General features: G+C 49.9%; 2 protein-coding genes across 24 annotated transcripts in view; one reads left to right on the top strand and one right to left on the bottom strand.

The window, feature by feature from the left end:
• Eya2 (EYA transcriptional coactivator and phosphatase 2) overlaps positions 1-30,031 on the top strand; it is a 170,564-nt gene extending 140,533 nt beyond the window's left edge. The window contains exons 10-16 of one of the 2 annotated variants that reach the window (XM_085832304.1): positions 12,224-12,313; positions 19,838-19,896; positions 21,953-22,113; positions 24,601-24,715; positions 25,474-25,595; positions 27,487-27,587; positions 29,358-30,031. In XM_085832304.1, the coding sequence (XP_085688430.1) occupies positions 12,224-12,313; positions 19,838-19,896; positions 21,953-22,113; positions 24,601-24,715; positions 25,474-25,595; positions 27,487-27,587; positions 29,358-29,438 (729 nt within the window). In that variant the 3' untranslated portion in view covers positions 29,439-30,031. The remainder of the gene's footprint in view (positions 1-12,223; positions 12,314-19,837; positions 19,897-21,952; positions 22,114-24,600; positions 24,716-25,473; positions 25,596-27,486; positions 27,588-29,357) is intronic. The other variant, XM_021149209.3, reaches the window with a different exon arrangement.
• Positions 30,032-41,465: 11,434 nt separating this feature from the next.
• Positions 41,466-143,148, bottom strand: Zmynd8 (zinc finger MYND-type containing 8). 22 transcript variants are annotated; one of them, XM_085832271.1, is made up of 24 exons: positions 142,225-142,278; positions 141,795-141,855; positions 133,391-133,461; positions 108,793-108,941; positions 102,458-102,676; positions 99,143-99,256; positions 96,414-96,506; positions 95,215-95,302; positions 93,693-93,748; positions 91,406-91,483; positions 89,943-90,058; positions 84,871-85,352; positions 77,457-77,603; positions 72,209-72,361; positions 69,155-69,664; positions 64,216-64,626; positions 61,881-62,071; positions 55,529-55,609; positions 53,028-53,106; positions 51,305-51,544; positions 49,544-49,704; positions 48,631-48,697; positions 43,322-43,405; positions 41,466-41,948 (listed from the first exon to the last, which is right to left on the bottom strand). In XM_085832271.1, the coding sequence occupies exons 3-24, from the start codon at positions 133,413-133,415 to the stop codon at positions 41,800-41,802; spliced, it is 3,693 nt and encodes a 1,230-aa protein (XP_085688397.1). In that variant the 5' UTR covers positions 133,416-133,461; positions 141,795-141,855; positions 142,225-142,278; the 3' UTR covers positions 41,466-41,799. The 22 variants fall into 22 exon arrangements, with proteins under 22 accessions (XP_085688397.1, XP_021011412.1, XP_085688386.1 ...); XM_021155753.2 differs by lacking the exons at positions 141,795-141,855; positions 142,225-142,278 and adding an exon at positions 143,114-143,148; XM_085832260.1 differs by lacking the exon at positions 141,795-141,855 and having other exon boundaries at positions 142,225-142,455.
• Positions 143,149-143,351: the final 203 nt, after the last annotated feature.

Here is a 143,351-nt window from a genome sequence, read left to right as displayed (position 1 = left end):
GCACCGCGGGGTCACATGGTGGAATATCATTTAGTCATGAAGAGGAATGGAGCCCTGTCACGCAGGGCAACGTGAAAGCTGCAAACGTGGAAGACTTAAGAGAAGAGGGCGGAGCCTTGTGTGGCTTCAGAGCATGTGTCCAGGGAGCTAGGATGTGGCTGCTGGTGACCTGGGGAAAAGCATGGTAGAGAAGCAGTGTTTTGTGGGGATTTGTAGATTTCTCAGTGAGGAAAACTCTGAGGAGTAGATGGAGGTGGTTGCTGCCCCTAAATCACGAACTCCAAAACAAGTGTAGGGACTGGAAAGATGGCTCAGTGGTTAAGGACACTGACTTCTCTTGCTAAGGAGCCGGGTTTACATTCCCAGCATCCACATGGTGGGTCATGGAATTCCAGTTGCAGAGAACCTGACACCCTCTTCTGACCTCCCTGGATATCAGGCAAACACGTGGAGCACAGACACACGTGTAAGCAACACACTCATATTTGTAAAATAAGTTAATTTTTAAAAACTGCCAGATGGAGTGGAGCACGCCCGTAATCCCGTGCTTGGTGAAAAGGTGGGGACTGGAAGCAGAAGGGGTCAAGTGTTCAAGGGCAGCCTCGCTACATAATACTCCACTCAAAAAATAAATAAATAAAATAAAAAAATGTTTGTTTTATCTTGGGTTTTGCTAAGGATGGAATCCAGGGTCTGTGTATACTCAGCAAGACACACACACACACACACGATGTGTTTTCAAACAATAAGAAGTTCAAAGACATTGGGCATGGTGGCGCACGCCTTTAATCCTAGCACTCAGGAGGCAGAGGCAGACGGATTTCTGAGACCATTGCAGCCTGGTCTACAATACAAAGTGAGTTTCAGGACAGACAGGGATATACAGAGAAACCCTGTCTCGAAAAAAAAGAAGAAGAAGAAGAAGAAGAAGAAGAAGAAGAAGGAGAAGGAGAAGGAGAAGAAGGAAGAAGAAGGAAGAAGAAGGAAGAAGAAGAAGAAGAAGAAGAAGAAGAAGAAGAAGAAGAAGAAGAAGAAGAAGAAGAAGAAGAAGGAAGAAGAAAAGAAGAAAAGAAGAAGGAGGAGGAGGAGGAAGAAGAAGGAGGAAGAAGAAGGAAGAAGAAGAAGAAGAAGAAGAAGAAGAAGAAGAAGAAGAAGAAGAAGAAGAAGAAGAAGAAGAAGAAGAAGAAGAAGAAGTTGTTGTTGTTCAAGGCCATCCTCAGCTACATAGAGGTGCTTCAAGACAGAAGGAGACTTTGATGGTCTCTCCACCAAGCATTGCTGAGGGTTTGGGGATGTATGTGTTCTCAGCGGATCCTGTGGGAAATTTGTAGCATGCTGCATCCATACATCAGCATAATTGGTACATACATACCACAAAAAGAAATAGTGTCCCTTATAGAGAGAAAACTCCCCACACCTTAGTTATCATGGAAAGCGAAAGCTCCTTAAACATGCAGGGTTTCTCCAGCTCCCCACAGCTCCCAGCCCAGTCCTAGGGCAGCAGGCTCTTGTGCTCTGTGTACCTAATATGGCCCACTAACTCTCTGTAAATTAAGTTCTACTGACACACAGCTATTCCCATGCACTTGCGTGCTGTCCGAAGTTGCTTTTGTGTTGCCCAAGAAGGGTTGAGGGGTTTATATAATCAAGACCACACAGAACATGGAGCCTAGTATGGTGTGTGTGTGTGTGTATTTATGTATATGTGTGTGTGTGTGTGTGTGTGTGTGTATATATATATATATATATATATATATATATATATAGTGCATCCTCTTGTGGTCTAGAGTGTTCACTCTGAAATCAGATGGCTCAAGTTCAAAGCCAGCCTCATCCCCTTAGCTATATCTGACAAGTTGCTTGGTCACCGTGTGCCTTCTCAGTTTCAAAGTTGGAATGTGCCCATTAACAAGTCACAGGTATTTAGAAGGGGTCAGCTCTGTGGTAGGCAGATCTTATAAAGGAAGTGAATGGCAGTGTGTCTTACAGAACTGAGTCTTAAACCACATGTGGTAATGAATATCTATGACCCCAGCACTCGGAGGCCTGGAGCTAGGAAGATGAGGGTTCAAGGCCAACCAGACCCTCTATCAAAAAAGGAAGAAAGAAAGAAAGAAAGAAAGAAAGAAAGAAAGAAAGAAAGGAAAGAGAAAGAAGAAAAAATAAAGAAAAGAAAAGAAAAGAAAAGAAAAGGAATTTAATTTCAAGGACCAAATAATTGGCTCTGTCGCAAGTGCGGAACATGTTGGTTGTAATGGGACCAAAGGCAATACACAAATTGTACATGTGGTTGTGTTTCAATAAAACTTTATTTATGGACAGAAAAAGAAGTGAATCTTTAGAAACAGGCTCCTGGAACCAGTAGTGGGGCCTGATGCCTATAGTCTAACACTAGGGAGACTGAGGCAGGAGATTCCCTTCCAGTTTGAAAGTCAATCCGGGACACAGAGCAAAATCTTGTCTCAAAGAAATAAAAACCATGCTATTGGCTGTGTCTGGTGCTGTGTCTGCAAGAGGGGATCTGAAGGATTGCTACTGTAATGTACAAAGAGCAGGCAACATGGGGTGCTGGTGGGGACAGGGGTGGTCCCGTCTATCCCTGTGTGTTCAAAGCACTCTTTAGATACACCAGGCTACACTGTCATCCATGCCTCTCCATCCTGGACCATCCTGGACCCGGCTCATGTTAGAGTGATGGTCTCAGCCTGGCTTTCAAAGTTTTCCCACTTGCAATAGAGACAGCTGCTGCGTACAGGGGAAACAAGATGGAGTCTGCGGCCTCCTCTGTGCTTCTGGCTTTGGGTTTCTGGTCTTGGACTGAGTGAAAAATGCCACATCTAGAAGGCACTGTGTTCTTTAAACATAAACAACTTAAAGCCAATAACAGTCCATGTGCTGGGAAGCTACCTGACACCCGGAGAGAGAGCCAGCTGCCTTCTTCCTCTTGATGCTGATTCCATGTCGGGTCCTCAGTTGGCTCTTGTCATGGTGATGGAATTTATCCTGAGGTCTTTGGTGGAGTTCTTGTTCATACATATAAACCCATGTATTGATATTTTCCTATTTTTCTCACTCTCCTGTTCTCTGGAACTGCCAAGGAAGCAAGTTTAAGGGGTTTTCGGTCTGTGTTGTTTTCCTTCACTGTTCAAACACATGAATTAACCTTTTTTTTTTTCTTCTTCACGACCATCATTTTCTTGTCTTTCTCTTTTAAAGAGGTTTTTTTTTTCCTTTTCTTTTTCTTTCTCTAACAAGCTGATCTGTTTTCCAGGAGTTTCCAAGTAATTAAACCCAATTAAAACCATTAAATTCATGCTTTTAATGACAACTTTATTATTTAAGGCTAACCGCAGGGAGGAGGTTTAACTGGCCTAGCCTTCCACTGTGTGCTAATCCGCCCCTAACCTCTGGCTGACACTCAGAGAGATAAACCCCACAGAATAAGCGAGCTGCTTTAATGAATAGCTTTAATTAGTACTTTTCTTCCTCCTGGCAGAGTAATTATTTGTTCGGCTTCTAAACAACTACTTGGCAGGAATAGTTAAAGGCCCAGTAGATTTAGATGGCATGATGGCTTCAATTGGTTTTGTGTGCGCAGGTGGGATTTTTTTTTAAGGAAGAGAGGGGGTCTTCATACCAAAATGGGTGCAATAGTATATCATCCTGCATATCATACTGAAGATGGGGGTGGCAAGGTAATTGACACAGAAGAAAAAGCAAGGTGACCGCAGGCGGCGGGCTGTGAGCCAGCCCTAGCGTTGGCGAGACACCCACCCTGCGCACGGAACGTGGGCAAGCCCAGACAGCACCACTCAGAGACACAAGCCTGGCTCCAGGGCAGTCTGGGTTCTGACAGCAGAGGAAGGGGCCTGGGGTGGCACAGTGCCAAGCCATCACCCTTCCTCTGCCCCCAAACCTTTCTCCAGGTGGCATCTGAGGGAGGAAGAACCGAGTTTACAGGATAGGTGTGGCCAGAGAGGCCCATTGGACGGACAGTCTGGCCAATCCCGAAAGCGGAGGCTTTCCCTGTGGCCAGGCTATCCCTGTTGACCCATCTCTCAGAAGTGGACACTGTGGCTCTTCAGGTCAGGATGAGGGGCATGACGTTAAGTGAGCCGCCCCCAAGTCACCTTCAGAAAATACAGGCAGAGTCCCAGTATACACCCAGGTCCTCCGTGTGCGTGCTTCGAACTACTGGGTCTCACTTCCTCCCTAGGGCACAAAAGAGGCACCTCCTGCCCTTATGGTTGGGAGATTTTAATTAGAGGTAGGGGCAGGGTCTCATGTAGCCCAAGCTGGCTTGGAACTCACTAGACAGTCAAAGATGACCTTGAACTTCTGAATCCCCACCTCTCGAGTGCTGAGATTACTGGCACATAACCTACCTCTGGGTTTATGGCAGACTGGGATTGAACTCCTGCTTTATACAAGCTAAGAAGGCCCTCTACCGGCCCCAGCCCTGGGTTTCTTGTTTATACTGTAGTTCAGTTTGTGCCTGTGTTAGAAAGCTAGCTTCACTTCAGTGGTTTTCCACATTGAAATTCAAAGTTAGTTTGTTAACGCTGCTCTGTGAGCATCACACTTTCTCTCATCTCGGGTCCTCAGACTGGGTCTTCAAAACTGGAGTGATGGCTCCTGGGACCTGTTGGGCCAAATCTGTGACTGTCATCGCTGGGTGGAAGGGAGAGATTGCTATTGGCATTAGGGGTGGAGATTAGATATGCAGTTACCCAGAAGGCCTCCTCTGGAAACACTATAACCACTGAGCTGTGGGTCTCGGAGAGGCTCAGTGAGGCATATGTATGTCATGCAAGCTCTGGGGGCCTTCCAGGCAAGTGATAGGCATGTTGATGTGCCCTCTGTGGCCTGGGTGAGGCTCAGTGGTAGAGCACTTGCCTGGTACGTACAGAGCCCTTATATCCAGAAACACAAGAAAAAAAAGTTAACCAGCCTAGTCAAGTTGTTAACCATCCACCAGCCATCTTTCAGAAACACATTTAAAGAGATGGATGCTAGCAGATGAGAGTGTGTGTGTGTGTGTGTGTGAGAGAGAGAGAGAGAGAGTTGTTTGTGGGTGTGTGGAGCTTGTGTGTGAACGTGTTTTATGTATGTATGCAAGTAAGTGTGTGTATGCACACACACACACACACACACACACACACACGCGCGTGTGTGTGCACATATGCATTCAGAGAACAACTCTGTAGAGATGATTCCCTCCCTCTATCCTTGTTTGGGTCCCAAGAATCAAATTCAGGTTGCCAAGTTAACACAGAAAGTGCCTTTACCCACCAAGCCATTTTGCTGGCCCCAGCTTAAATCTTAACAAGTAGACAACCGTCGTCTTAAAATAGGCATTTATCAAAAGAAATGTGATCGTTGCCTTCACTGTAGTCGTAATAAGTATTTTGGTTTATGTCATTGTCTCTGCAAAGATATATTCAGGGAATGAAGTTTTTAGTTTTGGGGGTTTTGTTGTTTGGTTGGTTGGTTGATTTGGTTGGTTGGTTAGTTGGTTCATTTGGAAAGTCCTGGGTTCAAATCCCAGCTTTTGCCTCTTGTTAGTAGTGTGGCCTTGGAGTCTTGATTTGCCTGGAGGAAATAGGCTGGGAACTAAGCTGCCCTCTTCTGACATGGAGGCTTCTGTGGAATCAGAGCACTCCTACATTTAAAAAAAAACATAAAAAATTTAAAGTTTTTAAAAAAAAAAAAAAAAACAAAACAAAACTGGACTATAAACTGGGCATGGTGGTACACGTCTTTAATCTTAGCACCCAGAAGGCAGAGGCAAGTGGATCTCTGAGTTCCAGTGCCTGAGACATGTCACAGAGGGATCCGCACACCCTAATTAAACTGCTGTGGGTGACAGGGCAGATGGCTGCCATTCTGTGTTACATCCACCGGCTCAGCCTCTTCCGGGTGTGGTGATGGATGGGTGGTATGTGTGTGCACCACGACACCTACGTGCCTCCAGAGGCCAGAGCCACAGGTGATTGTCAGCTACCTGATGTGGGTGCTGGGAACCAAACCTCTGGCAGAGCTGCAAGCTCTCCACCGGTGAGCCATCACCCTGGCCCAGGGAACCTACGGCTGCCCAGATGGTTCAAAGCCACGCCCATCTCTCTGGCCCAGGAACCAAGTGCTGCCCAGATGGTTCCAACCCATGCCCCTTACCTTCTCTCCTGATTATTGCACATCAGATTGATTTCGTTTTAGGAAAGACTTTCCCTTTTTATAGTTTTACGGTCTCTCTTCCACCCAAGAAATAAAACCACACATCCCAAGATAGCGTAGCAACCACAAGGCTGATGTCTGAACAGCCCACAGGATGAAACGGCCTCCTGGAACTAGAAGAATTTCATCACAAAGGCATTAGAATTGGGTCCCCGTGCTTCGTGGGGATCCAGAGTACCGCCTCTGCCCCAAGGGCAGCCCCACCATCCCTTGCTAGCCCCCTAACCCAAGGCATGCACAGACCACCACGATGCCATCAAAGTTAATTCCAGAAACCCACAGAACATTAGGGCTTGCTGGAAAAATCTGCCGAGTCTGGGCCTGGTTTATAGCTTCTCAGGGAGACAGCCACCCGCAAACATCCTAGGCCAACAAGAATGGCATTCCATCCTCCCCGCCCTGCCCCAACAGAGCCTTTCCAGGGGCGTGTTCCACACCGAGCCCTTCTCCAGTCTCTCGGTTCTGGCTTTAATTGATCTTTGTTTTTCAAGTCATCCTCATAGGACGGTGCTTGTTTAGCAAGTTAACCACTGACCCTGCTTTAATCCGAAGAGCATGCAATGGTTAGGGAAGTGCCTTTCAAGTGCCTGGCATCTCTGGCTGCACAGTGGGGCATCAGCTGCTCTTGCTGCGTCTTTGATGAGGGCGTGAGTCCTCCACAGGAGTCCATGGGATGTGACCCGTACTGGGTCAGGTGTGTTTAATCCTCCGTGCACCGTTGGCTGATACAGGGTTCCTGTGGATCGGAAAGCGTAGTGAGGAAGCTGCCATGCTTTCGGCTGTATTTGACAGGATCACACTGTCGATTGCAATTGCGATTGCGCCACTAAAGCCAGCAGAGCAGGCTGGGTGTTCTGGGTGCATCCAGCAGGCAGCTGGAAGTGCTTGGGAAACTTCTCTCCAAGTCTCACACCTGAATTGTTTTTCTTTTAACTTATCTGTCCTTTAAAACAATAGTAAGTATATGCAAGTATGTCTGTGGCAGGGTATGTACATATATTCAAATATACGTGTATATGCATATGTGTATATGCATATATATATATATATATATACACACACACACACACACATATACATGTATACGGTTTGTGTGTGAATGCACATATGTGTGCAGCTGGCCAACAAGCTCTGGGAACCCTCCTGTCTCTGGCCCATTTCCAGCACTGGGGTTACAGGCAAGCTACCATGCCTGGCCTTTTCCTGGGTACTGGGGACCCAGACTCAGGTCCTCGTGCCTACATGGTAGGAACTTTCCTGACTGAGCCATGTCCTCTGCCCCTGTGACAATCAACTTTCAGTATTCGCAGCACTGCAGGGGCGTCTGACAGACTTCTTTCTGCTGAGATGTGGGTTTCCATTGTGCTCTCTCCATCTCCCTCAGCTGCGTGGCTCAGTTAGGTTGCAGAAGATCGCAAAAGGTCTCATCTTTTGCACCTCACCATCGGTTCTGCATGGGTCATCTCTCAGTAGGTCCCTTGCTCAAGAGTTTATTGGTGCCTTTTGTCCTTGTTCTGACCAAATACCTGATAAAAGGCACCTCAGGGAAGGAAGGGGCCGCTTTGACTCACAGTTTGGGGGACACAGTCTGTGGTGTCTGAGAAAGCACGGGAGCAGGAGACCACATGGTTCAAACACTTGAATCTGTGGGGGCTTTTCACATTTGTCTTAGTCAGGGTTTCTATTCCTGCACAAACATCATGACCAAGAAGCAAGTTGGGGAGGAAAGCGTTTATTCAGCTTACACTTCCACATTGCTGTTCATCACCAAGGAAGTCAGGACTGGAACTCAAGCAGGTCAGGAAGCAGGAGCTGATGCAGAGGCCATGGAGGGATGTTCTTTACTGGCTTGCTTCCCCTGGCTTGCTCAGCCCGCTCTCTTATAGAACCCAAGACTACCAGCCCAGAGATGGTCCCACCCACAAGGGGCCTTTCCCCCTTGATCACTAATTGAGAAAATGCCTTACAGTTGTATCTCATGGAGGCATTTCCTCAACTGAAGCTCCTTTCTTTGTGATAACTCCAGCTGTGTCAAGTTGACACAAAACTAGCCAGTACAACATACAAACACAATAATGAGTATGGACCACCCCACCCCCCAGTTAGAAAAACAAAGTGATATTTCAGAATACGTTGCCAATTATTCTTAATTGGTTTAAACCAAGAAAAGCCTGCATATACTTTTAAATTCGGGACATTATATCCAGATAAGTATTTTAGAAACAGCAGCCCACACGAGCCACCACCTTTGCTTTCTGCCAGGAGGCAACAGTTTTCAACTTGCGTGGACTATTTAGATGCTCATCTCCACGTTTCTCCTTTCTGCCCTCTCCGTGATCTCTGACTTCGAACAATACAAAATTGAAAACTTTAGTTCTCAAGGCTGGGGCCATAGCCCAATGGTGGAACACTCACTTGCCTAGCGTGTGCAAAGGCCCTGGGTTCCCTCCCAACACCAAAAGAATAACTACATCACAAAAGGCCTTTAATCCTAGCACTTGGGAGGTGGAAGAAGAGAGCCAGGGGTCCAAGACTAGCATTGACTATGTGGTAGGTTTGAGGCCAGCCTGGGCTACATGAGGCCCTGTCAAAAACAAAAAGAAAGAAGGTCCTGCCTCTATCAGCCAGTCACGAATGACCTCAGCTCTATTCATATCTATCATTTGGTGTCTCAGAGCTGCGTAAATACTTTCCATGGAGAAGCAGATTTTACACGCAGTGATTGTTGTGAGCTGAGTCAGTCCCTTTGGGCAGGATGCCTGTTCTCCCCTGTCCCCCTGCGTGACAGCCACACTCAGTCAGGTGCACGGCAGGCAGGCACGCCTTTCCTAAGGGCTGTGCAGAGGCATGGAGGGGAGGCACACAGCCTTCCCTGGGTCACACTAACACCCGCCAGGCTCCAGGAGGTTTGTCACCCCCCCCCCATTGCCTTCTGCAGTTACAGAGTCTCTGTCTGCCACCTCCTGGCCAGAACCCTGAATGGGAGGCTCTGAAACCCTGAGGAGGTGTCCTGGCCTGTTTCTCTACAGCTGTGTGTGAAGCCAAGGTCCGCTTTTCCTTTTAGTTGTCTTGTTTCATTTTTGTTTATTTTGTTTTATTTTTAAGGTCAAAAGAGTTTTGTGATTGGAATTATTTACTTTTAGAGCAAGAATGCCTCTCTGTCTCTCTGTCTCTGTGTGTGTGTGTGTGTGTGTGTGTACATACATGTGTGTGCGTGTATATGTGTGTGCTGGTGCCCATGGTCATGGGTGCATATGTGCACATGGAGGCCTGTGGACAATCTGAGCTGTTATTACAAAGGCACCGTTCACCTCAGTTTGAGACGGGTCTCACTCACTGGCCTGGAGCTCACCAGTTCGGCCAGTCTGGCCAGCAGGGACCCACCTGTCTCTGCCTCCCAGCACTGAGCTTGTAAATCCGCACACCGCATGAAGCATTGTATGTACATTCAGGCTCTGGGAGTCAAACTCGGTTCCTCGGGCTTGCACAGCAAACCCCTTACTGCCTGAGCCCCCTGAGCAGGAGGTGGCAGACAGAGACTCGGTTCACTTAAGCTTTGTTTGTTCTAGCCTGGTCTCTGTTGATGTGGTCATCACAGCGACCAAAGGCAACTTAGAGATGGGAAGGGTTTATTTGGGTTATACTTCCAGGTCACAGTCCCTCACTGAAGGAAGTCCGGGCAGAAACCTAGAGGCAGGACCAATGAAGGAACACTGCTCTCTGGTTTGCTGGCACATACTTAGCAAGCTTTCTTCCATAGCCTGGGCCCACTTCCTAATGATGGTACTCTCACAGTGCACAGGGCCCTTCTGTACCAATCACCAATCAAGACAGTCTCAGGCATGGCTAGAGGCCAGCCCAACGGAGGCAATTACTCAACTGAGGCGCCCTCTCTTCAGAGGACTCTAAGTTGTGTCTAGTTGACAATAAAAACTGACCAGCACACCCACAAACCCACTGTCATCTGCAAGTGTGCACCTCATTAGCTTTATCCTGGAGCCCAGGCTTAGGCAAGGCTCTGTGAAGAGATCTGTGTTGTGGAGAATGTGAGAGACGGCAGGGCCCTTAAAGCTCCCACCCAGACTTGAAATATCACTTGTACCACATACAACACCTGAGTCCTCGGGGCCCAGCAGATCCATTTTCTAAAGGCTTTTGGACTCTCAGTCTCTATGCAGGGGTAACTCGTCTCTGTCTTTACCAGCTGGAAACACTTAGCTTTTAGCTAGCTGTACCCCAAGCCCTGGGAAAACAACTTTGAAAAGGAAAGATTAACTCTGCTCACGTGTTCCAGAGGGTTCTGCCCATGGTTGCTTGGTCCTGAGTCCTCAGACAGAACATCGTGGCAGCAGGGGTGTGAGGTGGAGGCTGTTCACCATGTTGGGAGGAGGGGGGATAAAGCAGAGGGTGGGGGAGGGAAAGAGGGAGAAAGGGAAGGAGGACAAAGACATATCCAAGACCGGATACAACAGTTAAAGGCCAACCCACATTGGCCTACTTCCTCTAGCTAGGCCCCACCCACTGAGGTTTCCAGAAACTCTCAAAATAAACAGATATGGACCAAACTATCACTACCTGAGCTTATGAGGACAGTTCAGAGCCAAATCAAACACTGACACACACACACACACACACACACACACACACATATACAAGCTAAGCAACAGGGGTGGGGGTGGCACACTCCTTTAAGCCCAGCATTTGCAGGAAGCAGAGGCAAATGATCTCTGAGTTCGAGGCCAGCCTGGTCTACAGAGTGAGTTCCAGGACAGCCAGGGCTACACAGAGAGACCCTGCCTCACAACAAAAGAAAACAAAAAAACAAAACAAACAAAAAACCAAAAACCACGGGCTGGAGAACTGCTCTTCTAGAGGGCCTGAGTTCAATTCCCCCGCAACCACATGGTAGCTCACAGCCATCTATGCTGGGATCCGATCCCCTCTTCTGGTGTGCTGGTATACATGGAGATAAAGCACTCATAGTCATAAAATAAATACATCTTTAACAAAATGAAGCAAACAAACAAACAAACAGCCCTCCATTCATGAGTCAGACATAACAGACCACCGGCTATGTTCACTGCGCACTGGAATGTATCACCCTCGGGGATGGGTGACTGGGAGCAGAACCTTATGTCAGCTACTTTCTTCTTTCATGACAGAGATCCCTGACAGAAGCAACCTAAGGAAGGAAGGACTTGTCTCCTTTCATGGTTTTGTTTTATTTGATTTTTTTTTTTTTTCGAGACAGGGTTTCTCTGTGCAGCCCTGGCTGTCCTGGAACTCACTTTGTAGACCAGGCTGGCCTCGAACTCAAAAATCTGCCTGCCTCTGCCTCCTAGGTGCTGGGATTAAAGGCATGCACCACCACTGCCCAGCGTCCATTCATGGTTTTGAAGTGCAGTCTCTCGTGGGGTGGAAGCAAGACCCAGAGGCAGCTGGTCAGTTTGGGTCCTCAGTTGGGGGGCAGAGGCGGATGAAAGCTCTGCCCAGCTCCTTGGCCATCTTTCCTTCCTCATTTGGTTTGGGATCCCAGTCCAGACAATGGAGCTATGCACACCCGATTGGGTCTTCCCACCAGGCAAACCTTTCTGGACACATCGTCACAGGCATACCCAGAGGTGTGTTCCCACGATGAGTCTGTGTCAGTAGAGTTGGCAGTGAACCGTTACGGTAGCCAACTGTGTTGTATGCAGTGGGGGTGGGGGACAGACACGCCTTTCATGATTCAAATGTTTCGCACTGTATGCTCTGACCAGCTTGTTTCCGTCCCCCTCACTGTTTCTCAGAGATCCCTTGTAGCTATCACTTCGGAGTGACGTCATTTTATAATATCTTCTTTCCTGGTGTAGAAAAGCTATGCTCATCCCAGGCTATGCCTTCAGCCACACAAGAGCTGAGAGCTATCCGGAAGAGCAGGGACTTCCAGCTGCCTTCCAGAGCCCCAGAGGCCACAAGTGCAGAAAACTGTCCCTTCTCTTTCCCACAGGACACCACGACGTCTGTGCGCATCGGCCTGATGATGGAGGAGATGATCTTCAACCTCGCTGACACACACCTGTTCTTCAATGACCTGGAGGTCAGCACGCAAAGCTCGCTTTCACAGTTGCTGGGGCTACTCATGTTTAGTTGGGAGTAGGGAGTGCTATCTCCGATAGAAATGTTTTCCTCTTTTTTTTTTTTTTTTTTTTTTTTTTTTAGTTTTTTGAGACAGGGTTTCTCTGTGTAGCCCTGGATGTCCTGGAATTCACTTTGTAGACCAGGCTGGCCTCAAACTCAGAAATCTGCCTGCCTCTGCCTCCCAAGTGCTGGGATTAAAGGTGTGCACCACCACTGCCTGATCCCTTTCCTTTAAATACATTGTGTGTGTGTGTGTGTGTGTGTGTGTGCGTGTGTGTGTGTGTGTGTGTGTGTGCCAGAAGAACTCATCGGATCTCCTGGAGCATAGGCTGGTGTGAGCCACTTTGATGTGGTTGCTGGGAACAGAGTGTGGGGTTTTAGAAGAACATCGAGCCATCCTCCAGACGTCCTGTGTCTCTCAGAGACTCAAATCTCTTACTGATGACTACTAAGAAAGTGCAGAACTGTAGTCAGTGTCCTTTTAGGGGGACACTCTTGTCAGAGTGACCTTGCTGGACCTCCTCTCTCTCTGCTCCAGTCACATGGGATGGTGGTTCTGCTAACCCAGTAAAAAAACTGGTGGCCTCTTCCTCTTCCTTCTGAAATGCCTTTACTTAAAACGTTCATTGAGGTAGATCCTCTTGGGGCAACGATACTTAGCAGTGGGGTCAGAGTGAAAGCTTTTTAATAAAGAATTTACATTCTTCTGGTGCATAAGAGGGAGAGGGACAGGGAGAGGGAAAGGAGAGGGGGAGGGAGGGAGGGAGGGAGGGAGGGAGGGAGGGAGGAAGGGAGAGAGGGAGGGAGGGAGGGAGAGAGAGAATACTCTTATTGTGTTTGCCCTTAGATCCCTGATCAAGATGCGAAAAGAAAGGACAGAAAGGGTCCGACATAGCTTAACTCATTTGTTTAGACCTAGTCTATGTTGAAAGACTTGTGGGTAAATTCCTCCTTGGGGCCAGTGAGATGGCTCAGAAATTAAAGGTGTCTGGGCATCCTAATTTTGATCCCAGAACCCACACAAAGCTGAAAGGAGAGAAGGGAATCTGCAGACTTGGTCTCTGGCCTCGTCTACACACTGTGGCGCACGCACACACTCACCTCAGGTTTATGTGTACACACACACACACAATAATAATCTCTAAATTTTGACGTCATAGAAAGGAAGCTCTAAAAAATAAATAAATAAAACTACAGGAAGGAAGGCTGAAGGAGAGACAAAAGAGTATTTGCCCAGGCTCAAGCTAACAGCTGTGATCAGGCTTTAAGGTGACCTATCAGCGTCTCGGCCGACAAAGCAAGGAGGGAAGTAAGACTTACCCTTCCTTGTGATAAGTGAACAGCTCTGCTCAAGGGGAAGAGGGTGGATTCCCCCAGGCGAGCCGATGGATGGGTCCGCAGGCTTCATGCAGGTTCCACTGACTGTAAGCCCGTCACCACAGTCATTCAGAACAGAATGAAAGCTAAAGGTGACCTAAATGAAGCTGGACATGGGAGAACATTTCTATCTGTCCTCAGGGTGTCACTGGCACCTGAGGACCAGGCTGTGGGATAGAAATAGTTCCCAGCCAAGGCTAGACATCAAGGGGCCCCTCCGAAGACCCCAGGGCTGTGAACGGTTTCGTGGTTGAGCAATAGGAGCCCCAGGCAAGCACAAAGCACTCTGTCTGTCTGTCTTGGTGAGAGGGAAATCAGCCAGTTTCGTGTGCGCTCCAGTCAGCACCTTCAGACTCCCTCCCTCCAGTTTCTCACAGGCCCCAAAGTCAGTGACTATAGTGGCCACAGCTTGCGGAGGGCCATTTCAGTCACCAGACCACTGGAGCTGCTCAGGGATTCCAGAGTGCTCTCATTCTCCAAACCTTGTTCAACAATGTCCCCATGCCAGGTCTCCCAGAGTCCCTTGGCAGAATTGGAACCACGTCTTCTTCCAGGAGTAGACACAGGCTGCTTGCTGAGACAGGCAACCCTGGGCAACCATGAAGAACAGTTTCTCAAGGTGGGCTGCAGCCAGGCTCGGGAGCGAGACAGGCACCTAGGACAGGCTCTGTGCACAGAGGCTTAGGGGAATAGTATCCTGTTTGCTTTCTACAAACAGGGCCCTCAGAGAACTCTCCTGCTTCCCCACCCCAACCAAGTGCATATGTCACATCACGTCAGGTGGAGAACGATGAAGACACCAGGAGGGTGGCAGAGGGGCTGTCACAGAGCCCATGGATCTGCCTGGGATCCTGGCTCTGTGCTGTGATGAAACACTCTGACTAGAGCAACCTAGAGAAGTAAGGGTTTATTTTAGCACACAATTTCAGGTTACAGTCCCCCACATAAGGACCTCAAGGGCTCAGGTATTCAAAGCAGTTAGTCACATCACATTCGACAGAGCAAAGAGCAATACGTGCCTGAGCTACATAGTGAGGCCAGCCTGGGCTACATAGTAAGGCCAGCTTGGGCTACATAGTGAGGCCAGCCTGGGCTACATAGTGAGGCCAGCTTGGGCTACATAGTGAGGCCAGCCTGGGCTAAAAATAGTGAGGCCAGCCTGGGCTACATAGTGAGGCCAGCTTGGGCTACATTGTGAGGCCAGCCTGGGCTAAAAATAGTGAGGCCAGCCTGGGCTACATAGTAAGGCCAGCTTGGGCTACATAGTGAGGCCAGCCTGGGCTACATAGTGAGGCCAGCTTGGGCTACATAGTGAGGCCAGCCTGGGCTAAAAATAGTGAGGCCAGCCTGGGCTACATAGTGAGGCCAGCCTGGGCTACATAGTGAGGCCAGCCTGGGCTACATAGTGAGGCCAGCCTAGTTTATATAGTGAGACCAGCCTGGGCTACATAGTGAGGCCAGCCTGGGCTACATAGTGAGGCCAGCCTGGGCTACATAGTGAGGCCAGCCTGGTCTACATAGTGAGACCAGCCTGGGCTACATAGTGAGGCCAGCCTGGCTATATAGTGAGGCCAGCCTGGCTATATAGTGAGGCCAGCCTGGGCTACATATTGAGGCCAGCCTGGGCTACATAGTGAGGCCAGCCTGGGCTACATAGTGAGGCCAGCCTGGGCTACATAGTGAGACCAACCTGGCTACATAGTAAGGCTAGCCTGGCCTACATAGTGAGTTCAAGGCCAGAAGCTGGTTCAGAATGAATAATACTGTCTCGAAAAAAGAGGGAGGAAAAAAAGAAGAAAGGAAGGAAGAGAATGGAAGGGAAGGAGAGAAAGAAAATAAGGAAGGCTGGTTGTGGTAGCAACCACCAGTAGGATTTGCTGAAGAGGAAAGGACACTTAAATCACCAGAAACTAAGGAAGCTCTCAAAGTCCAATGATTCATGATGTCAAAGGAACAGGATGCAACCAAAAGGGTCCCCAGTGGCCAAAGCTGGGATGGTTTAGTAATAAATACGGAGTGATTAAATTCCAACTCAAAGTATAATAAGCACTCACAGGTCCGTGCTGACAGATAACACAACCATGAGTGAGTAAGCAGGGAGCCGGACCCATCTCCCCAGCAGAGACACCCCACATGCTGTGCGCACACCCTGTAGCCTCTACAGGAGTCGGTCTGGGCCTCGCAGACGGCCCCAGTTCCTGGTGGTCTCAAGTGTGCCTCGGCATGCGTGTGTCACCCCATCTCGGCCACACTCTTCCTTCGTGCATGTTGCTCTCTGTGTCAGCTCATTGGCTTGTCTCCCATCCAAGTACTAACCTGCCTGAGCCTGCTTAGCTTCCCATCAAACCAAATTAGGCTCATGCAGGTGATGCAGGAAAGACAAATGTCTCCCCTGGGTCCAAACCTAGGGACTCGTCGGAGTTGCATTCCGTGTCGATTTCCAAACAAAGACACTCACAGGGATTGGAGGTTATGGTGTGAAAGGGACAGTTCAGCCCATACGTAACATGCCCTGGTGCTCTCTGCTTCACTTCCTCCCACATGAGGCAGGAAGAGGAGAGTCTCTCTTAACGTATGTAAGGGTCTAGGCAGAGTCCCTGACACAGTGAAAGTTCATAACACATGTTAGGTTTGTCTCCTCCCGGGAAGAGATTTTCAATAATTTATTCAAAAGTAATACATATACATTTAACCTCTGTGTGTGTGTCTGTGTCTCAGTATGTGTATGTCTGTGTGTCTGCGTATGTCTATTTGTGTTTTTGTCTGTGTGTGTATGTCTGTGTATGTCTGTGTGTTTGTGTCTATGTGTTCTCTGTGTGTGTGTGTGTGTGTGTGTGTGTGTGTGTGTGTGTGTGTATGTGTGTGGTATTGAGGACAGAACACAGAGTTCCCTCATGGTATTTAGGTAAGTACTCTACCAGCAGGCTAGACCCAGCTCTTGTCTGGTTTTATTGTTGGGTTTTGTTTGTTTGTTTGTTTGTTTCTGTACTGAGGAACAAAACTAGGGTCATGCAAGCCAGGCAAACACTGTGCTGCTGAGCCACGTTCCCAGCCCTTGTTTTGTTGCCATGGTGATAATGGTGCTGGGGACTGGACTCAGAGCCATGCTACACAAGGACGTCCATCTGGGCTACACCCCCAGCTCTCAGAATTGTTATTATCTTTATCATGAATTTGGTGACCCTGTTTAGATAAGGCTAACCCTCCACTGCCCACCAGGCCAACGTCAGCTTCTGCCCTGTGGACCTGTCGTTTCCTGCCAGATGTATAAATGCCTAGATTGTTCTTTTCCCATTTTCAGATTCTCTATATCTGTTCTTTTAAAATACCACATATTTTAGTAGGTTACTGTCAGCACACACATACACAATACACACACACACACACACACACTCCCACAGTGATTCTCTCCTTCTTAGTCGTTTTTCCACAATTCCGGATGCCTTCTGTGAGCAAACTTGAGGGCCTGCCCTGGTCTTCCAGGCTATGAAGTTTCCTTCCATTCCAGAAGGCAGAAGGGGAGGGGTGTGTGTGCTGTGTGTGTTTGTATGTGGTGTGTGTGTGTGTCGTGAGTCCCTCCTCCCACTCCTCGCTGCCCCAATAAGCAGTCATTATATAGTTGATCTCTCCACGAATTCTCTAATTCATATCGTCTCACCTGTGTAGAGGCCGTCGGAACTCGTTTGTCTTTGCCATTGGTCCCATTGAAATCCCTTCCCCAGGCTAGTGCCCTTTGACCTGAGATTGACCAGAATTTTTCTGCACTTCATGTGAATGTACCTCCCCTCCAGCTTTGAAGACTGCCCCCACACACCTGGGGATACAGCAGATTCAGAGCCTCAGTGTTCCTCCAAAAAGCCCAGTCAGGTTCCCTGGGCCCTGCATTGTCCGGTGGCCCTGGCCAATGGCTCATGGGTAACTTGATTCGGGTCAGCTGGTGGAGAATGAGGTAGTGTCTAGCGAAAGTCATGGTGTTTTATGAAGTTCGAAATGTGATCGCGCCTGTTGTCACAGTTTAGCGCCCCTGACAATCCCTCACAGATGAGAAAAGCAGAGCCTCTTTACGTGCCTTTCCCCTGACATCAGGGATGCCCTGGGGTGGGGGCTGTCTGACCCCTGCAGGGCGCTCAAGCGGACATCCTGTGCCAGGTCTGCAGGGCAGAGAGAGGAGGGTGTTCACTCTATTCTCTCCAAGCCTGGCTCTGTGAAGTCAGCCTTGCACTGTAAATGCAAACCGTTGGGTGCTGAGGAAGACTCTCAGTTGGCAGAGCATGCGCAAAGCCCTGGTTCCATCCCTGGTACCACATAAATGAACTGTGTGGTAGCACAGGCCTGTCCTGTGTTCGCAGCACTCGGGTGGTGGAAGCAGGAGGATCAACAGTTCTGGGTCAGCCTTGATCACACAGTGGGCTAGAGGCCAACTTAGGCTGTTTCAGAAGAGTAGTGAAGCTCATCAGAGTGTCAGGATGGGTTTGGACCCTACTTCATGCCGGACGGCTACGAAGCAAAAATCTCAAACTCTGATGTCCCCAAGCACCAAGTAAACACAGTGAGATTAAGCCAAATGGCACCACAGGAGAGACTGCAATGTGGACTTCCAGGCCCCAGGGCACAGCCAAAGTTCAGTTCCAAATGACATGGTACCTGGAACTCAGAAAGAGGTCCCCTTGGTTTATTTACATGTTGGCTATCAAAAATACTTTGGGAGGGTCTGGAGCTATGGCTCAGTGGTTAGTGGCTACTCTCCCACTGGACTCAGATTCCACTCCCAGCACCCACATGGAAGATCACAACACTCTGTAACTCCAGCTCCAGGAGATCTGACACCCTCACACAGACACATATGCAGGCAAAACACAGATGCCCATAAAAAGTAATTAATCAGTTAATTAATTAAATCCAAGTTCCAATTCTTCTTAAAAGAAAAAAGAAGAAAGAGAGCTATCCCAAGCCTTTGGCCACCACACGTATCTACACAGTTGAGTGTGGGAGTGCATGTGTGCACACACACCCATGGATGGACACATACACACACACACTTTGCAACATAGAGTGGGCTATATAGCCATGACGCCAGGCCAGCTTACAAGCTCGTTCCTGGAAGAGCTTACTACCCCAGTCCAGGAGTTGGATGTTGACATACTCCCATGTCCTAGAACAGCTCTCTCCCTAGAACTTTCTGGGCATCCTGTTTTATGGTGCCCTCAGATACATGTGGTTGTTGACACAGAAGGGAAACTGAGTCACAGAGCAGGTGCTCACCGCTTGTGGAGCAGACAGTGACTTGACGAGGTTAATGCCTAGGTGGGACAGACCTCCCTGTGCTGTGAAAGTTGAATAGCACCCACTTGATGGCCAGGGTAACTTTTCCTAGAGTCTTGGGGAGCCTTGGAGTCCCCCCAACAGAACCTTAGTTAATCACCTTTACGTGTGCAAAGCTCACCCAGCTGAGCTGGCCACTCACCTGATAACGCTCCTGTGACCATGGGCTTGTTCATATGGAAGCCAAAGAGAAAGCAGTCATTACCTCAGCCGAGGCCCTAGCCTTTAGTGACAAAACCCAGACCAGCTCCCAAGAATGCCAGCTCCACAGTTCAGCCACCCTCAGCTTAGGAAACGCACTCTTCTTTTTTTCCTTAAGATTTATTTATTTTATGTATGTAAGTACACTGTAGCTGTCTTCAGATGCACCAGAAGAGGGCATCGGATCCCATTATAGATGGCTGTGAGCCACCATGTGGTTGCTGGGAATTGAACTCAGGACCTCTGGAGGAGCAGTCTCTCCAGCCCAGGAAACACAACACCCCTAGGCTGGGATGTGTCCCAGTTGATAGTGCTTGCTTAGGAGGCATGAAGCCCTAGGTCTATCACTAGCGGTGGTGATGTTTACCTGCAATCCAGCACTCAGGAAGTGGAGGCAGGAGGATCTTAGAAGGTCAAAGTCATCTTCCATTACATAGCAAGTTCAAGACTCGTCTGGGCTACATTAGACCCTGTCTCAAAAATAAATAAATAAATAAATAAATAAATAAATAAATAAATAAATAAATACCAGCTCCACTTCAGACTAACTGGCACGTCTTTGTCCTTTTCACATTTCCACAAGGACTGTGACCAAATCCATGTGGATGATGTCTCATCTGATGACAATGGTCAGGATTTAAGGTAAGGATTTGGGGCCGAGGAGTTTCCCTCCCACTTGGGGACCTCCACGCAGGTCCAACTGGACTCCTATCTCTACCATAAAAAAGAATTTCAGGATGAGCCAATGTGGATCTTTTTATTTGTTTTAGTGTGTGCAGATGTGCTTATCTGTGCAAGTGTGTGTAATGCCAGATGTTCCGTGTCTTCCTTTATCACATTTATTTTATTTTTGATACAGACCCTCTCAGTAAACCATGAGTTTACTATTTCAGCTAAATGAACTGGCCAACAGGCATCCTCCTGTCTCTGTCTCTGAAGCACCTCACCCCAGCCCTGAGGTTACATCTCCGTGATCTACATTTTTTATGGATGCTGAGGATCCAAAGTCAGGTGCTTAGGCTTGTGAGGCAGGCCCTTTACCCACTGACAGGTCTCCCCAGCTTCAGATTTCCAGCACAGAGTTTGATAGAAAGAAAGATATTTAGGGAAAGATTAATACTCAAAGGAGAGGCCACTTTATAGTCTTTACCATGAGATAGGTAAATAAGTAGGTAGATAGATGATACATGGATGATGGATGGATGGATGGATGGATGGATGATGGATGGATGGATGGATGGATGGATGGATGATGGATGGATGGATGATGGATGGATGGATGGATAGATGGATGGATGGATGGATGGATGATGGATGGATGGATGGATGGATGGATGATAGATGGATGTATAGATGGATGGATAGATATTGGATAAATAGATGGATGGATGGATGATGGATGGATGGATGGATGATGGATGGATGGATGGATGATGGATGGATGATGGATGGATGGATGATGGATGGTTGGATATAGATGGATGGAGGAATGGATGAATGATGGATAGATAGATAGATAGATGGATAGATGATAAATAATAGGTGACAGGTAGATGACTGATAGATGATAGATAGATAGATAGATAGATAGATAGATAGATAGATAGATAGATAGCTACAGAGAGATAATTAAAAGCTGATTGATTGATTGATTGAATAATAATAGAAAGATAGATAATTGACAGATTAATTGAGGATTGATTAATTGAGGGTTGAAAAGCAAATGGATAGGTGATAGATAGCTGTTAGTTGATAAATAAATGGATAGACAGACGATAGGTAGCTGGTAGATTAGCTGACTGCTAAATGTTATATAGGTGATATGAAAAGTAGATAATAAACGATTGATTGAATATTGATAGAAAGGTTGATGATTGGTTATTGGTAGATAAATAGATGATTAATAGGTAGATAGGTAGATAATAGATGAAGATAGATAGATAGATAGATAGATAGATAGATAGATAGATAGATAGACAGACAGACAGATAAACAGATAGACAGGTGGGTACATGGATGGATGGATGGATAGACAGGTGGGTACATGGATGGATGGATGGATGGATGGATGGATGGATGGATGGATGGGTAGGTATGTAGGTAGATGATCAAAAATGGATAACAGAGATGAAGGATGGTAGATGATAGAGAGATGACTGATAGAGTGATTACAGAAAGACAGATGTCAACATCTGTAAGATCCCGTGGCTGCTTGAGTTGCTTCAGGAGTGTATCTACAAGGTTTAATTAGTCCTCTTCAAGAGTGTTGTAATGAGCACACTTGAGGTGTCTTGTCTGGATGAAGGGAAGAGAGAGGAATGCTGAGGTGTCAGACTCAAGGTTCTGAACATTTTGGCCCCCAGTAAGCACAGCTCATTGGCCCTTGGAATTCCACAGAGAAAAGATGGAAGCTTTCTCAGGCTTGGCTACTGTGTGCAGAAGCAGTAATGGTTCCTCCAAAAGAGCCTAGGAGTTCACTCTGATGCCCAAAGGCAGAAACAAGGCCTCTGTTTGTCCTTTGCATGTACATGGCTCAGGAAACATGCGGTCTTCTTAGGAATCCAATGAGAGATAAAGTTCCCCCACTCCAGACACATACCCTGAGTGTATCCAGGCACCCATGGATACCTCAAAGCCTATTGTGGGCCCAGGGACCTGAGTCCCCTCACACTAATGTCACCCTGTCCTGTCTCTCCAGCACATACAACTTCTCCACTGATGGTTTCCACAGCACGGCACCAGGAGCCAGCTTGTGCCTGGGTACAGGTGTTCATGGCGGTGTGGACTGGATGAGGAAACTGGCCTTCCGCTACCGCCGTGTGAAGGAGATGTACAACACCTACCGCAACAACGTGGGTGGTGAGTGACAGAGGAGAGGGTGGGGAGAACAAAGGAGTCTAGGTCAGGTGCTTCTGGGCCCTGCTGTGGCCAGGCACTGCTTTGGAAGGTTCTGGAAGATGTATGAATACAAGAATATAAGTGGGCTGTTTGGTTTGGTGTGTGTGTGTGTGTGTGTGTGTGTACACGTACATTCAGGCACATATGTAGGTGTGCATCAGGAAGCTGATGTTCAGTATCTTCCTCAATCATTCTGCCTTGTTTTTTGAGACAGGGTCTCTCACTGACCCCGGACTTGCTGTTAGGCTGGACTAGCTGGCCAGCAAGGCCCAGGGACCCTCTTGTCTCAGCCTCTCCATCACTGGTCATGGGCTGGTGCTTTTTACATGATGCTGGGGATGCAGACGTGGGTCCTCATACTTCCATAGTGAGCACATTAGCTACCAAACCATCTCCCTACTCCTAGCTTGGGGTTTGAGGCACAGCCTCTCTATGTAGCCAGACCAGCCTTAAACTCACAGCAGTCCTTCTGCTTTGGCCTCCCAGATGTCGTGGTTACAAATGTTGCCGGGTGTGGTGGCGCACGCCTTTAATCCCAGCACTCGGGAGGCAGAGGCAGGCGGATTTCTGAGTTCGAGGCCAGCCTGGTCTACAAAGTGAGTTCCAGGACAGCCAGGGCTATACAGAGAAACCCTGTCTCAAAAAACAACCAAACAAACAACAGCAACAAAACAAATATCTGCCAACCACTCTGGGCTGCCTTGATGTCACCCAGTGAATGACACATCTTGTCCCAGAATGCTGGGTCCCCATGGAGTCCTCTTAACACTATCAAAACCACTCTGGTGGCAGACTACATTTGTTTCTAAAAGAATACAGATTCCTGGCCCCACCACCACCACCCATCAAGGCTACTGTGCTCAGGGAAGGCCATGGTCCCTCCAAACCATGCTGGGTGTGCAGTTTGAGGACCGAGGGCTGTCTCTAGAGCAGCTACCTGAAGCTAATTACAAATGCATGACCTGGGCTGACACAGGGCAGCACTGCCTCAACACCAAGCATGGACCTGTCACCTTATCACCCAGATGGCCCTGTGACCCCACAAGTCCCTCCTAGCCCTGTCTCGTTAGAGTAGACAGCCTGGAGGTTAAGGAGGCATCAAATGTGTGATCACATTGTTGTTATAGTTGTCTTGTTTTGTTTTGAGATAGGGTTTCTCTAACCACCCTCACTGTACTAGAACTTACTCCTTAGACCAGACTGGCCTCGAACTCACAGAAATCTGTCTGCCTCTGCCTCCCAAGCACTGAAATCAAAGGTGTGCACCACTATGCCTGGCTCATGAGCTCATAGCTTTAAAGCCTTGCACAAAGCCCTGGAAAGAAGAGGTCTGCATGTTGGGAAAAGATACCCTGGAGGGACTTGACCCTAGACATTGGGTAGAGGACTTAGCTGGGTAAAAGATGACAAAGGTATGAAGTGAACAGTTCAGGGTCTGCAATGGAGCATGCAAAGGTCCTGAGGCAAGCACACACCTAGTGCTTCAGGGGGACAAAGACAAGCCCTGAGGCCAGGATAGAAAGTCAGTCGACCCAATGGAGGAGCTAGAGAAAGCACCCAAGGAACTAAAGGGAACTGCAACCCTATAGGTGGAACAACAATATGAACTAACCAGTACCCCGGAGCTCTTGTCTCTAGCTGCATATGTATCGAAAGATGGCCTAGTTGGCCATCACTGGAAAGAGAGGCCCATTGGACTTGCAAACTTTATATGCCCCAGTACAGGGAAGCGCCAGGGCCAAAAAGGGGGAGTGGGTGGGTAGGGGATTGGGGGGGAGGGTATGGGGGACTTTTGGGATAGCATTGGAAATGTAATTGAGGAAAATACGTAATAAAAAAATTTATAAATAAATAAATAAAGCGATTCCAGTTAATATCCAAAAAAAAAAAAAAAAAAAGCACGCGCTCTGTGCAGAGCAAGAGCCCAGCAAAGTTGGCCAGTAGTATCTTCTGCTCTGTCTCCGTGTCCATCTTAATGGTTTAAACCTCAGTACGATTCCAAGCACATAGAAGAAAATCTTGAAATAATGGATAGATGGATGGGTGGGTGGGTAGATTGATGGATAAGTGGATAGGTTGATCGATGGATAAATGAATGGGTCGGTGGGGTTTGATGGATGATAGATGGATGGATGTGTAGATGGATAGATAGATGGATGAATGGATGGAGGGATGGATGAGTGGGTTGTGGATGGATGGATGTGTGGCTGGCTAGACAGATGGACGGTCGGACGGACGTGTGTGTGTGTGTGTGTGTGTGTGTGTGTGTGTGTGTGTGTGTGGATGGCTATGTAGACAGGTGGGTGGATGAGTAAATGAATCAGCCAGTGGATGTTCTGAAGGCAGAGTGGCTAAACTAAGCTGCCGTTGAGTGCTCTGATCTGAGCTCCCTAATTCCCCTTGGCTCTTCCTAACACGAGGATGTCCTCTTTATTGCCTTTCCTACAGGCTTGATAGGTGCTCCCAAAAGAGAGACGTGGCTGCAGCTGCGCGCCGAGCTGGAGGCCCTGACTGACCTCTGGCTCACCCACTCCCTGAAAGCCCTCAATCTCATCAACTCTCGGCAAGTGCCCCCACCCCCCACCCCCCTCAGCCGGGCACAGTAGTGACATCTCCATTCTCACCCTTGGCAGGGCTCTCGCTTGCTTCCCCGCGCTCTGGCTGGAGCTTAACTCTTCAAGGCCCAGAGGGCACAGTGGGCACCTGCTCTCCTTCAAGGCCCAGAGGGCACAGTGGGCACCAGCTCTCCTTCAAGGCCCAGAGGGCACAGTGGGCACCTGCTCTGAGAGCTGAGATGCTCTCCCCAGTAGCCTTCCAGGTTCAGAGCTCTCAAAAGATTAGGACTGCCCTGTGCTGTCTTGTGGAACCCAGTCCTCACCAGAGCAGTCTCACACGTCTTCTGTATCACATGGCCTGGAACCTTGTAGCTTACGAGCTTGCCACTCTTACAATACGTTCTTGCTTCTAAGTAAGGAAAGAAACTGGGCATAGTGGGCACACCTTTAACCCCAGCACTCAGGAGTCAGAGGCAGGAAGATCTCTATGAGCTGCCTTGGCATAGCAAGTTCTAGACCAGCCAAAGTGTCACAATAACATATAAATATAAATGAACAGATAAGGAAGGAGTCACCCCACTTCACACCAAGGTGGGGCAGCCTTGGGCCAGAAGCAGCTACAGTGTCCCTGGACATCACTCCCCCGCCCCGAAGGTAGCCCAGCCATCCCACACATCACCCCCAGATCCTGCCCTAACCCACCCATGACACCAGGACTGTCCTAATAGTACCTTTGGGACTGACACAAAGTTACCTTTGTCCCCAGACCCAACTGTGTCAATGTGTTGGTCACCACCACGCAATTGATCCCTGCATTGGCCAAGGTCCTGCTGTACGGTCTGGGCTCCGTGTTTCCCATTGAGAATATCTACAGTGCGACCAAGACAGGTAGGCTGGGCAGGAGTTGGGCATGGAAGGGACTCTCGCCCAGACCACAAACGACCCTCGCAGCCCTCCAAAGAATGTGATTGGACTTGAAGTACAGGAGGCACCAGCCCTGACTACTCTTAGCGCCTTGCTGAGTTCCTTGAGAATCCCAAGGAGTGATGGCTTTCTTTTTCTCATGGGGAGGCTCACTTTTTATTCTTACACGCCAAATGTGCCAGAATAAAAGCAAACCTAGGTCTGGGGAGACGGCTTGGTGGGTAGAGCACTAAATGTACACCATGAGACCTGAGCTGATGCCCAGTACCCACCTTACAAAGCTAGGCATGGCTGGGTATGGTAGTGTGTGAATAATCCCAGCACTCAGGAGCAGAGGCAAGTGGATCTCTATGAGTTCAAGGCCAGCCTGGTCTACAGAGCAAGTTCCAGGACAGCTATAGTGGTGTAGGGCAGTTACATAGTGAGAGCCTGTCTCAAAAAAGAAAGAAAAAAAAAGTGAGGCATGACTGTACATGTTTGTAACCCCCACACTGAGCAGGCACACACAGCAAGCCTAGATGAACTACAGAACTTGGGTTCAATGAGAGACCCTGTCTCAAACAACAGAGAGACATTTAGGAAGGCCTCTGACATTGACCTCTGACCTCTACAGCACCTGCGTGGGCATGTGAACCTGTGCACACTCACACGAACAGACATGTGTACACCCCACACACACTCACAAATTCTAGTTAGTTGAGATGGCTTTAGCCTTAGTTATTTTTAAATCTCATTCTTTTATTTTGTGCGTGTGAGTGTGATGTATGCATGTGACATATGTTCACATATGTGTGCATGGACATGCACATGCCTGCACAGGCAGAGGCCTGGGGATATAGGGGGCCACCTTTTTCACTCTCCCTCTTCCTCCATTTTGAATCAGAGTGTCTCCCAAACTTGGGCCTTGAACTTATTTGTTTCTTGTTTATTTAGGCTGCTCTGGCAGCAAGCAAGCCCTAGCTATCCTGCCTGTCTGCAGTGGATTCCTGCGTGTATGCATGCATGCATGTGTATGTGTATGTGTGTGCACGTGTGTGTGCACATGTGTGTATATGTGTGTGCACATGTGTGTGTGCACGTGTGTGTGCATATGTGTGTGTGCGTGTATGTGTACAGGGACCCTTCCAGTTTGTTACGTAGATGCTGGGATCTGAACTCGGGTCCTCATACTTACCCAACAAGCATTCTTACCAGCTAAGTCATTTTTCCTTCCTAAATTTCTTACTGGGGCAAAATAAGAAAATAATTATTTTCTGTGGTTCTGGAAATTGAACCCAGGGCTTCGATCACTCTAGACAAACATTCTGTCCCTGGGCTACACCCCAGTCCTGTTTTTACTTCTTATTTTGAGATCAAGTCTCACTAAGTTGGCTCTGCTGGCCTTGAGCCCCCTTATACCCCAGGCAGGCTTTAAACTTGGGTTTCAAATCCTGCCTCAGCCTCTCAAGTAGCTGGAATGGCAGGGCTGCACCACCACACTTGGCCATAGTTTAAAAAAAGGGCCTGGGTTTGCAATACTGTGGAGCAAGTCTGTGGAGCAAGACTGAGTCCTCTGTTAGAGTGAGATACCAAGGCCCAAATAGCAGCACCGTAGATAGACAGAGGCCTACTTTCTGCCCTGCTTAGCCTCTTTCTGGGGACAAGCTGCTCAAATTATCTGGGTGGTTGGAGTTGGCCACTTCCTATATAACTAATGACAGTGCTGAGCTCGCTGGGGGGGGGGGGGGGGCGGTAGATGAAAGGGTGGCAGTGGCTGCCCTGGATCTCCTTCCCTGGACAACTGCCACCCACACTGTCCCACCACTTGCGGGCTCTCCCAGCCATAGTCTCCTTCCTTCCTCCCATCTCCACGCAGGCAAGGAGAGCTGCTTCGAAAGAATCATGCAGAGGTTTGGCCGCAAAGCTGTCTACATTGTGATAGGTGACGGGGTGGAGGAAGAGCAAGGAGCCAAAAAGGTAACGGGACCTCTCTGTGCAGCGTGCCTACTGCTCTCCCCCCACCCGCTCCCCCCGCCCCCCGCCTCCCACCCCCAAGCCTTGTGCCTTGTCTCAGGCTCTGCTCTCCAAGGCTGCTCCCATTTGCAGATCCCTAAGCATCCTGAGTAATTTCCTCTCACAAATCCTCCTTGTGGCCCTGGCCACTGCCCCTGGCAGCCTGGCCGGGTTCCAGACCCCTGGGAGACTGTGGACCAGCAGGACCCGTGCACATGCATGTGCAGGGCATTTTATGTCATGCTCGGAGGCGGAGGCGGCAGGTTCCAAGAACTCTTCCCTGCTAATAAAGGCAGCATTAGGCTAATGAAAAGACAATCCCACAGCTGCGGTCTCGGCCTCCAGCAGAGCTCAGGGACCTCTTGGAAAAGAACCAGCTGCCCGGACCCTGGATCTGGCCCTGTCAACAGCACCCCAGAGAGTGCCCACCCCCACCCCAAGGCCAGACCAGCTCCTAGTTAATGTTATGAAGCTTAATTCAGGAATCTGCGTTTTCCCTTTGCTGCCATTTAACAAGTCCCCAAAAGATGCAAATGTGTTTAGGGTCTCAGAGGGAAAGCTCAGAGGAGGCCAGGCACCCAGGAGGCTGCCCACAGTTAGTCCTCTCCCTAACAAAATTACTTCAGGCCTGGCCCACCCACCTCACGTAGGTGCTCTGGTCTGTGGCTGGCAGCTGCCACAGTCTCCCTCCACTTCCCTCATTTCATGGCATGAGGTGCTCCAGCCAGCATGAGGGTTATGCTAGCTGAGCATCTACTTTATGCCATCCACCATTCTAGACACAAGATCCTTTCCTCACCACTCAGCCTGGGGACCACAACATGCCTGACCTGACAGGGAGTGGCAAAGCTCTGTGTGTGTGTGTGTGTGTGTGTGTGTGTGTGTGTGTGTGTAGCAGAGAGTGGAAAACAGGGGTTGGCGAGGCAAGCCAGGAGCGGGGCGAATGTGTTCTGACAGGAAATGAGCTGAGAGTATCTATAAAGGCGCTGCCACGGAGCTGTCCAGACATCAGAAGGGCTGCAGGAGTTATTCTTTTCGAAGTGTATATTTCTAACTTTTAATGCACCACACAGGGGGACTGGAGAGATGGCTCAGTGATGAAGAGCATTGACTGCTCTTCCAGAGGTCAAGAGTTCGATTCCCAGCAACCACATGGTGGCTCACAACCATCTGTAATGAGATCTGATGGCCTCTTCTGGCGTGTCTGAGGACAGCTACAGTGTATTTATATGCTGTACATAAAATAAATAAATAATTTTCTCCCTCTTTTCTTTAAAAAAAAAGGGGGGGGCATCAGGGGTAGAGAAAGATGGAGCCCAGTCTAGATGAGCTCTGGGTTCAATGAGAGACTGTCTCAGAGAGAGAGAGAGAGAGAGCCAGAGAGAGAGCCAGCCAGCCACAGCCAGCAGATGCCTTCACTGGCCCAGGGATGCCCTTCCTGGGATATCCTCCCTTGCAGCCAGCAGCACAGCAGGAAACCTTCATTCACCTTTCAAGGGCTGAAAAACCCACACCATTCTCCTGCCTCCACCCCTGACACCCACCTACTGCCACCTAAACAGAGGCTGCCTCGCTCTGCTTCCTGTGTGATGTTTTACTAACACCTGCTGGAGGATTTTGCCTTGCTCTCTGGGGTTGCTGGGTGCACAGGGGCCTGCCAAAATGGTTGGGGACGCTCTAGTCTGGCTGGGCACCTTGTCTGAGCATGTGTAACCGTCTGCTTTTTGTCTTTAGCACAACATGCCTTTCTGGAGGATATCCTGTCACGCTGACCTGGAGGCTCTGAGGCATGCCCTGGAACTGGAGTATCTATAGCAGTGCGGGTCACAGCCACCGCCTGCCACCCACCAGCCAGGCCCCTGTCATCTCATACCATGAGGGCCCTAGACACCAGAAACTAGCTAGGGGCCCTATACCTAGGGGACATGTTCCACGGCCATTTCAGAAGTGTCCTCTTCCCTTGGGGACGGAGAGTCGGACTCTGATATGAAACCCAGAGACCCAAACAAGGGCGCCCCAGCTCGTCTTGTTCTCCTTTTTAATTTATGGACTGCACCCGTTACTCCCATTACCCACGGGTCCCTGTACTGTGGTTTCTCGGCTGTTGGTCTGGTTTCGGGTGGTGAGTACCCAGTTTGTGTTTCAGGGACAATCATTCTCTGGGCGTTGGCAAGGGAGGTGGTGTGGGGCTGTGGGGAAGCCCGATGTCATGTGGACAGTGTGCGTGCCTTATGCCGCCATCTTGTGTTGTAGGAGGGGGGGACTCTGGGAAGGCTAGGGTACTCGGCCATGATGGATAAAGGCATTCAATAAAAACCACGTTTACATTTTACTTCAGAAGAGTGTGGTGACCTTTGCCCGTTGTTTAGGTGTCCATGTGTTAGCTTTTTAAGTTGCAAAAATAATAAAAATCCATTTTGAACTTGTACTGGCTTCAGTGAAGTGGGGAGGGGTGTCGCTGGCAGCACTCGGTACCTGCATCTTTTGGGCCAAACCTGAGCCATGTTCTCTCTGGAAAGCTGGATTTAGAGATGTTGTCATTTAAAGCAAAACAAAACACACGGCTCTTACCTCAAAGGACATACAGGTGGTTTGTTCTACAGCCAAGTACAAGTAGCCATGAGCCGGGAGAATATGTTAGGTTACCCCGAATTCCACTCTCCTGCCTAGTGACGGATTCATGAAGACTCATCACAACAGATCAAAGACAGTCATAAGTTCGGACGTTTTTTTAAAAGGCATTGGCAGGAGTATCAGGTGGGTGGGTTACAGTAGAGTTAGGCGACCTCTGCCACCGGCCTCAGATGCTTAGCTTAGCCTTCCGGTTGGTGAAAGCCAATGATTTGTTAAGTCAATATATTACAAGAGGTTTCAACTGTTGATCACAAAGATGTTAGGTCAGACTCAACGGGGTAAGCAAGAGGTGGCTATTTAGGAAGCTAAAGATAGCCCCAAATGAATGGTGATTAGGCTCTGGACCTGCAATGTTCCAACCCCTTCATGAGCGCTCAAGTCTGGCAGTCGATAGTCTGTGGGTCAATCGATGTCTGTGAGAAAGCAGTATCATATGATGACTTCTTTCCAGGAACTCGAGCCCACGGGCTGGGCTTGCTCATGAACAGACCGCTGAGCAGCTTGTCCCCAGGAAAGCCACCAGCCAGGACGAGCTCCTGCTAAACAAACTAGGAAAAAACAGTGAGCTGGCTTGTGCTCTCCAGTGGTGCCAGGGACTTACTTAGCTTTGAGGACGATAGGAAATAGGTTTAAGGAGCCAGTATAAGGGGGCAGGACAGACATCAGAGAGGTGCTAAAAGCTCCGTGAACTCGTCCCTGCGCAGGACCATGCCCATCTGACTGACGCTAAGCGAAGACACACTGAAGGAGACAGGTGTAATGAGAACCTCAAAGCTAGAAGATCAGGCACCAGAACACTGTCAGCAAGTGCGGGAGACACTTCTGATTAGATTGCACATTGCATTACAGAATATTTCAATAGTCAAAGGAAGGCATGCACAACAGTGGTCCTGTAAGATGTGTGACATACATACATAACACTATGACATATGTGATCACATATGGTAATATGTCATAGCTTCAGCTATCAACTTGACATAGCCTGAGTCGCCTGGGAAGCGCCCCACTGGAAGAACTGACCAGATTAGAACGGTCTGTGGACATGTCAGAAGGTGTTTTCTTACTTGCCAATTGATGTTGGAGGAGCCAGCTGGTGGTGGGCCTGGCCTTTGTAAGAAAGGTGGCTGGGCAGGCCATGCAGAGTAAGCCAGGAAACCAAGTTCCTCTGTGGTCTTCATCTCAGTTCTTGCATCCAGGTTCCCGCCTTGACTTCCTTCAGGGATGGACTGTGACCCAGAAGTGTAAGCCATATACCTCCCTTCCCTCTCTAAGTTACCTTTAGCCAGCATTTTCACACAGCGTTTTCACACAGCAGCTGAGAGCAAACTAGGACACTTTCGCAGCCGCGTGATGGGAATCACCTAAGGGTACACTCACACTTCTCAGACATCATCCCTAGTCCCCTCTCAGACGTAGTGGAGCTGGAGATGGTCGGGTGGGTGGTCAGATGAGTGGTGGCCATTGGATAAGCGTATGAATGGATGGCTAGGTGGGTGGGTCAGGACTGAGTACATATTCCAGTGAATGGATCCGTGAGCAATTGGAAGGTGGATAGATGGACGGACACCTCTGCTGGGTGATAAGCCAGGTGGCTGGATAGGTCATGGGTGCGTGGATCCTTGAAGAGTGCTTGTATGGTGATACAGATGGGTGGACAACAGTTAGGATGAGAGGTTAGAAATGTGGATAGAAGAAGGTAGAGAATGAGAAGTTAGTAAGCGCCTCTGGAAGGAGGAGTGGTCACTTTTCTCGGTGCTGGAACAAAATGCACAAAAACACAAACAACCTAAGGAAGGGAAGGTGTGTTCATGCTCATGGGTAGAAGGTACATTGTGTGGAGGAAGGCATAGCAGCAAGGGCACTGGGCACTGGTCACATGGCATCCACAGTCAGGAAGCAGAGACATGAACATTGGTGCCTGGCACACTGTCTCCTTTCTCTGCAATGTGGAATCCCATCCCTCCCATGGGTTAGTACTGTTAGAATTAGTATGCTAATTCTTCTGTCTCAGTTACAGTTTCCAGTGCAGTTATAAAACACCATGACCTTTTTTAAAATGTACATTGCTGTTTTGCCTGCAATTATGTCTGTATGAGGGTGTCGGATCCCCTGGAAAAGGAGTTACACTCAGTTGTGAGCTGCGCCATGTGGGTGCTGGGAATTGAACTCGGGTCCTCTGGAAGAGCAGCCGGTGCTCTTAACCACTGAGCCACCTCTCCAGCCCCAACACAAACTTCTAAAAGTAACCTGGGGAGGGAAGGATTTATTTCAGAGCAGGAACTCAAGGCAGGAACCTGCAAGCAGGAACTGACGCAGAGGCCATGGAGGAGTGCTGCTTACTGGCTTGCTCCTCATGGCTTTCTCTGCCTGCTTTCCTATCGCACCCAGGAGCACCAGTTCAGGGATGGCCCCACCCACAGTGAGCTCACCCCTTCCACATCAATCAAGAAAACGCACCATAGTCTTGCCCACAGCTCAACCTCTGGGGCCATTTTCTCAACTGAGGTTCCCTCTTTCTAAATAACTCTAGCTTGTATCACACTGACAAAAAACTAACCAGGATGTCTTCCCACCTCAGCTAACCTAACCTAGAAAGTTCCCCACTGACATGCCCAGACGTGTGTTTCCATGGTGACTCTGAATCCTATCAAGTTGATAACATTAACCATCCGAGAGGAAACTGAGAGGGATGACTGATGGCTGATAGGTGGATGAGAGCAAAGTGATGGTGGATGGGTGTACAGACATAAAGGTGTACAGATGCTGGGTGTACAGATGTAAGGATATACAGACATAAGCGTATACAGCTGCTGGGTGTACAGATGTGAGAGTATACAGATGGCTATACAGATATAAGTGTATACAGATATAAGGGTATACAGATGCTGGGTATACAGATATAAGTGTATACAGATGCAGGGTATACAGATGTAAGGGTACACAGATGCCAGGTATACAGATGTGAGGGTATACAGATGTGAGAGTACACAGGTGAGTATACAGACATAAGTGTATACAGATGCTGAGTATACAGATGTGAGGATATACAGATGCTGGCATTACAGATGTAAAGTGGCTTATGGGCCAGACAGGTAATAGAAGCAGAGAGTAAGAAATGCACAGGCAGCAATGTGGAGCGGAGTGTGGTGGTCAGATGGACGGACAGACAGTGCAGGTGTAACTCCTAATGTCTTATTATCTGGTCCATTTCTCAACCCTCCACTAGCCTGGATTCCCCCAGGATGAGTGGAAGGATCTGATTGGCTGAACTGGCTTCCAGTGGGAGTGGACACAGACCAGAGCCAAGCCACACTAGGAATCTACATCATGCATACTCAAGGGCTCCTGTGTTCCAAGGGTGTCACACTCTTCTACACACACACACACACACACACACTGACCTAGTCTCATGCTTTTCTGCCACCACCACACCTACATGGAGAGAACTTCTGTTTAGAGAAGAGCAAGCGGGGCTGGAGAGATGGCACAGTGGTTGTTCTTCCTAGAGGACCTGGGTTCAATTCCCAGCACCCACAGGGCAGCTCACACCTGTCTGTGACTCCAGTTCCAAGGCTGACACCCTCATACAGGTAGGCAAAACACCAATGAACATAAAATAAAAAATACATCATAGATAAAGAGTTGCAGCTGGCCTCAATCTCAGAAATCCACCTGCCTCTGTCTCCTTAGTGCCAGAATTAAAAGTGTGCCACCAGACCCAGTTTAATTTTTTTTTTTTTTAATTTTGAAATAGGACCTTACTATGTAGCCCAGACTGGCCTTGACCTTGAACTCTTGGCAACCCTCCTGCCTCAGTCTCCAAAGTGTTGGGATCACAAACATGTGCCATCATATCTGGCTGAAGAAATTGTAGCTTTTAATATAAGTCATGGCTCTGATTTTTCAGAGCCAGAGGCCACTGTCCTTGGACCAGTCTGGGGAGATAGGCTAAGAGGAAGCACTGGGGATCCCATGCTGCTCTGGGTGACCCAGAACAAAGGGGTCTGTGGACTGGTGGCTCAGATAGAAGGATGGAGGCCAGAGAAAGTGTTCTAAGGAGGGACGAGAGAGCATAAAAATGTCCAAGGGGTGGGACAAAGAAACCTTGAGGGAGTGCCGGGGACCAAGGCTAATGTGAGAGGGACACGTGGAGCGCAGTTGACCTTGGGTTGGGGATTTTATTTTAAATCTCTTGAAAAGACCTGGGAGGCTATAGGCAGGACACCATGTGGTCTGACTTACGCTTTCCCCACATCCTGGTTTGCAGGGGATAATGGCTGGCTTGGTCCCATTGCCTGGTCATGGGGCTCCTTCCTGGATTTCAGATTTTGTTATTAGGTTTTTCATTTTATGAGCAACATAAATTTTATGGCACAGATCTCAGCTCTCACCATCATGGCGTGTTTCCATGATTCCACTGGGGTGGTTACGTCACACAGATCAAAACAGAACGGAGTCCAGAAGGCCCGTCTGCTCCTGGCACCTCCTACCGTTTACCTCCGCTGCACTGGTGTCTGTCTCGGGGCCTGGTCCAGAACATGGGCTCATATAGAAGGACCCCTTGGTGCCTGGCTTCCCTCCTGTGGAATGTTCACAGGTGTCTTGGACCCGAAGTATATCCTGACTGACATGCAGACTTGACCTAAGAGTTGTGGATCTGCTGGGTGTCGTGACATGTGCCCATATCCTGGGAGGCAGGGGCAGGATCATGAGTTCAAGACTAACCAGGTCTACTTAGAAAGGCCTTGTTTGGGAGCTGGTGAGAGGCTCAGTGGTTAAGAGCGCCGACTGCTCTTCCGAAGGTCTTGAGTTCAAATCCCAGCAACCACATGGTGGCTCACAACCATCAGTAATGAAATCTGGCGCCCTCTTCTGGAGTGTCTGAAGACGGCTACAGTGTACTTACATATAATAAATAAATAAATACATCTTTTAAAAAAAAAAGACCTTGTTTAAAAAGATTAGAAAGATGACCATTCAATAGATTTATATCTATTTTGTTGATTGATGACTAATAGGTGATAAATGTTAGACTAATTGATGAGTAATAGATGAGAGATAGGTGGTAAATTTACAGGCTGATTGATGGCCTGTAGATAATAGGTCAATAGATAAATTTCTAGAATGGAAATAGATTTCTTTCTAGAATAAATCATTAGCCCAGTTTCCCTGAGGCTGTAGCCTGTTCATTCGGTCAGCACCAGTGTTGCCATGCTCAGTAGAGACCACTAGGTGGCAGTGTGAACACAGCTGTACAAGCCATAGGACCAGATGCCAGCAAGAGAATGAAAATCCCTTTGACAGAATTCTGCAGAGCAGAGCAGAGAGCACACATGCCCTCAGGCCCAAGAGTTAACAGAGCACACCTTTGTCAGTGACCTACTCTTGGACGCCATGTCTATGAGACACAATAGATGAACTGACAGTTCAGCTCAGCCTTAAGCGTGGACACTCACGCTCTCCACAATAAAATTATTACCGAAGCTTAGATTGTTTGTGGAAGTGTTCTTGTTTATTTTTTATTTTGGAGGGTTGTTTTGTTTTTTGTTCCTTGAGACAGAGACAGTAGCCCAATCTGGCATCCCTGCTAGGTAGCAAAGGCTGGCCTCGTGTGTTCCTGATCCTTCTGCCTTTGCCTTTCAAGGGTTAGGATGACAGGTTTGCGCAGGGTGGGCTACCAGGCATAAGCACACGGCGACATGTATTTATATATGCAGAAGCTCATTTCTCGGATTGTGATAAGTCAGCTGTGGTCAAACTGATTTTTAAACATTAACATTGTCTCGGGGATAGTGGCACATGCCTGTCACTCCAACACCTGGGGGACCAAGGCAATGTGTGTGTTTGAGGCCAGACTAATCAACAAAGTGAGTCCCTGTCTCAACATTGGGAAAAAAAATAAAGCTAAAATTCAACCTTATGTCTGTGGCTGGAAATGGACACTAAGTCTCTTAGCTATTGTACTCTGTGTGAATGGAGGAGGAGGAAGAGGAGGAGAGAGAGAGACAGAGAGAGAGAGAGAGAGAGAGAGAGAGAGAGAGAGAGAGAGAGAGAGAGAAAGAGAAAGAGAAAGAGAAAGAGAAAGAGAAAGAGAAAGAGAAAGAGAAAGAGAGAGAATGAACAGTGGCTTGTGAACAGCTGTTCAGCCTGAGTTCAGGGCCCAGCGTGGGAGTCTGGGCTAGACTCTCACTTGCCAGCTGTGAGGCCAAGAACTGGCCAAGGAACCCAAACCTCAGTTTCCCTCTTGTATATTTTAAGTTCTTTAATTTTATTTTCCAAGGGCTGTTCAAAATCAACGGGCTGTGACATTAATTCAACAGTAAGCTGGCAGCGCCGTTTAGAAGATTGGCAGACCTGGTCAGAAGGCACAAGGGACTCCTCGCTAGAGGCTTCACTAGAGGCGATCCTTATCCAGCTTCTTTCCTGTCTTGGGTCTGCTTCCTGGATAACAAAGTGACCACCGGCTCAGATTCCTGCTACCACCCTTCACCACCCTATGGACTGCATCCCTTCCCAAACCTTGAACAAAATGAGCCCTTCTCCCTTACATTGTTTCTTGTCAGGAATTGAGTCACAGGAAGACGTGGCATTGTGACACATCCGTTACTTATGTTCCCTGAGTGCTGCTCACAGGCACACGTGTGAGTGTGTTCTCTGGCCATTCTTCCCCCATCTTTTCTTCAGCCTCTGTATGATGCTTAGGCTCATTTGAGTCCTTGGGCTCAAGCAATCCTCCTGGCTCAGTCTCCTACCCGAGTAGTCATACATGCAGGCACGCACCACCACGCCTGGCTGCTACATGTGTTTTTATCACAGAGGGCAGCTTAGCAGTTTAAACTCTACCACTCCTGTAATCGTATTATTGCCTCTGAGAAATGTGGTCTCCCATCGCCCCATTTTATAGCTGAGGTAATTGAGGCTTGAGATGTTATGTTTCACACATTTGGAACCAAAGCTGGCCCCACCCAACATCCACCAAGTCAGCCTCAAGCTGTCGCCCCTCTCCAGATGGAAGTGGTCAAGAACTCAAACCTGTGACTAGCATACAGCTGGTGCTTAATGAATGCGACAAGTGGGTTTGTAATTGCAGCTCTCCCCGAGCTGTGTCAGGTGCCCAGTAGGCTCGGGGCTGAGGTACCCTGGGGCTTTTGGGTAGTGCACAGCCGCGAGCACTGGTTCACAGAACGCATAAATTCCATTAGTGTACACTTTCCCCACAAATTTTGACCCCAACTATAGCTGGGTGCCAGCCTGGTCTACAAACACCAACTACCCACAGCAGCATGGCACACCCACTAGGGCAGGGTTCACACCAATCACCTTCATGCTCAACAGCACCCTCTTCTTTTGCCTTCCTAGATGCTTGGTCCTGCCTTGGGGTTTTACCCTTCCACTTGGAGGGTCTTCCTATCAGCATCTTGGCTCTCATAACTCACCACTCACCATGGTCACCCCTGGAGCAGCTCTGGAAAGTCGTGCTGGTCAAACCCGCCTCAGAGGGCTGATGTCATCCCAAAGGGGCGGTGTGGTGTCCAGGCCTTTATTGATTTTCTTTCTAGGTGCCCTTAATACTCAGTCAACATTAAGAATTGTTGCCTGAGGGACCAGCAAGATGGCTCACTGGGAAAAGGTGCTTGTTGTTAAGCTTGGTAACTTGGGTTCAATCCCTGAGATCCACATGGTAAGGAGAGTTCCACAAAGTTGTCCTATCACCTCCACAGACAGACAGACAGACATAGACACTATACACACATACATTAAGTTTCTTAAAAGAGATGCTTTTTAAAAATCCAGGTTATCGCCTTTAATCCCAGCACTCAGGAGGCAGAGGCAGGCGGATTTCTGAGTTCGAGGCCAGCCTGGTCTACAAAGTGAGTTCCAGGACAGCCAGAGCTATATAGAGAAACCCTGTCTCAAAAAACCAAAAAAAAAAAAAAAAAAAAAAAAATCCAGGTTATTTTCTTGCCTCCTGGCTTGGGAGGTGGGGTCAGATGTCAGATCCCCAGAATGACTGTCCCCAGCCCCGCACTCCTCTCTGCCCTACTAACCTTCAACAACTGGAACCACCTAGAACATGATATATGCAGTAGTCTCCAACAAGGATGCTATTTCTATGTGTACATATACCAGCCACATTTGGGTCATGACTGTGTGACCCATGTGTGACTTAACAAACTGCAGCTCTAGAATGAACACTTCGGCACCTTCAGTTTTACTGTCCCCAGTGGTCTCCCTGAGCCTATGGGCTGCAGTTCTACACATGGCCACTAGGTGGCGAGGGAGGCACTGGATTGCATTAACTGTTTTGGCTAGCCAGTTTCTGCCTCAGATCCCTTGCCTTCCCCTGCTAAGCGGAAGGAGAGGGTTGTGGGGGGTTCTGTGAGTTCAGATTTGTAGTTTGGCATCTGAAAACACTCAACTCAGGACTTGGGGTATATGTAGCTCCATAACAGGTAGCTAGTGTGAGGCCCTCGGTCTGAAGTTATCGCAAACACCCTCTGCCTAGCACAAAGTCACAAGAAGCCTGCAGCTGTGCCCTGACCTGTGGCGTCCCCACCTTCCTGCCATACACACTGACTCTCCCGGGTTGACTCCAATGAAACCAGAGCACGTACCAGGATGCTTGGAGATGATCTGCCTGCCACACGGGGGTGCGGGGGTGGGGAGAGACTGTGAGGACTGCCCACCTGATACAACATGCTTCCCCAGTATAAAGGAATGACATTCTGGCTCTGTAATCAAAATGCTAATTAAAACCAAGGTCGCTGGGAAGTATGTCCAGTGTCTCATTTGTGTATACAAAGGGAGAGAGAAGTCTGCTCTGAGTAAATGCTGGACACCGAAGGGGTAATGGTAAAGGAGGGTGGCTCCAAGGGCCTTTACACTGCCCCTTTCAAAGGAGTTGTGTGACTGCGTTTGGCAGTTGAATAAATGATAAAAATCAAATGTTGTATAGTTTGTCCACTCATTTATTTGAGACAGGGTCCCATGTAGCTCAGGCTGGTCGCTACCTCATTACCTCGCCAAGGGTGATTTTGAAATTGTGATTCTCCGGCCTCTGCCTCCCAAGTGTGTGTGCTACCTACCTTGCCTGGTTTTTTTTTGTTTTTGTTTTTTTTTTAAAGATTTATTTATTTATTATATGTAAGTACACTGTAGCTGTCTTCAGACACTCCAGAAGAGGGCGCCAGATCTTGTTACGGATGGTTGTGAGCCACCATGTGGTTGCTGGGATTTGAACTCTGGACCTTCGGAAGAGCAGTCGGGTGCTCTTACCCACTGAGCCATCTCACCAGCCCCCTTGCCTGGTTTTGTGAAAGGCTGGGGATCAAACTCTGGGCCTAGTACAGGCCAGGTAAGCACTCTTCAAACTGAGTCATATTCCCAGGTTAAAATTCACAGTTTTTAAAAAACCCTCCATTTTCCCTACCCGTGAGTGGATAACTCAGTTCTTCAAGTCTCTGCCTTTGTGGAGAGCTTGGGGGATGGGGGCTCAGGACAGGACGGCCTAGGGGTGGCTTTCTGAGGGCAGCCCCTTAGTAACCCCTTTAACTCCTGGGGACACAGAAGGGGACAGATCAATCCTTCCCATCACAACTAACACCCAACTGGGACCCACGTCTCAGCATTTGCCCACATGGGTACCACCTCTGCAGGCCTGAGCCCCAGGCCAGAGATATGGGCATCTCTACCCAGAAGGCCACGGGAAACTTCAGCCTTTGAAGATGAACTTTCTGACCTAGAGCCAAAGACCGATGTACCAATCACTTCAGGTGGCATTAGCACAGGTGAAGCGCTCATGAAGCCTGGCCTCAGAAGACTGCAGCTACCATGGGCAGTAAGAAAGTCCCAGTCCAGCCCACGCCCCTGGAAGGTGCCCGGGACCTCAGGGGGACCTGTCTCTTGTGGCCATTCAAACCTGACACAGCCACACCCTGACCCACGGGAGATTGGCATGACCAAACCCTTTTGCCAAAACGGTTTAGTTTTTTTTTTTAAAAAGGTTAAGAATCTGAAAAACTTGGGATGTCAAAGGGGAGAACCCAAAAGATCATAACCGCGAGAGGACGCTGTTCAGCCATGAAGAAACGCCATCATCAAAAAAGATATTTAAGTTTAATACAAATTTTATACAAAGAAAATGTGAAAAAATACTCCCATATGCTAAAAGCAGTTACGCTTCCCAAATAAGGCCAGCTAGGCTAGATTGTTTTTTTTGTTTGTTTGTTTGTTTGTTTTGTTTTGTTTTGACGACCGCAATTCACAAATTTTCTCTCTCTCCTGTTTTCTTCTAGCGTTTCTTCCTTTCTTCTCTAGTAGGGGTAAACTGCCTGGACAACGCGCAGCTTGGCATTCTCTTATCAACAATGAAGAGAAAGTAAACGGAGACTAAAATGTACAACGGAATGTACTGGAATGATATACAGTTAATTTCTTTTTTCTGATATACACACATCACCTTTTGCTTCGATCGATGCTCGCTTTACACAACATACAAAATGGAACTACAGCAGACGTAGCGTTAACGGACAGCATGTCGGGTCCTGGCTTTCTCTCACACTGCCTGTTTCATGCTTACATAAAAACGTAGAACTCCAGCAGATAAATAATACATACATGCTCCATCCCCGGGCTGGCGTGGGCTCGCATGGCCTCGCCGTGCACCTTTGCCTTTTGAGTCCTTGCTTCTGAGAAGCACGTCTTCACAAATCCATGTGGGTGCTTATGGGAAAAAACTTGGCAGAGAGAAGGGGTCTCCTCGCACGCACAGATGCCGGCTGGCTGCGTTCGTTCCTGACACCCCTGCACGAACGCCCGGTGCTGGCTGCATTCGCAATGCCACGGGGATTGCTCCTGTGGACCTTCTGTAAACAGGAGGCTGCTTTGCCCCTTCGGGAGCCATAGCTGGAAACACACACCACACACACACTTCTCTCTGTGTCCTTCAAGCCCAGCAAGCATGTGTTTCCTAACATCGTCTTGTAGGGTCTGTGAGGGGCGGATGGCTTGGTGTGGCGGGTCTAGGGCAGCACAGCCTGAGAGCCCCAAGCCTGGTGTGCTGCAGCAACAGTGGCTCCCTCCCTTGGGTATCCAAGGACAAGGGCCTACATGAGAATAGCAATCCCTGGGCCTAGCCCTGACACCCCAGTGAGGCCAGCGGGCTCACTAACCAGCCCCTGGATTATCAAAACATTCTTTTAATTGTAGATTTATATATATATATATATAAAACTTGCTTTTCTTTTCTGGTTTTTTTTTTTATAAGTTAAGGTCAGTATAGATATGAAAAGGAAAGGTACGCTAGGTCAGTGACATCACAAGTGTACCTACTTACACCTAAAGTGTTTGGCTCACAGGGTAGCGCCATCCCAGCCAAGACCAGAGCTGGGATGGAGTCAAGTCTCCGTCCTGCAGCCAAGACGACGGGCAGAGCCTGAGTGTTGGGAATTCTAAAGGTGGCGGTTCTCCAGTTTCTGTTGCTTCCTGTGGTTTGGGCTGTTTCTCCCCACTACAGGGAGGTGTTCTGGCTCACAATGCACCCCTAGTCCCAGAAGGCGTCTAGCCGAGACTCCCGGGACTCTTTGGGCATGAGGTTCTTCGTGCTGGTCCCTCCACTGTGCTCAGAGCGGGATGACGCTCGCTTCTCCTCGCTGCTGCTCCACAAACCTGCCTTGCTGCTCCGGGAATGGTCTGTGAAAGAAAGGCAGCATGTTCAACTCCCCTCCCCACCTTCCTCAACTCATCTCCCAGCTGGAAGCCACCTTCCCTCCCTGCAGCCAGACCACGCCCGCTCCAGCTGGACCACGCCCACTCCGGCCGAACCACGCCCACAGCTGCCCCTGAGATCCCCGGGCTGTGGCTTGTAGAGCACAGAGTGAGGGCAGCTGGCTTCGGGCTATAGCTAACTGAAAGGTCAAGAGGTGTCACGCTTGCAGAGAGTGAGGCTAGCGAGTGATGGTGTCCAGTCGACGGGGAACCCCTGCCCTGTTAAGAGACTGGACTATATATACCACGGGGGCCCATGCACCTTGCCTCTGACCTCGGCTCTTAGAGAAAGACCCACAGAATCTGACATTTGTGGTCACCTCACAGAACTCCTGACTCATTTATAAGACTCACATCCAAACCAGGAAGATCTTGTAAGAGAAGAAATGAGGACCAGATGAGATGGCTAAGCCCACCTGGACACTGACTCCGTGGACTCCCAGTAAGGACCATGTTGGGGGGTCAGTGACGGATACAGACCCCAACGGACACCTGGGATGGCTTTGAGGTCACACGGGCAGCAAGTTAGGTAGTGGCTGAGGAAGCAAAGAGGAAGCTAACAGAAGCTATCACAGAAGAGGACAATGGCCCTACACTAAGGCTCTAATGGCTGGCCACTAACACCCCTTTGCTGCTCCCAGATTCTCTAACTTTCCTGAGCTGTGGAGCATCAAGCTTAAGATGGAGCAGGGCCAGTGAGGAGGGACCACTGCTGCCCTTGGGGGACTGCCCTTCTTACTGCCTGTTCACAAAGCACATGCAAAAAAATAAAATTAAATTAAATTAAATTAAAAAGCTCAGGCTGCTTTTATATTCAGCCAGAAGGGGGCAGTGTTCTAAAAGGACAATCAGAGTTCCAAATCAGAGTCCTGGCAGTTAGGCTATATAATCTTCTAGAAGGTCTTTGAGAGGGTGGCATGGATATAGTCGCACATCACCAAGTCCTTCCAGCTGTGGGGAGAGCCAAGATCACTGGGGATATGAAAGAAACAGAACTTGAGATCCCAAAGCCTGAGCCTCTAAAGGACTGGGCCCAGGATGCTGGATAACATGGCAGATCACGGCAGGGGAGATGCAGTACCCAGCTAAGACAAAACAAAGGCTCTGAATGGCCCAACCTACAGCAGTTTGCAAAGGCAGCAAGGGGAACAAACAAGAAGACTACGGCAAAGCAGAGGGAGACCAACACTCAAAACACAGGACACGCCCACACGGACACACACAGACACACAAAACATGGCTTCTGCATGCCAGGAGTGACTCTCCCAGCAGCTCCCCTGAGACAGGGTCATACTTACACTTCTGGGCTGGGTAGTTGGGGTGCGGCTGGTGGTCTGTAGTGGTTGGGGTATAGGCAGGCTGCTTGTCACACCTCTTGCTAACTGAAGAGAGCACAGGCAGCCTTAGAATCCATCACAGCTGAAATTGCACACAACCCCAGGGGCCGACACCCATGGCTAGCTGTTCCTTCATGGAGGCCACTCGCCTGGATGTGCTTACAGGTGACCGGGGCCTTTAAAAACTCGTGTAAACCACAAACAGGGTCGCTGGACACGGCGCCACATCACAGGGAGGAAGGTGAACATAGGAGGACACGCGGGGACATAAAAGCAGCCCCATACTTGGCAAGCCACAAACGCTCAGGATTTTAAAAGCAAAATGTTCCAAACCACAAGCTCTGCCAAAGCCTGGTTCTAGCAGGGGAACTGAGGCTGGGCTAGGGTGCACTAGGGTGTCAGGCACCACACAGCAGACGGACTGTGAGGAAGAAGAAGGCTAGCAAAGGGGCCACACTGAGGACGACAAGGGACAGCAACTGGGAGGGACCAGCTGACTAAACCCTAGGCCTCAATAAAGGGCCCTCCACAAACTATATCCAAATCCTCAGAAAAGCCAAGTGTGCTCACCACCTGTCACCCCGGCCCTTGGGAGGCTGAGGCAGGAGGACCATGACTCTGAAGCCAGCCTTGGCTACGGAGCAAAAGTGCCTAAAACCCTAAAAATGTGAAGTGGAAGGAGTGCGTACGTTGAATATCCTGAAGAGTTTGGGGCTTGGGGGGGGACAGAATCAAGAGGAGGAAGAAAAGGAGACAGAAGTGTCACCTCAGTGGCCATGTGCCTAGGTGCCGAGTGGCATTATAGTTAGTGCAAATGAACCTTGGAATTACAACTTAGAGGAGACAGCAGGCCATGCATGTCCTCAGTCTGGATGCCAGCAGCAGGCCACAAGCAGAGACAGAGAACGAGGGCAAGCTGCCAAGCCTCTCGACAGGCTGGGAGGGGGGCAGGCTTGTACTGGCTATTTTTGTGTCAACTTGACACAGCTGGAGTTATCACAGAGAAAGGAGCTTCAGTTGAGGAAGTGCCTCCATGAGATACAACTGTAAGGCATTTTCTCAATTAGTGATCAAGGGAGAAAGGCCCCTTGTGGGTGGTGTCATCTCTGGGCTGGTAGTCTTGGGCTCTATAAGAGAGTAGGCTGAGCAAGCCAGAGGAGGCAAGCCAGTAAAGAACATCCCTCCATGGCCTCTGCATCAGCTCCTGCTCCCTGACCTGTCTGAGTTCCAGTCCTGACTTCCTTTGGTGATGAACAGCAGCATGGAAGTGTAAGCCAAATAAACCCTTTCCTCCCCAACTTGCTTCTTGGTCATGATGTTTGTGCAGGAATAGAAACCCTGACTAAGACAAGGCTCACTCAGCCAAGTGTGACCAGACCACAGAAAGCAATCAGAAATCAGGGAGGCGAAGGTCACTGATACATTCTAAAGACGGATCAGGAAGCAGGCCTGTGGAAGTCCCCAGAGGGCCACCATGGCAGTGGAGACAGGCAGAGGACAGACACCTTGCCGGCTCTAGTCTAGCCTCTGTGCTTGTATGCAGAGACATTCTGTTTAAAACCCTTAAAGGGCTGGGAGGTGGTGGCGCACACCTTTAACCCCAGCATTTGGGAGGCAGAGACAGGCAGATTTCTGAGTTTGAGGCCAGCCTGGTCTACAGAGTGAGTTCCAGGACAGCCAGGGCTACACAAAGAAACCCTGTCTCGAAAAACAAAAAAACAAAACAAAACAAAACAAAAAACCCTTAAAGGACAAATTGATGCTAGTGACATGACTCCATCCGTGGGGAGCCTTTGCCCAGCGGGCATGTAGCCCTGAGATCAATCCTCAATACACAAAAGGCCTGGGGAAGTGTGTGTGAGGGGTGTGTACACATGTAAGTGTGAGTGGGTGCACATGTAACATGTATGTGTAAGGGATGTTAGGGTGTACATGTAACATGTAAGTGTGAGTGTGTGGAGTCTGGAGGTCAATGAATGCTTTCCTCAATTATTTCTACTTTTTTTTGTTTTGAGTCTGGGTCTCTTAAACCCGTGTCTCCTGGGATCACGGGTGCACGCTGCCTCACCAGGCTTCTTACACGGGCCTACTACATTCTAGGCCTGCCTGTTTGTCCATCTGAGCCACCTTCTCTATCACCCTGGCCTCATTCTTTACCCTAGATTCAAGACAAGGCATGTTCTGAAAAATCTACCTGCCTGGGCACTGTCTGAGATAACATGTCAGAACATGTTGGAACATGTCGGCTGGACTGGGGCTCAGACTGAAGAACAGCACCCTAGCATATGCAAGGCTTCAGGGTCTGTCCCGAGCATTGCACCCGTGCCCAGCACTCTAAGAAAAAAAATTATAGCAATAATAAACCTCACAACATTCAGACTTCTCTATGCCCTTGTCAACGGCTTCATCTCTCTCAAACTCTTTGTTGTTGTTGTTTGTTTTGGTTTGGTTTGGTTTGGTTTGGTTTTTGAGATGGGTCTCACTATGTAGCTCTAGATAGTCTGCAACTCACCATGTAGACCAGACTGACCTCAAATTCACAGAGATCCACCTGCCTCTGCCTCTGCCTCTGGAATTAAAAGGTTACAGGTGTGCGTCACTATGCCCCATGGAGGCTCCATCTCTTAAGACATGGGTGACACAGTAGCCAGATGTATGGGGAGAGTAAGGAGGGAGACGGAGGCAGGATGGGATGCCACGGAGGCTCTAACTGGGCTGGGGAAGCAGAGTGGACAGGTGTCAGGTTGGGCCTGCTCAATCCGGTAACCACAAACCAAAGGCATAATCTAAATGACCTGAAGGGAAAGGTCCAATCCCATCCCTCGGCTCTTAGTCACATGAGCCCAGTGGTTTGACATCCATTTCCAGGACAACACAGACCTGATGTCACTCTTGTCTATCAGTGATAAGAGGCGTAGCATGGAGATGCAGGTGAATTTATCACCTCTCCTCAGAAAGGTGGGGGGTGGGGGGGACGGGACATCTTAGCAGCCAAGGACAGAACAGAGAGGCAGGCTAGGTATGGAATGGCCTGGCTGAACAAGACAGATTGTTGGCACAGCACCCGCACCAGATGCTCACAGGGATGTGGGGACAGGGAGAGCCAGGGAGGTGGTCTGACAGGAACAGAGAACCCGAGATGCCGTTATTATAGAGTAGGGAAGCAGAGGCCCATGGCAGGGACTTGGTAAGGTGACTGAGCAGGTGAGAAACTGTGCCCAGGGTGATCAAGACTTGTGTGTGTTGCCATGGGAGGAGTCTGTCCCCCTGGGTGATGCCCTCCCACTGAACTCTGGGGCTCAGGTGCAGCTTGAGGAAAACCTGGGAAGCAGAACCCAGGAGACTCCATTATCAGAGCTTCTGATGGGACGAGTACCAGGGAGACACAGCTAGAGAAAGAGGCTAAGAAGAAGTTAAAGGCCACACGGTGCAGCCTGGACAACCATCTCTGGCTTCCACTGACAGCAACTTTGTGGAGCTCCGCACTGCACCTGGCACACTATGGAAGGGAGACACCTGCACAGACACCCTGGCTCCGATGCCATCAGCTAAGCCACTGCTTCCTTGGAACTCACGGCTTCCCCCCCCCCCCACCCCCCCAGCCACTTCCTCCTGGACCTAAGGTCTCCTTCTACTCTTCCCTGTGACCCAAGATTCTCTAGGTCAGAGGGCAGCAAATGGAACCCATAGGCCCAAGCCGCACCGCCTCTTCTGCTGGCCAGGGTTTGCTGGGACATGGCCAGCGATGCGTCTGGCGGTTTGCTCTGTGACCCGAAATGGCCACCAGGTCAGCAGGGACCTGCTAGGGGACACCTCAAGGTCATTCCTCACTATCAGTCCTCAGCTCCGCCTTCTCTGCAGCTCCCCAGAGTCCCAAACGGTATTTCCTAACTTGGATACTGCCAGCTTCACTCTCTGAATTAAGACATCCCTAAGGTCAGCGCTCTTCTCCTAACTCAGTTCCTGGGCTTCTTTGCTTTTTGAGACTGAGTTTCACTCTGTAGGCTGCCCTAGAACTCGCCAGCCTCTGACTCCTGAGTGCTGGGGTTAAAAGCATGCCTGTTTGTATTTTAAACTTATTTTTTTTTTTAAAGATTTATTTATTTATTATATGTAAGTACACTGTAGCTGTCTTCAGACACTCCAGAAGAGGGCGCCAGATCTCGTTACGGATGGTTGTGAGCCACCATGTGGTTGCTGGGATTTGAACTCTGGACCTTCGGAAGAGCAGTCGGGTGCTCTTACCCACTGAGCCATCTCACCAGCCCTTTAAACTTATTTTTATCATCAGCATCATCATCACTAAAAACTGGGAAATCCATTAAGGCATCTCTACAAACATGATTAAAAAAAAAAGTATTGTTCCATGCTAAGTGTATGAAACTGGTAGAATCCAGTCCACTCTGTCTTTGCGAAGAGCAGAATTCAAGCCAGGAGAGGTGGCACAGGCCGGTTACTCCAGTACTCAGGAAGCAGGGGCAGGAGGAGGAGGAGATCAAAGACCACAATTCAATCAAGACAAGCCTTGATGCTAACAATGTCATGGAAAGACAGAGCACCCTGAGCCTAGCAACACACTGGAACTGCCAAGGACGTGGGGGAGGGGCTGAACGGCTGAGGACAGAGGGGGAGGGGCTGCTCTCTTCACCTGCAGTCTCCAATCATTACAATCTGAGTCTGTGAGGTTATCTCCTCCCTACCACCAGCCCTCTCCACTCCTGCAGACCATTCCGGTCTTCCTTCAGACAGTGGCAGTCCTCTGTGCATCCACTGTACACAAGAAAAGCTGTAGCTTTCAGTTTTCAGCCACAGTAAACCAAGGAGCAAAAAAGATCCTGGAGCTAAGAGAGAACGCCAAATTGGCCAAGGAAGCCATGGTTCTGAATTCTGGAAATAAGTTCAGAAGAATGTAGGAAAAGACACCCAAGGCTCCCAGGAAGGGAGGGAGACTCAAATTCCACAGCACCTAGTACTGGACCCCAGAGAAGGCTCAACATAGAAGTTCTATTCATCACTAAAGGCTTTGGAGGGTCTTCATCAATCAAATATGCCCTGAGGACCTCGGAGACCTGAGAGGATCTCCCTGTGTCCGCGTGAAGGGTGCTCTCATTAAACATGACATGGGTGACCAATACAAGGAGGCACCCGTGTAACACCTCGCCTAGCCACACCTCCACCCAAATCCATCCAAAAAATCCCAAACCTTTGACTTCCCTCAACATGACCAAGTGAAATACAAAACCCCATGTGGCCACCAGGGGGCGACATACCAGAGCTTTGATTGGAGCCTAAGAGCATGGAGGAGGGCGTCTCTCTGGAGCCGGAAAGATCCAGGGTCTAGAAATATAAACAAACAAAAAGATGAAACCATAGAACCCCAGGGAATCACAGGATGGCTCACCACTCCTCCCACCCTTAGAGGTCTCTACCTGGTGATCAGACCAGAGCCAGGGCAGGTGGACTGCCACACACTGTATACCAGATCCGAAAGGCCAGAACAAAGCATTGAAATGGTCCCCCACTCATCCCTGTCGCCTTGGCTCCCCCTACATCCACTACGTCCCCAGCTTCGCTCTCAGACCTACCCAGTACCCTGCTTTGCAAAGAAGATATATACTGCTCAAAAATCTCTTTTTACTTCATGTTAAGTCTCTTCCGAGGCAATAGTATTTTACTGACCATCTAATGATTTGGGCTCTTGAGATACACAGCTACAAGTGCAGGCAAAGAGCAGTAACCATGATCCTTCAAATGGCCCAGGCATTCAACCGTTATCTCATACCCCACAGGAAGCAAGCAGCTGCGAGCCCTATGGTCCAGCGAAACAGCACTGGCCACACGTGGCCACTTCAATCCCAAGTTACTTTAAAATAAGCAGGTCCCTGGTCACATCAGTCACACTTCTAGTCAGTGACATGTGGCTGGTGGCTTCCAGGGCCCCAGAAGAGACATTGTTTTACCTCCTCAGGGGGGCGCCCTTCTGAACTTTGAGGAACCTCACAGAGCAACTGAAGGTCCCACATACACACCAGCCCGGCTCTCCGTGTTCTTGCATGGGGGGCACACTGGCCATAAAGAACCATTCCCCACCCAGATAAACCGGAACAGTGAAGGGCATCCAGTGGTGGCAGATACAGGAAAGGGTCCTTGGCACAAGGTGACTGCCAGCCTGGGGATTCTCACCGAGTTGCTGTCCTTGCTCTTCTCCGCTGGCGCCTCTTTCTCTTTGGGGGTGCTGGCCGGTTCTGAAGGTGCTGACTGTGTGTTGGAGGAGTTGCCCTGCGATGACTTATTTCCTGTTTCTGTGCTTGCCTCGGTATCTGCTTCCTGCTGAGGGGCAGTCGCTGGGGACCAAAGAGAACGAGAAAGTCATGAGATGCTTCAAGCCGTGTGTGAACATCCAGGAGCCCAGCTTTCAAATGGCTATCCCTCAAGGCCCCCACAGCTCAGTCCCAATCCAACCCCGCCAGGCTTCATCTCTCCCAAACCCACTTAGAGATCTCGCATGGGCCTTCGACTCTGAAACCCAGAGCTCCAAACTTTATTTGCAAATAGACCTTTTCATAGTTAGCAATTCAATTTTTAAATCATTTTGCTGAGAACATGTTCTCCAATCCAAGGAAACTTGTAGGGAGCCAGGAAGTGACCACCGTTCAAGGAAGCCTGCAGCTTCCTCCACTAGGCCTAGATCCACCTCAGCCCAGCTGAGGCAGAGTGAGAGACTAGCATCCTTTGAGAGGGGCACAGAGCTTCTGGGTGAAGAAGAGTTAGAGACAGAGACGACACCATACCACAAAGAAAGTCCAGCTTGTAATGTCAGAGACTAACCATATTGCAGAAGTACCCACACGGAGGCCTCCCCCTAATGAACATCACCAAACACAGCAGCAAGTACCCCAGAGTCACTTAACCATAAACCCTAACTACCCAACGTAAAGTCACTGAAACAGCAGGTGGGTTTCCTGCTAGCATCTAAAAGGAGACAACCCCTGGATGTTCCTTGCTGTCTGGGGTTATCTGGGTTGGGAGTGTTCTTTATGGTCTTGATAACCAACCAGTTAGTCTCCAGCAAACACACACCACCCGGGTGGTGTGGGGAATGTCTTTATGGTCAGTGTGCCCCACATTCGAGAATGTGGAGAGCCCGGGTGGTGTGTGTTTGCCGGAGACTAACTGGTTGGTTATCAAGACTGCCTGGACAACTGTTGTTTGGTGATGTTCATTTGGGGGAGGCCTCCTTGTGGGTACTTCTGCAATATGGTTAGTCTCTGACATTACACATTCTCGAATGTGGGGCACACTGACCATAAAGAACCACTCCCCACCCAGATAACCCCAGATAGCAAGGAATATCCAGGGGTGGTCCCTTCCTTAGCCTAAGAACTGGGATAGCATCCTGTTTGAGGCAGTGGACCATTATCACCTCAAAGAGGTTCTAGGGGCTGAGAGATGGCTCAAAGGTTAAGAGCGCTACACTGGCTGCTCTTCCAGAGGTCCTAAGTTCAATTCCCAGCAACCACGTGGTGGATCACAACCATCTGTAATGAGATCTGGTGGCCTCTTCTGGCCTTCATGCAGACAGAACAGTGTAGACGAGAGAGAGAGAGAGAGAGGAGGGAGAGAGAGAGAGAGAGAGAGAGAGAGAGAGAGAGAGAGAGAGAGAGAGGAGAGAGAGAGAGAGAGAGGAGGAGAGAGAGAGAGAGAGAGAGAGAGAGAGAAACGAGAACCACAGAACCACTCTGAGCACTAGATCACCCACTCAAAAGGTCCACTAATCTGTAGACACTGCCAGCTTGTGAGATTTTACTTCACATCTGCGTCTCTTATGCATCAGAGCCACAGTTGTTTAAGAACAGAAGTGGCAAGAGCCTGGGCAAGTGTTTCTTAGCACCCCGGCCGGGAAGCCCCACCACGCAGCCCCTGAGGTGTGCGCCCAGACATTACCCGACTGGGTACAGGACTTCATGTGCTCGGGCCAGTGGGCCTGCTGACAGGGGTAGTCACAGTAGCTGGTGTTCCAGCAGCAGTAGAAAATGGCCTCCTTCTTGCAGTTGGCACACCACTGCTTCTTCTTGGTCTCATCCACCGCCTGCTGCTTCTCCAGCTCCAGCTGCTTCTTCACCTCGGCGATGAGCCGATCCCGCTCCTGTTCCAGGCTCTGCCGCATCTCGGCCATGGTCAACTCTGGTGGAGAAGGAGGACACTAGCTGCATCACAGACCCAGCACAGGACGCCGGGCATCAGACCCCTAGCTTCACACAGACCCGACCTAAGTCTTGACTTGGAAATGGCTCCCCTAGCTCGGTGGCCCTGGGACAGTAAGTAACCCAACTGGGACATTCATCACTCGAGTCCCATAGCCGGCTGTGGCGTCAGTGACATGTCTAGCATATAGGTGACAGGAGACCCCAGTGACGTCATCCCAAGTAACCCCAAGTTGTAGGAATCCCACAAACCCTCCAAACGATTCCAACCAATACTCAGTCACTTTTGATTTTTTTTTTCTGTCAATCAAATACATACACAGCACCTACCGGGTGCGAACTTGGTCCTAAGCACTTCGTACCGACCATAAGCCCTATTGTACTCTCAAGGATAAGAGCTACCATCCCGTTTCACAGATGAGGGAACTGAAGCACACAGATACTAAAGGCACTCAGACAATTTTCTCAAAATCCTGTCTGGAGGGATGGGATAGGGGGGTTTTCGGAGGAGAAACCAGGAAAGGGGATAACATTTGAAATGTAAATAAAGAAAAATATCTAATGAAAAATATATTAGAAAGAAAGAAAGAAAGAGAGAGAGAGAGGGAGGGAGGGAGGGAGGGAGAGAGAAGGAAAGGAGAGGAGAGGAGAGGAGAGGAGAGGAGAGGAGAGGAGAGGAGAGGAGAGGAGAGGAGAGGAGAGGAGAGGAGAGGAGAGGAGAGGAGAGGAAATAGCAAGAAGCTGGGGAAAAAAAAATTCTGTCTTGTTTTTTTTTTTTTTTTTTTTTTTTTGGTTTTTCGAGACAGGGTTTCTCTGTGTAGCCCTGGCTGTCCTGGAACCCACTTTGTAGACCAGGCTGGCCATGAACTCAGAAATCCACCTGCCTCTGCCTCCCAAGTGCTGGGATTAAAGGCGTGCGCCACCACCGCCCAGCAAGAATCCTGTCTAGAGACACTGAATGAAACCTGAGGGGATGCTGTGGCTGGTTGTTATGGTAACGGGGGAACTATCAAACCACTGATTCCTAAAAAAAACTCCAGGCAGTTTACACATTTACAAGTGAGCCTGACATTGAAACTACATGCTTCCACCAATCCTCACAAGCTCTTCTTGAATTAAAAAGACCAGCAAAAAGCCGGGCAGTGGTGGTGCAGAAACCTGTCTCAGAAAAAAAAAAAAAAAAAAAAGACCAGCAAAGGGCTACAATGTGGCTCAGCCAGTAAAGGGACTTGTGGCCAAGCCTTAGATCCTGAGTTCAATCCCCAGGTCCCACGTAAAGGTGGCAAGTGAGAACACAGTTATCTTGAGAGGAGAAAGAGGGTCTGTACCCCAAGCTCAGCTTCTCCAGGCTGGACCCTTGAGGACTGTGATTTCCCTGACTTCAGGTACAGCCTGGTTTCTACCTGGTCACCTCTGGGCCCAGCCTCAGAGCAGCCAGAGGCTCTCCCCACCCTGAGCCTTACCCAGGTTGTGCTTCATCTCAGCGAGCTCCTGCTGGTGCAGCCACTGCAGTTTCTCAATCTCAATCCTCAGCCTTCGAATCTGCGGGGAGAGCACAGGAGCCTGAGACACAGCGGACACAGGGGCCTGAGACACCGACATGCTGGGTGCTATCCTCGGGTCCCCAAGTCTGGCTCTGAGCCCACTGCCCCAAAGCTCAGGATTGGGGGTAGGAGGATCAACACTCACACACTCACACTCTCTCTCTCTCTCTCACTCATATATACTCACACACACAAACTCACTCTTTTAAACACCCACTCTCTTTCACATACTCACATACATATTCACTCTCTCCTTCATATACATACATACATACACACACACACACACACACACACACACACTAACCCACAAATCCTCAAGGACCATGGTTCTGAAAACCAAGGCAAATGGGCCAGTCCTCCACCACCACCAAAAAAATGCAGGTGGGAAAACCACAAAGAAAAGAATGGAAGGATTTTCATAGAAATGATACATCTAAAATTGAATTGGTACTTACACACACACACACACAGAGTTTCAAAGATGGCTCTGCTGGAGAGTGTCCCTGGCACCAAGCCTGGTGCCTGGGTTTGACAGTAGGATGACAAGTTAACCTGAGAGAATTGATTCACCTAACCCACTCCTAACCAACCCCTCACACACAGTCCCAGTGGCCCCCCCCACAGTCCCAGTGCCCCCCTCACACACAGTCCCAGTGCCCCCCCCCACAGTCCCAGTGCCCCCCTCACAGTCCCAGTGCCCCCCTCACACACAGTCCCAGTGCCCCCCACCTCCTCACACACAGTCCCAGTGCCCCCCACCCCCTCACACACAGTCCCAGTGCCCCCCCCACAGTCCCAGGGCCCCCCTCACACACAGTCCCAGTGCCCCCCACCTCCTCACACACAGTCCCAGTGCCCCCACCCCCTCACACACAGTCCCAGTGCCCCCCCCACAGTCCCAGTGCCCCCCTCACACACAGTCCCAGTGCCCCCCACCTCCTCACACACAGTCCCAGTGCCCCCACCCCCTCACACACAGTCCCAGTGCCCCCCCCCCACAGTCCCAGGGCCCCCCCACCCCCTGCCCGTGTCCTTGCTAGCCTTCCAAATCCTGTGTCTCTGGAGACCAAAGAGATCTTGGGGAAGAGAGAAAGCAAACGCATACTATCAGGCTGGTTCCCAGCAGAGCATCCGCCCACCTATAGCAGTGATAACGCCTGCTGTCATTCTGTACAGCCCTGACTCCAGGGGTGCAGACAACCCTCAGCCTGCACAGGATGCCCTGGAGCCAAGGGTCACCCGTGTCACAAGCCTGAGCAAATGAATGCCTACATGAACACAGTGGAGTTTTGCAGTGAGATCAGGGACCAGGGAAGGGGTGTAGGCAACCTAGCAAGGGCTGACCCAAGGTTTCCGCGGAGACGCAGAAACCAGATCTTCATCAAAAAAGCTTAAAATGAACAAACGGACTGAGTGTAGCGGTGCACGCCTTTTACCACCACCACCACCACCACCCCCCACCCCAGGAAAGAGGCAAGTTCACTTGAACTCAGTGAGTTCAAGGACAGCCAAGGATGTACGTGAGATCCTATCTCCCTGGCCCCCCATCCTTCCAAAAAAAAAAAAAAAACCAGTCCAAGTGGGACAGAGAGATTTCTACTTGTTGACTGACACAGCGAGTGTAATCACAGAGAGGCACGTTTATAAAGCACACGGGGCACACACAATCACAATGTTTGTGGGTTCTTAAATCTCCATTGATTTCTCCAGGGCCTCTCAGAAGCCTTTATCTTCACGCTGTCCTCTCTTGTTGCCTTAAGAAAACCCTGTCTCAGAGACCAGGGATTCTGCTTGGGATTTATCGCCAGCCTGAGAGAAATCCTGCTCCCTGGGTGGTATTGCCTGGTGACTGACTGCAGGCCACCGCCAGCACCATAGGATTCACACAGACACCAGCGCGTAGGTGGTCACTCTCTGAGTGGCCTCAGAGAGAAGTACAGGGGAGGAAGTGTGTGTGTGTGTGTGTATCTGTCTGTCTGTCTGTCTGTCTTTGAATAAAAGAAAGCTTCATACCTTACTTACAAGAGGCAACTTTGTAAGTAAATTGTTCCGTATTTTAACCACTGTCTTTACTCATAAAGCCATGGTGCCTCTGGTATACAAATTCTCACACCAGAAGTGCTTGTGTAAAAAGGCCAGGGGGATGGAGAAGACTATGGCTCTGACCACACATAAACCAAAGGTATCCTGTCTCACTGTGATCTACCAGGATAGAAACAGGAGGCAGGGCCAATCTCCCCAGCTACCTACTTAATGAAACCCCACCCACTTGATGAAACTCTACCCAGGACCACAGCCTGAACCAGCCAGATGCCTGGAGCCAGGGTCCCCAAGGGGCTTCCAGCCCAGCTTCCCACCCCACCCCCCACCCCACCCCCTGAGCCCTGGACTTCTGGGGAGTCCCCGGCTCTGCTGACCTCAGCTATCGTGCTCCCAGTGGTGTTCTTGGAGAGGTCATTGTAGATTTCTGTCATCGTCCCCTTGATGGCGTCCATCATCTGGAAAGATAAAAACACTTCAGTAGGCGATACAAACGATACTAACATAACCAAACACAGCAAAGTGTCAAACGGGGTTGGTGTCACTCCCAGACCCTGGGTGCTTCAAGCTGTGAGAAGGGGGGCAGATCAGGCTCCTAGTAACCAAGGGTAGAAGCCAGGGAGGCCAGCAAAGGACCTACCACGTACAGCCCAGCCCTCGACGAGCTGAGAAATCTGAGACCAAACTCTACCCCCACCCACGTGTCCTGTTGAGCCAACACAGCAGGTTTAAGGAAGGGATTATTTTGTCCTTGTGGCTTTTAGTTTTTTGTTTTTTCAAGACAGGGTTTTTCTGTGTAGCCCTGGCTGTCTTGGAACTCACTTTGTAGACCAGGCTGGCCTCGAACTCAGAAACCCGCCTGCCTCTGCCTCCCGAGTGCTGGGATTAAAGGCGTGCGCCACCACTGCCCGGCCCCTCACCCAGTTTTTAAGTTCAGTGGCAGGGCTGGAGTCCAGACAGTCATTTGTGCTAAGCAAGCACTGTACCAACTGAGCTGCATCCCAGGCCACCAAAATAAATTGGGGGGTTGGGGGGAGCACATTTAGAGACAGGGTTTCTTCCTGTAGCCTTGGCTATCCTGGAACTGGATCTGTAGATCAGGCTGGCCTTGAACTCAGAGAGCCTTTTGCCTCTGCCTCCCAAGCGCTGGAATTTTTTTGTTTGTTTTGTTTTGTTTTTGGTTTTTCGAGACAGGGTTTCTCTGTGTAGCCCTGGCTGTCCTGGAACTCACTTTGTAGACCAGGCTGGCCTCGAACTCAGAAATCCGCCTGCCTCTGCCTCCCAAGCGCTGGGATTAAAGGTGTTAGGAATCATATATATGTAGGTATGCAAATGCCTTGTAGCTTGAGTGGAGGTCAGAGGACAACGCTATGGTGCTGGCTTCCACCATTACATGTTTCCCAGGGAACAAACTTGGGTCCCTAGATTTGGTGTTTATGCTTGGCCCAGGGGGTGGCCTAGCTGGAGTTAAGTGTGGCCTTCTTAGAGGAAGTCTGTCACTGTGGAGTGGGCTTTGAGATCCTCCTCCTAGCCGCATAGAAGAGAGTCTCCTGCTGCTGCCTTCGATCAAAATGTAGAACTCTCGGCTCCTTCTCCAGCACCATGTCTTCCTGCATGCTACCATGCTTCCGGCCATGATACTAGACTGACTAAACCTCTGAAACTGTAAGCCAGCCCCAATGAAATGTTGGCCTTGGTCACAAGTGTCTCTTCACAGCAGTAAAACCCTAATTAAGACACCAGATTTGCACAACCTTTATCAACTGAGCCATCTTGCTGACCCAAAAGTGCATTTTAGTGAGAAAGAATGAATGCATTACCCACTTCACCAGGTACAGTGCACAACCTGCTGGCTTCTGGGTGCTACACTTCAAAAGCCGTGTGCTGACTGGCAAGCATACACATTCAGTGGATTTTAGCATGTCTGGAGTTACCCAGACAACAACAGCACAAGCAATTCTAGAACATTTTTTATCACACACACAACACACCCAAAACCAGGACCCGCTTCCCCGTCTTTACAGTCTTGGGATTTCTACTGCTGTGATGAAACACCATGATCAAAGCAACTCGGGGAGGAAAGGGTTTATTTGGCTTACACTTCCCACAGCATCATCAAAGGAAGTCAAGACAAGAACTCAACCAGAGGAGGAACCTGGAGGCAGGAGCTGATGCAGAGGCCATGGAGGGATGCTGCTTACTGGCTTGCTCTGCATTTCAGCCTGCTTTCTTCCTTCCTTTCTTTCTTTCTTTTTTTTTTTTTTTTTTGAGACAGGGTTTCTCTGTGCAGTCCTGGCTGTCCTGGAACTCAATCTGTAGAGCAGGCTGGCCTCAAACTCAGAAATCTGCCTGCCTCTGCCTCCCAAATCCTGGGATTAAAGGCGTGCGCCACCACAGCCCAGCTCAGCCTGCTTTCTAATAGGACTCAGCATCACTAACCTAGGGAAGGCACCACCCACAATGGGCTTTCCCTATCTGTTGCGAGTTGATCTGGTGAGCTGCTGTGCATTCAGATGCGAAATACAGATCTTCAGAAACACCAAGGGATGCTATGTAAACCTTGCCCCCCCCCCCAATTTAAAATTATTGGCTAAATAAAACTGTCAACAGCCAACTACTGGGGGACAATAGAGGGAGGTGGAGTTCGAGTTACCGGGCTGGAAGTGTCTGGTAGGCACCATGAGGGAGGGAGAAGAGAAGACAGACAGAACAAGAGGTCTCTATTAGTCATGATGGACCAGCAACACGGGCCAGAGTGAAATCCCTCCCCAGAACCCCAGACTGCTGAAGCAGACATAGCCCAGAAAATTCCCAACAGCAAGTATTTGGGGAGTACAGCTGAGGTAGTAGTCAGACCAGCGTTAGAGAATTAGACGAGGGGTAACCCTCCCCACCCCCATAACTGACAGAGCCTAACAAATAAATCATACTTTGAGTCTCATTCATTTGAAGCTAAGCACAATTCATATTAACTCACATTAAAATGCCACAGAGATTAATATACATTAAAATGCCTTGGAGGCTTGGCTACAGCCCATGTTAGTTATGGAGGAACTTTTCAAGTTGAGGTTGCTCCCTTTCAGACAACTTTAGCTTATATCAGGTTGACCAGCCAGCACAGCCCCCACTAGCCCCCTTACCCCCTACTACACCCCAAGCTCCTAAAAAACGATTTATCCCCTCCCTTTCCATTTCTATGAATTTGAATGCTCTGGAACTACATAGAAATGTCCATCGCTCCACACGGGGGGGGGGGGGGGGGGGGGGGGGGGGGCGTGGCCAAGGCTTCCTCAGTTCTACAGCGTGTTCCAAACACTGCACCCTACCTTGCCCTAGCCCATCATGTGCCTTCTAGGTTCCATGAAGCAGCCAAACTCAGACAGTTACCAACTGATGTATCTGCAAGTCCCTTCTGCCTCCTAGCTGAGGGCCGGCCCCTCCCCAGCCACAGCCCCAAGACTAGAGGAAGGGGGACAGAGAACCTGTGGCCATTGGCTCTCTCCTGTGTTTCCCAAACACACAAAGTCACCTCAGAGACAGGCTGGTTCATCAGCTCCCTCAAATGTTACTGTGTTCAGTTTTTCAACGGGAAGGAAAATATCTCTCCAAGAGGCCATTCTTCATTTTGGCTGTTAGGAGGGCACTGTGGAGTGATGGGATTTAAAGGGTCTCAGGAGCTGTGGCAGATTCGCTCTGCAGACCTCAGTTTGCCCATTTGTGAATAAATTGCCTCCCCTTCTGTAGATAAACAGCTCAGTCCAATCAGGGGAGGGTGGAGATGGAGGGGGCGGGCAGTTTCAAGTCCAGAGCTACGGGCTCTGACACCTTCACCATAATCTCCCCTTTTCCAACTCTCATCTTTACCTGCAGTGCCATCTCCCTGCCCCCACGAGCATGTGTGTTGTGTGCATGTGTGACTGTGTGTGCTTGTGTGACTGTGTGTGCATTTGTGGATGCCAAGGCTTGACTTCCTCAGTCCCTCTCCACCTTCTCCACTGAGGCCAGCATCTCTCTTCCAACTGAATTCACATCCGGCTGAGCCAGCTTGTTCGGGGATTCCACCTCTGGTCTAGGATGCCAGACTTAGAGACAGGGTCATGAGCCAGATCTTAGGCTTGCATAGCAAGTACTTCATCCTGTGAGCCATCTCCCCTGGCCCTACAGTCCCCTCTTCTAAAGGACCTGGGTTCGATTCCCAACACCCACATGACAACTCACTATAGGTTTAGAGATTCCCTCACCCTCATACATACAGGCGAAACACTAATGCACATAAAAGTAAATTAAGGGCTGGTGAGATGGCTCAGCGGGTAAGAGCACTGGCTGCTCTTCCAAAGGTCCTGAGTTCAAATCCCAGCAACCACATGGTGGCTCACAACCACCCGAAATAAGATCTGGTGCTCTCTTCTGGTATGTCAGAAGACAGCTACAGTGTACTTATGTATAATAATAAATAAAGATTTGGGCTGGAGCAAGTGGGGCTGACTCCAGAGAGCAGAAGTCCTAAAAATTCAATTCTCAGCAACCACATGAAGGCTCACAACCATCTGTACAGCTACAGTGAGCTCACATACATAAAATGAATAAGTAAGTTAAAAAAAAAAGTAAATTAAAAGAAAATTTTTAGTTTAAAAAAAGGTATTGATTCCAATCAGGAGGGCTAAGAAATGGCTCAGTGGTTATAGCAGTAGCTGCTCTTCCAGAGGACCTGGGTTCAGGCCTGTGCACTGGCACAGTGGCTCACAACCATCCATAACTCAAATTACAGGAGATCTGTCTCCGTCATATGGTATGATATGCTGAACCCTGCCCCTGACTCTGTATAACCCCAACATTGACCCCATCTCTATCTAACCCCAACCCTGATCCTAACTCTGTCGAACCTGCACCCTGACCCAGACACTAACACTGACCCTGCATGCAGGAAAAATACCCATATTACCCATACATATAAAAATAAAGAGGAAATACCAAAGCTGGGCGAATGACTCACACCTATAACCCAGCACTCAGGAGAGGCCAGGGTGGGAGGATTAAAGACCAGGCTCAGGTACACAGCACTTTTACACAGAGTTAAGTAAACCAAAAAAGAAAAGGGGAGAAGGGAGAGAGGGAGAGAGGGGGGAGGAGGGAAGAAAGGGGTAAGGGAGAAGGAGAGGGAGAGGGAGAGGGAGAGGGAGGGGGAGGGGGAGGGGGAGGGGGAGGGGGAGAGGGAGAAGGAGGGGGAGAGGGAGAGGGAGGGGGAGAGGGAGAAGGAGGGGGAGAGGGAGAGGGAGAGGGAGAAGGAGGGGGAGAGGGAGAGGGAGAGGGAGAGGGAGAGGGAGAGGGAGAGGGAGAGGGAGAGGGAGGGGGAGGGGGAGAGGGAGAGGGAGAGGGAGAGGGAGAGGGAGAGAAAGAAAACAGAGCAGAGCAACCTTCTTCTTCAACCCTCTCGCCTGCACCCTCATAGCTTGAACTGCTGGTCTCTAATCAGTAAACACTCCTGATTGGCTCATTAGTAAAAGACAAATTGCTCTTGTTCACACAACCATTTACTAAATAGGAAAGTGTTTCTCATTAGCTATTAAACTACTGGCAGTGATAAACCCGGTAAGCAGGCGACTAGCTGACCCACGCAAAGCTCACAGTGATGGACTCAGTACCTCCACCCAGCACCAAGCACCTACTACCCAGGCATCAGCCCCATCCTTAGGGACGAGCCAACAGCCAAAGGAGCCCCAGGGGTCACCACCACACCTCAACTTCCACCCTCAGGACACAGCAGCGGTCTCCACAACATCAAGGTGCATGTTTTAGTCAACCGTGCTCATACAAGGACTTGCCCGACTGAGAGAGCCCGCCAAGTTAATACATAGCAGGCCGCCCTACATGCCAGGCCACCAGTAGGGACTGAGCCCTGAGCCCGAGAGAGTGGATGACTTAAGAAGGGGACCCAGGGGCTGGTGAGATGGCTCAGTGGGTAAGAGCACCCGACTGCTCTTCCGAAGGTCCAGAGTTCAAATCCCAGCAACCACATGGTGGCTCACAACCATCCGTAATGAGATCTGACACCCTCTTCTGGTCTGTCTGAAGACAGCTACAGTACACTTACATATAATAAATAAATAAATAAATCTTAAAAAAAAAAAAAAGAAAAAAAAGAAGGGGACCCAGGAGCCCCTCTAGGTCCCTGGCATGTCATCGTGCTGGTGTGACAATGAAGTCTCTCACTCTGGTTCAGCGTCCCTTCTCTGGGCAAGCCAAACAGACCTGTGTTCATCTCCCCAAGAGAAATCGCGCACCACCAGTCCATAGTTTTCTATTAATTAACCTGCTGGGTGGCAGTGGCACACGCCTTTAGTACGGGAGCTCAGGAGGCAGAGGGGGCGGATCTCTGTGAGTTCAAAGCCAGCTCTAGTCTACAGAGCCAAGTTCCAAGACAGCCAAGCCAGGTGGGGGATGGTAGCCACACACCTGCAATCTCAGATACTTAGGAGCTCTTCAAGGCCAGCCTAGACTCCAGAGGCAGACCCTGCCTCAAAATAAAACAGAATGACGCTGGAGACACAACGCAGGGCTACAGCACTTGTGTAGCATATCCCAAACCCTGGTTTAGCCATGACAGATGAAACTAACTCGAGACTCAAATGTAAATTGTCCTTGGAGACCCTCTGCAACTTAGCCTTTTTTACAAACTACCAAGCCAAGGCCCCAACAACCCCACCCCAGCCGCAGCACCAACCCACTTACTTTGCTGGTGTACTTGGCAATGTCTGCAGCCACGTCGGCCGAGGCGGTGGCAATGGGAAGGTCGGCATTGATTGCAGATGCCAGGGTGCTTGCTGAGCCCGAACTGCTGACCAGGGCTGCCGGCTGTGTGCTGGTCACCAGCGTGATGGTGGATGTGGATGGGCTCTGGGTGACCTCCTTCTGCTGGACAGCTAAGAAAGCAAAGGGTCTGGTCACTCCACCCACACGGAAAAGCACATCCCAGCACACAGCCGGGGCGAGGGAGGGAAGTCTTCTCATAGCTTCCCCTAGCCAGCGTTTGAACTACGAATGCCAGTGTCTCACCTTGCCCAAGCTCCTCCTTGCCTGGCTCCTCTGAGCTCTCTTCTCCACTAGGCGCCAACCTTGCACTACAAAGACCTAAGCAATCATCTTCAGGAGCTAACTCAAGGCTGTTCAGTTTAGGGGACTTAATCGAGCCTTGAAGCACCAGGCTACCAGAAGGACTTAACAGCTGGGTGCAGCCAACATCTGAAGACGTGAAACCTGTCTTTCCATCTCTATGAGAAGGTAAGAACTTTGGCCGTTCATTGGCAAACCCGGACAGCTTCACAAACAGACCCTCTGGCTTTCATTACAAGGTCTGAGCTGCCCTTTTTACCTTTGAAAATGCCAGCCACCTCTGCACCAGTCACTCAAGACCCCTTCCTCAGGTATGACAGACCCAGTGTCCTACTAATTAAAATCACTTCCTGCCTGAAGGGAGTAAGAGTCTGTCACTCATTAAAATCTCAGCCCTTGACATCTTTGGTGTTTGCAGTGTTGGGAACTGAACCCGGAGCTCTGTGCATGCTGGGTGAGCAGTCTACGCAACTATACCCGTGACCCAACAACTTTACCGATCCCTCAGCACAGCGCTCATTAAAATCAACGCCTTTCGTTTTAATTGGTGGCAAAACAGTACCACGCTCATTGAAGTCAGTCCTTGCCACAGAGGCTAGAAAGGCAATGTGGTATGAAGAGAGTAAAGCCACTACTTGGCCATTTTAGTCACTGGTGGTTACGGGAGCCTCTGCTGATCAAAGTCTGACCCAGCAGGCTATATATAAGGCATGTTGAGGGAGTAACCACTGCATCAAGTCTGTCTCCGCTGCTTTACTGATTAAAACTGGCCCTTCCCAGTTGCAATGAGCATTACAACCTAACACAGGACTATCTGGAAGTTGAGGACCCTACTGCCACCAGGTCCTGGCATTGCAGCCACCTACCCTATCTGCAGGAGACAGCCTTGGATGGAAACAGAATCCAACAAGGGGTTGCCCTAATCCCATGTCCACTGCAGTACCTGAGCTCACTCTAGACCTGTCCAGCTTTTCAGGCCTTCTCCAGCCACCTGGCCTCGAGTCCCTGAAAGGGTCCCTGCGACTGACCTGTTACCTCACTGGGATGAGCTCTGATGTTGGGAGCATGGGGGAAGGACAGAGTGGGTGTGGAGGAAGCTCCTTTGCCCCAAGGAACCAGACCCAGATTAGTGCTCCTGAAGCTGGGTTCAGACAACTCATCAGCTGCAGGACAGAGACTGGCCTCCAGCACTGAGTCCTCAGAGGCCGGCTCATCCCGGCACGGGTTTGGAAGGAAACTGTCCCCTACCGATTCCTCACACTCTAAAGACTTTCCCACAGAACGCCTGGAGATTCCCAGATGCTCACAAGACATAGTCATTGCAGCATATCTTACAATGGGAAAAAACTAAAAGCATCCTCAACGCCCACCAGCAGGGGAACACCTTAAATGAACTAGGGAATACTATGCAGCAGTCCAAAAGGATATGACACAGACAGACCTCGAAAACATGCTGATGGGTGGGAAGGAAAGGGAAAAAAAAAAAAAAATCAAGAATGGTACCATTTTTGCTTAAAAAAAAAAAAAAGAAAGAAAGAAAAAAGACAATATTTTATGGTATAATATTATATGGTATAAAAACAAACGTATAGGCATGCACTGGGAGAGGCATAAAGACAACAAATGATTGTCACAGAAGGGTGGACAATGACAGGGACAGCGAATGGGCCCACATTGAGCATTCGGAATTCTACACACATATTCTGTCCCCTCTGTAAGGAGGAAACACTTGTCACTTATAAAACAGAATAAAAAAAAATCTTAAAAAAAAAAAATCAGGCAAATAGTGCTAGCAAGCCATTTTTTTAAAAAATAATTCCATATGGGATGGTAAGGCCTGCGGTGATCATGACACATAGGGATGTGGGGGAAAAATTCAACAGGGGTGGCCTTTCTCCTGTTAGTGTGGCAAAAAGGGGGTGGGCGCCACAGAGAACAGAAGGGGGCGCGGTACCTTTCACGGCCTGTCTGGTCTGATATCTCGTCCCCTGGGAAGACTGAGGCTGCTGCTGCTGGCTCTGCTGTTGGCTCTGCTGTTGTTGCTGCTGCTGCTGCTGCTGGCGCTGTATCTTCTGCATGTGCCACTTTTGGGAGGACGTTTGAAACTTACTTGATGCGTTCCACACGACCCGCTGCACAGCTGGGACAGTCTCCTTCGGTAAGAGCGGCCTCTGCTTCTTCACCGGGCTTCCCGTGACAGCGGTGGCTGGTGCTGTGACTGTGACGGTAGACATCGTGCTGGTGGTGGCGGCGGCCACGGTGACCCCAGCCGCGGGTGCTTGGGTGGCTGAGCGGGTGAGTACAGGTGTCTCTGGGGGAGACTGGTTGCCCGCCGAAGTGGACGACGGTGGCGGTTTACCTATAGCTACAGCCAGGCAGGGTGGAAACAAGCAGAAACTGGATTGGCTTCCTGAGCAGGGACTTCACATGGCAGGCCAGTTCTAGGTCAAACCCAGCAGAGGCAGACTGCCTGAAGGAATTCAGAGGGCCTCTGGAGCCCCAAGGACAAGCATGGTCTCCGCAACAGCTATGAATTATGCCTTACTGAGCACAAACTAATATCCCAGATGGAGAAGTCACAAGCCTTCTGGGGGAAGAAGAGAGCAAGACCCAGCCCCCTGCTGAGCAGTAATTAACTAGTGGCCCAGGCTGTGGGTAATGGAGACTGCCTAACAGCAGCGCTTCCTCTGGAGGAACTCACAACTAGCTGTCAAAAGGTGTACACACCAAATCTACTTTCCCCCTAGACAAAGCCACTGGGAGGGGCGGCCTAGACTTTTAACAAAGGAATTCAGCCCCAGGCCAGAGAACCTTCCACTAACACATTAGGCCCAACCTAGCCTGCGTTCTGGATGTGTCTGCACAGCCCTTCATGGATAGCAAACAATACTGAATTTCCTATCCTATAATGATCAAGCCTAAGCCCCCTTTTTCCCTAGACAGGGTTTCTCTGTGTAGCCCTGGCTGTCCTGGAACTTGCTCTGTAGACCAGGCTGGCCTTGAACTCAGAGATCCGCCTGCCTCTGCCTCCCAAGTGCTGGGATTAAAGGCGTGCGCCACCACACCTGGCTTTTTAAAGTTTTCTTAAAAGCGTTAAATTGGGGGCTGGGAATGTAGCTGAGGGGCACTAGTCGACTGCAATGACCTGGTTTGGGAGGGCTGTGAGCGGGACGGGAAATCAGTGGAGAAGCTGCACAGTATACTGAACTTACTTATAAAGAGGAGATTGGGGGTTTGGGGGGAGCCTGGAGAGATGGCTCAGTGGTTAAGAGCACTGACTGTTCTTCTGAAGGTCCCGAGTTCAAATCCCAACACATGGTGGCTCAAAAGCATCATCATGATGAGATCTGAGATCTGACACCCTCTTCTGGTGCATGAGTGTACTTAGATTAAATAAATCTTAAAAAAATGAAAGCTGGGCATGGTGGCGCATGCCTTTAATCCCAGCACTTGGGAGGCAGAGGCAGGTGGATTTCTGAGTTCGAGGCCAGCCTGGTCTACAAAGTGAGTTCAGGACAGCCAGGGCCACACAGAGAAACCCTGTCTCAAAAAAAAAAAAAAAAAAAAAAAACAAAAAAAAAACAAAAAAACAAAACAAAAAAAAAAGGAAAAAGGGAAGATGGTAGCAGCTGCAGAGGTGCCAGCTTGTACTATACCCCATTCAGGGCGCTCAGAAAACACACACCATACATGGTCGGGGGGCTTTGCCACCAATGGCGACACTCCTTGGCATCTTCTTAGATCCAGATCCAGATCACCCAGAGAAACACCTGGAAATTCCAGATCTTGAGCAAGCTTCGGGTTACAAGAAGCCAAGGAGAACGAAGAGAAGAGTTGCCGTCTCCTCTGAGGTGAAGGTCTACAGCTTAGTGATGAGCACCTCGCTGCTCTGAAGACTGAAGACTAGAGCTCCAGAGTGAGAGAGCTACAGGGAAGCGGGGCTGGCCTGACATACATCAGACCCAAGAAACTCTGAACTTGTCCATACTAGGTAGGTGTGCCTAGCAGGGTTCTAACAGGAAGCAGCTCCAGGGTGGCTTGTGCTGCTGCCAGTGACATAAATGTCACCAGGGCCTCAAGAAGGTCAGTTCCGCTCTCCTTACTAGCTCTGTGAGGCATGCCTACTTGTTGGTGATTTTTTGTTGTTTTTGTTTTTGTTTTTTCGAGATAGGGTTTCTCTGTGTAGCCCTGGCTGTCCTGGAACTCAGAAATCTGCCTGCCTCTGCCTCCCAAGCACTGGGATTAAAGGCGTGCGCCACCACTGCCCAGCTATAGATCTTTTTCCAATAGACAACAGTAGCAGAAACAAGGGCTCCAGCCGTGCCAGGTAGGGCTTGTTAACCACAAGAGTAAGGAAATTTCTTCAGTACGATGAATTCCAGAAATTTCTTCACTGATTTCTTCAATGGGGAGAGTTCTGGGGTTTGGGGCGGGGTGAGTAGAAAGCTCTGGGCAGTCCAATTGTCTTAGAAAACTCTGAGGGTGTAACCAATCACTCTAAAGAAATGCAGATTACCTAACAGCCCCAGTGAATTACTAAACTGGCCTGCAGAACTTTGCATCTTTGCATTTGTAAAACCTAACAAACACCCCCCCACACACACACACACACACACACAGGATAGGAACACCCACAGTGAAGGGCAGTCATAAGGCTTTGTCTACATCTGCTCAGGAGCTGGGTAGCTGCACTCCACAAAGGACCAGAGGGAGCATGGCTGTAGAGATGCTAGGAGCGTCACCTCGGAGAAAGACCATCCACTCACCACCAAGGAGCTTCGCAGGGACACCGGTTTACAGAAGTAAGTTTTGCCTCAGACCTTGGGAAATTGCTCTCTGATTGTGTTTAGTTCTAGGATCATCTTTCACTCAATCTACCACCGCGACTCAGGGTTTGCTAGAGATCCTGGCTGTTTCCTTCAGACATCACATCCAGAAACAGCTCTGCCAGAATGCTAATCACTTCTTAAAATCGTAACCTCCAATTCCCGTGGATCTTTCTGCGCTCACGGATAGGAAGCTCAGGGCCAAAGTGAAAGGCGCTGTTCACGGTCCCCCGAAGTTGGGAGGGCACGCTTTGCTTGGTCTGTTTTGTTTGAGACAGGGTCTGATGTAGCCGAAGCTGGCCTTGAATTCTCTACTCCTCTACCTCCAAATGCTGGGGTTACAAGTTTGGGTTAACACGCCTACCTACACTAGTACATATCTGTAATATAAAAAAATTTCCCCTAAGCCAGGGCAGAAGGCAAATCAATCAAAAGGTTCATTTCAAGGCTGGCAAGGTCCCTCGGTGGCAGAGAATCTTGTCACTGAGGATGCTGCCCCAAGTTTAATTCACAGGGTACATGTGGTGGAGAGACCTGACTCGTGAGTGGTCCTTTGACCTACACACACACACAAACTTTTTTTTTTTTTTTTTTTTTTTGGTTTTTCGAGACAGGGTTCCTCTGTGTAGCCCTGGCTGTCCTGGAACTCACTCTGTAGACCAGGCTGTCCTCGAACTCAGAAATCCGCCTGCCTCTGCCTCCCAAGTGCTGGGATTAAAGGTGTGCGCCACCACGCCCAGCACACACAAACCATTAAAAAAAAAAAAAAAAAAAAAAGACAGAATAGGAGGTTCTGAGTGTCACAGGAGAAGCAGAGTCCCACAGTCCTGCATGGAGGAAAGGTTAGGCCTAACAAGCAGGCTCTCTACACTAGGCAGATTTCTGAGGCCTTCAACAGGCCTCAGTGGAAGCTCCACCACCACCACCACCACCACCGCACCACAGGGATCCTGTTCCTTTTTCTCGGCCACAGGATAAGAACTGAGATTCTTGACCACCCGCTTAGGCATCTCACAGGGGGAAAGGTTCTCAAGGCCCAGCAAGGGCTTGCTGTAAATCTGCCTACAGCAATGCAGGCGCCAATTCCCACCTTATTCCTGCTTACGATGAGAGATTAGCTATCAGAAACAAGACACTCAAAAAACAAAACAAAAAACCTGGCTATCCATCACCAAACACACCGGAACCCTCAATGGGCCACTCAGGATGTTGGATGTTGTTGGATATTACTGGCACCCTCCAGCCACCCATTTTCCCAGCCAAAATCTTGCTGTGACTCTGTTAGGGGAAGGACACTTTTCACCCAACCCTTCCAGCCTAGTTTCCAGAATGCCCACTGCTGCACATATGCACCTCTTCCCAATAGACACCAAGCCTCCAGCAATTCAGGCTGTGGTCCTCAGCCTGGTAGGTTCTGCCCACTAGCGGGGGGGGGGGGGGGGGGGGGGGGGGGACGGACGACGGGGACGGGGACAGGACTGGACATGTTTGGTGGACGGATGCTCTCACCATCTAGTGGCTAGAGGTCAGAGTTGCACCTACATTACCTCCACTGTAAGGAGCAAAGAAATCCAGGGACTCCCAGGCCTCAGATACCTCAATGCACATAGGACAGACAGTCATGTCTGGTAGGTGCTCAATGAGGTCTCTTCCGTTTTCAGCGGTAGGGCAATCCCTAAGGGATGGTGCTTGCCTGGTTGTGAGGCCATGGGTTTCAATCACCAGCACTTTTAAATCTGGTATGATGGTAAATACCTCTAATCCTATCACACTGGAGGTAGAGGCAGGGGGAATCTGAGCTCAACGCTATGTAATTCAAGACCAAACGGAACCATATGAAACCTTAAGCAAGCAGACCTAAGGCAAAAGTGAACTCACAGGAAACAGGTACAAGTCCCGTGGGATGTATTTTTCTGGTTCACTGTGTTGAGGATAAGGTAGGGCCATATGCAGATCGTGGGACCCTGAGACGCTCCCTGTCACAGTGGGTTGGTGGTAGGGTACAGGGCCTGACCCGCGCCAACATCAAACAACAGTCAGAGCCTGTGTGACTTCTGTGTGACTTACCGTCTTGCCTAGGCGACGGCACCTTGGGCTCTTTCTTGTTTTTTCGACCCTCCCGCCCAGAAGGATCCTCTCCTAAGTCTATGACAAGTTCGCTCTCTGAGTCCGAATCCAAGCCCAAGTGCACTGTGGGAGAATCCGTTTCATCCTTTCCCTTCAGTTTGTCCTTTGTGGGATGAGGTGATGGCTTTGCTTTCTCTACAAAGTCCTTCTCAGGCTCTGGGCTGGCCTTGTCCTTGGCGGGTGTGGGGTCCGGCTTCTCGCTGACAGGAGAGTTACTCTTCGCTTCCTCTTTGACCTCCACCTGGTTTGTGGGTTTGGGCTTCCTTTTGATGGCAGGGGCCTCTTTGTCCACCCGACTCCCCTCTTTGTCCTCGGGCTCCTCGGGCTCATTCTTGGGCTTCTGTTCCTCGTCGCTGATGTACTCGCTGTCGCTGCTCTCCGATTTTTCCGAGTCCTCGGAATCACTGTGCTCCACGGCTGTGTAAACATCCTCAGAGATCTCATTTATGCCTGAGGTCAAAGAGGGAAAAAAAAAAAAATCAGCACAGCTCAGCCACGAGCGCACGCAGCAAAGACGGGTGGGAAACGCGTAGCGTCTCCGGTGGGAACAGCAAGGCAGAGGACTTTAGGGTGATCAAGATCCAAAGAAGGCAGAAGACCTGCAGACTGTCAGGTTTTATACAGAGCTAACGCTTTGAGGCTGATGATGGATGGGGGTTGGGGGATGGGGCGGTTGAAATAGAGGCCCGGAGAAGCCAAGTATCTAGGCAGAAACCAGATGGGACCCAAACAAGAAGGCTGGGGCTTCCCCAAGTGTAAAGAGGCAAGTCCAGAGGCCCAGAGCCTTGGGGAAAGCATCCATGTTTATGCGGGGGCGGGGGTGGGGTATTTGCGGCTCAGCCCTAGTTGCATCTGCATCTTCATCCTTCCTGGGCAGTGCTGGCAGCTTTACCTGTACACATTGTCTTTTTGCCCCTTTTTTAAAAAATAATTTATTTTAAAGATTTATTTTTTATTATTATTCATTAGTACACTGTAGCTGTCTTCAGATGCACCAGAAGAGGGTGTCAGATCTCATTATGGGTGGTTGTGAGCCACCATGTGGTTGCTGGGATTTGAACTCAGGACCTTCGGAAGAGGAGTCAGTGCTCTTAACCACTGAGCCATCTGGCCAGCGCCCCTCCCCCGTTTTAAAAAAAAAAAAAAAAGCTGAGAATTCTCTACTGAATTCACAAGTGAAGAACTTCCACCTAGGAATCAAGGCAGGGACGTCTATTCAAAGAACAGAAGAGATGTCCAAACTGGGGTGCTGACCTCTAAGTAGCAAGCAGCAGGTGGGTAATGGGGGGAACTGCCAGACCCCCTTAAGTAGAGGCAGGTCTCTAAGTAACCTGGTACCAAGCTGAATCCCCGTGCTGGCTCAAGTGCTCATGGGAATGCACTGTCCTTCTCACGAAGGGGACAAGGTGAAACCACACCTGTATGCGTCCCTCAAAGAATGCAGGCACAGGATAGCAGATGTCACGCACACACATAAGCCATTCCCCAAAAGAATGGTAAAGAACCAAATGGCCAAGTCTCAGCCACGATCAGAGGGAAACTCCGGGAGGACCAGAGCCAGGCAGAGCCAGGGCATAAGCAGTTGTCAGCACGGTTGCTAGGGAACTGCATCTGCCTCCCCCAGGGCCCCACAAACATGAGGTCTTTAATGATGGCCCAGTTAGAGCTTTGTCCTACTGGAAGGTGAGCATGAGGACAGAGGCAGGAACTGTTATCTAGGGGACCTTGGGCAAGTGGCCGGCTTAGTAAGCTTCATAGCTTACTAAAGATGGAGCTAGGGTTATTCTATGACACCCTGAATAACACAGACACAGGGCTCAGCAGAACGTGGTGGGTCCAGGAGGGGGCAAAGAAAGAAAGGAAATTTTAACGAGCAATGGAAGGACCCAAGAGAGACCCCAGAATAGCCTTGCAATCCCTGCCTCTCAATGTCCTGGTGGGACAGGGGCCCTATCAAGAACACCCTTGTATCATCTCAGGATTGAAACAAAGGTCCCCATTCCTCTAGCAATTTCATGAAGGCTGATGCCTGGTACCAACCTGGGGACCTTGTCTGTGGGGAAGGCATGTCGTGCAAGAGAGACAGACCTGAAGCAATGGTGGGCCATTGACGGACAGGACCACATCTTGATCAGGACGGCTTAGCTATGCAACCTCCGGCCCTCTCTAAATTCCACTGAACACGCTTTCCTCCTCTGCTTGTCACTAGTGCCCATTTCTTTAATTGGCCTGTGGGAGCCAGCTGGCTATGGCTGTCAGTCAGTGCCTGAGCCAGCTTTGACCCTAGAAATCTTAGAATCCAGTGAGACCCCACTGGTCTCACACACACACACATCCATCCCCAGAAAACCCCTAATTATAACTCCCTTCTCACTTAAGGATCCAGGTACCGACCAACACCAGAGACCTCTCAGGATGACCTTCACTCCTGGATCCCGTACTGTTCAGACCCCTGAGTTAATTAACTCCCCAACCCAGTATTCCAGAACATTAGCTATATGCATTAGAGCAGCTGCCATGGAGGCGGCGAAGCCCTGTGAGGTCGGCTCCCTATTTGTAAAGATTCCTTAAGAGGGCAGGGCCCACCATCCAAGGACCCCTCATGCTTTGGGGCAAGAAAGGACTACAGGATGACAGCCAACAGAAAATCAATTAAAGACGTCCAGAAGGTGAAGTGTGTGTGGGGTATGGGTGGGTGGCCACACCTGTAGGGTTGGCCTTTATAAAACCCATTCAAGAGCAATGCCCTGAGTTTGGAGGTCGTAGTATTCTCACACCTGATGTTCTCGGGCTGGGAAAAACCTGCCACGGAATTCAAAGGCCATTTTGGAAAACCTGAAACAGCAAATGTGAAATAATTCTGGATGCAGCACATTCTAACTATCCACAGAGATGGAGGTCCCGGCAGCTGGTGAGGTCCCAGCGAGCCACGCCTTCTTGTCTCCAGGTGCATCTCGGAGACTAGCACCCCCAGTGCCGGCAGCCGGGACGCACCTAGCTGTGCTTTGCAACTCTCTATGGTCTTGTCCAGGTTGAGCTGGAACCGGCTTCGAATCTGCCGCTTGGGAGAGATGAGAGGGACGGGGGCTGACTGCTGCTGGACCGACTCGCTCAGCTCCTTCAGGTCCATCTCGGCCTTGCTTCGATCTGGAAGACACCAGTATATCCTCAGTCAGACCAGGTTCTCACACTGGGGCAAGAACCTCCACCACCCACCACTCAGGTGAGCAGGGCGCTAATTACGTTTTTATAATCAGCCACAGCAGCATCCAGCTGCCCAGAGAAAACAGCATGCCCGCTGTGGCGTGGCAGAGAGCAACAGGAAACACGTGGCGGGCGGGCTAACTTTCCCCCCACGAAACAATGGATTGAGTATAGAAAATGCTTATCCCAGCTGCTGGTAACATTCTCGGGCTCAGCTGCATTGAGAGAGCTGCCAATAATCTATCCAACCTCAATTAACGGAAGGGAAACACCTGCCTGGCCGGGGTCTAGAAACAGCTTCCCTCTGGCATGAGACATGGTACCCCCAAGAGGACAGACACCCTGAGCATGTCCCTGCAGTCTCCAGAGCTTAACTTCCATTTCCCTGTCTGTCCTGGCTAAGGACTTAACAACAAAGATAGGAATTAGGGAACCTGTCCTTTCTAGCTTGGGCTAGAAAGGCACCCAAGGCAGGTTGGGAGAGAGGCGGGGATAACTCTCCTGTGGTACTGACCTGGGCTGAAAAGTCTTCTCAGGCGAGCCAGGTCAGCCTGACTGACACTCAGGTCTCCGGTTCTCTGGCTACCTCTGGCAAGGTGCTGGCTGTCAGACCAGCTAGACCAGATTTCCAAAGACTAGTAAGTTCCCTGAATTGTAGCTCAGTACCCAAAGAGGAGAGGAGGCGGTGGTGCAGAAGGGAGCTTTACAAGCCCTTTGGTTGATCTGTTCTCCGCAACATCACCTCCAAACCACCCCAGCTGACCCCAGATTCTATCAGTGACAGAAACATCCCTTCCAAGTCCATTCCCTCTGGATCCGAGCTGCCTCTCTGTTACCACAAACCATGGGCCTCCCTCCACTGCTGTCAGAGAGGCCACTCGGTAGCGATCTGAGAGCCGGATAGACCCCAGCCAGGCCCCTTCCCGTGACACAGCATCCCCCAACATCATTCAGCTCCTCGCAGCCCCTGCCAGCCCACACATACACAGTCAGACAGAAAGCCCCAAAGAGCTGTAACCCATTCGTTACCACAATGATGGCCCCCGCTGGGAGAGAATCCACCCCCAACACACGAGACCACGGACACACATATGTATGTAGCAAATGTTCACAGCAAGTGGAGACACGACATGTGAACACATGCACACATATGTGTACTTGTGTGTATCTAGGATCCGCTGGAATAGTATGTATGTGGTCCAGAAGGGAGCAAGTCCCACCTGCAGGTCTGCTCTTGCTTTCTGGACCTAACACCCATCTTGAAGGCCTCCACTCCACGTGTTCTGTGAGCACACTCAAGCATGCTTCTGGGGCTTTCAGAGATGAGGAGAGAACATTAAGTCTTCCAGAGAAAGAGATGGAAGCTATTCTCCTTCGTCCACCTTTGTCTCCAAGCACCTGAAGCCCATGCCTCAGCCGGTCTGGAGGACCTGGGTTGGGCACTCAGGGCCACTGAGGTTGGGAACCAAACATCAGACCAGGGGACAGTTTGCCTCAACCACTATAAGCCCACATCACAGGAAGGAAGCTGGACCTGGCCTGCCGATGGGGCTGTGGACAGGTGTGCAAGAGCACACACTCTTCTTATAGCATTCCCTTAAGGTGGGCGGGTGACTGCCAGGAGTTCAAGGACAGCTTGACCCACACAGCAAACAGGGCAGCCTCTGCCTACTGTGTGCACCTATGTCTCAAAGGCCAAACTCTTAATAGGAGAATCCAAAGTACCCATTTTACAAAATAAGGCATCCCTTGGCCCGTAAGCTATTTTATCCTGTAAGAAGAAAGCGACCAACGCATGAGGGCTGGGATCAAGTCTAAGGCCAGGCTTTTGGAGACGTAATAACCCATCCTGGAGTGCTGGCTGGGGCATGCCTCTCCTCCTCTGCAGGAGAGAGCATCAGCTCTTCTCAGACCGTCTTTCTAAGCTGGGGTGGGCTCCAGCTCCCCTAGGCTACCATACCAGCATTTTGAATGCTTCTGCTCCTGCTATAAATGGAAGCCAGAGAGAACAAATAGCCATGCTAGATAAAGGCTCTTCCATTTCTGTGAGGGACAACAGAACTGAACAGCGACATCACGGGGACAACTCGGCAGCATCTCTAAATGCGCGCTCGAAGCCCGTGAGGCCTCCTGCCCTCCCTTTCCCTTCTATGGATTTGCCTCCTACGTGGGCAGAAATGCCTACACTGTAGCTATGTTGGAATGGACAACTACGTCATGCCCATAGGGATGAAGGCTCCAGATTACCCACAAATGGCACCGGGATAAACAGGAGTGCTAAAACACAGTGGGGGGGGGGGAAGATTCCTAGGTTGGCATCAAACGGCAACCCATTCTAGGAAAAGGAAACCAGGGGCATAGCCAAGGGTGGGGTGGGCAGAAAGAGACAGGATGGGAATATGATTACAGGTGCTCCTGAGGTGCTCAGCATCAGTACTGACGGCAAGGGACATGGGGACCTGGGGCTAAGGCCATCTTAGTCCTAGTGGTGGGGAGTGCTGTCCCACAGGTCCAGTGGTGTAAAACCCCACTGTCTGCTTGCTCCAGCCAGGGGCAACCACATCCTAGAGAACAAACACTGCCAGGGATGAGACTCAGACCTCAGACACACAGAGGAGAGGGAGGGCAGGTGGCAATGTCACCTGGGGGACAGGAATGGACATGGAGGCTCTCTCTGACCTACAGTGATGCTCTTCCCAAGGCTGGCAGGACCAATACTGGAGGACAAGGACACACTGGCATTGTCTAGAATGCCAACTTCCTCGGCTTCCCCTGTCCATGGGTGAGACAAGCAGGAGGGCCAGAAGTTCAAGGCCTGCCTTGACTATATGGTGAGGTCGGTACAGCTATATGACAACCTGTCTCAAAAAAAAAAAAAAAAAAAAAAGCCCATCAAAGGGGATTGGCAATGAAAGGCATCACACTGACAAACCTACCAGCCTGGGTCTGGCCCTGGGACCTGGGAGGAGAGAACAGCTCCCCAGGTTGCCCTTTAACCTCCACAGATTCATGCAAAAATGTGTGTGTGAGAGAGAAAGATGGAGGGAGGGGCCTTTAATCCAAGCACTCAAGAGACAAGGGCAGGCAGATTGCCGAGTTCAAGGCCAGTCAAGGCTACATAGTAAGCCCCTACCTTATGGGGAAGGGAATTAAATAATCAACCCCAAATCTGGAGTCGACCTGCCTCTGCTCCAACCCAGGCAAGCACTGATTTGCCCAACATGTCTCCAGTTTGGCCCTGCTTAGCTGCACAGTGGTTTCTCACCATCAGTCTCCAGGACTCTCTCACGGCACATGAGTGGATACAGAATCACGCACACTCCCCTCCTCCCTCCAACCTTTTCTGCCACGCACAACATTCTCCAGGGTCCCCAGTGGAGCCCCTACCTATGAGACTGAAATCCCACCCTAGGAACCCACCCATGTGTCCAATGCTTTCAACCTGACTGAAATGAGACATGTAGCCTAGAAGGAATTATGGGGGTAGAAGGGCCACAGGACAAAAATCATGGATTCCCCAGAGCCACCTTTGAGCCACCACTGCTGTACCCACACCTCAAGCTTCAAAGACCCAGGATATCACAAGGATGCCCAGTGGGCTCCGTGGTTTATGGAAGAAGCTATTCCTGCCAGGCGTGACTGGCAGAAAGGAAGTGTCACCATGAGGACGCCTCTGTTCCACAGAGCTTCTGTTCAGAGTGTGAAGGTGGGAGGAGGCCCTGAGAAAAGAAACCACATTTCTAGAACAAATGTCCCCGAGTCAGCAAGCGGGTCCCTTCTGAATCAAGCGAGGAACCAGCTGGTGGCTCTGGATGGAGTCCTAGCAAGGACCCTGGCTGTCTAGCTGCAGCCATAAGGCAAGGTAGGAAACTGGACTACACCTGGTGGCTGCTGGTCCTGTCACCCTGGGAACAAGTGGCGTGGCCTGGATGGTGCTGTGAACTCAACACCATCCACAGGTGGCCTCCCTACCCCCACGGTGTCTGGAATATCACAACCCCTTGGCAGTGGTGTCTCTCTGCAGTCTCCTGCCCCTGCTCTTCTCTCCACTGATCCCTACCTGCTCCAGTGGCCCAGGGCCCCTGCTCCTTCTGAACATTCTAAGGCTAGCTCTCAACCTCAGGGGATCCTCTGGGGCTGGGTGGATCTCTGCGCTGAGGTCATCATAAGCCCCAGACACTAAGCTGCACCTCCAGTCTGTAGCCACTAGGTGGCAGCATTCAATTACTCAGAAATATGGAAACTACAGGTCTACAGCAGCCAACCTTAAAGATCCCAGAAATTCTAGCCTTCTGCCCCTTGCTCCCTGCTATGCAGGCCACTCTAGGCTGCATAGAAATTTAACTGCCAACTAGAACTATATGCATAGACCTTGTCTCAAACACATACACACACACCCCATACCAAGTGGAGCCAGGCCTGGTGGCACTTGGAAGGTAAAGACAGGATCATGTGATCCTGAGCTGCAAGGCAAGCTCAATCCAGATGAAAGAATTCACATTTTATAAAATGAGAAATGGTTACAGAGATGCCTCCTCAGTTAAGCGCACTGGCTGTAACTTTGGAGGCTCAGGACTGAGTCCCAGCACTGGCATGGTGACTTAGAGCCATCCGCAACTCCAGTTCTGCAGAACCGCATGTCTTCTGGCCTCCACAGGCAGGCGACAGGCATGTGGTGCACAGACACTCATACAGGCAGCACACCCATATTCATAAGAGAATTGAAACTATCAGAACACCCAGCCCAAAACAGTAAGACTCATAAAACTTGCTTCAGTCACATGGATTTGCACAGGGTGGGACTGGCTTCCAAGAATTACTTGTAAAGACTGGCCCAGGATACTGTGGTAAAACGCCTTTGCAAGCCAAGGCTCTGCCCAAGGAAGCCCCTCCTCACCCTCTTCCCCCTGATCTCCCCTCACCTCCCTCTACCCACCAACGCCTTTACATTTTCTGCCGAGAGAAAGAAGTTCAAGGACAAAGGGTAGAAGCTGTCACTGCTGCCAGACACACACACACTTCTTGAAACGCCACTGACCCAAGTTCAGGTTCAGGATGCTCCCGGTGGTGGAGGTGGAAGTCTTGTCAGGTTTCGTCATGATGGGTGTCGGCGCTTGCGGAGAAAAAGGCTTTGGGCTGCCAGACAAGCTCCCGGCTTGCCCCGTCTTGGTGGAGGCTGGAGAAGCTAGAAAAGTATGTCAGGGTTAGAAAGCTGACTTTACAGATCAGTAAACCAATAAAGCTCCCAGGGTCGGGCTGAGGACAGGAGAGAAGGGGTGTGGTGTGCTTCACTACACAAGTGCTGTTCAGGGTCCTGGGTCCTGGATGGGACTGGGAAGATGGGCAGCCATGAACTGCCAACAAAGGGCTGTCACTGAAATTGCGTTGGCCTGTTTACGGGTTTAAGCCATAAGCAAAACCCCCTCAGATGCTGCATGTACAGGTCAGGAGCGAGTAGGCATGACAGCCATTGGTAAGAGTCTGGGGGCAGCTCAGAGCCTTCCCCACCTGTCTCTGACCAGCCCTGGGGAGGGCTACACGAAAGCAAGCTGGGCATCTGGTGGAGGGGTAGAGAAATGTTGGCGAATTATCTCATTTCTCAGTGAGGTTCAGACTCCTACGAGAAGGACAGGCAATGTTGCCATGCCTTAGGTGTTTAAACAGGGAGAACAAAGAGCGACCATGAGCTTCCTAAAGACCCACCAAGTCCTGACCCGTTACCCTCACGCACTGCCCAGCATTGCTCCTGAGCCCTGACAAAGCAACACCTGAAGTGAGGCAATGCAAAGGAGATCCGTTCCTGACAGGAACTCCTAAATGGCCCAGGAGGGCAGTAAGCAACACACCATCAGAGACTATAGAAATGTAGGTTTGCTGTGGCGCCGTAATACCAGTAGTGAGGAAGCAGGTCAGGGAGACGAGTTCAAGGTTAACCTCGGCTACATAGCGGGTAGCCAGCCAGCCCTGCAGGGAGAGCCATTATGAGGAAGAAGGCTCATGCATTTGGCTGGGTAGGTATGACTGGTTCTGTGTTGTCTGTGTGTGTACTGAGGGTGCATGTGAGTCCAGGTACCCACTGAGCTCGTAAGGATCCCTCAGAACCAAAGAGATGGGAATTCTGGGAAGCAATCCTGCATCCTCAGTAAGTGCCGGATACACCCGTGATCCCCGAGCGACAATCCTCCAGTCCTGCGATTTGATTCTTAGTATAAGGGAAAGAGTCAAAACTAGAGAGACCTAGGCTCAATCAATGGTGGACACTTACGGTTCAAGTCCAAGCCCCTGCTGATTGGCTGTGACTTTTGGTAAGGTGCTTCTGTCTGCAGCTCCCTTAGGAAGAGGGATAGCCTGATAGGGCTGACAAAAACATCTACACACATCGGCGACAGTGACACTGACTCAACAGTTGATGGCATCGAGAGCACTGAGCAGTCAGTGTCAGTGCAAGTGCTTGCTCTTCTCACCGGCTTCCACCGTTCCTCCATGGAGACCAGTGGACGTCAGTCATGTGCCGCCCTTACCAGCACATACTGAGCAACGCACACAGTCCATTCTACTAGCCATAGCCAGGAGTGCGGGCAGAGTCTGCAGTCGTCTAATGCCACAGAAACAAGGGATGGGAAAATCCCCACCATGAAGAATTATCTGGGGACCGGTGAGGTGGCTCAGGGGTTAAGAATGGCTGCTGCTCTTGCTGAGGACCTGGGTTCAGGTGCAGGCACCCACATGTCAGACCACAACCATTTTTAACTCTAGTTCCAGGGAATCTAACACACTCCTGGTCTCTGCAGGTATGGTTTGCACATGTTGCAGAGACATATATGTGAGCAAGAACTAATCCACACAAAATTATTTTTGTTTTTCTGAGGCAGGGTTTCTCTGGGGAGCCCTGGCTACACTGGAACTCACTCTGTAGACCAGGCTGGCTTCAGACTCAGACACGTGTGTCTGCCTCTGCCTTCTGAGTGCTGGGATTAAAGGCCTGTGCCGCCACCACCCAGTTCACCAGTTCACATGAAATTTAAACTCATCCGCCTGTAACTCTAGTTCTGGGCAATCTGACATCCTCTTCTGGTTTCCGTGGGCTACGAGTGCACGTGGTGTGCCTATCCACTTACATGCATGCAATCGAGATGTTCTTCGTAGGCATAAATGCTTTTAAAAATAAGTTTTACACATAAATAAGAGAGAAGGAGTTAGCGCCTGGACTCAAATGCTCCTGATGAGAAGCACCCGAATCCTGGAGTAAATGTGGACGTCCCTTCCCTCCTCTGGAAATGGACCCGGAGCAGCAATTAGCTACATGTCTGCTAGGTCAGCACACAACGCACATAAAAGAAAAAAAAAATTGAGAGCTACATTCGGTAAATATTAAATCCATTTTACCATAGGGATTAGCAGACTGCTTGACCTAGTAAGCAGGCAGGCAGCCTTCCCTTCCCTGAGGGCTGTTGCTTGGGGGAGGGGGTGTGGGGGGGGGTTGTTACTGTTACTTCCACATTACTTGCTAGAAGCAGGACAGAGTGCTTGCTACACCAAGGGATGACAATGACTGAGCTGCTGTGTGAGTGTGTGTGCGTGTTTGTGCAGAAAGAGTACGTGTGCATATTTGTACACATGACGTGGGGGTGGCCTGAGGTATCCCTCCTTATCGGTTGCTTGTTTCAGTTTTGAGCCAAGGCCTCTCATTCGTCTGGAGCTACCCCCAGAGCAGGCTAGGCTAGCTGGTGGGAAGCTTGAGGGACCCAGCTGCCTCCTGCCCAGCACTGGGGTCACAAACACACACCACCATGCCTCATGCCTCCAATTCTTACATGGCTCCCGGGCAGCAAATCAGGTCCCCAGGCTCCCAAGACAAGTACTTTATTGAGACGTCAAGCCCCAAATGGGGCATCTTTACTTTACAAGAATGTTTTAAATAATTCATTCACTGCTGTTTGTGTTTGTGATAGATAGTTGAAGAAGATTCAGGGAACGGACTTTCCCCGGGGATAAAAACCAAGGCTTCTCTAGCTGTGCACTCAGTCAGTCATGTAAACAAGGAGAGTTAAACAGGGCTCCGCTTGGGCCTTTAGAGATGTGATGAGGAGGTCAGACACGAAAGGCGACAGGATCCCAAACACAGAAAGCAAAGGTGTCACCACACACGAACACGAAAAGTCACCCAGTTCACCACGTTTCCTCGAAAGTCAAGTTCGAAAGTAAAAAGGTGGGCCAACTATATGGCTCAGTGAATGAAGAAGGTGCTTGCCACCAAGTCTTAGGATCAGAGATGTCTTCCATTTCTGGGACCCACATGATGGAAGGGAGGACTGGTTCTCATAGGTTTGTTCTCTGACCACCTTACATGTCAATGACAAATTTGCACAATGCATGCATATACAGGCACAAAAGAATCAAGGTATAGTGGGGGAAAAAATTAGGTCAGATGTGGCACACACCTTTAATCCCAGCACTCTGGTGGCAGACTCAGATCTCTGAGAGTTCAAATCTTGCCTAAGGGATTGAAGAGACAGCTCAGCAGTTAACAGCACTTGTAGCTCTTACTGAGGACCTGGGCTTGCTTCCCAGTACCCACATGGTGGCTCACAACCATCAGTAACTCCAGTGCCAGGGCATCCTGATGCCTTGCTCTGGCCTCAGGTGCAGGCAAAACACCCAGACACATAAAAGCAAACACAAATAAATCTTTAATTGTTTTTAAAGCCAGTCTGGTCTTTATGGTGTTCTAGGCCAGTCAGGGCTACAGAGTGAGACCTCCCCGTTGCTGTCTCAAAAAACAAACAAACAAAAAGTGAATTGCAAACAGGAGAAGCTGCACACAGCCCAGCCCAGAGGACTCGACTCCTGAAAAAAAAAAAAAAAAAAAAACAACCAAGGGCAAGGCCATTGTTTGCTCTTCGTGTGTGTGTGTGTGTGTGTGTGTGTGTGTGTGTGTGTGTGTGTGTGTGTGTGTAATGGTGTTTCACCACAACAGAAGCATACTAGAGGATAGGGACACACACAATAAGCCAATACATAAAGGCTGGACAGTTGGCGCATGTCTGTGTGTGTATGTATATATGTAGATTTGGGGCTTCCCTGTAGCAGCAATTGGACCACACTGTGTCAGAACCAAATAACAAAAAGCCCCATACCATACCACAGCAGTTCAGGCCTCGGGGGACTTTAACAAAACAGACCAGTAGTGCTAATCAAGGGTCACCTGGGGCCACCAAGGTGGCTCAGCTGCTACAGGCACTTGCCAGCAAGCCTGATGACCTGAGTTTAATGCCTAGACGAACATGGTGAAAACTGACAACAGCAAGATGTCCTCTGACCTGCACACAAGTGCTGGAGCGTGGACAGACACACACACATACACACAAAGTGTGAATGCCACCCAGAGAAGCATGACACCAGTGAACATGAGCAGAAAGCTCAGAGCAGGTCAAGGCCACAACAGGTTCTCTGCTGTCCCTTGACCCTATCACCTGTCAATCACAGTCCACTCCCTCCGTGACTGTGGGTAAGTGCCTGAGGTTTAATAGCACGCCACGTAATTCCTCAGGAGAGCTGGCCATGGGAGGGAGGGTTCGTTAGTGACTTAGTATTTGTCATGGACAGCCATTTTATGACAACTATTGATTTCACAGTAAAGTGGGGTCTGTGAAAACACTCTCCTGCCTCCCTGACAGCAGCCCCATAGCAGGAAGCCAAGACCAAAGCGCCATTAGCTCAGAGGGGTCTGTAGGCTCAGGACGGTGCCATATTACACATTAGCATTCTCAATGGGGTCTCTAGGAAAGAGTTAGCAAATGCTGAAGGCTGATGAAGCCCGTCTGGCCAAGTGATCCATATGTGGGGGGCGGGGTTCCAGGACTGTGGCAGCTACAGGCCAGGCCCCCTGCGGGACAGGCGGCTGCTTAGGGAGCTGAATCTGCTTGTAGGGACAACAGACACAGGATGAGCTACTGAGTGTTCTAAAGAAAATGATGGTCTTGGGGCTAGGGAAATGGTCCAGCGGGTAGGGCACCAGCCATGAACCTGATGACTTGTGTTCAGTCCCCTAGAACTCACATGGAAGAAACAGAGTCCTGACCTCTGTAAACTGTCCTCTGACCTTCATATGAATGCACACGTGTGCTCGAACGGAACGCACATGCGCACAGACTACACACCTTTAACCCCAGCACCAGGGAGACAAGCAGGCAGATCTCTATGGGTTTAAGGACAGTGAGACCCTGTTAGAAAGAGAGGGAGGGAGAGAGAAGGAAGGAAAGGAAAAGAAGGGAGGGAAATAAGGGTCTAAATTCTCACACTTGCACATGCTCGCTCACGTATGCACATGCTCACACACGTATGCACATGCTCACATACCACATAAAGGGGCCACACTGGATTCTGGAAGCTGCTTGTGTGGTCTTTCTATTTTATAGCATGAAGTTTTCTGACATTCTGGAGGGACCCCACCCTGATCCCAACTGTGCTATCCCTGCCTGTGGAGGTGTCTGAGAATGAACAGCCTCCTCACCCTGTGCTGACTAGCAGCTGTCATCAATGCTAACAGCAGAGGGCGGGAGGGAGCAGCAGGAGGAAGCAGGCCAGGCCTCAGGGCTGGGCTGGGAGGATTTGCCAAGTGACAGAGTCCTTTGTGGACTATAGTGAGAGCTGGCAATGCTGAACCCATGGGCCTCTGGGCCCAATCTGTTCCCTGTCCCTGTGTGGCCTGCTGTTTAAGAAGGGTATAGAACATTGGGGTTGGGACACACAAAAAAAAAATCTAGTTCTTTTTCTCTTTTTTTTTTTTTCCTGTATGAGTGTTTTGCTTGCATCTACGTCTGCGCACCATGTGTATGCCTGGTGCCCAAGAAGGTCAGATGAGGACATCAAATCCCCTGGAAATGGAGTTACAGATGGCGAGGAGCCGTGTGGGTGACGGGAATTGAAGGCAGCTCCCGTGCAAGAGCAACCAGTGCTCTCAACCACTGAGCCGTCTCTCCAGCCCAACTCAATAGTGCTTAAAGTGTGCACTTAGAGAACTTCAAGCTTCATTACCCACCAACCAACACCAGTTAAGCTTTATTGGAACTCAGCTCTCAATGTCCAGAGCCGCAGTCACGACCGAAACACAAAACTACCACCTACGGTGTCTACTGTGGGCCCACTCAGCAAGGGACACAATTCGTGAGAGTACAACAATCTGAGTGTCACCCTCTTCTTTCTTTGTTGAGGGTTTGCTTATTTTAGTATTTTTGAGACAGGATCTCATGTAGTCAAGGCTACCCTCGAACTCCTAATCCCCCTGCCCCTACCTCCCAAATGCTGGGGTTACCACACTGGCATGTGCTGTCACCGTAGTGTCTTCTATGGCCACCTTACAACGGTATGGCCACCTTACGACAGACTTAGCAAGTGTCAAGCATGGTGGGGTGAGTAGGTTGTGTAGTTTTAGAATAGGGACTTTGAAGTCTAAGTTCTCATCTTTAAAAAGAAGAAGAAAAACTCTGCCAGGGAATAAGGAATTTTGCCACAAAGCTCGATGCCACGGATCCCACCCAAGGGAAGACAGACACTAAATTAAACACAACCATTCTTAGATTCCTATAAAGCTCTATTTTTTTTTTTTTTGAAATGCGGAACAAGAGAGCAAAGGGGGGTTTGCACACGAACACACTTTATTTTACGATGTGCTAACTTCAAGCAGGTTTTAATGGGGCAGCTGTGGTGGGGTACACCTGTAAGCCCAGCCCGTGGAAGAGGGAGACGGGAGGATCTTCCTGCCCAAAACCATTCCTTAAGTCACCCCTCCATTGCATCTCTTCTCAGATTCTCGCAGTCAGCACTTCAGAGATCACCAGGAAAAAGAATTCCATGGTCAACACTGCCCCAGTTGCTGCTCCTGTCCTACTGTGGGGTCCTGACTCCTTGTGTTCTCAACAGAGCTTACACATAGGGGAGCCTTGGCGTAGCCAGTTACGGTCGCCATGGTAGAGGTGGGAAGGCTAAGGCATAAAGACATTAAATATGTCCCCCAAGCCACATCAGCTGAGGGGGAGTCCTGCAATAGGAGACCAGTTGTCTCCAAACTACAACACATAGCTGGAAAACGCCAGCCCTGAAGGAGGCAAGGGGGGTCAATTTTCACCTCAGTCTCGTCACATCTAAGTCAACCCTAACACAAAGGTTATTAAAAACTAAGCTTTCAACTACACCGTGATGAGAAGAAAACAGTCAAGGGCACTGCTGCGAACAGCCATGAGGCTCTGACAGTGGCCTCGAGCCCGGTAGGGTTTGTGGCCGGCCATTGCCATCCGCTTCTAAGAATGGCCCCACCTGGCCTTCCTTCGAAACTATCTCCCTCATCTGTGGGATCTGGTGGTGCCTGCCGGCTCGCACCTATGAGGGAGGCATCCAGGGACGCCAGAATGCACCAAGTGGCCTCCTACCCAACTCTCCCAACTGGGGCTGACCTGTGCTCTTATCAAGGAAGTCCATGGACTCCTCGCTTGCGCTGAAGTGGCTGGACGGGGCCTTCTTCTCGGGGTCCTGCTCCACATCGGAGCCCGTGTGCACGGAAGAGTTCGTACTGGTGGGGGAGCGAGGCATGTCGGACAGGGAGATCCTGCGGCCGGCACCCCCGCTCAGAAGGGGCTTGCTCAGAAGGATCTTGGGGGACGCTGTCATGTCAAAATTGAGCTTCACCTTCTCCTGTTTGTCTGTCTTGGCTGTGCCCGCGCTGGGGTTGCTGGGATCCAGCAGCATTTGGTACTGGTTGTTGGGCGTGTAGGGCGTCCTGAACGGGGAGTAATTAAAAACCCCAAACTTCCTCCGGATGTTCTCCACGTAAACTTCCATCTCTTGCATGGCGCTGTTGAAGATACTTTTAGTCTTTTTCACAGAAAAGGGGATTTCTTTAGACATGAGGTAGCAATTATTGACTGGAACCCAGGCTCTAGGACGGCAAGAGAGAGAGAGAGAGAGAGAGACTCCGAGTCAGCTTCAGCCATTTCCAAGGTAGTTTACTTTTTTTTTAAAATTTTCTTAATGCAAACCAAATTAGCCTGGCAAGCGCCTGCCAAGATTCTTAAATATGGGGCCTCCTTTTTAAATAATTGACTTGTTTTGAATGGTTAATGAATGATCCACTTCACAGAGGTATTAAGGATAGAACGCAAACTAACAACAAAACTTAGCCAGAGACGTGAAAGGGTTCGCACACTCAGCCATCTTAATCGCTTAGAAACAAAATGGATGGCTCAGCGGGTGGAGCTGCAGCTGCCAAGCCTGGCGACCCGCTCCTGCAAAGCCCTGGTGGGGAGAGCCACCTCCCTCAGGTTGTCCTTTGGCCTCTACACACACGCGGTGGCACTCCCATGCACATACATAAGGATGAATAACAAAATGAGTATTAAAAATAAATAAATAGATAGATAGATAGATAGATAAATAGATAGATAAGAAAGTTAATCCCATAATCCCTTCGGGTTGCTGCTGCTTCCAGGGAAGGAAAACAGAGTCCTCCTCAGACACGTCTGAAGAGGGTCCTGTTTCCTGGGTCTCCCTGGGCTGCACACGCAGGTGTACCTTTCAGTTTTACTCAAGAATCTCACTATGTTGTCTAGGTTAGCTTGCAACTCAGGATGCTTCCGTGTCCGCCTCCTCACTTCCTAGCCACACCCATGTAACACTAGAGAAGAGAACCACCCAGAACGCTTGCTGCTAAGTAGCTTTTGGCTGTGGGGTGGACACTCTCCACAGAGCTTGCTACCTCAGGGACCTCCTCTATCAACCACCAGGACATTTTGCAGAGACCCAGAAACCAAAAGAAACTTGGTACTTTCCCCCAGGACCTCGGGAAGGTCTGAGAACAGCCCAACCACCACTCCTTCGGAAAACGGACAGGAGAACATCTCGCCAATTGTGCACTCCAGCCTCTACAGCCTCAACCTAGTTTGTAACTTTTCTGTGGAGACCTTTAAGAGTTCCTGGACCTCCAACAGAAGCCTTGCATAAAGCCATGGGATGTGGTGGGAGCCAGGGGAGAGAAGATTCTTGCTCTGAGAAGAGAACCATCTATGCAGCTATGTCTGAAGTGCCCACTTGCGACACTGGATCCAGTCCTGCCCAGTCTTCCTGATCTTTGAAGAGAAACAGAAGGATACGTCTACAACTTTTTTTGTTTGTTTGTTTTGTCTTGACAGGGTTTCTCTGTGTACCCCTGGCTGGCCTCGAACTCAGAAATCCACCTGCCTCTGCCTCCCAAGTGCTGGGAATAAAGGAGTGCACCACCACCAGCCGGCGTCTACAATATTTTACACCATGTCAACAGCTAGCATTGAACCCCGACATCTGAGGAGGAAATGAAGAGGTAAAGCTCAGCACACAGCCTGGCTGCACGTGAGAACCCCCAAGCACGCAGCTGGCCTTGGGGAGCAGTTCCCCTCCCTGTGTGTGCTAGGGATACCTCTCTGCTGGGACCTGAAGACCGTTATATCCAGTCAGGTGAACCCGATCGAGGTTGAACAGAAACCAAATACCTACAAGAGACAGGGCTCGGGGCTAGGTAAGGGAGAGGTCAGAGTCACTCGGGTTCCCAGCCCGGGACATTTTCTACCTAGGAGAATACCAAAACAGCAAATGCCACAGTTGTGAGTCAACACCAGGACCCTCCCCTCAGCCAGGGGCCACAGGCCCAAATTCCTTGTCCCACTCTACACTAGTATGGTTTCAAGGTCATAACTGTCCAGCCACCCCCAGGTTCCCAAGTCACCTAAGGGGCCTAGACAAGAATAAGCTCTTTGTCCTTAAAAGGAAATGAGAATTTGTTCACACAGAAAGCCTGAGGGAGGAGCCCCAGCAGCCTTGGGGCCAGGCTCTTCCCCAGAGGGACCTTGGGCAAGCCATTGTACTCTGGGCCCAGTTTTCTCATCAGTTAGACTGAGGTAAAAGCAGGTACTTCACAAAGGGTGACAAAATGTCTGTAACCCCAGGTATTTTCCTTAAGCCTTGCACTCATTCAGCATAAGAGTTCCTATATTTTTAGATCACGGCACATAGATCTAAAACCAAGGGGCAATTCTTTGAAGGGGGAGCTTACAGAGCCTCCCGCTGCTGGAGGCCCTATGGGTTCACACTCAGACCGATCACCTTGACCGTCCCAGTCAGAGGCTCTGGGCTGTCATTTAGCCTGACCCGCCTCACGAGCACACACCTACGCTTTCACGTTGGGGCCCCCAATCGAAGAGTCTGTTGTCGGGCACTCTCGGATCCCCGTATCACCACTTTCCTCACATTTCCTCACAGCGAAGGAGGCTGCAGATGAGGCCGCCTGGAGTGACTAAGACTGTCTAGGGCCAGATGTGGTAGCGCACACCTTTGGTCCAGCACAGGGGGTGGGGCAGAGGCAGGCGAATTTCTGAGTATTTGAGGCCAGGCTGGTCTACATAGGGAGTTCCACAGAATAGCCAGGGCCACACAGAGAGACCCTGTCCCAAACAACCAAGCAAACAAACATAAGTCTACCATAACCAAGGTTATCAGAAAAACTAACAAAAAACAAACAACAACAACAACAAAACCCTGCCTGGGGAGAGATGGGGGCTCACCCAGAACCAAGAATTCTCCTGGGAAGAATGTGCACCCCAGATCCTGGGGATGGGGACCCCTTAGGCCTCCAAGGTGTTGGCACTGTTCACACAACCACAGTGGGGCCACGGTGCCTAAAAGAAACCCACCAGATTAGCACAGGGGAGTCTTAACCCATTAAGATGGTGAACACCTCAAATGCTCTTCGAGGAGCCGGCTAAGGCACAGCCAGCCGCCAGCTCCTCCTACTCTAAAAACAGAAAGCAAATTCTTACTTGCCTCTCCCCAGAGCACCCAGTTCAAACCACTAATTACAGCTCAGGCTCCAGACACTGCCCTTCACTGGGCACTGCCCATCTAGCCAGGTCCACCAGGGCCTTCATACCAAGCATTTCCTACAGATGGGAGACAGGGAGCCTAGCTTGGACAAGTGTCTGCCTGCGTGCTGAAGCACTGCACCCTGGGAGAGAGCCCGAGGGAGCGCATTCCTTTAACTGAAGGAATGCTGACATTCAGGACGAATTCTACCAGGACAGGGTGGGGAGAGGGCTTGCCTAGCCTACAGGAAGCCTGGGTTCTATCCCCAACAACACAATACCAGGTATCTAGGTGTACGCCTGGAATTTCTGCACTCAGGATGTGGGCAAAGAAGATCAGGAGTCCAGAGACACCAACTAACATAAAACAAGTTGAGACCAGTTGAAGCTACATGAGCCCCTCCCCCCATGGGGCAGGGTATGGGGTGGGGTGGGAAAATTAAACTGTGCTGCACCCCGCCAAAGCCAGTACTACCTCAAAAACTGCCACCTGTTCTCCCGACGGGGGAACCACTGGAATTTCTGTAAGAAACTCAATCTCTCTAATATTGAGATTTTTCTTTTCTTTTTTGCTTTGATTCATAAGCCAAGCACAACGTGACAGAGTGAGCATGTTATATCAGATGCCGATTATCACACACACACACACAAAAAAAATCTATTTTCTGTGTGGCACATGAGTTTAACCCCTATTGCATTCCTACATCTTCTCAAGATGTGGGGGTGGGGCCATACTCCCAAGGAACCTTTGCTTCATTTAATCATGACGGAACTTGCATGTTAAGTGGTGTCTCTGACTACCTGTGGTTCACAGGCAGGCGGGGCGCCAAGCAAAGGGAGCTGCTAGAGCGACTCCATAACTCCACTCAGCCTGTGCAGGAAGGAAAGGGGAGGCTGGGAGGGAGGGTTTGAGTCTGTCAAAACACCATCCCCTCTGTCACTTCCCAGTTTAGATACACAGGAAGGCGGATGAGGAGGGGAGGTACTCCATCTAATGCTAGGAGCTTCGTGTAATGGCAAACTGGGAAACGACCTCAGGTTCCTGAAAACATTACTTTTAAAAGCGGTTTGCACAGAGGTTTTAATTTACTCCAGGAAGACAAAAGGAATAAATAAGTCTACATCAAACAGCATGTCACAGAGCCACGGAACTCCTTCCAAAGCCAGATCCACCAAGAGAACCAACCAGGGAGACGAGGTTCTTTCCCAGCACGCCTGAAGCTAACACTCCAAAACACCTGGACGAAGCCTCCCCTCACCAAGCTTGGCAGGCAACCAGAAAACATTTTGCAATAACAAGATCACAGGTTGGTAAGACAATATATAAAAACAATAGCCATAGTCACTAGTGATAAAAGGTAGAGTTCAGGCCGGTGAGATGGCTCAGTGGTTAAGAGTGCCGACTGCTCTTCCAAAGGTCCTGAGTTCAAATCCCAGCGACCACATGGTGGCTCACAACCATCCATAATGAAATCTGATGCCCTCTTCTGAAGTGGCTGAAGACAGCTACAGTGTACTTACATTAAATAAATAAATAAAGGTAGAGTTCGCTTTTAAGAACAACATAGTACCCCTCTGCCACCTTCACTCTGTGATGGCATTCCCCAAAGTTCCACGCGCAGCCTGTTTTAAGCTCCCACCTGTCATGTTGTCCAAAGAAACGGGCGTCAACCTGCCCGTCTTTGTCCCTCAGAGCTTTCGCTGGCCAGAATGGAAATCCTTTCAGTTTTGCCCAGACCAAAGGGTGCGGATTGCTCTAGAAGAACAAAAGGCAGGGTTGGCGGTATATTTGGCAGCAAGACACACATTCAAGTCTGAAAGGTAACCTGAACGCAGGGAGGCAGGGAGGGCACAGCCCTGTGCTGATTAATTAGGCTTTCGTCAACCGGACACAAGCTAGAGTCATCTGGGAAGAGGGAACCTCAAGTAAGAAACGGCCTCTGTCGGACAGGCCTATAGACAGGTCTGGAGGGCATTTCTTTTATTGACGTCTGTTGTGGGCGGGTCCAAGCTGCTGGTGGGCAGGTGGTCCTGTGTATATTACAAAGCAAGCTGTGCAGGCTCTGAGAAGCAAGGCGGGGTGAGCCGGTCTCCTCCAGGTCCTGTCTTAAGTTCCCTGGATAAAGTACTATAGAAGCTAGAAGACGAAATTTACCCTTGCCTCCCCACGCTGCTGCAGGCCTGGGTGTTTATCACAGTAATTAGAAGGCAAAATAGGACATGAGCCAGGCGTGAAAAGAAGATGGCAGCAAGCAAGGTGACCCCTGGCAGGTGTGTAGCCTGAACAGCGCCTGCGCAAAGCTTAAAGCTCAAAGAGTGAATCAGGCTTGGGTCCTGGGTGACCTCCTTAGGCACGGCAGAAACAGTCAACACCTACTCTGTGCTAAGTTTGTACAAAGTGTGGAGTTACACACAAGTAAGAAGCTGCAGGAGCCACACTGAGTGCTGGGGCTCCCCCAAGCTATAGCTCCACTGGTGTTTATCTCCAGAGGCAAGGGGAGGCCTGAGCCATCCTTTACTTAGCCAGTCTTGCCTGTTCAAACCCTCCACCCCACCTCACTCCACCTCACCATGCCCAACTCTGGAAACCAGCAGTTCTCAACCTGTGGGTCTCGGCTCCCCTAAGGTCAACGGAAAATATAAGTTTACGCTATGATCCATAACAGCAGCAAAATTACAGTGAGGAGATAGCAGCAAAACATTTTTACGGCTGAAGGAACTGTGCCAAAGGCTCACAGCATTGGGAAGGCTAAAAACCATTGCTTAAAACATACTGGATTTGGTCAACGCCCAACATTGTCGAAGAAGAGTTTACCACATAGCCTTGCACTTCCATAAACCAACGATCTCTCTGGAGAGACAGACAGTCCCCCGGGGATGTGTATCTAGGGTCTTAAAACAGGAACTGACCAGACTCTATGCAAACTGCAGCTGTGGTTCTGACACATCCTATGGTCTGCACCCCAATTGTCACAGCCCCCCTTGACAGTCAGCCCAGTTACCCAGTTACGTCTCGTAAGTCCCCGGAGAGGGTCGTCTCGGTATAGCCACCAAAGGCACCAGAATTTCCAAAAGTGAAACAAGAGAACGGGATCCAACTTACACAGGGCTCACAGAACCAGTTGTCTCGTTTTTGGCAAGCTGCAAGATAACATTCTGGACATACTTCGATTTCATTCATCTGCAAAGCGAAAGATACATTATCGTGTGGAGCCCCCGGGGAGGTGGGGGGGCCTCCCATCTGGAAGCCCTACTAAATCCACCACCCCTTTCCGTGCTTGGACTTTCATTTCAAGATCAGATTTTCTTCTTTTAGTTCTTCTTTTGGTTTTTGGTTTTTTGAGACAGGGTTTCTCTGTAACCCTAGCTGGCCTAGAACTCACTTTGTAGACCAGGCTGGCCTTGAACTCAGAAATCCGCCTGCCTCTGCCTCCCGAGTGCTGGGATTAAAGGCGTGCACCACCACCGCCCGGCTAGTTCTTTTGTATTATGGGGCAGGCAGAGAGCAACAGAATCTTGCCAGGTAGCTCAGGCTGGCCTCAAAGTGACCAAGAGAGTCTCCTGCCTCCACCTCCCAAGTGCTGAGACCATAGCTTGACAACAGTACACACTCAGTTTGCTGACTGACAAATAACAACCAGAACATCAGCCACACCATGGCTGTCCTGACCCCCTTTTAAGATGTTATTTGGACAGGTGGACAGCACAGCTTACCCCACCAATGGTCTCACCTAAAGTCAGTGTTTACCCTGGACAAGCCCAGAGGCTTCAGAAAACAAGCCGCTCGTGACTCTGGGCTGGCACCACTTCATAGGTGGTCCAGGATGATGAACCACACACACAGAATCCACACAGCAGCTAACTCCACAGACGGAGCCTACTGAGATAGCCTGTTACGGTATCCACGGTCCCAACACCTTAACACAACCAAGCCTAAGTCTTCCATGCCTGAGCGTCTATTTACTTCTCACGGTGGGACAAGGTCAGACCACGATCATCTCGTTTTAACTGCAGAAAGGGATGAAGCCCTAAAAATTCAAATAACCTACTGAGCGTCCACAGTGGCAGAGAGAGGTAGGGCAGGGAATTGAACCCCAGCAGTGGATCTCTAAAACCTGTGTCTCCTCAACATTGCTCCTTGCCTCCTGGTGCCAGGCAGGGCACATGTATGTAGCAGGTGATCTGCGACATCGTCATTCCTCAGCCCACGTCCGTCCTCCTGAGCTAGCGTAACTGGGGACTGAAGTGGGAGGGAGCGCTGTACCCCTCCTTCCAAAAGCTAAGAGTGAGGGGTGCGTCAAGGCTCGCTGCCAACGCAATACAACCAGGAAGGACAGTGAAATGTCACTGCCCCCTGATCACCTGCAGGAAAATACACATAGACGTATACTTTTTAAATTTACATAGATGGGCTGGAGAGGTGGCTCAGAGGTTAAAGGCACCAACCTGGGGTCAGTTCCCAGCACCCAACTCAGGAAGCTTGAAAGTACAGGTAACTCCATTTCTAAGAGAATGGCCTCTGGTCCCTTCAGGCATCTGTATACTCATGATGGACATAAATACAAAGGTACCCATAAACAGAATGAAGGAATGAAGGAATGAATGAGTGAGTGAATGAATGAGTGAATGAATCTTTTACAAAGATAGGCCTTTCCTGTGCTGAAAGAACACACAGTTTCACACACTTGCACCCAGGTAGGTGTCCACACTAACATAAGCTATCCTGGAAACAGTCAGAAAGTTGCCACCAACTATAGTAGAAAGGCCCCATCTCTTGACATCATGACACGCTGTTATCTGGGAATTTCATGCCTGAGAAACCACACAATCAAGTTATATGAGAGAGGGGGGAAAAACCCACCACAGCTGAGCAATGTGGCAGGAATGGTGGCATAGTGGTTACACCTCTACTCGCAGCACTACAGAGGCAGAGGCCAGCCCAACCTATGCAGCAAGTTCAAGGCTAGTCAGGATGTATAATGAGACCCCTTTTTCAGTAAGAAAGAAAGAAAGAAAGAAAGAAAGAAAGAAAGAAAGAAAGAAAGAAAGAAAGGAAGGAAGAAAGAAAACAAAGGGAAAAGGAGGAAGGGATGAAGCCTTCCTTTGTGAATGATGTCATTCATCGGCTACCTGACTCAATCCCAACTGTAGACGCCAAGGTCAAACCAGACAAACTGACAAAGACTGGATTCCCTGCACAATTTCCTAAAGATTATTCCCATCTTCACTGCTGAACTAAGGGGCTCCTCCTATAACACTGGGGTTTCCTCTTTCCTGCTCTGATGTTGCTTGAAGAGACATGATGCCATGCATAACACAGTGCACATAAAAGTCACTGCAGCCACCCACTGGGGTGCCCTGCCTCTAGGAGAGCCCCCCAAACCACGTACCTCGTGCTCACAGATTTTGATGACAACTTTTGCTATTTGCGTCAACTTGTGGTTTCCTAAGGGAATAAGAAAAGAGGATTATTTCACAGGCAACCAGTGAATAGCCTGCCTCGGGGTTACACACTCACATTAGCGATATTTTAATTTGTTCCCCTCCCCGTAAGATTCACCATTTAAAGGCTGAAACTTATCTATCATGGACCAAGCTTTGCCAGCATCTTGCAACTGAATAGCTGGTGTGGAATTCCGTAGATAAATTACCTCAAGTACTCTGACATTCTAAAGGCTAGAATTAGCAGAAAGTCTTTACTTAGCCCTGTAATTCCAGTACACCATGGCCAGGAAGAATGGCTGGTGCCTCCCTAAGATTCCACCTGAAACTATAGAAAAACAGGTGAGATGATTCTCATTTACTTAATGACTATTGAGTCAAAATCCAGAGTCCCTGCCTCTACCAGAACTCTTAGCTAACAAGTTGGGCATCTAGCAAAGATCTGATGCCAAGCCTCTCTCTCCTGCACCAATTAAGAGAGATCAGGATGGCCAAAGGGCTATGGTCTATCTGATCCTGATAGCCATTTTCAGAAACTGTCAATTTGTTGGGCTGAGGAGATGGTCCCATCAGTACAGTGCTAGCCTTGAAAGGCTAAGGACTCAATGACCAGTCACTCTAGCCTAACAGGCCAGCTCCAAGCCTGAGCGACACGGTCCCACAAGACAACCAGAGGCCAAGGTGGAGGGTTTCTGAGGTTGACCTCAAGCCTCACACATACATACAGGCGTGCACACACACACAGGTGCATGCCCCCTCCCCTCACAGGCACGTACAGGAATGTGCACTCATCGAGTATGCCCGTATCCATACCTACACAACATAACACGTTGCCATGGCAACTAAACAAACAACAATGCACAGGAAGGGGCCTTTAATGGCGGCCTCCGCAGACCTGCAGGGACCTCCTGTCCTCCATCCAGCCCACACCACACTGGCCATCCCGGCTGGAGTTAAGTGTGTGTTCCTCCACCTGAGCCCATTCCCATTTGTGTGACATAATAAACAGAGCTCTCCATCAGCTGTGTGTTCACTCTCCAAGTGTTTTGCGGCAGAGCCTGCAGCTCACTCATCCAAGAGCAGCAGACACTCCCCTGCCTCTACATTCTCTGGAATGACAGACGGGTGCCGTGACTCCTGGCTTTTTTACACAGGCTTCGTTAAGGGCAACTCAGCTCTTCCCAGCCACCTAAGCCTGATTTTATTATTAAGTCTCTTTTAAACTATATGTACGGGAAAGACGAAATGAAGCGGCAGAGGACAGAAGAGCTGGATCAGCCCCAGGGAATCTTGGAGTTACAGGCAGTTCTGAAAGGCCCAACATGGGTCCTGGGAAACCAATCCCGTATTGTCTGGAAGAGCAGCAGGTGCTGCCATGGCAGAACCCATCAAACCTGCATCTTAGCAAAAGGCAGGAGATGGCCATGCTAGCGGCACACCCTCCTCCTTGGGAACCTCTGGGCCACTCACCCCCATTATAAATAATGCAGTTGTGCAGGATCCACTTGGCATCGGCCAGGAAGGCTTCAGTGCAGCCGTACATCTTCTTTTTTGCATTCTGGGAGGAGAAGCCAGAGAACATTATGACCGTCGAAGTCTATACAGGCAGCAGTGCTAACACCTGGGTCCCCGCGCCTTTCATAGAAGCCATCTGCCGAATTAATCGGCGTTCTTGGACTCGTCTCCCAGGATGCTATTAGGTTCAAGATCTATAGCCCTATAAAAGGCGCCCGGAGTCATCACAGGGATTTGAGCATTCTCGTCTTGAAAATGCTGTCATCCATCCAGCAACCTCATCCAATCAAGGGCACCATCTCATATAGTGGGATATCACACGCACCTCACAAAAGCCGGTGAGGTTTGACAGGAGAAACTGAGGTGGGAGACTGTGAAGACACCTCCCCCCCCCCACCCCCAGCCTGAAGCTAGGATCCTGCCCCACTGTTTATTTAATGCCTTCTATTTCCTGCATATCAAAAAGTCTGGGCAATTTTCCAAAGTTGGTTTGATCTACTGCTTTGGGGGTGGGGGTGGGGGATGGGGGTGGGGGTTAGCAATGCAGACATTATGCCATCCTGTCCCTCTTTATGGAGGCTTTTGTTTTCTTCCCTGCACAGGCCAGGCCAGGCCAGGCCAGTCCCGGCCCCTCACAGATGTATTTCCAACACATATTTAGCTCCTGCGTTGGGAAATCTGCACAAAAAGATGTGCTCAATCGAAGTGTTTAAAGTGTGATTTTTTTCATCACAGAATTTTAGCACAGACTCTTAAAACCACCTAAGGGCATTCAAGAAACAGCCTGATGGGCAGGTCTGAGAAGCCCCTTTCCTGCTTATCTGAGGGTTTCCAAACATGTCATCTTCTCTACCTCCTTCCTCATGATCTCATTCTCACCTCAGGAGGAGGTGAGATGCCAATCAATCAAATCACTAATTCTCAAAAGCGAGGCTATCCCTCAAGAACACCGCTTAGGATTTCAACATCCCCTGAGACGCCACCCCTACCGGGAGAAGGTCACAGAGAAAGGGCGTGGAAGACGGAAAGCTCTATCTGATGATGTCCAGAATAATCCACTTGGAGTTAGGGCGGGGAGAAGGAACGGGAGAGCCTGAGCTATCTCAACACCTGTGCTACTACTACTACGGCCAGGCTCGGTGGTAGAGGCCAACCTTTTCCAATGTACAAAGGTCCATGGGGTGGAAAATATATTCTGCATAGTCGGGGTGTTGCTCCAGTGGAACGGGCTTCTGGAATGCATCCGTCTGTAAGAGAGAGACACACACAGGCAAAAAGCCATCACTACCCTGAAGATCAGGCATGGGCAGCCGAGGATGCTGAGAAGCAGACACGTTCATGGTCCAGCGATCACCACACAGAATGACCTCGAGATGCTCAAGCCTCTGCCTTCTTCCATTAAGACAAACAATTACCACACTGCTGACCACTCTGGGCCTCCAAAGGACAGTGACTGTGTAGTCCACACCCCAGCACCAACTGACTGGAGGGGGAAATGATGCTGACAAGGTGACTCAAAAAACTTTCCCAAAGTGTGAGCACTGGGTGTGAAACCCATGAAGTGAGATTCTGTTCCTCCCTCAAGAAGCCAGACTCACTGAATTTTGATCTTGATCCACTTGAGGCATCGGCTCAAGGGGCAACTACTGGTTGGTGTGGGCGGCAGGTATTTACTCTTTAATTTTAAAATGCTAAAAGGAGGTACTGGATGGGCATGGCAGCACAAGCCTTTAACCCCAGCACTCAGGAAGCAGAGGCAGGTGGAACCGAATTCAAGGCCAGCCTGGCCTGCAGGGCTAGTTCCAGGACAGCCAGGGCTTCACAAAGAAACTCTGCATTGGGATGGATGGATGGATGGATGGATGGATGGAAGAAAGAGATGCTAGATAGATAGCTCGGTGGTTAAGAGTTCTTGCTCCTTCACCAGAGGACTCGATTTGGTTCCCAGCATCCATACTGGGCAACTCACAACCATCTGCAAGTATAGCTCCAGGGAATCTGGTACCCTTGTCTGGCTGTGTGCGTGTGTGTGTGTGTGTGAGTGTGTGTGGGCATCCAGCACCCACAGAGTGAATTCTAAGCATCTGTAACTCTAGTTCCAGAGGCGTCAATGCTCCTCTGAGCTCTTAGAGCACCAGGCAAGCACATGGTACATGCACAGACAAAACACCCACGCATATAAAAAAATAAATCTCTTTAAAATATATCATGCATAAAGAATGAATGCCTTCCGTTTTTCTTTTAGGTTTAGAATCCTACAAAGTCAGGCTGGGAGGCGGGGCATGGCAGTGTCTTTGGTCTCCGCGCTCAGAGGAGGTAGAAGCAGGTGCCTCTCTGTGAGTTTAAGGACAGTGTGGTCTACAGAGCAAGTTCCAGGACAGCCAGGGCTACACAGAGAAACCCTGTTTTGCTTTGTTTTGTTTTGTTGCTCTTTGTACCATATTCTGGCTATATACTTTACTCGCAATGACTGGGATTCAAGAGAAAAATAGTTTTCTGGTTTAACAAGAGCCAATGGAAGGAACTGAATTTTTTTTTTCCTTGTGTAACAACAGATTTCAGAATACATCTCAAAGCCAAAGCCTGCTTTTGGTTTTGCTTTTATTTTCTGCATTATCACATTTATCTCTTTAGTGTATGTGTAGGGGCGCAAGCATGTGAGGGGGTGAGGGTGGGGGTGCAGGCATGTGAGGGTGTAGGGATGCAGGCCTGTGAGGGTGTGGGTGTAGGGATGCAGGCATATGAAGGTCTAAGTGTGGGAGCGCAGGCATGTGAGGGTGTGGAGGCCAGGGGCCTGGGGATCACTCTGATCAGCCGACTTTGCGACAAGCATGTTATCTCCTGGGACACGTTGCTGGCCATACTTCTGTGCTTTTGTAGTAGCTTTAAAGGCTGAGCCCCAACAGCAGCACTAAGAGAGAGCCTCTGTGACCTCTTTCCTTAAACCATAGGGTGACTGTGTGCACACAGAAGAGGGAGCCCCACCCAAAATGTTCCTTGAATTCATCTGTAGGAAAAATGACTAAGTAATGAATTATGTCTTTAAGCAATGGGTGTGTGTGTGTGTGTGTGTGTGTGTGTGTGTGTGTGGTCGGCTCCTCTGCCAGTGCCTAGCCACGTGACCATGGCTAAACCAAAACCTGTCAAGGAGATAGAGGTGGCCTTGAACGTCTGCCTCCCTCGTGCCGGGATTATAGGCATGTACCACCAAGCCTGGGTTTAAATATTCCATTTTCAAACATGACACATCCTGGGGCTGGAGATAAGAAGAGCTCAAGAAGAGAGCACTCACCTAGTGTTCACAGGGCCCTAGGTTCCATACCAGTACCACAAGAAACAATTTTCAAAAAGCATTTTTCTGACACTTTCCCGAAACGATTAAACACACCAAACACAGCAGTGCTGGCATGGTGGAGCCTCTCAGGAGGGCACTGCTGTGAGGTACATCCCTTGACAGACAAATGGGGTAGGCAGCCCACCTTCCTTCCTACACAGAAGATCTCAAGCCCCATCCCTGTAACAACAGACAGTCTCACCCACAGAGAGCTCTCTGCCTCAGTCTTAACTAACCTGGGCTGCCACTCTGTTCTCACAGAATTTCACACAGGCCCCGGGGAAGAGCACGGAGTCCCTCCTCCAATGGTGGGGTTTGACCGCGTTGGGTCTGATCTCGCACTTGTCTTCGGAATCTCAACACCCCACCCACATCTCACTCCCGCTGTCTCCCCGCTAGACTCTCTCAAGACGGACTATCGTATCTCCTGTCTGTACATACAGGAAGGGCCCCAAGAGCGTGTCTGTGTGCCACAAGGGAACCTGTAGGTCATCAGAGGGAACAAGTGGCGATGGTCATCCGGCTCCCAGCGGGGAACAGGCCTCTTACCCCTGGCTGCTTCATTTTCTGAATGGCAAACTTGAGCAGGTAGGACAGTTGTTCAATGGTCAGCATGGTCATGGCTTTGCTCTGCGTCTCGATGCATTCTGCTACTGTAATCTTCTACAAGTCAAAAAACCACACACACACAGGGCCGTTAGGGGAAAGAAACATTACCGCCAGTTAGTCTCCTTCTATCTCTGCACTCACAGGTAAGAGTCATTCCCACCTACACGGGAAGAAAGGACTCCAAACCACAAGACCAACGCGTATGACATCTGTGGGCAAAGACTTCAGTCATCAATCCACACATACACTGTGCAGGGAGGTGACTCAGGCCGATGAAGGTATCGTGATTGGACCTGGGACCTGGAACAGTGCAGGACCATAACCCTTGGGGTTTAAGAACTGAGTGTGAGGCAGGTGGTGGTGGCACACACCTTTGATCCCAGAATTTGGGAGGCAGAGGCAGGAGGATCTCTGTGAGTTCGAGGCCAGCCTGGTCTACCAGGTGAGTTCCAGGACAGAGAGACCCTGACTCAGAAAACAACAAAAACTGAGCCAGCAAACAAACGCCAGGGAGAGTAGATGGAATGGGCCTGTGAGCAACTTCCTGGGCCCTGGGCTGTGGCTGAGGAGTCCGGCACAGCCATTCTCAAAAATGTGGCTGGCACAGAGGGGCTGGAGCTCCTTAGGGAAGAATTAGGGGAAGGGATCAGCCAACAGGGAACACAACTCCACTGGTCCACGCCCAAGGACGCTCTGCAAGAGGAAACCTCTCCCTTTTCCTTTCCTTGTTATAAAACCTGTGACTAGGCTGGCCCAGATTGGCCTGGAACTCACGGAGAACCACTTCCTCTGCCTCCCTAGCGTCAAGACTAAAGGTGTGCACCTCCAAATCCAGTTACCCTTTTCTTCCCTTTCCCTTTTCCATCCCTTACCTTTTTTTCTTCACCTTTCCCTTCCTTCCTCTCTTCTCTTTGGAGACAGACTCTATTGTAGCCCAGGCTGGCCTCAAACTCCCAATGCCCCTGACTCAGCCTCCAAAGTGAGTTTACCAGTGTGTGCCATCACACCAGGCTCAAAACCTTCATTTCATAAGGGACATCCTTATCAAAGGGACACCCAGATAATCAACTGTAGCCAGACTGCTGCGAAAGCCCCCCCACCCCCGCCCCGTACCAGATCTCGGGGATTCTGAGGTTTATGTGGCAACAAACAAACAAACAAAAAAAATTAGCAAATCCTGAGGTGTTGAGGCCTCTTCCAGTCGGGCTATGAAGGAGAGATGCAACATTTTCTCCATTAATTTGGAATCAGTTTCCATCTGTCACATCTCCGGGGCCTTCCAACAAGCTCCCACTGTGGTTGGTTGTCAAGAGAAGGACCACAAAGAGTCACTCAAAAAAAATCTGACAAGAGTGCAGAGCACACTAACAGACTCCATTTCATCTTCTCAGCTGTCTTTACAATTCACCCGAGGGAAAAACTGAGGGCCCTGAATCTGAACACACAGGAAGTACACCTGCTTGCTTGAATGCAGTGTCTTTCAGTATGCCACAGATCCTGAGTCACCTGCCCGCCTGTCGCTCCACCTCCGACCTCTACTCCTCTTTCTCTCTGGCCGGGACCAGTCAACAGAACAAAAAAGTGTCCCCGGTCAACTTTTTAACAGGGAAATTCATGAGCAGCACTAACCAAGGAGCCCAAAGGCCAATTAGCTGGAGGATCCTGGGAAATATCTCTTGATACAAGAGAAGTATAGAGATGTGCTGTTCTCTTAGGGAAAACATTGCCTATCCACACAGGATACCTGAGCCTCCGGCAGCAGCCGTGGGGACAGAGAGGAGCCATGATTGTGCTGGTGAGAGACACAAGCTTGGCTCTGAACCAAGTGGCTGGCCCTTCCCCAGCAGGCTACTTCCCACATAGAACAGTCACAAACTCTGGGGTCTCAGACACCTCCCTCTACAACCATCACTTGTAGAGAAGGCTGGAGAACCCACAACACTCTGGGGAAGCAAGCCCAGCTCTGAACAGAGCGGGAAGCCTGTCAATACAGTGCAAGTCTGTCTGGAGCAAGCCCAGCAGGGCCAGCAGCCAGCTTCGCCATGACAGATGCAGAAGACCCCTTAGACATCACCATCATTTGTTTTAAAGTCTAATTTCTTTCCGAGAATTTCATTTTCCTCCTTTCCCCACCCAAGAGCGGCATATTGGACATCTTCCTATATTGAGATCCGCCACCTCCCCCAACCCCCAACCCCGCATGCATGCACACGCTCATGCACACACACACACACACACACACACACATGCGCACACGTGCACACACACACATCTGGGTGGCGCTTCCCTCTCACACAGGAAGCTCCCTCACGATCTAATCCAGTGCCCGCCGGAATCCCAGAGAAGTTCTACATGAAGTGACGTGTGTGAGCGACACTCTGGTTTTCAGCAGAGAACATCACAGTGGGAGACACGCAGACTCAGAGCTCGAGCAGTCGGCTCACTGACAGTGGAGCTGCTGACAAGACTCGGGATGGGCTGCCTTCAGCCTGCCTCACACAGAGGCAGCCCTGAACCTGTGGCCTTCTCTGCCCAGATGTCCTGCCCTTCGGATCCTCCTTAAACCTCAGTGTGTCCTTCCCAGGCCTGGACTCTTAAAGTGGGGGAGACATCGCACCTCAATTTCCTCTTCCCGTCTTCCGTCCCCACCTTCCTACTTTTCTTCTACTTTCTGCTATAAGAAACTTTCAGATTTTGTCCATCTTTGCCCAAAATAACAATAAATAATAAGAAAAGGTTATCCACTCTGTCGAATGTGTTGTTGAATCCCCGGTACCTAACAGGCACTGGAGAAATGCAGGTCGCATGATAGAAAACGGGAGCCGGTCACCTCGTGGAACACACACACACTACAGCGGTCTTCCCAGCAGGCTACTGGCGAGGAGTCAAGGCCGAAGAATGAGAGGAAACACAGCGCGGGATCTTTTCAAAAGGCGTCAACCATTACAGATCTACAAGGTCCCTTCCAAGGCACTCACGGCAGAAGCAGCAGACGCACAACGCGGCAGGTCTCAAAGCGCTCGCTCCCAAGGCTCGGGGACAGGCAAGGCGACATGTCTTTCCAAGAGCTGCCCCACTGCAGCCAGCGCAGAGGCGGGTCCCCAGAGGGGGCGGCCAGGGTAGAGCAGGCAGGAGGCAAGACATTTCTCTTTCCCTCTATTTGGATTATTTTGAAATTTTTTAAAAAATAAAAAGGAAGAAAAGAGAAAGGAGAGGAATTGAGGCAGGTAATGAATTCATTCATCAGGAACTAACCTCACATTCAGGACAAAACCAGTCCCCCTCTGGCTCCGATGTCAGTCTCAGACACTTAGCGTGATAAACCCGGGGACAGAGCTCACAGCAAAGGACTTGTCCTTCCCGGTGACAAACCCAGCAATAGAAGTCATTCCGTCCGTCCTGCGGTACAACATCAACAGGGTCTGTGGTGAGTGGCTGCTTCATATAGTAAAACGGACCATGTCTTAGCTCTGACTGAAATGTAGGCAAGAAAGACAGGTGGGGTTTCAAAACACAGGTGGTTTCTGAGCAGTCATTTGCACAAGTACATCAAGAACACACACCGACAACATCACACCCCTCACAACCCCGCTACACAGCCAGGCCATCTCCACCTCCCAACTAAACACAGCAGTGGCTGGTCCACAGCTATGCAGCCACTTGCCTCTATGTTAAAAGGCCAGGCACTGAAAGCCAGCACCTGAGAGTTAGTGGCTACGCGGCCTGAGTGCACACTTTAAATCCCTCCCATCCATTAAGCAGCTATGTGACCTGCACTGTGTCTCTCTCTACCTCCCCCCTCAATTTTCTCATCTGTAAAATGGAGCTGAGAGTCCCAACACTTTGGTATTAAATGGCAGCACAGCCACTACTCACAAAAACTGTGAATGGCCCGCCCAATGTGCGTGAGCCCAAATTTACAGAGCCGACACAGGTTTGGCAATCTGCTCTGGTGAGCTTTAAATAGTCATATTTGGAGGGTAAAAACAATTAGATTTGGCTGGCACAAGATTATCCTCCATTTGCTTAAATCTGTCTCCAAGGTAGAAAATATCTCCAATAGGCTCCCCAAAGCCCTGATCCTCGAACAGGGTGCTCCCATCTGCCAGGAAGCCTGGCCACCACATCAGAACCAACAAAGACATACAGAGGAAAGGGCCAGCCAGTTCCTGGGAACCAGACATCTTCCTGTGTGGACAGCATCAGGAAGCCTCTAGACATGCAACAGCATGGCAGAGCCAAACACAGAGAAACCTGGGAAGTCCACCCTGAGTTGTCCAGTAGTGACTGTCATCCACCTGGAGTTGTCCAGTGGTGACTGTCAACGGGCCTAGGGACAGCTCTGTGATCTTCAGAACCCACAGGGAAACAAGATGCCTTCCAACGAACCAAGGAGCCTGTGCAGGGGTCACATTTACACGACACAAGCCCCCTGCCAGTAAAACACCATTTCTTCCAGCAAGACCTCATACTGGCTACACACAGCACAAATCCTGATAACATGGGTAAGCAAAGAGGACTGTGCTTATAATCCCAGGGCCTGGGAACCAAGGCAGAGGGACTGGGAGATGCCAGCCTCAGAGAATGACAGGAGGCCACAGCAGGTAAAGGCCAGCCTAAGTAACCACTGCGATCCCTGGGACCCATGGAAAGGAAGGAGAGAAGCCCATCATTCATTCATTCATTCATTCATACACACACACACACACTCTCTCACATACACTCTCTTCCCCCATTACATACACACACACCCTCTGTCTCACATACCACAAACTCTTACACATTGTTTTTAATTAAAAAAAAAAAAAGTGTATGTGTATATGTGTGCAACGAACAGGGTTTCCTAGGTCATTCTCTAAGTGACTAACTTCTCTACTTACACAGACACACTTCAACATTTTAAAAACTGACCTAATATGAAAACGACTGTAACATTTTGTTGACTGAAAATCTCACTTCTCATTAGGACCAGGCTCCTGAGTTCGTGTCTACTGCTGCTTTTAGCCCTCAGGACCGGGGACTGAGGCCAGGACAAACTCTAAGGGAAGGCTTAAACCAGGGAGCCAGGCCGCGTGTCTGTATTAGAATGGCGAGAGCCTGAAGGACGAGAAAAGGCTCAGAGCTGCAGGCAGCTCGGGTTCTCCCCTGGATTTTAGGCCAAGCAGTCCGAGGCATCCGAGCTCTGCAGATATCTGCTTCCCCAAACTCCTCCAGGGAGTCTTGGCGGCATTTTGCTCATCTTGGGAATCAGTCTTTTTAAATCTCCCTAAGTAAACAGCTCCATCTTCCCGAATCACCAGGAGGGGCTTGGGTGACCGCTCTGCTCTATTTCCAGGGAGGAATATCCTTGTTGGGATAGTCTCTAAACGGTACGTTGTTTTTCAATGTTCTGTGCCGCACAAGTTTGAGGCAACCTTATAATTTAACAACACCCATCTCTCTAACAAAAGAGTCAGGGCCAAAACTCAGGGATCAAATAACCCAATCTGACACCGCAGCCCAACTGGGAATTTCTGATCCCGCTTTTATTTCTTTGATGGCCCAGAAGTCCCCCCCCCCCCCAGGCTCCATCTCTGCCTCACCCCAAGTGGGTGTCCTCAGGACCAAAGGGACAACCAGGTGACTCTGTTCTCTTCAGGGGCCTCCCACTCCAGGAACTTCAGTGACCACAGAGGACAGCAGCCCTGTCAATCACATATTTCCCTTATGGCCTCTGTTTTTCTACTCCACAAGAAGAACCTGATAACAAATGTGGAGGTTTTTAAAGGAAAAGCCAACCAGTTCAGGTAAAATGGATTCTGACTCCCCTCTCCCACATGTCTCAAGTATGTAAGTGGCCCTACAGCAAGGCAGACAGGCTGCAGCCCGTGCGCACGACAAGGGGATAATTGCAGGTTACAGAGTAAATGTTTTTATTCCCTGGCTCCTGCCCCAGGTCAGCTTAACAAGAAAATGGAAAAGACCTATCCACTCACTCCAGGGATGTTTTCATCAGCACTGGAGCCTGCAGATGTTTGCAATTTAGGATTTCTGTGAGAATAATAAGTGAAGGGCTGGAGAGATGGCTCACTGGTTAAGAGCACTGACTATGCTTTCCGAGGACCTGGGCTCAGTTCCCAGTACCCACAGCTCACACTTTTAATTCTAGTTCATCCAGGGGATCCCATACCTTCTGGTCTCTATGGGCACTACACTACAAATGGGGCATAAATGTGCATGCACACAGTTTCCAACACCTACACAGCAGATACCAACCTTGTATAACTCCAATTCCACCAAATCTGGCCTCCAAGGGCTCTCTGCATGCACACGACATACAGAAACTCATGCAAGCAAACACACATAATATAACTTAAAAAAAAAAAAAAGAATAAATCCCCCTTTAGAAATGCTGGTATGGTGGCACATACCTCTAATCCTAGCATTTGAGACAGAGGCTGGATCTCTGTGAATATGAAGTCAGCCTGGTCTACATAATAAGTTCCAAGCCAGCCAGGGTCATACGGTGAGTCTATCTCAGAATGAATTAACTATTTGTGATCCCCCTTGATAGAGTGCATGAGAACCGCCCCTTTCTGCAAATGTCATATGCTAGAAATAACCAAGGGGCAAGACTCTCTCGCCTTTGCCTAGTGAGGCTAATCTACCTGTCAGTCAACCTTAGACAGTGCTTATCCAAAGCCCTCTTGACGATCTAACTGAAGCTCTAAGAGAAAGCCACTAACCCGCTCACACAGTGAGTGTCCCAGATGCTAGGAGTGAAGTCATGTGACCTGGTAGAGCTGGCCGCCTTCCGGATCTCCTGCAATGGCTGCTCAGAGCAGGTCCCCAGAGGCAAGCTCGGGCCCTGTGTCTCTTCAACCTCACCCCGCCGTCCCCATACCCTAAATGTTTTCTGAAGCCACGGCATCCCACCCTCTGTCAAACCCCGAGCAACAGCTATGCAGGGGAACACTGACATTTATCTGAGACCCACTTGAGACCATCAGGTGACTGACAACGGGGTGATGGCTGACAGGCAACCATCATGAGCAGGAGGCTGACATGTTACTGAAATGGGTGAGTTTAGAGACTGGTCATCACTGACTGCTTTTGCTAATTGTTTGTATAAGACTAGGCCTTGCTAGGTAGATAGCCCAGGCTAGCCACTAACTCACTGTGAAGCCTAGGCTGGCCTCTAATTTATGGAGCCTTGAACTCTGATACTCTAGCCTCAGCTTCCCAAGTACTGGGAAGGGAGGTGTAGACAGTCACGACCTCGCTCAGAAGCTCCTTTAACATGAGGTTACATAAGAGAAGAAAGAGAACAGAAAGACAGCCAATTCTCAGACACTCCTGGACACGCACGTGTGAGCTCACATCCCTGTGGAGGCCAGAGGAGACAATGACAATCTCAGGTCATCCTTAGGAGGGCCCTCCACGTCCTGAGACAGGCTTTCACTGGCCTGGAACTCACTCCGTAGGCTAGCCTGGCTGACCAGTGAGCCCCTGGAAACCCCCTGTAGCCGGCCACCTCCCCAGGGCTGGCAATGCAAGTAGACACTTTGAGCATTGTCACATAAGTACAAGGGTTTCTTAAACTCAGGTCAGGCCCTCATACTTGCAAGGCAATCGCTTCACAAACTGAGCCACACCCACAGCAGTGTGTTTCTTTTTGAGTCTTTCATTCCTTTTTTTTTTTTTTTGGTTTTTCGAGACAGGGTTTCTCTGTATAGCCCTGGCTGTACTGGAGCTCACTTTGTAGACCAGGCTGGCCTCGAACTCAGAAATCTGCCTGCCTCTGCCTCCCGAGTGCTGGGATTAAAGGCGTGCGCCATCACGCCCGGCTGAGTCTTTCATTCCTACTAGCTAGGATGGCCCCCAGGTGGTAGGGGCCAGATGTCAACAGCAAGACTAACCCCACTTGCCCTGAGACCCTGAGGAGGCAACACCTCTGTGCTTCCCTTCACCAGAGACAGTTTCTACCCCTCCCAAACGACTAGATCTGTGCCTTCTAACAGGAGATCACAGTCATCCATTTAACTTTAAATTAGATGACATGAAAAACCTGGCTCCTGGGGGCTGGAGAGATGGCTCAGTGGGTAAGAGCACGGACTGCTCTTCCAAAGGTCCTGAGTTCAAATCCCAGCAACCACATGGAGGCTCACAACCGCCCGTAATGAGATCTGACGCCCTCTTCTGGAGCGTCTGAAGACAGCTACAATGTGCTTATGTATAATAATAAATAAATCTTTAAAAAAATAAATAAAAGAAGAAGAAAAGCCGGGCGTGGTGGCGCACGCCTTTAATCCCAGCACTCGGGAGGCAGAGGCAGGCGGATTTCTGAGTTCGAGGCCAGCCTGGTCTACAGAGTGAGTCCAGGACAGCCAGGGCTATACAGAGAAACCCTGTCTCAAAAAACCAAAAAAAAAAAAAAAAGAAGAAGAAGAAAAACCCAGTTCCAAGTGATTCTCACCCAAGAAAGCCACACATAGCTGTGACTACCACGCCAGACAGTGTGGCTCTATAATGCTTTTTCAGAGACTGGGGGATTTGATTGTGTGCAGAGGCTAAGATTACTACAGCCAGAGTCCAAGGCCACCCAGAGTTACACATGAGTCTCTGACTCAAAAGGAAAAGATTGCTACAGCCCGGCTTCCTTTCCAAATTCTGTCACCGTTGTTTGCATCATCCTATATGAATGGCACTCAGTTTACGCTCACAACAGCCCCGTGGACCGGACGGTACCACAATCCTCATCTTGTGAATGAGAAAGCTCACGGCACACAAGAGGTTAACATGCCCAAAGCCAGAGCCAAGACGGAGCTGGCTACTCACTATATAATTTCAAGAGTGAAAACAGATTTGTGTTCGGTTGTGTTCAGAAACATATACACGAGGCAGTAGGCATTTAACCACTGTGAGGCCTCTGCCCATAAAAGCAGCAACCTAGCTTCAATCAACACTCGCTCCCTAGAGCTCACTCCGGCACTTGATAAAGCTCAGAACAGATGAAGGAACCGTCACCAAAGACCAGGCCCAAACTCACAGTCACACAGAGAACAGACATCCTACCCAGTCCATCTACGGGTCCCTAGTCAGCTCACATCCAAAGACTACCTAGCCTGCATCAGAGAGTGTAAAGCTAGAATATTCTTTAGGGGGGAAAAAAATCCTTTTCCATATTTCTGACAGCATCGGCTGCCAGGTAGGTGGGTCTGTGCACGGAGAGAAGGAACAATGGCCCATGACCAAAGCTGGACTCAGACGGTGTCTCTCCCAACTGACCTTCATTTTACAGATGAGAAAATAGTCTCAGCTACATAATCCCCACCCCCTCAGGCAGCTATCTTAGCCCAGAGGAGAAGAAAACCCAAAGACCACCCCACCCCCCACCTCCCACCCCCGGTATCTGGCATATAGCTCTGTCCTCAAAATAGATCTGAAACCCCACTGAACATGTTTGCACAGGCCCCTTCTGAACTGCCCTTTATGTAAATGGCAGCTAGTGCCAGGCAGCCTCCTACAGCAAAGCCAAGAACCCAAGCTGCACCACTGCCGCCTGGCCCCCATCCCACCGGTACAGAGGCTGCTCACGGCGGCTCCTTTACCTGTTCCTTATTGCTACTGTTGAGTAAGCCGGGTTTCTTTTTCTTTTTAATGGGGCTCGTGGATGAGTCTTGGGGTGAATGGCCATTGGAGGAATGTGGAGGGCTGGGGAACTTCCGTTTCGGGGCCGTTTTCTCTGTAGAGACAGGATCTGAAAGAGACACAGAGGACCATGTTTGAAATGCTCTCAAGGAGGCCTGGGTCATTTGGTGAGGGTGTGCAGGTGACACAGTCACTGTGGCTCTGTTCCCAAACCCTGAGTGACAAGTCTGTACTTTCTCTTCCTAGAATCTACCTGTCTCTTCCCTCAGGACACTGAGTCTTTCCTCTTATCTAAGTGCCAAGGACACGACAAGAGAAACCTCAAACCACCTAGATTTTTGCCTTCCCTTTAAAAACAAACAAAAATAAAAACAACCCAAGGCCCACAGGCCCTGACTTGGCACATCTGTGTGGCAATCACCTATCTTTACATGGGAAGCTGTCACCAACTTTTTAAAACACAACAGCCCTTTCTACGACCTTGGCGGCAAGGCCATGACCACAATTTGAATGTGAGAAACACACACACACACACACACACACACACACACACACACACACACACAGGCTCATATACTTCAACTTGCAGCCACCAGCTGGTGATGCTGTCATGGGAGCTGTGGTATTTTGAGGAGATGGAGCCTCTCTGGAGGAAATGGGTCACTAGGGGTGGACTGTGACATTTTTGAGCCAGGCCCAGGCCAGGCTTCCTGTTCTGTTTCTACCTCCTATGCGAGAGCTGTGGTCATGAGGAGCCCGACTGCCCACTCCCGCCGCCACAGATAGCGCCACCGACCACCACCTCCTAAGATGGCAGCCTGTATCCCCTCAAGATGAAAGCCAAAATAAACCTTACCTTCCTTAGGTTCTTGTCATGGATTTGGTCACAGCAACAAAAAAAATAACACATCAAGTTACTAGAAGTGGTCACACAAGCAGGGGTGTTGCTCTGACACCCAAGAAACACATCTCCACACCCTGCCCAACAGCAAAATCAAGACACCCCCGAGACACTTCAAGGAAGCAGTGCGCCCAGCACTCATTCCCATTCAGTTGGCTAAGAGTAGGGCAAGCCCCTCCCCCAGGAAAGTTCTCATGCCACACCCACACCCTGTCTGAGACCCTGGTCCAAAGGCATCAAACAAAGAACACACACGACTCTCACCTTAAAAAGCCCCACCCACCCCAGTCAATTTGCCCTTGGTTTTATACTCTCACCACTCCACTACCAATCCACCTGTTCGCCTTTAAGACCCACAGTTCGTTTGTTCCCGATGGTAGGCTCATTAACTTAGGGACAAAGGTACGCCCTGGTGCACCTCACACCCTGAGAAACTGAAGTGAGAGAAGCAGAAAAGGATACCAGGAGCCTAGAGGGTATCAGCAGATGCTCTCTGCTTCAACTTGACCCTTTACCACCATGACTAGACACAAACTTCAGTGACCACAAACAGGAGTGGCTTAATGCATGGCAGCTATACAACAAAACATTCTCTGGCCACTAAGAACGCTGAGTGCAAACTGCAGAGATGGCTCAGCGGTTGAGAGCCCTGGCTGCTCCTCCAGGGGACCTGGGTTCAATTCACAGCAATCACATGGTGGCTCACAACCATCTGTAACACCAGTTCCAGGGCACCCAATGCCGCTTTCCGGCCTCTGCACACACATGGTTCACCTACACACACACACACAGGCAAAACCCTTGTACACATTTTAAAATCAAGAAGAAGGCTGAACATAGCCAGGAGACAGAGACAGAGACAGAGAAACCTCCATGACTTTGAAAACAGTTTGGTTGACATAGTGAATTCCGGGCCGGTGAAACCCTGTCTCAAGATGAAGAACGCGGTGGTTAGTGCAAGGATAAATCCGTTATGTGCTTCTGTGCAAGCGAAAGGACCTGAGTCCAGACATCGTGTAAAGTTAGCCACGGTTGCCTGAATCTGTAATCCCTGCACTCCTTTAGCGAGCTGCGAGGCAGGCAAGAGACTCTCTGGAAGCTTATGGGCCAGGGAGACTGCAGTATGCATGGCCAACAAGAGACTCTCTCAAACCAGGGGGAGAGAACTGTCACCCAGGCTGTCCTGCCTTACCTCACGTTCTCTCTCTCTCTCTCTTTCTCTCTCTCTCTCTCACACACACACACACACACACACACACACACTCAAAAATCATGGGTAAGAAAGACATCTGTATTCACTGGCACTTGTAATCCCAGCACTTCGAAGGCTGAGGCAGATGGGTGCTGTGAGTTCCAGGTCAGGCTAGTTAACAGAGTGCCACACACTCTCCAACCCTCCCGCACTGAAAGAGTGATGAGGTAATACAGAGGGTGCCATTTAGTGGCAGAGCACTTGCCCAGCAGGCACAAGGCTCCAGGTCCCATCCCCCAGCACCAAGAGGGACAGCATCTCTCCATGGATTCCTGTATGACAATCTCCAGCCTGGGTCCAGTTACAAAACAACACATCTAGCACCTCCAGGAGGTGACACGCCCCATCCCCAAAAGGATGCGATCCTGCATATAAACACCTCAAATACTCCAGAGGGGACCCCAAAGTCCAGCCAGGTTCCTGGGGGAGCAGGTGGGCGTCTCAGGAGGTGGGCCTGCTGAAGGGATTATGTATCAGCATATACCCTGGTGTACTACAGACAGTGTGTACGCGGATGACTTTATCAAAGTAAGGGAAATGAAAGGGATTTAGAAGGCTCAATTGCGCATGAAAGGCAGCAGGTGCAGGCAAAAGGCAATAAGGAGTAAAGGAGGGTGGGGCCCCAGAGTGATGTCACAGGCAGATAAAGTGGGGGCTGGGCTGCTGTGGGCTGCAAGGCCTCTGGAAGGAGCTGGGGGTTTGTTCTCCGTGCAGCTAATACAACCCATCAACTCTACCCATGTCAGAGCCTAAGTACTTACTGTAGGTGATCTGGGGTTCACATGAGCATGTCTCAAAAGAAGCAATACTCTGGCCAGTCCAAACCAGGAACTGACCAGGCAAATATCTGCTGTACTTACAAACTCCCGGCTAGTGGTTAGGTTTAGAGAAGATTCCCTAATGGGAGACAAGGGTCTGTTTTTAGGTTGTCTCAAGATTTCTTAGCTGGCTTTGGAAATACTTCAGTTCTCAAACTCAATTCCATTAAGACCCCCTAAAGACGGTGACACGAAGGACCAGCCCAACAGGAAGGGGATGGGGCACTGTGGACCAGAGCAGTACAGCCTCAGAGCCAAGCCTAGACCTTGACAGTCTGAATCTTTCCTCTGTGAGTTCGAGACTACCCTGGTCTACATAGCACAAAGCATCAGGGGGCTACATAGAACTTGTCTCAGATCACCTCAACTCTATCTGCTGCTACAAGCACAAGGACTGCCCCCGGAGCTTATGGAAGTCTAACTGCTGTATCCAAGCTAAACACTGGTAGCACCCAAAGGCTTAGCATCTTAGGAGATGGCGGCTGGATTTATCATTCCTCAGAATACTAAAGGGTAGGTCAGACCTACTGCCTAAACGCCTCCCTGTTCCACTGGGAGCCCTATGGTCCTGTGGCTTAAACACCTCCCTGATCCATCAGGAACCCAACATCCGGTGACTGTACTGTACACTGATGGGAAGAAACCCAGCTGTCGTCATGGTAATGAAATCACCATAAGGACCGCTTCCAGAAAGCTGAGTCAGACTTTTACTTCTCTAATGATCTGATTCTGAAGAGGGTACACTGCTAAGCGCATCTCATATATAAATGTGGGATGACAAACAGCCACCACCAGCTGTCTCACAGAGGAATGGTTCACCTTGCATCTGAGAAGAACTTTTTTTTTTCCTCTTCCACCCTCTCTGGACTAGCAGGACACCATTTGCTGGCCCTTCACCAACTTCCTGCCTCCAATCCACCCCCTCAAAATGAATCTGACTCTGACTGTGTTAACTTGGGTGAGGGAGCAGGCCTGCATGGTGGAGGAGATGGCACAGTGACTCAGGAACACAGCCTGGAATGGGGCGGGCAACAGAAGCTTCCCCTCTTGGTGACATTTCCCTGAAGTTAGTAAGAGGCCTCCTGGGTATTAAGAGCTAAGAGTGTGATGTAATCCTTCCAGAGCCTGTGTCTTAGGAACCACCAGAAATGATCAGGCTCAGCACTTCCTGCATGTCCTTTGACTTAAGGGACAGCTCACTTCAGATAACGCAGCTATAAGCAAAAACCTGTTCAAACTACTTCAAATATATTTCCAACATGGCACAGCTTAATATCAAGTATTAAGGCTTTCTGGATACGAACCCAGAAAGTAGAGTGGATCCAAAGCAGACATTCCTAAGTACTACGGGACAAGGCCTTTGCACCAGATTGCCTCTAGCATACACCCATTTGCTTTCCAAATGCAGGTGGAGGGATGTGGGCATGGACCGCCCAAACTGAGCCTCCAAGATGATGCTATCCCAAAGGTGGTCTCTGGGAATACCACACACTCTTCAACTTATCAGGCTGTGTCGGATCCTAACTTATACTATGAGACTAGAGACTCCTGAACCCTACCCTACAACTGCCCTTCCCATCTCCAACTAAGCCTAACAAACCAAGCTGTGCCAGGCACCACCCACGCTCACATCCATACCCTGAGCCTGAGTCAGGGCACCCCCCAATCCCCCAGGGTCTACACAGTGACACACTTCACAGGGAGCTGGGTTTCCCAGGGGGAAAGGGACTGTGGCTTAAAAACTGGGTGCTTTGTGTGTTTTGGTGGGTGTTAAATTTCCATAATGATGAAGATAGTAAGCCCACTGGCGCCCAGGAGCAAAGACCAGTGGGACAGAGGTTGACAACACATGGCTGGCCCCATGCCAATAAACAACTTTCTGAAAAAAAGTCGTTTGGTGTTTTGTTGTCGTTGTTTTTAGAAAAGGAGCCGAAGAGATGGCTCAGTGGTTAAGCGCCTTTTGCTCTTGCAGAGGACACAGGTTCAATTTCTAGCACCCACTCTTATCTGATGTGTCAGCTCTAGAGCCCCAATGTCTTTTTTAAGAAACAAGACCTCCCCCTTCTTCCTCTTCTCCCTCCTCCTCTCCCTTCACTACCCAGTCTAAAAGGAGCTAGCTTTCTTCCAAAGAGCGTCCTAAATCAATCCCACGAGTTCAAAGTAATGAAAAATGTCGGCCTCCATCAAGTGGAAAGCAAAATGGATCCTGTACGTGACTCCAATCACTCTGCACAGGCTGGAGAGATCCCGGATACCGCAGAGGCCTCTGGGTCTGAAGCAGCTGGGGCACAGCAAGTGCCCACATAGGCAGAACTCCCAGAAACTACCAGCCACAATGCTGCCTACTTCAAAAGGGGGACCACCCGCGGCCAGCTCTCCCAGAAGTGGCAAAGCTGAGCCCCTGGTTAATCATTTCCAAAGCTATTCCAGAAGACACAGAGCAGGTACCCAAAAAGGCCTCCCTCCCCAGGAATCTCTGGCACTCCCCACTGGGTAATTACATCATAAAGACACAAAAAGCCCAGAACTTCCTCCTGGCAAAAAACAGATGCAAAGATGGGGGCTGGGGTAAAACTGTCCCTCTAGCAAAGACTGTGGTGGGAAGGTGGACCCAGAGCACTGCAAGAGCTCTTTAAATGACCCCATCTCTCACAAAAGAACATGGTTTAGGCCCTCAGAGACCCCAGGATCAGGCTGTACCAGCGCAGGCCTTCCAGGGCTGGAGCCAGAGGCAAGCAGCCTCTGCAGGAAGCAGGCCCAGCAGCTTCTCACCCAGAACCAGGAAGTGCGTGGAAGGAGGAGAGAGGTCACACTCAGCTTGGGAGAAAAATGTCCCTTCACCTGGCAGCTTCCACACCAGCAAGTGAGGATCAGATGGTTCAGGGGGGTGGGCACTTACCCGCCATAGAGGCAGCTTGGCCGCTTAGAGAGCCTGGCTCCTCTGTTCCAAAAGAGGACAGTAGCAAGCTCCCGGCGGCAGACATTCCTGCTTCCGGCGGCTGCTCGGCGGCCTCTCCCAGGGGGAGGAGGAAGCCGAGAGCACAAGCTGAGAGTCACCACTTACCAGGCCAGCTCTGGTCTTAAGACTCATGAGATAGCCCGGCAACACAAGGACACCTTTGCAATAGGCCAGGAAGAGCCCGGCTGGCCGGCCTCGTATCCACAGGCCTTAGATCTAATTCATCACCCTCGGCTGCGGTGTGGCTGTGCAGGACGTCATCCGTGCACGGCGCCCAAGAGCCATTTATTATGGTAGACTGGAATAAATATACACAACCGCTGTGGTTCTGAGGACATGGTGGCTGTGGGAGAAGGGAGGTGATTTGCATTTTGAACATGTTCCTAATATTTTTTTTTGGTTAGGTGTTTCCGACTCCCTTTAGTTGTGACGCTCTTTCAGCCATGAAGAAAGCCCGCGGATCTGTCTCTACGGTGCCCCCCACCCTCTCCAGGCAACGAATCAATATGTGAAATGCCAACCACCAAGAAGACCAAGCAGGACAGAAATGGCTATCAGCCAAGAAAAGAGGCCGACAAATTGTGTTTAACCCTCAACCACCAGACTAGTGGCTGTAGCTTGGGCCTTCCTCATCTTCAGCTTCAGGAAGGACACGGGGGGGGGGGGGGGGGGCGCCAGACTGGAGAGAGACAGAGTCAGTACTGCACACCTCCCAGGCCTCCCAGTCCTAAGGCTGCCTCCAGCATGGGTACCTAGCTAGGTCCATTGCTGGCTCCGAAACAGGTTCTGGGGTTGATACCAAACACATTCATCCCACCCCAGAGCTGGCCCCCGGGGCCTGTGGCTTGTAAGCTGCAGAGGGGGGAGGGGTGGCAGCAAGAGAGGGCCTACTGATTCAAAGGGTCAGATGAAGGAGGAAGAAGGGTTGCTGGGAGCCAGGCCATGCTCGCCACAAGCACAGGAGGGTTCAGGCTCCAAAAGTCGCCCTATTGAGGACAAGGAAAATGCCAGAAAAGAAGGAAGAAGGGACAGGCCCTGCAGGCAGCTTGCCATGCTCCTCTGGGCAAGCTCTCTTAGACGCGGAATGTCACCCAGATTACCCCGGTGAGAGGGATGTTTCGGGTCCCTAGAGCTTGGGTGTGAAAGCAGCCCTGCAGCAAGGCTTGGAGCAGCCAAACACAGGAAGCAGCAGCAGGGAGATGCAGCCAGACAATGGAATCCCGTGGGCTAGGGCCTGCAGAAAATCCTACGGAAAGGCCAGGAACTAAGCAGAGTGCACAACAGGGGATCACAGGAAGTTTGCAGCCTGGAAGAACACTTAAGAAACCAAGGAACAGATTCCTCTTCCTAATCCCATTCCCTCATTTAGCTGACTGCCTGTGTGTGTGTGTGTGTGTGTGTGTGTCTGTGTGTGTGTGTGTGTATCTGTGTTTCTGTGTATGTGTGTGTGTGTGTGTGTGTCTGTGTGTGTGTGTGTGTGTGTGTGTATCTCCTGTTTGTTGCTGTGTATGCCAAAGCTTCGGGGTTTTCCTCTTCCCAGCCCCCACTCCCCTCCTCCCACTGGGGTCACAGCCTCCACATGTAACATGATGTAACAACAGCTCCAGCATTAGAGGAGATCCAGGGAATCCAAGCTCAGGTATCTCGATCGCTTCTGTGACACTTTACCCACCTCCCCAGCCTTCGAAATAATATTTTAGGAGCTTCAGGAACTATGGTGACTGTATGGATCACTCCACTCCTATGGACAGGGATGGCCACACTTGTATCCTCAGCATGGAATACACAGAGTCACTAAGGACACGGCCCACCACCAATTAATTAGGTGCCAGTTTCAAGGCCCACCACCAATTAATTAGGTGCCAGTTTCAAAGATCACCAGGATGGTGTAAGGTAGTTCCCAGTGTAGACTTGACAGAGAGTCCAGGGGAATGTTTGGTTGCCACAAAGGGTGAAGGACATTCAGGAATGGGAAAGATGCAGCATCCTTCAAGACAAAGGGATTAGATCCAAAACATGCCAAGGCTGCAAAGCCTCAGCATTTAGAAACTTCCAGTGAGGCCTAGCAGGTCTACCCATGAGTCAAGGCACCACCCTCCTCAGCTAATGGATTTCCCTGGCTGGGCATTTGGACAACCAGGAAAAGGAAGGTTCTGCTCTCAGGACTACAGCCAAAGATGGCAGCAACAGCACTGGACACTTACCATCTGGGAGCTCCTTCTGCCAGAAGGTAGGCTGAGTATGCCCATTTTGTAGATATGGTAACTGAGGCCTAGAAGGCAAACTAACTAGTAAACCCAGATGCCTCTGAGACTGACAGAGGAAGGATTTTAAAAAGGGTAAGCAGGAGAAAGACCAGGGGTTGTGGATACAGGACCAAGGAGTAATTTCTCTATTTCTTCCCCAGAATAAGCTCATTTTAGGCCAAGGCTATTTTTTAAAATAATTTGTTTATATTATGTTGGGGGGGTGCATATACCACATGGACTATGACCAGGAGAAGCTATCAGATCCCTTGGAACTGGAGTTGCCAGTGGTTGTAAACCACTATGTGGGTGCTAGGAATCAAACCCAGGTCCTTCCTCTGTAGGAGCAGCCAGTGCTCTTATCCACTGAGCCATCTCTCCAGGCTCCCAATATCACAGCTATTATTTATGAAAGACTACTTTCAGAATTCCCCCAGAATCAGAATATAATTCAGTGGTAGGGCTCACATAGTTCAATCCAGGGAAGGAAGGGAGGGGACACAAGAATCTCACGAGGTTGGGACAAGTGTTTGTCACTGCAGCTCATCCCAGCAGGCACCGTGGCCAGGTGGCACTCTAAACCCTTCCTGCCCAGGCAGAGCCTAGCTATCTCGGTTCTGTGTGCCACCAGTTACTGCTCCATGAGGAAAACCATGCTTGGACCACACACACACATACACACACACACACACACACACACAGCCGTAGCTCTGGGTGTGCAGGCTACGCCATCTAGTACAGCACTGAATACTTGGTCTCTTTGTCCCGGTGGGTTCCCTTACATCTATTAAGAGTCTTTCTTGAAAGCCCGGCATGGTGGTGGTGTACCAGAGGCAGGCGGATTTCTGAGTTTGAGGCCAGCCATGTCTACAAGGTAGGCTCCAGGACAGCCAGGGCTATACAGAGAAACCCTGTCTCCAAAAACCAAAAGAGTCTTTCATGAGGGCTGGAGAGATGGCTCAGCAGTTAAGAGCACTGACTGCTCTTCCAGAGGTCCCGAGTTCAATTCTCAGCTACCACATGGTGGCTCACAACCATCTGTAATGAGATCTGATGCCCTCTTCTGGTATGTCTGAAGACAGCTACAGTGTACTCAAATAAATAAATAAATAAATCTGAGAGAGAGAGAGAGAGACAGAGAGAAAGAGAGAGAGAGACAGAGAGAGACAGACAGAGAGAGAGACAGAGAGAGACAGGTCTTCTACACAGAGAAGACCATGAGTCACTGCTGTCACTCCTCCCACCCCCCACCCCCGTAGACAGGGGAAACCTCAAACCAGTTTCCCCAAAACTTGCTGTGTCCCGACCATGGCTTGCAAGAGCAAGCCGGTCTGGTAAAACCTCTCGGGCAGGTTCGGTTCACCAAAGCCCCTGCATGCTCAGGTCTCGATTCCGCAACATCCCAGCCCACCCTTCCTCAGACGGAGGTCTCTGAATGCATGCTCCTCTCAAGGCACAGGAGGCTCCTGATGAGAGAACAGACTAAAAAGAGGCAGCTCCTCTCTGCGCTTCAGACTTCTAATTATCCATTCAGAATGCTAAACCTAAATCCTGAGTGGTGGCTCACACCCGTGATCCCAGCACTCAAGAGGCTGAGGCAGGGGGATCTTCGTTAAAGTAAGGCCACCCGGAGCTACTGAAAGTTCTAGGCTACCTAAGTGCTACAGAGTCAGAGAAGTCATCCCTACCCCATGCCATGATGAGATATGCTCAGCTCTGCTTGTCCAATCCCCTCACAGTCCTCGTGCCATAATGAGGTAAGATCAATTCCGCTCCGCTCGTCCAATCCCTGAACAGCACCCCCACCCCACCCCGTGCCACAATAGGTAAGATCAATTCCGCTCCACTCGTCCAATCCCCGCACAGTCCCATGCGGTGATGCGCTAAACCCCGGCGCTGCTCCACCAATCCCCTCACAGCCCATGCCGTGACGACATATGCTTGGCTCTAGTTGTCCAATCCCCTCACAGCCCCAGGCCGTGGATAAGGTAATCCCGGCTCCATTCATCCAATGCCCTCACCGCATAAACTCCTTCTTCTGGGTAAATCAGTCATGCTTTCTTAGCATTTAGCTCGCCCCTCCCTCCATCTACAATGTTCTGTAGCCAGTCTCCCCCACAGTGTTAACATCAGCCTTTGGCTCAAATGGCACCTCCCAATGGGCCTTCCCCAACACCCCAGCCTGCAGGCTCCTCATCCCATACCCTGAAGTTGTGGGCTCTTCATTCTCCATGACTCTCCTTCCTGAGGACTGTCAGACACCCTCTGTGAAGGCTCACATGCGCAGCCTCGGTGTTTCTCCTCCAGAACATGCTGAGCTTGGTCTCAGCTGCCTTGCAGGGCACACAGCCCGGCTGACAGGGGTCTGCAAGATGCATGTCTGACTGACTGGGCACAGTGACGAGTGGGGGTGGGTAAAGAAACTCTGAGACGGGGCTGGGGCTATAAAGATAGTTCAGTGGCTAGAGCACTGGCTGCTCTCCCAGAAGCCCTAAGTTCAGTTCCCAACACCAATACTGCAGTTCACAAACCCCTATAACTCCAGCTCCAGGGGGTTTGACTCCTCTGGCCTCTATAGCACCCCCACTCATGTGTACATACCCACACACAGACACCCCACACATGCACACATAATTTAAAATAATAAAAATAAATCTTGAGGGGCTGGAGAGATGGCTCGATGAGTAAGAGCACTGACTGCTCTTCCAAAGGTCCTGAGTTCAAATCCCAGCAACCACATGGTGGCTCACAACCACCTATAATGAGATCTTATGTCTTCTTCTGGGGTGTCTAAAGACAGCTACAGGGTACTTACATGAAATAAATAAATAAATCTTTTTATAAAATAAATCTTGAGAAAAATTATTTTGGGGTTATTTTTTGTTTTCTGAGACAGATTCTCACAACTCAGCCAGTGCAGTTCTGGCTGGCCTGGAACCTGTTATATTATGTTATCTGTAACAACATATGTTGTTTTGCCAGGCTACCCTCAAACTCATAGAAATCCACCTGCCTCTGCCTCCCAAGCACTAGAATATAAAGCCTGGCTTGGGAGGAAATTTTTTAATAAAGGCGGGATTTCTACAATTATGCAGCCCAGGTTTGCTTTCAACTCATGATCCTCCTGTCTCAGCCTTCATAATGCTGGAGTGGCCCTGTGTCAATATGGTTTGAAAGGCAATCCCCAGACTGCAGAGGATGAGGGGCTCCTGCTGGGTCAATAACAAGTAAAATAATAAATAACGGAGCCCAGAGCTGCTGAGAGAGACCCACAAACCAGAGGGCATCAGGCCATGTGAGGGGAAAAGGAGCCTGAGAGGGTCTGCCTAACCCATTCCATCCGTAGCTGGGTACTACTTTTAAATTTTTTGCAAAGCATCAAGCCCTGCCCACTTGGAAAGACAAGAAGAAAAAGACTTTTCAAATAAGAGGAGTCACAAGGACATCTGACCAAGAAACCAGAAGCTTCCTCCATTCCCTGCAGTACCTGCCCAGGTGTCCCCACCTGTACCCCAGCACAGTGCTCCCTGGAGACCCCAGCATGGCAATACAGCCTTCAACAGCGACAGTGGGGTGTCCTGTACACTGTCGGAACCTCCTGGACGTCACGGAGGTCTGCCGTGTTTAGCCCACACACACTAGACATGGGGCTGGAGCTACTGAGAAAAGAAAGGTGGCCGTCCTTAGGCAACTCTGAACAGTCACACAGAACTAGCAGCTGGGGGGCTGGTGAGATGGCTCAGTGGGTAAGAGCACCCGACTGCTCTTCCGAAGGTCCAGAGTTCAAATCCCAGCAACCACATGGTGGCTTACAACCATCCGTAACGAGATCTGGCGCCCTCTTCTGGAGTGTCTGAAGTATAGCTACAGTGTACTTACATATAATAAATAAATAAATCTTTAAAAAAAAAAAAGAACTAGCAGCTGCCATTCCAGAGGGCCTGGCAGGCAGACAGGCCACTGGAGAAAGTACCCACCCATCCTATGTGCCTGAGGGACTCTATGACCTTATCCAAGTCACAGTGAGAGGCCTTGGACATTCTCAAGTCTGTGGTATGTACACAAATTCAGATCGAAGCTAATTCCTTTCAGGATCCTTTGAGGGTAGCATTGACTTTGGAGCCTATGGGAGTCTGCAAGTTCATTTGGATTTGTTTATGTTTTGGGGTGTTTTTAGTTAGGGCTGATTCTACCATGCTGGGGATTGAACCCTGGAACACCTACTTTCCCACCATGCCACATCTCCTCCTGATCACAAGACAGGTATAGGTGTAAACAAAAGGCTAGAGAAGCACTCATTAGACACACACACATACACACACACACACACACACACCACACACACACACACACCACAGGGGCAGAGGGGACACGCCTAGGTATCTGGAGATACAAGAAAGGGAAGAAGAAGGTGGTTCTCAGAGACCAGCATGGCAGGGTCACAAAGACAGGAGCAGGTAACAGGACCTGCAGGCAGTCAGAGGAGGGCCAAGTGCTCAGGAACACTGTGATTTGAATAGGGAAGTGGGCAGTTAGCAACACAGGGAAAGACCGTAAGTCCCTGCTCCAAAGCCCATCTTCAGGGAAGAGAAAATTGGCAGAGCACCGGTGATCACTGGGAAAGAGGAGGGGCCATGTCCGAGAGCACAGTGACTCTGGAGGGACAGAGAGGCTGATCATTTCAGGGACAAATTATCGGGGTCTACTAATTACTCACAGGCACTAGATTTTGCTAGAGAAGCCACCTCCCCAGCCAAACGGCTGCTTTGTCTTTGCTGCCTTCATGATCTAGGGTGGAAGTTCCAACCATCGGACAAAGTCAGACTCACTGTGCCTATTGTGTGTGCACGGAAAGAGAGCCACAAAACGGTTCAGTCTCAACTGAGGCCTTAAACCTGGAGGGGAAGTCGAAGAGATTGCGGGGGGTGGGGGGGGGTGATGACTAGGATGGCTCAGCAGGTAAGGCGCATGCCACCAAGCCTCATCAACCTGAGTTCAATCTGTGACCCACCTGGTGGAAGGCAGAACTGTCTACCAGCTCCCACAAGCAGGCTGCCTGACTTTCCCATGTCTGCACACACAAAATAAACAAACAAATGTAACCCTTAAAAGAAAAACTAAACCTGGAAAGGAGAGAGGTTGATAACACCCGAGAGCCAGAAATGGCTCTCAAGGGAATGTGAAAGGTCAGTTGTGAATCGGGCACAGAGGGGAACAGGAGAGCTGTGAGCCCAGCAGGCCAGGCTAGGCCAGGGCCAGCGATGAGGGTTGCAGGAATGTGCCCATCAATAATAACCAGGGAGGGTGAGGTAGGAGAAGGTTTGCCGGTACACAGGCCATGGGCCAATCTCTCTCTCTCTCTCTCTCTCTCTCTCTCTCTCTCTCTCACACACACACACACTCACACACACACACACACACACACAGAGGAATGCTCCAGAATGTTCCAGGCAGCATCATAGGCAGATATGACTCTGTCTTTCAACCAAGAGATGAACTCAGCCTTTCACAGACAGCAGAGGCCTGGTACAATGGGTTTGGTCTATAGTTTCAGCTCTCTGGAGGCTGGGTCAAGAGGATCACATGAGCCCACAAGTTGGTCTGGGATGTAGCTCAGTAATAATATTTGCCTAACACGTAGAAGACCTCAGTACCACCACCACCACCCCACACCCCCAAGTACCTCAGGCTCTCTTGCCCAGCCTCAGAGCACAATCCCGTAATCATAGGTGCTCTGGAGGCCAAGACAGTAGGATTCCAAGTCAAAGCGCACCTGGCATTCAAATGTTTAGGTTACAGATCCCACAGACCAAGAAGAGTCCAACCTGAGCAACAAAACTCACCCCCAGAGCTGGGCGTGGTGGCGCACACCTTTAGTCCGAGCACTCGGGAGAGGCAGGTGGATTTCTGAGTTCGAGGCCAGCCTGGTCTACAAGGTAGGCTCCAGGACAGCCAGGGCTATACAGAGAAACCCTGTCTCAAAAAACCAAAAGAGTCTTTCTTGAGGACTGGAGAGATGGCTCAGCGGTTAAGAGCACCTACTGCTCTTCCAGAGGTCCCGAGTTCAATTCCCAGCAACCACATGGTGGCTCACAACCATCTGTAATGAGATCTGATGCCCTCTTCTGGTGTGTCTGAAGACAGCTACAGTGTATCATATACATAAAATAAATAAATATTAAAAACAAACAAAAAAACTCAACAAAGCCTGACAACATTATCTGAGGACCTTTGTGCTCCACAGGGATGCGTGAAACTCAAGACTCGAGGTCATCCCCAGAGCCTGTCACCATGCACACATCCCAGTTATTTAAAATCTGAAATCCAGAATAGTTCTAGTTTCAAGTCTTTTTTTTTTTTTTTTTTTTTTTTTTTTTTTTTTTTTTTTTTTTTTGGTTTTCCGAGACAGGGTTTCTCTGTATAGCCCTGGCTGTCCTGGAACTCACTCTGTAGACCAGGCTGGCCTCGAACTCAGAAATCCGCCTGCCTCTGCCTCCCGAGTGCTGGGATTAAAGGCATGCGCCACCACTGCCCGGCTGTTTCAAGTCTTTTGAGATGAGAGAGATTCAAACCTTAAGTGCTACTTGAGGGCTGGAGAGATGGCTCAGCAGTTAAGAGCACCGGCTGCTCTTCCAGAGGTCCTGAGTTCAATTCCCAGCAACCACACAGCGGCTCACAACCATCTGTAATGGGCTCTGATGCCATCTTCTGCTGTGTCTGAAGACAGTGACAGTGCACTCACATACACGAAATAAATATGGCTGGAGAAGGGCCAGAGCGAGTGAGGCCGGAAAAAAAAAAGGATTACTTGAATGTCTGGTTGGTAAGAGAGGCCCAGATGCTGAGACAGGCCCTCCACTTGGTACATTTGTTCTAAGACCTTTGGAGGAAGAAAAAGGACATTCTTTTTAGGGTGGAAACACTTTGGGATGACAGTCTTCTCCATTAATAAATAAACGTCGGGGGCTTAAAAGCACTAACTCCTCTTCTAGAGGTCCTGAGTTCAATTCCCAGCAACCACACAGGGTGGCTCACAACCATCTGTAATGGGATCCGATGCACTCTTCTATGGTGTGTCTGAAGACAGCTACAGTGTACTCATATAAAAACAAACAAACAAAGTGGACATTACTATGAGCGGGGCTTCAAAAATGGGGCAGGTGAAGTTTCCCCCTGTCAACCACAGAGCTCAACTGCATCAAGCCGGGCAATTTTAGTGAGTAAATTCCTTGCTAAACAACGAGGATGTGAATCCAGATCAGCACCACCCCTGTAAAGAGCAGGTTGTAATCTCCATGCTCCTGAGACAAGGACACAGCAGGGTCGCTCTTGCCAAGAGGAGGCCGCCAATCTCTAGTCTGAAAGCCATGATCAGAGCTTCAGCATTTTGGGATAATTTAGACCTGATTAGGGAGGAGAGTTCTCTCACACAGGCTTGCCACTAAACACTGCAGGGCTGGCACTTCCTGGGATCTCAGAGATGTCAGAGTCAGGACAGTTTAAACTACCAATGTTTCTTGAAAGGAAGCCTCACAGCAGCGCTTCTGCGCCATGGCTTAAAAGCACTGATGGTTGTGTTCTTAGAGATCCCTTGAAATTGACAGAAGGACTCTTTATCTCACAGCCTTGCTCACATTCAATCCCTTTGTGAAAGTCTTAATTTACACACAACAGAGAAAGATGGAGGGTCCTGTACTAATCGAGGTCTGGGACTACTTAGCAAATTGCTCTAACTGTACTTACTTCTCTAGCATCCTGGATCTGTAAACACATCCATCCGCAGGCAAGACTCACAAAGAATGACAGTGTTTGGGATTTTAATATGTTGGGCTTCCGCTACATCTGCGCCCAGTTTCCGAGGGGACCGTTCCCTTGCGTTGGTGACACAATGCAGATACCACACAGCTGCACACCACCACCCTGCCCACAAAATGTATGCGCAGCAGGATCAAGATGCAAACGGCCTGAAGAACAGGGAGCCTCCATCCAGGGAGTACACCAGGCTGCGGCAGACTCCAGGTTTCTGGCCTCTGAGGCAGGGCCTTGCCTGACTCACGCAGTTATGGCCAAATTCCTGCAAGGAAGTGTGCTGTGACCAGTCTTGCACAGAGAATGCAAAATGACAGCCCTGGGCCATTTCCGTCCCCTTGATGTGACTTTCTGGGTTCATGAGCGATCTTTGAGAAAACTGGTCTACACAGAGAAACATCTCTGCATCTAAATGAGCTACTGTTGCAAGAAAATGGCAGGTTCATCCCAGCAAGCAGACAGTGAGCCCAATTCCTGGCGCTGAGCAGTGAGGTAGATCCCCTACCCAACCATCAAAGCCCCCTAGTTTCCCTATGCTGGCAGCCATTATGGGTATCCCTGCTGGCCCTGAAGGGATGTGACTCAGATGTTTAAAGCAAAAGACAAAACCTGACACCACACCCCCCCCCCAGCCCTTCCTGGCCACTTCATTCATCCTCACGAGCCTCAGTTTCCTAGACTGTGAAATGGGAATACACTCGTCACAGCAGTGAGCTAAGAATCATTGAGGTGAGAAGGAAACACTGCCCGGCGCCTGGGGAGACCTCAGGAGCCATTCACTGTGCCAGCACTCCTGGTAGATGGTGCTTCTGATTTATGCACGAACGGCTTACAGCAGACTGTCACCCTCGGTCACAAATGTCACCCTGGCATCTTGAAAGCCTGAAGGCTTTGTCTCCTGAGAAGTGCGCGCTCTGGAAAATGCCAAGGATGATATAAAGAAAGCAATAGACTCGGGAACTACCCTATTAATAATAAGTGATTACATAGGAAGAGAGCTGCTGATTGATATTCAGAGAACCTAAAAGCCCTGCAGACAAGGTGCGGGAATAGGATTTGAGAATTCAGAGCTAGGTCAGTTAAGATGGCTCCGAGGCCATCTTCTCCCACCACCCAACCTGAGTTCCCAAGTCCTGAGACCCACAGACCACAGAGTAGACGGAGAAAAAATTGTCCTCTGACCTACACACACACACAGAGTAAGTAAACACACCAGGGTTGGTGGTATTTGCCTTCCATCCAACCCCTCCAGAGACCCAGTCGGGAGGACCTCATTGACCGGACTGCTCCACACATTGAGTCCCATGCCCAGAAGGGCTGCACGGAAGGAGCCTACCTCTGAACAAAAATATAACAAAGAATTCCAAAGCTGGGCGTGGTGGCGCACGCCTTTAATCCCAGCACTCGGGAGGCAGAGGCAGGCGGATTTCTGAGTTCGAGGCCAGCCTGGTCTACAAAGTGAGTTCCAGGACAGCCAGGGCTACACAGAGAAACCCTGCCTCGAAAAACCAAAAAAAAAAAAAAAAAAAAAGAATTCCAAAGTATGTTGACACATGGCCTGCTGTCCCGGCTACTCCCTTTAAGCACATAAGTTCAAGACCAGCCTGGGCAACATAAAAACATCTCAGCTCAAAGAAAGAAAAGAAAACGTTAACTCTTGGAGATCTGTGGCAGGCTCGAGGAAAGCCTGTGCTAGCTCTTATGTTCTTGGGCTGTGGAAATGGCTCAGGAGATAAAGATGTTTGCTGCCAAGCCTAAGGACTGAGTTCTATCTTTGGGGCCTACATGGTTGAAGAAGCAGATCTCACAAAGTCTCCTCTGGCTTTCGGTACGTACAATGTGGCACAAAGACATTCACACACATACAGCAAAATCAATGCAAGAAGCCAAAGTCTCGGCTGGGGGCTGAAGAGGGAGGGGGTTAGGAAATCTGAGCACCTGCCTAGAAAGCACAAGGCCCTGGGCTCAACCAGTCGCCTCTCTACCAATTCCTATCAGAGTCTCTGAGGTCCCAGTGCCAGCTGGACTTCACACAGCATCAGCCCTGAATAAAAGACCTGAGCTTCTCCAGATGGCCCACCTCATCTCCGGAGGAATTTGTTCTTACTTGTGGAGCCAGCCAGGGTGGGTCCGAGTGTCTAGACAGCAGCCAAAGGGCAGCCACAGGACACATGGCCTGTACCCTATTGTTCCCGATGAGGCTGGTGAGCCAGCCAGCCACACCCAACCAACAGCCTTCCTGCCATGAGACAAGTGACCACTTCTGCTGCACATAACAGAAAGAGAGAACCCACACAGGACACACACACACTTAGCGGTGGTGGTGCAGGGGTTGGGAGGCGATTGGGGGTGGGGGGTGGCACATGTGTGGGACTAAAATACTGAACATGGAGAACCACATGAAAAGTGGCCTAAAGGGACAATTAGCGTTCATAGCCTGGATCACCACACTGGGGACCTCTGAGATAACCAGGATTGGAAGAGGGATAAGCCTTGTCCCCAACACATCACAAATGTCATAGCTTGGCCACAACAGACTTCAACTCTATGAACCTCAGTGCCCCAGGTCAAAGCTCAGGCTGTAAAATCCGAATGACACTCAGGTGACTGAGAAAGAGGAGTGTCCAGATACTGATGTGGATGCAGAGGTGTTGTAATCCCAGCCCTTGGGAACAGAAGTCAGGAAGATCCAGAGTTCAAGGCCACCCTCCACTACACAGTAAATTCAAGGTTAGCTTGGGTTATAGGAAACTTGGTCTCAGAAAGGCAAAATGAGGCCTCGTGTGGGAACACACGCCTTTAATACCAACAGTTAGGAGGTAATTCAAGACCGGTCTGACCTCCAGAGGACCTGACTCAAAATAATAACAATAGTAATTAATAATAATGAGATGGTTCCACAGTTAAGAGCACATATCGCTCTCGCTGAGAACCCAAGTTCAATCTGTAACCCCTGCAATTCATAACGGTCCCCCAGCTCCAGAGCCAGGGATCTGAAACCCTCTCCTGGCCTTCCCAGCACACACATTTATTTGCTCATACCAAACAGACATCCATATAATTGAAAAGAAATGAATATTTTAAGAGAAAGATGCCCTTAAAACAGCAGCAACCAGAACAGGCCCCTCTCCACAAAGGAGGACCACCAAAGGGCTGGCACCAAGTCCCTTAGAAACAAGAGGGCCTCTCCCTGAGATTCTGAGAAGTGCCGGGACCTCCAATCACTCTGAACAGTGCAGAGGCCAGCAGGTCAGCAGGCTGAACCACTGTAATGGAGGAACACTCCGTCCTTGGAGTTGTGTGCGCATGCACAAACAGACAGACATTTCCCAGTTCCCAGGTAACCCTGGGCAGCCCCACACAGTTTACCAAGCTGGCTGGACACATTTACCTCCACAACCTCTTCTTAGAGCAAGAACAAAAATATAGCCAGGAAGAACTCCCTGTTCCCCAAGTCTATCTGATCGTGGCTGGCATTTGGGGGGGCTCTCCTGTTCACATACTATTCTGAGCACCCTATGCGAGCAAAGCTCACCTGAACTTTCCCATCCCACTTAGGGAAAACTAAGCCATAAAATAGAATTCTGCTTTGGCAGGGGCAAGCAGGAACCAAAGAGTCTGGCTCTCTGGCCTGGATTAAAAACTCTATGTAGTTGGCAGCTCCACATTCTAAGGTATGGTGCAGTGATAAGGAAACCTTGAGATCCCAGCACTTGAGAGGTAGAGGCAGGAGGATCAGACGTTCAAGGTCACCTTCACCTGCATAACAAGTTGGAAAGCAACCTGGGATCTGTGAGACCCCAGCAAAAATAAATAAATAAATAAAATCAAAGTTCTGAGGTCAGTGGACAAAGTACTCACAACAAAAGCTAGGCAACCCGTAAAAAGCGCCATGTGAAAAGCCAGACCCAGGAAGGTGGATGTATAACCCCAGATCATGGGGGGAGAGTGAAAACAGGCAGACACTAACCAGGGGCGTGATGGTCAGACAGTCTAGCCAGAATGGCCTAGTCCAGGTTCGGTCATCCCATGTCTCCAAAAGTGAGATGGAGAACAAGAGAAAGATCTCCAAAGCTACCTCAACAAGCCATACTTAGTCACAGACAAGTGCACGGGCACGTACAACACACTCAAACACACACGCACACACGCCACATTATCTTGCTCTTAGATGCACTTGGAGGTCAAGGTCCTTCTAGAGAAAATGGTGTGCTCTTGAATAGCAATAGGCAGAAGAGCCCAGGATAGCAATAGGAATAAGGACAGAGAGCCCTAGAGAGCTGGAGATAGTCAAGTATCTTTCTTAAATGTACGTGTATGTGTGTATCTGAGTGTGTGTATGACACATGTGTATGCCCTACCAGAAAGGTATTGGATCCCAAGCAGCTGAAGTCATAGGCAGTTGTGAGCCATGGGTTTTCTGCAAGAGTAGCAACCACATACCTTGACCACTAAGCCATCTCTCCATCTCCCCACGCCCCCATTGACTTGAGTGGGTCAGGGTCTACTGAGTGTACACTTGAGTTAACAGTCTTCACTGTCCACTGCAGGTCAGCCTAAAAATACTCCAAAGCAGCTCACAAAAGGCAAACCTGAGGAGCCAGCTTCCCCAGTGCTGGGATGGCCGCACTAGGGAAGGCAAGTGGCCCACACACTAACGGAAAGGAGCTAAGGGCCATTGAACTGGCTCAGTGGGTAAAAAAGTGCTTGCCGGCCAAAACTTGAAGATCCGAGTTTGATCCCCAGGGTACCACGTGGTATAAAGAACCAACTCCAGCAAGCTGTCTTCTGGTCTCTACGTGTGTATAACCGCACGTGCATGTGCATGTGTACACATGCGTGCAGAATTGCAAAATAGATATCGATTTTTTTGGAGAAAAAGCACATGAACTCATGGCTAGCCACCACAGACACAGAAAGGCATGTGCAAAATATAAAAATAAAAAACCCACACAGACAGGAGCAGCAACTGTGAGAACACACAGCTTCTCTGTTAACCTAGAAGCAGACAGTCCAGCACCCGCACACGCACCCAGCACACCTGGATCTTGGTTTCTAAGATCACTGTCTCAAAAAGGGCCCAAAGCAGACCATAAAGACGACGAAGCCAGAATATAAATGGTCATAAATAGACAGAGACCGTGAAGACAAGCTGGCCCAGGGATACCCAGAGCCAACACAGAGCGCTCCCAGCAGCCCAATGAAAGCAATCAGTACTAAGTAGCAATGGATGAACCCCAAGAGCTCATGAATGATCCTTGGGTCCGCAATTACACAGAAGAACGATGAAGCACCTAGGGATGGGCCTGGGGGAAGGCTCAGCAATTAAGAGCACTGGTTCTTCCAGAGAGGACCTGGGTTCAATTCCTATATGACTCACAACCACCTATAACCCCAGTTGCAGGGTATCCAACACCCTCTTCTGGTCTCTGTGGGCACCAGACATGCACAAGGTACACAGGTATACCCATACAAGCAGGCAAACACCCAGACACAGAAAGTTAAACAAACAAATAAAATCAATAAATAACCCTTTTTTGGGGTGGGTGGGAGGGGAGAGACAGACATAAGGGAACATCATGTCCACTGTGCAGAATTCTAATGCAGTCACACGCTGTCCCAGAGGAGGAGGCGCACAGAAGTCGAAGGAGGGTTGCAACCCCCATGCTCATGGGATGTGGCTCAGTGATTTCCTCCCCACAGAATATTCTGTGGGGAGCACTCACTGCCTAGCATTAACAAGCTCCAGGTCTCGTCCCCAGCACCACATAACCCTCGCATGGTGGCACACACCTAAGCCCAGCACTTAGGCAGATCACCCCTGACTACATGGCAAGTTTAAGGCTGGCATGAGCTACCATGAGCCTCTGTTCACACAGGCAGGCAGGCAGGCAGGTAGACACACACACCTTTTTTTTTTTTTTTTAAGAGTACAATTTGGAAAATGTCAAGGTCAACAAAAACAAAGGTCTGAGAAACTGAGGAGACAGTGTCACAGCGCGTCACAAGAGCATTCCAGAAGAGAAAGGGGACCTTTGCCAGGAAAACCGAGGAAGACCGAATCCAGTGTGGGCTTTATGAATCCAGAACATTTAGATATGCCAAGTCGGACAGAAACAGGCGGGCTGGAGAGGGGTGGAGGGGGGTGGGGTGAAGTAGGGCTGCGTAAGTATTCTTGAAATCTAAAACTCTTAAAATGAGCTTACTCTAAAACCAGGACTCAAAAGGGGAGAACGGCTCCCTCAGAATCAACAGCCACCGAAAGCTTTTCTAACGACGCCTGTGTTGAATCTGTGTGATCCGGAGCAGGCTGCCAGGACCCAGGACGGCATGTTCCAGAAAGACAGAGGCACAAACTCCCAAGGACAAACAGAATGACACAGGGAACAAAGCTGGGAAGAGATGGTACAGGTGAACGGGTGTCACAGGGCAATGGAGAGGCAGGTCCTGGTGACATTGGTGACGACAAGCAGAAGGATATGAGAAGGTGGGTGGAGGGAAGATAATCTGAGTGAGGACAGGTGCCTGTGTACACGTGCGCACATGGATGGAGTCGCGAGGTCAACCTCAGGCCTTACTCAGGTGCGGTCTGTCAGTCCACCCACTGTATTTCCCCAGAGGCCTCACCCTGAGACCAGAGACTCAAGGCAGGATTTTTACATAAGTTCTGGACATGACCTCAGGGCCTCAGCAAGCACTTTCCCACTTGAGCCATCCCCTCAGCCCTACAGAACGGTCCTCAGTGTCCTGGGGAAGTCATCCAGAGCTGGCAAGCAGACAGAGGGAAAACAGCATTTCATGACGAACTAGGCACTTCTTGGTGTGTAACGACAGAAAAGGTCTCCACAGTGGGCAAGACAGGCAGGTCCCTGGGGACTTTTCCCAAGTTGGTGGCCTATGACTGTGGTTCTACTGGAGGAGGTTTTACTCTGCCTCCTAAGGAGAGTCCAAGAATGAGGAAGTCTCGACACAGCCTCCTCCCTGACTGAACACCCATTAGAGACTCTGGTGTTCTCACCTGCAGGGTGGGCTACCTCTCACCCCAGAAGGGGATTAGACAGGCCAAACACTAGAAGGCTCTTTGATGTCCCACAGGCCTTCAAACACACCAGTATCTTTATCCTAGACAGCCTTAGGAAGGAGGCGCCTGAGATAGCAAGTACACACCTTTAACTCCAGCACTCAGGAGGCAGAGGCAGGTGGATTTCTCTGAGTTCAAAACCAACAGGATCTACAGTATGAGTTCTAAGCCAGCCAGAGCTGTGTCGTGAGACCCTGCCTCCAAAAAAAAAAAAAAAAGAAAGGGAAGTAAACAGAAGACAGATGGACAGACAGACAAAGATGAAGACCCAACACCACCTGACCCACTCTTTATGGACTCTCTCCCCCTCATCCTCTCTACTCTGTCCTGTGTCATCAGAACATAGGCCAATCCTGACTACTTCAAGGGACTGCCTCAGTCCTGACCAACTGTCTGCAAAGACTCTGGTGGGAAGCCACACCCTGCCCCAGCTCCCAGGGTTCCTCGACACTTGGAACAATGAAACTCAGATGACCTATATCACGCTGGGACAGCTGAGGCAGGGGACAGGCCAATGAGCCTCGCCTCTTCCTCCTCCTCTTCCTCCTCCTCTTCTTCCTCTTCCTCCTCCTCCCTCCTCCCAGCCAGCTATGTGTGACCACCTGACCCCTAGCTTGACCCAAATAATAGACCGTCTTTTCTTTTCTTTCTTTTCTTTTTTTTAAAGCTCTAGGATGCTCTCTTTTCTTTCAGGCTCCTCTAGGAAGTGCTATTTTATGACATCCTGGCCAGATGAGAGCCTCCTCCTGGAAGGATCTGAAACAACCCTCCCTGCAGCCCCTCCCACCTCCCAGACACAGCCTGGAGCTGCAGCAGAGGGAACAGACCAGCTCAGCAACAGCCGCTAGGCTATTGTGGCAAACCCGTGACAGTCCTCCAAAGGGCTGCTGGTCAGAGCGCCCAAGGCACAAGCAAATACTCTCCTTGGGGTGCCCCACAAACTCTCACTGAGCAGCAAGGCAGGTCCAGGCCACTACAGGCTCCCCCGCAAACAGAATAAACAGAGAAGAGACCATAGTTTGCTCCCAACACAGGCACTGGCCTCCTCATTCCCTTGTAATTGCCAACTAAGGCCACCATTTTCCAATGAAGCTGGTCCACTCCACCCCACCGGTTGCCCAGAGGCCTGCTGTTACCATCAGGAAGCCTGCCACAGCTGCAGACCTCAGTGGCATCTGCAGAAAGCACATTTAGACTCCTGTAAGAATCGCTCTGGGGAAGAGACCGGCGGGCAGGCACTCACAGCCCCAGACACACACCCAAAATTTACCACCACAGGGCAATGCCGGGCAAGTCAGCACACCTCACAGGCAGGGCAGGGAAGGCCGGTAGACTGAACCATGTCTCCAGAAATTAGGTCCATCCATCAAAAGACCCTACAGTGTCGCAGGCGGCTGGCGGCTCAGAGAGCCATGTGTCACCTCTCTCCAACAACAAAAGAAATCCCCCTCTCCTGGAGGTCGCAGTAGATAATCTGAGATTTTTGACTCACCTTTGGAGCGAGTAGAGATATCCATTCCCTCCACCACCTCCTGCTCAGTTTTTATTTCCTCTTCAGCCAAGCTGAAATAGAACAGATTATGTATGTTTAGGGTAGGCTGCAAATGGTCTCTGTGGGGGCAGCTGCTGCGAAGCCAGAGAGCAGCAAAACCGCCTTCTCTCAAGGCCATCCTTCCTTATGGAAGTGGGGGGGGGACGACGACACACCTGACTTCAACCAAGTGCGAAGATGCCAAAAGACTTCTTTAAAATACCAGAATACTAAAAATATGTTCTTAAAAAGTCAAATTAATATTTCAGTTGTCGTACCTAATTCATTAAGAGGTTGTGAGGGACGTGGTTTTTAGTTTAGAAACTCAAGTACCACCTACCAGCTTCAATCCTAAAGAGCCTAGCCTTCAAATTAGCAAGTCTCTCATTGCTAACACCAGGGAGCCATGAAGGTAGGTTAGAGAAACCCTTCAGCGGCACCAGGAATTCTACCAGTGGTTCCCTGCCTCCCCCATCCTGAACCTAACAGCTCCCCAGTGAGTCGGGAACATGGGGAAAAAAAAAAGAAAAAGACATACTGGTTAAATTACAAAGTAGAAAAACGTGGCCAGATTCTAGCAGCCTTTATCACAGGAATCAGGACCCTAGGGTCTCTGGGCAGTCTCAAACCCACCAGGCATGGCTTCCTTCTGAACTGTGACTAATTACACTCCAGCACAGACAGTGGAATGAGGAAGGATTATTTAAAGGACACAGGCTGAGTGGAAAGCTGGGCTAAGAAAGGAGAAAGGCAGGCCCCCCTTAGCTAGGAAGGTCTGTCATCCAGAACCTTCTTGCCTCCCTGTTGGAACACAGGTTCAACAAAGCAGGCCCTGTCAACCTCACACTTCACAAGCCAAGCAGAAGGAAAAGCAGATAGGTCTGCTGTTATAGGCAGGTACTAGAATGTCTCAGGCTTTCCAAGATGGTGCTTTGGGGAGATGCTAAGCAACCACTCTAGGTGCCATCCCAGCAGAGCAGGGTTCAGCAAGAAGAAAATAGGTGCATCACCAATTGACATGGCTGGAATTTTCCATTGGGAAGGCAAGAGAGGAAAACAGCTGAGAAGGCTGTGCTGTCTGCGTCCCATGCTCTGTGTCAAAAAGGCAGCCTCCAGCCTGGAAACTTGGGGTAAGATGGAGTCCTGTTTGGGAGAGCTCGAGGTGTGTACAAAACTCAAGACAGGAACTAGGCAGAAAAAGAAAAGATTATTGCACATGACAGGAGCTGAGAGTCCTCTGACTTTAACTAATCCCAAGAGAGGAGAGAGAGGAAGGTAGTTTGGGTCTAAATTTGAATATTAACACACTTAGCATTCTGATACAGAGCCTAGGTAACAATTTTATTTAGTCTGCATCTGTAGAGAGACCAATATCCCAAATCACCAAGGAGATAATGACACATTGTCACAGGTGATCCTTCTCAAAAGAAGCCTGATTGCCAGACCTGAGCATGTCACCAACATGGAACAATCCAGGGGACATGGACGATGCACCTTCTACTCCAGCTTCAGGAGAAGAACATCTGCAACTCAGAAACACTGCCTGAACCACACTGGACACCTGCCTGGGTGCTGCTGAAAGGGGTTCTTGCAGCCAGAGGTGAGGTAGATGGTTAACTGTAAAAGCACAGCCCATAACCTCGATCTTCCTAGCAACTGGCATTCTGTTGCCCTCTCTAGCATGAGGCATGAAAAATGAATCCCACCCATATTTTGAACAAGCGATGAGGTACAACTCTAATTTGTGCTCCAATTGAAAAGTACCAGTGGGGAAAGAAACAATTATGAATCTCAGAGCTAACATACAACACACACACACACACACAACACTGGAAACCCACTTGAAGGATTTCTGCTATGATGGAAACAGTCAAAGGTGTGTTGATCAAGGAAGAGGACCCGCACTGAAGAGAACAATTCTGTGGCTGAATACTTCAGGCAGGAATGCAGCTGAGAAGCAACGAAAATGCAAAGCAGTTTCGTGGTGGCTGCTGAGTTTAAGATAATCAATTCTGAAACAGAAGTGGGGGGTAAGTGTTTCATCTTCCCAAGCATCACAAGTGATCGCCACAGTCACCTGACTTAGCAACAGCACCATCAATTTTTGAGCCTAGAATCTTCCAGCACTACTGAGGAAAACCATCTTTTTCCCACAACAGCAAGCCATCCCTCCAAAGGCAACCCCCATCTGTGCGAGTACATGTGTGCACACACACAACACACATGCACGCACAAGTGCACAACTTGTATTTGACTAAATTGACGATTGCAGTGTCTGAATTTAAAAGGGGGAGGGGGGAGAGAAAGAAAGAATACTTTGTTTACAAAAGCAAAGACCAAAATTCAAAACTAGTCATTTCGAATAGCCACATCTGAGGGCCTACCCTTTGCCCACACCACAATCTCGGCTTTCTTTCTCTTTTCTTTTTTCTTTTTGTTGTTGTTGTTGCTGCTCAGGGTTAAGCCCGGGTGTGTTACTGGAAAGGAAGAACTATAAATAATCATATCAAAAGTGCTGATGAGAAAGAGTCGTATCTTTCTAAATGCCCCCACAGATCTTGGGCAATTTAGTTTAAGAGCTGTTGGGAGATTGTGGGGTGGAAGTAGGGGGCGGGCAGCCAAATAACAATCTTTAGAAAGAAAACTGCAGCTGGAGAAAATACTTTGAACTTTTGCCATTAACACATTAAAAGTCTTAGCATATGCAGCCGCTCCCCCTGTTCCTGCCCCCCCTCCGCACCCCACCCCTGTTTGCCACACAGCCTGCCCTCTGCCCTGACTGCTAGAATCCAACAACCCTGATCATTTCCATCCACAAAGAAACAAGTCCCATTTCCAAACTGACATTTCTATTTTGTAAAGGTCTGGTAGGGTGAATGAACACACAGAGAACAGAGCGAAATAAGCCAAGAAGAAGAAGAGGAAAAAAAAAAATTTATCAACTAGTTGCATACATTGTATAGGCACGAGCATCAGGACTAAGCTCATATTTACCCAACGCACTTGCTGGGGGAATCCACAAACTGCTACATTTCAGGCACCGGAAAGAAGAACCAAAACCTGCAAACACGGTCAAGTCCATCTCATCCCCTTGCCCAAAAAGAAGACTCCCACATAACAACTCCTTCCCTGAGCAAGAGATCTGGGCTTCTAAACCTACAGGCACTGGGGAGGGAGAAAGAAGCATTAAAAGTTGCATATGCCCTACTCCGCACTCCTGTCCTTCCAGGAAGCCTTAGCCCTTCTGATTATTAATTCTGAGGACTCAGGGATGGTCCGTGTTTCCCAGGCATCTCACCCCTTCAACACTTGGTTCCAAAAGGGAAAGAGAAAAGAAAAAGCCTAGCTATTTGACAGGGTGTTAGGGGGAGAGCCTGGATGGAGATACAATAGGCAGATCCTGCTTTTCCCAAGTGTCCTTACGGCTTGACTTTATAACAATCTGTAAGCCAGCTAGAACACAGAACCAGCATGTACAAGACCTCGCTGCCCTAGTCAGAAGAACATCACACAGCAATTCAGGAAATCATGCGACCAGTCCCCAAGCGCTTCCCCTAGGTTTTATGTTCATTCAAAAAGACCAAAAGGGTCCAGACTGTAAGAAATAGTTAATACCCAAGCCACAGCATCCTCCCCCCATGTCACCACCGTCAGCATCGAGATGTAAAGGGGGGGGAAAGGAACAAAAACAAAACCAAACCAAGCATGCTCCCCTCAATCTGCAAAGAAATTCCTTTAATTGGGGGAGGGGGACAGTTAGCAAATCTGCAATCACTCACCTAAAACGGGCAGTCATCGGAGCTAAGCTATTTATGCAGGATTCTTAAAATGGCGGCTGGCAACAGTGCCTCATTCCTGTATTGAACTAAAATGGTAGCAGTGTGTTCAATAGCTGAGCTCATGTTTAAGGAGCCCTGCTAGCTCCAAAGCCGCCTTCATAAACATCAGAACTAGGAAACGCTCCACCAAAGGACACCAACAATCCAACGTTTGAAGAATAAAAAAAGAAGGAAGGGGGAAAAAAAAAAAACAACAAACTGCAGTCAGTGGCAGGGAGACTTAGTGAAGTCACAGGTTCCTAAGGAAAAGCCTTCCCTTTCAGGCGTCCAGCCTTCCTCGGGAGACTGTGCTGGGGCCCCCTTACCCTGCACTGAGGTGAGTGGAAGGTTAGGAATTATGCGGCCCCCTGGCATAATGTGAAGACAGACAGGTGTCTCTGCAAGGCTGATCTGTCCTAGAGAGCAGGCTGCAGCGGGAGGAAGCTCGTGTGCCCTTCTGAGTCCAGAGCAGCACAGCTCCACATCACTTCTCCAGGTGAATAAGAAATCTCCCAGAACAGCAGGCATCTAAGACGCCAAAGCTACAGGGCTGCACCTCTGTCTGAGGCCAGGGTAAAAATGTAGAAAGTCTGTGAGCCTAAAATCTGCCACCACCAAATAACAGCAGCTACTCCTGAGGCCGGGGATCAGCAAGGACAGACAGACCCTCAAGTCTACAGAGGACTGACCCAAGTCCACGGAAGACTCTCACAAAAGAGGTTTCTGTCCACCTCCCCACACACACACACACACAGAGTCGGGGGGCGGGGGGTAACAATGCATCTTGTAAAAGCCCCCTTCACAGGCTGAACTATTAATAATAGCCTCATGGTGGCCAATGTCATTGACTGCTAAGGTCTGAGAGTTTCAGAATCCCTCTAGCACTAGGGGCAAGGAGCTTCAAGGTGACAGCTTTTCAGCACCTAGGGAGAAAGAAGGGCGCCATGCCCAAGGCTGAGACGGGCGAGGCCTGGCCGCTGGCTGGGAGCCGGCCTGCAGGTAGGTGATCCGGGTAGGAAGGGCCGGCCTGGCAGCCTGCGAGCTGCAGCGTTGGCAGGGCCTCCCTGTTTGTCTAGAAGGAGAGCTGAAGCCGAGGAGGGGGAAGGGCAACCCTACCGAGCCCAGCAACCTGAGGCCAAGGGTAACTCCTGAGTTGCTTTTGCATTTGAAGAACAACCACGAAGGCTTCTAAACCCACCACTGCCTTTCACATCTGAGCCACGGAGAGGGGGCCCCTTGAATGTGTCTTTCTTCTCAGGGTCAACCAGAGGCAAAGAGATCCAGGGGCTGGTAAGCGGGTGCCTCGGTCAGAGGAGCCAGGAGGGGAAAGAAAGCAAACAGAAACAAAAGAGATCACACATTTGATTAGGTTGGACCTCCCAAACATAGCCTGCCTCCAGGGTTACCACCAGCACCCAGCCTTCTAAAATATGACACCACACACACACACACACACACACACACCTTTTATTTAGGACCGGATGCTGCACAGGCTCTAGAAGAAAGAGGGAAGGCTATTCTTTTTATCTCTAATTTATAATCCAAGGGAACTCAGTGCTTTCTTTCTGACTCAAATCTTTGTCGTCGATTTATAAAAGTAGCTAGACTTGGCTGCAACATTCCTGCAATGTTCTCGCTCTACAATTAGGGGAAGGGAAAAAAAAAAAAAAAAACCCTGAAGAAAGTTTACTGAGTGATTATATGTAATTAATTCCTAGTTAAGACGGAGCACTGACCATTTTCTGGAGCTAATAAAAGCAGTTGCTCCCCTCCCCCCACATGAATGCCACTTCATCTCCCAAAGCAGAATGGCGTACCCATCTCAGAAGGTCTTAAACGGGAGAGAGGGTGGGGAGAAGGCTGAGAGGTGAGAGGGAGGGAGTCACTGAAGGGAAAGGGGTAGGGGGAGAGAAGAGCGGGAGAGGAAGGGGGTAGAGGGAGAGAAGGAGATGGGGTGGGGGGTGGGGGTGGGGAGAGAAGTGAGTAGGGGGGCTGGGGGGAGAGTGGGATGAAGGGGGAGGGGAGAGAGAGAGAGAGCACGAGAGAGCGTATCAGCGTCTGTATCTGCCCCTTTGCAGCTGTGCATCCTCTTTGGGGACCAAGAAGGCAGGAGGAAAGAGGAAAACAGCCCATCCCTTTGGTTTTCGCCTTGGCAATCTGCACAAGTGTTGAACCTTCCACCTGGATGAGGGAAAGCGAGGTGGGGGATGGGGGAGTCCTAAGGATGGAATGCAAGAGACTTCTCGGCTTGGCCACCTGCTTTTCCTAAAAGGAACAACAACAACAAATGGTAGAAATTTCCAGAAGTCCTTACTCAGGCCACTGCAAATGCCAATCTTTAACCTTTCCCCTAAATCTGCTGGCTTAAGAGAACAGGAAGAAAGGGGAACCCCATTGGGCTAATCTGTGGGCCTGCACTAAGATCCCACCCGGTCCAACTGCAATGCAGCCTTTTTTTTTTTTAATTCCCCCGTTAGTAACTGGAAAAGAATGCTACTTCAAAAGCAATTAACTTTTTACCAACGCCAGGCACGGTGGTGGCCACGAGGAAAAGCAGCCAGCTTGAGTCAGGGCTGGGAAATTGGCTGAGGTTCACACTCACAAACAGATCCTGGCTTCCCAAACCTGTAGGAGCCATTTTAATGCGAGCTCTTAGAGGACAAACGCTTTGCCCTCAAGTTTCCTTTCAGCCCAAGAAGTTACGCAAAGGCTGAGAGAGGCAAACCAGGAGGTTGGTGACTAGCCACTGGATCTGCAGAGGCCTCAAGAAACTCGGTTTGTAATTTCCATTTACAGCAAGGAGATAAGAATAAAGAGAGTAACAGAACTTGTGTGCGGCCAAGGCACTGCTTAAAGAACATTATATCCCATCTGTGTTTGATTCTGCGACACCGGCCTGCCCCACACAGTCTGCCCAGTTGATAATTTAGTCCGTCTCTCTTTACTAAGTGAACCTTTCTCAACTGATGTCAAAGCTTCAGCTGCTTGAACACTAGAAGAAAAAAGTCAAGAGTCTGTGCCATTGGCCTAGGAATGACCACTGCTCAGAGGCAGCCTTTCCATGCAGCCTGACTAGATCTCAAAGCAGGAACTAGATGTGGTGAGCTTCCAGGTGGACCCTGAAGGTGAGGACTTTAAGATTCTAGCTGCAATCTCAGGGCAAACGCAAAGCCAACATGTACAGGGGTGTGTGGCCCAGACTTTCAGGGAGGTGAAGGCTGTATCTAGTGGTCAGTGGGTCCTAAGCCAAACCTAGTTTGGGAGTGGATAGGCTTCTGTTCTAGATGTAAACACCATAAAACTTACACATGAAAACACAAGGCGCACATGCAGGCACATGCCCTGTGTGGGGGGCTCTGGAACCCCGGAAGGACAAAACAGCTTTGCTCACATTTCACAAGCAGATCACCTACCCAGAGTTCAGAAGAGCCAAGCACAATCCAAGGTCTAGCTGCGAGTCACAATGAACCCAGTAATTCCTCCCCCCAGCGGAGGGTAAGCAGGAAGTGAGATCTGCAGCCCTAACTGCAGATTAGCAGGAACAACAGTGGATTCAAGCCATCACCTAAACTCAAAGACACTCTCTGGAAGCCACCCTCTCCCCGCCCCCATTACCACAGACCCCAGAGGTTCACCAAACTCTTGATCCACGTTCACAGAGGAGATAGATTTACTTACCCAACAACACGTTCAAGCAACCGTCTCACTTTTCCCCAGTTAGGAGGAGAGGACAGGCTGGCAGATTTGGGACTTGATCAAAAAGGAAAAATTTTTTTTTTTTTTTTTTTGGTAAACAGTTACATGGTCTTATTAAAAACGCACACCACCACCACCACCACTACAACAACCACAACAATACAACCCAGCAACTGGATATGGGATGCTGTCATGAGCCTCAGGTATGTATGAGCCATGTCCCCTGCACTGTATCACAGAAGACAGAAGATGATAGAATGTTTGAAAAGGGGGGAGGGAGACAAGGATAAAAGAGACATTAGCCCATGGAAAAATCATGCAAGAAGTATAAAACTAAAGGAGTCAGAGTCCTCACAGACCTCTTTTTTTTTTCCCCCCTGCAGGATGTTATTCAAAATCTCTCCCCATCCCCACTCCCACCCCACCCACCCCCAACCCCTCAGGCACCAAGCCTACTCCAAAAACTCCCTCAGAGGCTAGGAAACCCTTTCAGAAACATTTGCTGGCTGTAGGCTGACTTGAAGAACATTCTGTACCAAGCTAAGTCGGGGGGGGGGGGGGGGGGAGGAAAAAAAAAAACCCTGAACAATGTTGCTGCGAGTGCGAAGCTCTGGAGAGGAAGAGATGACAGTCCACACGCCACCACCCACCTAGGCCCAGGAGCCAGCCTGGGTCCCTGAGTACTGTTCTTGTTCAGGCCTGACTTCTGGTGCAAACACGCATCCTCTCTTGTCAGAACTTAGCCCAGCCTTTCCCAGAACCTCTCTGGAGAAGCAGGCTGGCTTGCTCTGCTCTCTGCCACAGGCAGTCCTGAACTGTGCTGGGAGAAGACCTTCTGGCTTCTGGCTTACCTTCCATTTTCTTCCCCCAGCAGGCATGTGACACACAGCGGCCGACAGTGCAGGGGGAGGACTGTTCAGAGAGAGAGGGAGAGGGGGGAGAGGAAGGGAGGGAAAAATAAAATAAAAGAAGGGGGGATAATAGCTTCTCTTTTGGCATACCAGGATCTAGCTTCACACTAGTCCAGAAATTCTTTGTCCTGGTCAAAATAAAGGTGCTCCAAGCCCTCACCAGTCTGTAAAATCAAGCTATGGCTAATGGCTACTTAGCCATGTGACCCAAAAAGGAAAAAAAAAATCTCTCTAAACAGTCCCAAGTTACCCTAAGTGCTCTGGGGGGGGGAAGTGTGGCAGAGCCAGGCTACAGAGAAATCACACTGCTAGTCCACGACTCGATGACTCGGAGGGAGGGGGGAAAAGATGGTTAAAAAGCCGAGCTTACCTCTGTGGATGCATTGTTAACTGTGTAATGTCAATACTTATAAAACATGGAGGACAGGCTCCTAGTTCTCACAGAAAAAGGGTTTGGCACTTCGGCTGATGATCTGGCCGCCTAATAAAAGCTCATCCCCGATTGGCTGCCCCGGCCAATCGGAGTGTAAAGCCGCCGCCGATTGGCTGAAACACTTCCTGAGCGATTATCTTTGTGAGGCTCGGGTGAGCAAGAGCCATCCTGTGCATAGAAAAGACAGGCTAAGCTAGGCCTTCTGCAGGAGGGAAAACTTGGGACAAGGGCCTCCACAAGCACTTCTCCCACCCCCTGGCTGGATCCCCCAGGCCAGGCAAACCCGTGCAGCCAGCCTGACCTGCTCCAGCAAAGCCTGAAGCCAGCGCGCCACTGGGAAGGGCCCTTTTGGGGTGGGCTGACCGACCCATCCACGCCTGCCCCCACACACAAGTCCTTCTCTAAGGAGGGGAGCAGGCCGTTTTATAGAACAAGCCAGCTTGAGTGGGTCTCAAAGGACAAAGTCGAGCTTAGGGGTGGAGAGAGCCCCAGGGAGGCAGAAGCAATAGGGACAAGGCCAGACACAGGCCTCTGGGGGAGGGGGGGGGGCGCGGGGAGTGAGACAGGCAGCCCGAGGGAGCCCCAACAAATCAGCAAGGGGCGCCCTGGTTCCTGGGAGCTGAGAGGTGCAGCTTGCTGTGAGGTGGAGTGATCAAGTTTGCCTAGTCATGGTCAAAGTGGCTCTTGGAAAAAAGGCAGGCCCACAGAGCCATTTGCAAAGCTGGGAAACCTCTAACCTCTCACCGCCACCCCTCAGCCGGTCCTCAAAGACAAACCAAAAAGGGCTCTGTCAGGATGGCAAGGGAGGTACCCTCTCCAGGCTTACCCTAAGAAAAGCCAAATGCGTTGCTAGCAGGCCACATGCCTCCATTTAAGTCTTCCCTCCCTCTGCTCCCTCCCCCCACCAATGAGGCCTGCTAAACCTGTCAGTTAAACAAAAATCTGACTTCCGTCTTAGTCTGTGATGCCTTCAGCTTCCTGCCTGTTAACCCTCTCTCGGACTCTGGGCCTCGCTGGGAAAAAACTAGGCCCTGAGATTGCAGAAAAGGGCCTGTGGAAAAATA

Source organism: Mus caroli, unplaced genomic scaffold (genome assembly GCF_978045245.1).
Source record: "Mus caroli unplaced genomic scaffold, Mus_caroli_1 scaffold_2, whole genome shotgun sequence".
NCBI lineage: Eukaryota > Metazoa > Chordata > Mammalia > Rodentia > Muridae > Mus > Mus caroli.
The sequence above is the reverse complement of the archived record's forward strand: the minus strand, read 5'-3'. Positions and strand labels throughout refer to the sequence as shown.

Coding starts and splice junctions, on each gene's coding strand:
- Zmynd8 (XM_029484357.2), bottom strand. Junction 64,627..69,154: donor GCCGTCGCCTAGGCAAGACG/GTAAGTCACACA, acceptor GCCTGGCTGTAG/CTATAGGTAAACCGCCACCG. Junction 43,406..48,630: donor AGGCTCCAATCAAAGCTCTG/GTATGTCGCCCC, acceptor TGCTCTCTTCAG/TTAGCAAGAGGTGTGACAAG.